The 144,179-nt window shown below is 35.4% G+C and overlaps 8 protein-coding genes, 1 long non-coding RNA gene and 2 pseudogenes across 12 annotated transcripts; 4 read left to right on the top strand and 7 right to left on the bottom strand.

Annotated features, from left to right (window-relative positions):
* Positions 1-22,040: 22,040 nt before the first annotated feature.
* On the bottom strand, positions 22,041-24,504 carry LOC130461089 (uncharacterized). The gene is made up of 3 exons (XR_008921414.1): positions 23,841-24,504; positions 23,252-23,316; positions 22,041-22,263 (listed from the first exon to the last, which is right to left on the bottom strand). It is a non-coding gene; the product is annotated as an uncharacterized lncRNA (long non-coding RNA).
* A 28,633-nt stretch (positions 24,505-53,137) lies between these two features.
* On the bottom strand, positions 53,138-55,664 carry LOC110793476 (uncharacterized). Its single transcript, XM_021998349.2, has 2 exons — positions 55,605-55,664; positions 53,138-54,097 (listed from the first exon to the last, which is right to left on the bottom strand). The coding sequence occupies exons 1-2, from the start codon at positions 55,662-55,664 to the stop codon at positions 53,138-53,140; spliced, it is 1,020 nt and encodes a 339-aa protein (XP_021854041.1).
* Positions 55,665-56,363: 699 nt separating this feature from the next.
* On the top strand, positions 56,364-60,060 carry LOC110793489 (EPIDERMAL PATTERNING FACTOR-like protein 9). The gene is made up of 3 exons (XM_021998362.2): positions 56,364-56,642; positions 59,498-59,580; positions 59,661-60,060. The coding sequence occupies exons 1-3, from the start codon at positions 56,552-56,554 to the stop codon at positions 59,829-59,831; spliced, it is 345 nt and encodes a 114-aa protein (XP_021854054.1). The 5' UTR covers positions 56,364-56,551; the 3' UTR covers positions 59,832-60,060.
* A 3,229-nt stretch (positions 60,061-63,289) lies between these two features.
* On the top strand, positions 63,290-82,895 carry LOC110793486 (uncharacterized). 3 transcript variants are annotated; one of them, XM_021998358.2, is made up of 14 exons: positions 63,290-63,758; positions 70,753-70,876; positions 71,679-71,898; positions 71,978-72,078; positions 74,842-74,963; positions 75,099-75,190; positions 75,381-75,486; positions 78,133-78,287; positions 78,785-78,906; positions 80,633-80,772; positions 81,420-81,517; positions 81,656-81,921; positions 82,023-82,404; positions 82,527-82,895. In XM_021998358.2, the coding sequence occupies exons 1-14, from the start codon at positions 63,420-63,422 to the stop codon at positions 82,600-82,602; spliced, it is 2,343 nt and encodes a 780-aa protein (XP_021854050.1). In that variant the 5' UTR covers positions 63,290-63,419; the 3' UTR covers positions 82,603-82,895. The 3 variants fall into 3 exon arrangements, with proteins under 3 accessions (XP_021854050.1, XP_056685150.1, XP_021854051.1); XM_056829172.1 differs by lacking the exon at positions 63,290-63,758 and adding an exon at positions 69,037-69,808; XM_021998359.2 differs by lacking the exon at positions 63,290-63,758 and having other exon boundaries at positions 71,679-71,842.
* A 188-nt stretch (positions 82,896-83,083) lies between these two features.
* LOC110793487 (uncharacterized) lies at positions 83,084-92,189 on the bottom strand. 2 transcript variants are annotated; one of them, XM_021998360.2, is made up of 8 exons: positions 92,028-92,189; positions 91,658-91,915; positions 91,077-91,140; positions 89,300-89,378; positions 89,076-89,171; positions 85,601-85,704; positions 85,369-85,505; positions 83,084-83,593 (listed from the first exon to the last, which is right to left on the bottom strand). In XM_021998360.2, exons 4-8 carry the CDS (start codon positions 89,357-89,359, stop codon positions 83,511-83,513), a joined length of 480 nt encoding a protein of 159 aa, XP_021854052.1. In that variant the 5' UTR covers positions 89,360-89,378; positions 91,077-91,140; positions 91,658-91,915; positions 92,028-92,189; the 3' UTR covers positions 83,084-83,510. The 2 variants fall into 2 exon arrangements, with proteins under 2 accessions (XP_021854052.1, XP_056685152.1); XM_056829174.1 differs by lacking the exon at positions 91,077-91,140.
* A 3,786-nt stretch (positions 92,190-95,975) lies between these two features.
* On the bottom strand, positions 95,976-102,664 carry LOC110793484 (probable methyltransferase PMT19). Its single transcript, XM_021998357.2, has 6 exons — positions 101,810-102,664; positions 100,980-101,190; positions 100,374-100,671; positions 98,138-98,527; positions 97,501-97,578; positions 95,976-96,828 (listed from the first exon to the last, which is right to left on the bottom strand). The coding sequence occupies exons 1-6, from the start codon at positions 102,485-102,487 to the stop codon at positions 96,618-96,620; spliced, it is 1,866 nt and encodes a 621-aa protein (XP_021854049.1). The 5' UTR covers positions 102,488-102,664; the 3' UTR covers positions 95,976-96,617.
* Positions 102,665-103,940: 1,276 nt separating this feature from the next.
* LOC110793483 (membrane steroid-binding protein 2-like) lies at positions 103,941-105,423 on the bottom strand (annotated as a pseudogene).
* LOC110793482 (uncharacterized) lies at positions 105,069-113,831 on the bottom strand (annotated as a pseudogene).
* A 7,076-nt stretch (positions 113,832-120,907) lies between these two features.
* LOC110793474 (uncharacterized) lies at positions 120,908-133,097 on the top strand. Its single transcript, XM_056829437.1, has 18 exons — positions 120,908-120,966; positions 124,748-124,804; positions 124,903-124,995; positions 125,409-125,616; positions 125,706-126,279; positions 126,576-126,683; positions 127,519-127,578; positions 127,664-127,789; positions 127,875-128,316; positions 128,934-129,285; positions 130,001-130,714; positions 130,852-131,027; positions 131,512-131,670; positions 131,789-131,909; positions 132,168-132,296; positions 132,399-132,542; positions 132,622-132,819; positions 132,993-133,097. The coding sequence occupies exons 1-18, from the start codon at positions 120,908-120,910 to the stop codon at positions 133,095-133,097; spliced, it is 3,825 nt and encodes a 1,274-aa protein (XP_056685415.1).
* Positions 133,098-136,473: 3,376 nt separating this feature from the next.
* LOC110793473 (protein FAR1-RELATED SEQUENCE 5-like) lies at positions 136,474-138,133 on the bottom strand. Its single transcript, XM_021998345.1, has 2 exons — positions 138,055-138,133; positions 136,474-137,204 (listed from the first exon to the last, which is right to left on the bottom strand). The coding sequence occupies exons 1-2, from the start codon at positions 138,131-138,133 to the stop codon at positions 136,474-136,476; spliced, it is 810 nt and encodes a 269-aa protein (XP_021854037.1).
* Positions 138,134-138,512: 379 nt separating this feature from the next.
* LOC110793481 (uncharacterized) lies at positions 138,513-141,991 on the top strand. Its single transcript, XM_021998356.2, has 6 exons — positions 138,513-138,646; positions 138,756-138,782; positions 138,874-138,936; positions 141,345-141,423; positions 141,516-141,561; positions 141,718-141,991. The coding sequence occupies exons 1-6, from the start codon at positions 138,605-138,607 to the stop codon at positions 141,725-141,727; spliced, it is 267 nt and encodes an 88-aa protein (XP_021854048.1). The 5' UTR covers positions 138,513-138,604; the 3' UTR covers positions 141,728-141,991.
* Positions 141,992-144,179: the final 2,188 nt, after the last annotated feature.

Raw genomic sequence — 144,179 nt, 5'->3', positions numbered from 1 at the left:
CCAATTTTATAGAAAACTCCGACCAGGGACCATTTTCAACCTTTGACATTCAAGTTCACTTGATAGACATTTCTTAGTCACAGGACTGGTCCTGACAGTCTATCTTGAATATATCGTCAAATTGAAGGGACTCATCATTTAATAAACCACAAATTAATTGAAAAAATGAATTCTATTCATTTATTGTGAATGATTAACCAATAATGTTTTACAAAGAATTAAACTCTAAAGCTTTAAAACATTAAATAAGGACATCAAAGCTATTCTCCAATATGCTTGATTCCCATAGCTGCAGTGTGCGAGTTGTGCTTCGCTTGCGGCAGAGGTTTAGTCAATGGATCTGATATGTTGTCATCAGTTCCAATCTTGCTTATCTCGACTTCTTTTCTTTCAACGAACTCTCGTAGAAGGTGAAATCTACGAAGTACATGCTTGACTCTTTGGTGGTGTCTAGGCTCCTTTGCCTGTGCAATAGCTCCGTTATTATCACAATACAGGGCTATTGGTCCTTTAATGGAGGGGACTACACCAAGTTTACCTATGAACTTCCTTAGCCATATAGCTTCCTTTGCTGTTTCATGTGCAGCAATGTACTCCGCTTCAGTTGTAGAATCCGTAATGGTGCTTTGCTTAGCACTTTTCCAGCTTACTGCACCTCCGTTGAGGCAGAAGACAAACCCAGACTGTGATCTGAAATCATCTTTGTCGGTTTGGAAACTTGCGTCCGTATAGCCTTTAACAATTAATTCATCATCTCCACCATTGACCAGGAAGTCATCTTTGTGCCTTTTCAGGTACTTCAGAATGTTCTTGGCAGCATTCCAATGTGCCTCTCATGGGTCTGACTGGTATCTGCTCGTAGCACTGAGTGCGTACGCAACATCCGGGCGTGTACATATCATAGCATACATTATTGAACCAATCAATGATGCATATGGAATCCCATTCATTCGTCTACGCTCATCAAGTGTTTTTGGGCACTGAGTCTTGCTTAGAGGCATTCCATGAGACATGGGTAGGTAGCCTCGCTTGGAGTCTGCCATCTTGAACCTTTCAAGCACCTTATTGATATAAGTGCTTTGACTAAGTCCAATCATCTTTTTAGATCTATCTCTGTAAATCTTGATGCCCAATATGTACTGTGCTTCTCCTAGATCCTTCATCCAAAAACATTTCCCAAGCCAAATCTTGACAGAGTTCAACATAGGAATGTCATTTCCGATAAGTAATATGTCATCGACATATAATACTAGGAAAGCAATTTTGCTCCCACTGACCTTCTTGTATACACAAGATTCGTCTGCGTTCTTGATGAAACCAAAGTCACTGACTGCTTCATCAAAACGTATATTCCAGCTCCTTGATGCCTGCTTCAATCCGTAGATTGATTTCTTTAGCTTGCATACCTTTTTAGCATTCTTTGGATCCTCAAAACCTTCAGGTTGTGTCATAAACACAGTTTCTGTTAAAACGCCGTTTAAGAAAGCGGTTTTGACATCCATCTGCCATATTTCGTAATCGTAATATGCAGCGATTGCTAACATTATTCGAATAGATTTTAGCATTGCAACTGGTGAAAAGGTTTCATCGTAATCCACACCGTGGACTTGCCTGTAACCTTTTGCAACCAATCTAGCTTTGAAAACTTCAAGTTTCCCATCCTTGTCCTTTTTCAGTTTGAAAACCCATTTGCTTCCAATGGCTTGGTAGCCATCTGGCAAATCGACCAAATCCCATACTTGGTTTTCAGACATGGAGTCTAATTCAGATTGCATGGCTTCTTGCCATTGCTTGGAGCTAGGGCTCGTCATAGCTTGCTTGTAAGTCGCAGGTTCATCACTTTCAAGTAATAGAACGTCATAGCTCTCGTTCGTCAAAATACCTAAGTACCTTTCCGGTTGAGATCTATATCTCTGCGATCTACGCGGGGTTACATCTCTAGATTGACCATGATTCTCACCAGATACTTCTAAAGATCTCTGAGTTTCATCCTGAATGTCATCTTGAGCATTATCTAGAGTTTGTTGTTCGACTCGAATTTCTTCGAGGTCTACTTTTCTCCCACTTGTCATTTTGGAAATGTGATTCTTTTCCAAAAAGATACCATCTCGAGCAAAAAACACCTTTTTCTCAGATGTATTGTAGAAGTAATACCCCTTTGTTTCCTTTGGATAGCCCACAAGGATACATTTGTCAGATTTTGGATGAAGTTTGTCTGAAATTAATCGCTTGACATATACTTCACATCCCCAAATCTTAAGAAAAGACACATTTGGAGGCTTTCCAAACCATAACTCATATGGAGTCTTTTCAACAGCTTTAGACGGAGCTCTATTTATAGTGAGTGCAGCTGTATTTAGTGCATGTCCCCAAAATTCTATTGGAAGTTTGGCCTGACCCATCATTGATCTAACCATGTCTAGCAAGGTTCTGTTCCTCCGTTCCGACACACCGTTCCATTGTGGTGTTCCAGGAGGAGTCAATTCTGATAGAATTCCACATTCTTTCAGATGGTCATCAAATTCATAGCTCAGATATTCACCGCCTCTATCAGACCGCAGTGCTTTAATCTTCTTGCCTAATTGATTCTCTACTTCACTCTGAAATTCCTTGAATTTGTCAAAGGATTCAGACTTATGCTTCATTAGGTAGACATAACCATATCTACTGAACTCATCAGTGAAAGTGATAAAGTAGCTGAAACCACCCCTAGCATTTTTACTCATTGGTCCACATACATCTGTATGGATTAAACCCAATAGTTCAGTTGCTCTTTCTCCAACTTTAGAGAAAGGTTGCTTTGTCATTTTGCCAAGTAAACATGATTCGCACTTACCATAATCCTCTAAGTCAAATGGTTCTAGAATTCCTTCCTTTTGAAGTCTTTCCATGCGTTTCAAGTTAATATGCCCTAATCGACAATGCCACAGATAGGTGAGATCTGAATCATCCTTTTTGGCCTTTTTAGTATTTATGTTATAAACTTGTTTGTCGGGATCTAATAAATAAAGTCCATTGACTAATCTAGCAGATCCATAAAACATCTCTTTAAAATAAAACGAACAACTATTGTCTTTTATTAAAAAGGAAAATCCCTTAGCATCTAAGCAAGAAACAGAAATGATGTTTTTTAGTAAGACTTGGGACATGGAAACACTCTTCCAGTTCCAAAACTAGCCCAGAGGGCAACGACAAATAATAAGTTCCTACAGCTAATGCAGCAATCCGTGCTCCATTTCCCACTCGTAGGTCGACTTCACCCTTGCTTAACTTTCTACTTCTTTTTAGTCCCTGTGGATTGGAACATAAGTGTGAGCCACAACCTGTATCTAATACCCAAGAAGTTGAATTAGCAAGTATACAGTCTATAACGAAAATACCTGAAGATGGAACGACTGTTCCGTTCTTCTGATCTTCCTTTAGCTTTGGACATTCTCTTTTGTAATGGCCTATTCCATCACAATAAAGACAGCTTGATGTGGACTTGTCCTGCTTTGATTTAGCATTGCCCTTGGACTTTCCACTTTTCTTGAACGGTCTCCCTTTAGCCTTGAGTAAATCTTTGGCTTCGCAGTCCAGTATTATCTCAGCCTTTCTGACAAGGTGAACAAATTCTGCAACTGTTTCTTCTCTTGGTTCACTTAGGTATAGTTGCTTGAAGCGACCATACCCACTGTGCAGTGAATTGAGCAAGATAGAGACTGCCATCCTTTCGCTTATTGGTGTTCCTAGCAGACTTAGGCGATCGAAATATGAAAGCATAAGATCCACATGGAACCTTAGTGGGACGCCTACCCTTTGTTTAGTGCGAAGGAGCTGAACATGTGTTTCTTGGACCTCCATCCTATAACACCTGTTGGGAGAACTAACCTTTAGACCAGACATTGATTCAATCAACTCATGGACGTTCAGCTCCCTGTCCTCCGTGCTTCCAAGACAGATATCCCTCAGATTCTTGATCAGCGTAAAAGGTTCATAAGCTACAAACCTTCTAGCCCATTCATCAGGGATATTGTTCAGCATGAGACTCATAACCTTTTTGAGATCCGCATCCCAGGCGGAAAATCTTTCAGGGGTCATGTCTCTGGCATAGTAGCTTGGCATGGGATGTAACAGTACATACTCAAGTCCATTGAGTCTGACTATTTCAACTAGCTTAGCTTCCCATTCAAGAAAATTTGTTAAGTTCAGCTTGACCATAAGCTCAGAACCCATGATGATGTTTTGATTGTTGTTTGCCATAGTTAAAACTACAATTGAAAAGAATAAACAAATAAATAACCATTCACAGTTTCTCTTAATAAACTTAAATTCTAGCATACATGCATAATTCAATGTTTATTAAGCATTTTATTCAAGTTATGTGTTCCGACAGGTGTGAATAAAACGATTCCAAGACCCTAAAATCCATTGAAGAATTAAGCACATTATGTATTTAGACTCAATTCTAAAATCTTTTAGGTAAGCAAAAGCCTTTTGCTAATAGTCTAGAAACTACTCTTGGTTGATAGGTACGTCTAAGTGAAGGAAATAATGCCCTTGGTCCAAGTATGCATTCTATGTTAAGTCTAATAAATGCGGTTCAGTATTAATTAACAAGTTAATAATTCAGTGAGATCAAGTGAGCTGAATGCCTAGCTAGAGGCCGCTTCAGTTCAAGTGGAATTAATGATATTAATCCACAACTTACTCTTGACTGAACCCGTAGGGTCACACAAATAGTACGTAAACGGATCAAGTATTTAATGGCATTAAATACTCTATCTATGGATATTCGGAATCGACGGATCTTGGTTTCAGTGGGATCGAGCTGAGATCGTCACAGGCAAGAAATGAATACTCCGGAAACGATGATATTACCGGAAACGGAAATATGGATCGTATCGGAAATATAAATATTATCCAAGTCGTAGATGTTGCCGGAAACGGAAACATGGTACGTATCGGAAAATATTATCGGAAATGGAAATATTACCAGAATCGGAAATATTGCCGGAAACGGAAATATTGTCAGAATCGGAAATATTACCGGAATCGGAAAATAATTCCGGAAACGGAAATATTAAATATTTGTTCGAAACGGAAATTAATTCCGGAATCGGAAATGTTAAATATTGTTCGTATCGGAAATGAATTCAGGAATCGGAAATTTAATCGGAAGCGTATCGTACGAATAAGCATCGGACGAGGCCTGCCGGACGAGGCCCAGCACGAAGCCAGGCCATCGCCCAGCAAGCCAAGCGCGCCGCACAAACAGCCACGCCAGGCCCAGCGCAAGGCCAGGCCCAGCAGGCCGTGGCAGCGCGCACAGCGCGCGCAGCGCGCGCGGGAGCATCGTGGGCTTGCAGCTCGCAGGCCTCGCTGCGTGGGCTGCTGCTCGTGCGCACGCATGAGCGGCCCATCGTGGCTGCCATGTGTGCGTGTGTAAGTGTTTGTGTTCGTGCACGTTTCCTAAAACGTGCAGAGTTCGGTTAATGATTAAATTCCTAATTCTATTTGATAAATTAATTAAATTAGAGTTCTTGTAGAATTCTAGGTTTAATTAATTTGTATCTGAATAGGATTCCAATTCCCTTTCCATACCCCTATAAATATGTGGCCTGGGTTCACAATTTATAACGAGTTTAAAAGTATTCAAAGTGAGTTTTTGAGAGAAAAATTCAGCCACACATCTTGCTCAAAAGTGCCGAAAATTCTAGTACCTTAAGGGCGATTCTAGTTGGTCAATCTTAAGGCGGATCCGGACGTGCTGTGGACTATCTACGGAGGGACGACACTTGGAGTCCTAAAGACTTGTTCTTGTTCGGTTCGGGCGCAGCTAGGGAGGGCACGCAACAAAGAGTATGCATCTAAATTATGCTATATGATTATGTGTAAATAATATGTAATCCTGGGTTAATGGTTGTTTCCGCATGATTTATGTAATATCATATGTATCATAACCTAACAGTGGTATCATAACCTAACAGTGGTAAATTGCATGAACATGGTTAAATATTACAAATTTGCAAGAATTAAAAGGGGTGATTAATTTTCGTAATTGTTAATTAATTGCAAATTGCGTTTATTTAATTATACGTACGCAGTTTTTCGGCAGTTTCTTCGTTACTCATCCAAATCGAGTGATTTTTGTGTCAATTTCGCATGTAAAAGGCATTCTAAAATTTTGACAAAAATAGTTTTTTTCTGCCGAACCCAGAATTCTCAAATTCGAAGCCTAACTATGACTTTTCGAAGGTTTTAGTTTTTCGAATGCAAAATTTCGTAAATTTAAGATGTTAAATTAAATATTTGCGATTCTTGTTGATAAATCTTGAATTTTTGATTGACCTACTGTATATGTTTAACAAGTTTGAATGCCTAGCCTTGTTAATTATGCAATCTAATTTGTAATTATGATTAATTTGTTGAAAATTAGAATAATTTAGAATTAATTTGATTTTCATAATTAATTACAATTTAATTAGAAACCTATGATTAAAAACCACCATAAAAATTGTAAATTTATGATAAATTTTAAATTTTTATGACCTAGACTTGAATCCATAACAATCGGAAATCAATTGGATAATAAATTTTCGATTTTTCGCCCTAAAATTATGAAATTAATAATATTTATTAATTTGTCATTAATTTTATAAATTTTAAATTTTTTATGCGATTCGTTCATATAACTTGCACGCACAAAGCAATGGACGCTTCGTGTTACCCTTAAGGGGTGTTGTATAGTGCGGGCATGCGACGACGAGCAAGGGAGCTCGTCGCCCGTGCGGCACGAATGCAATGAGCAAGGGCGTAGTGCACGAGCACAAGGCAGCAGCCCTGCCTTGTGTCGTGGGCCACGAGCAATGGACGAATGGGCATGGGCGAAGGGCGAGCCAAGGCAGTCGCGTGTGGGCAGCAAGCGAGCTGCGCCACAACGCGCACTGCCTCGCGCAAGAGCGCGCAGCCTCGCGCGCAGCGAGCGCAAGCTCGCGTGCCACGAGCGCTGCGCCCAGCGTTGCTCGCGCGCACAACGAGCGATGTCGCGCGCCCAGCGAGCGATGTCGCGCGCCCAGCGAGCGATGTCGCGCGCCCAGCGAGCGATGGCTCGCACGCACAGCGAGCGATGTCGCGCGCCCAGCGAGCGATGTCGCGCGCCCAGCGAGCGATGGCTCGCACGCACAGCGTGCGATGGCTTGCGATGGAAATGCAGCAGCTATGCGACGAGCGCATGGGCTGCGCGCACATGGCCAGCGATGGCTGTGTGCGAGCGGCCCATGGGCGTGCAATGCGTAGGGTGTTTGCATTACGATTAGATCGTTTTGAATGTTTAATTTGAAAATTTCAGTTCACGTAATTTTAATTAATTTTAAAATTAATAATTTAAATTATTTTCTTGGATTTTAATTTTGAATATTGTAATTATAATAAATGTTATTTATTCTAATTATTTTACTAAAATTAAAATCATGAATTAATTTAAATAACGACTGAAATTAAATTAAACTTTTTGGATTCAATTATAAATTTATATGAGCTTTAAATTTTAATTAAATTTGTATGTTTCCGGTTAGACTAGAAATACATTTTTATGTTTAAAATTGGTAAAGCATATGAATTTATTGGTTTAAGTGGGAGCGCTTTTTAGTCATAAACTCTTGATTAGGTCTACAAATCCTTAAGGTTAAAACAACTTGATTAGAATTAATAAGGACTGAATAATTGGTAGATTATTGGTGCCCTTGATTAATTGCTGCAAATGTTTACGTGATGCATAATGTGTTTTACTAACCAGCTATGTGGGCCATTCATGATAATGAATGGGTGAATGGTATATATTGTATATGTACTGTTTTGCAGGTTATGAAGTGACTAGTATGGCCCAAATAGGATAGAAAATATGGTCTGCGTACCATTAATTTGAATGTAATTGGTCTGAAGTACCAAAGTTATTTTTCAATTCAAATATGGTCTGCGTACCATCAAATAGTTGTAATTAGTTATAGCTTATCCTATTTGAAGAAAATGGTGCCTCCCACGGAGATTTTCAAGACGGACTTTGAAGTTAAAGCTTCAAGATGAAGTCGGGCCATACTAGATCACAAATATCTTATGCATGTTTTAAGTTATTTATTGCTTTTAAATATGTCTTAAAATGCATGAGATCAAAAGCTTGATTATGTTGCATGATTAAGGATTTTAGTTCACTTAAAATCTAACCAACATAGTAAGAGCTTTAAGTTCCAAACTTAAAAATTGAGTTAAAAGGTGCCATGCCAAAATATACACTTGCTTGGATATCCTTTACATCAATCTAGTAATAGTTTTCGCTCAGCGAGGTGTTACTTATTGGTCCTAAAGGGGCAAGGTACACAAATAATTGTGAGTACATGTTAGTTTTGGTGAAACTCAACGATATAAGTAAGGAGTCCTTTTATGTCGTGGCAAAATCGATAGGTTTACCTAATAAGTTCTTAGACGTACCTATCAACCAAGAATAGTTTCTAGACTATTAGCAAAAGGCTTTTGCTTACCTAAGATGTTCTAGGATTAAGTCGACAAACTGTGCTTAGTTCTTCAATGATTTTAGGATCTTGGAATCATTTTATTCACACCTGCCGGAACACATAATTTGAATAAAATGCTTAATAAACATTGAATTATGCATGTATGCTAGAATTTAAGTTTATTAAGAGAAACTGTGAATGGTTATTTATTTGTTTATTCTTTTCAATTGTAGTTTTAATATGGCAAACAACAATCAAAACATCATCATGGGTTCTGAGCTTATGGTCAAGCTGAACCTGACAAATTTTCTTGAATGGGAAGCTAAGCTAGTTGAAATAGTCAAACTCAATGGACTTGAGTATGTACTGTCACATCCCATGCCAAGCTACTATGCCAGAGACATGACCCCTGAGAGATTTTACGCCTGGGATGCGGATCTCAAAAAGGTTATGAGTCTCATGCTGAACAATATCCCTGATGATTGGGCTAAAAGGTTTGTAGCCTATGAACCTTTTACGCTCATCAAGAATCTGAGGGATATCTGTCGTGGAAGTACGGAGGACAGGGACCTGAACGTCCATGAGTTGATTGAATCAATGTCTGGTCTAAAGGTTAGTTCTCCCAACAGGTGTTATAGGATGGAGGTCCAAGAAACACCTGTTCAGCTCCTTCGCACTAAACAGAGGGTAGGCGTCCCACTGAGGTTCCATGTGGATCTTATGTGTTCATATTTTGATCGCCTAAGTCTACTAGGAACACCAATAAGCGAAAGGATGGCAGTCTCTGTCTTGCTCAATTCACTACACAGTGGGTTTGGTCGCTTCAAGCAACTATACCTAAGTGAACCAAGAGAAGAAACAGTTGCAGAATTTATTCACCTTATCAGAAAGGCTGAAGTAGTATTGGACTGTGAAGCCAAAGATTTACTCAAGGCTAGAAAGAGACCATTCAAGAAAGGTGGAAAGTCCAAGGGCAATGCTAAATCAAAGCAGGACAAGTCCACATCAAGCTGTCTTTATTGTGATGGAATAGGCCATTACAAAAGAGAATGTCCAAAGCTAAAGGAAGATCAGAAGAACGGAACAGTCGTTCCATCTTCAGGTATTTTCGTTATAGACTGTATACTTGCTAATTCAACTTCTTGGGTATTAGATACAGGTTGTGGCTCACACTTATGTTCCAATCCACAGGGACTAAGAAGAAGTAGAAAGTTAAGCAAGGGTGAAGTCGACCTACGAGTGGGAAATGGAGCACGGATTGCTGCATTAGCTGTAGGAACTTACTATTTGTCGTTGCCCTCCGGGCTAGTTTTGGAACTGGAAGAATGTTTCCATGTTCCAAGTCTTACTAAAAACATCATTTCAGTTTCTTGCTTAGATGCTAAGGGATTTTCCTTTTTAATAAAAGACAATAGTTGTTCGTTTTATTTTAAAGAGATGTTTTATGGATCTGCTAGATTAGTCAATGGACTTTATTTATTAGATCACGGCAAACAAGTATATAACATAAATACCAAAAAGGCCAAAAAGAATGATTCAGATCTCACCTATCTGTGGCATTGTCGATTAGGCCATATAAACTTGAAACGCTTAGAAAGACTTCAAATGGAAGGAATTCTAGAACCATTTGACTTAGAGGATTATGGTAAATGCGAATCATGTTTACTTGGCAAAATGACAAAGCAACCTTTCTCTAAAGTTGGAGAAAGAGCAAATGAACTACTGGGTTTAATCCATACAGATGTATGTGGACCAATGAGTACAAATGCTAGAGGTGGTTTCAGCTACTTTATCACTTTCACTGATGACTTCAATAGGTATGGTTATGTCTACCTAATGAAGCATAAGTCTGAATCCTTTGACAAATTCAAGGAATTTCAGAGTGAAGTAGAGAATCAATTAGGCAAGAAGATTAAAGCACTGCGGTCTGATAGAGGCGGTGAATATCTGAGTTATGAATTTGATGACCATCTGAAAGAATGTGGAATTCTATCAGAATTGACTCCTCCTGGAACACCACAATGGAACGGTGTGTCGGAACGGAGGAACAGAACCTTGCTAGACATGGTCAGGTCAATGATGGGTCAGGCCGAACTTCCATTAGAATTTGGGGGACATGCACTAAATACAGCTGCACTCACTATAAATAGAGCTCCGTCTAAAGCTGTCGAAAAGACTCCATACGAATTATGGTTTGGAAAGCCTCCAAATGTGTCTTTTCTTAAGATTTGGGGATGTGAAGTATACGTCAAACGATTAATTTCAGACAAACTTCATCCAAAATCTGACAAATGTATCCTTGTGGGCTATCCAAAGGAAACAAAGGGGTATTACTTCTACAATACATCTGAGAACAAAGTGTTTGTTGCTCGAGATGGTGTCTTTTTGGAGAAGGATCACATTTCCAAAATGACAAGTGGGAGAAAAGTAGACCTCGAAGAAATTCGAGTCGAACAACAAACTCTAGAGAATGCTCAAGATGACATTCAGGATGAAACTCAGAGATCTTTAGAAGAATCTGGTGAGAATCATGGTCAATCTAGAAATGTTACCCCGCGTAGATCGCAAAGATATAGATCTCAACCAGAAAGGTACTTAGGTATTTTGACGAACGAGAGCTATGACGTTCTATTACTTGAAAGTGATGAACCTGCGACTTACAAACAAGCTATGACGAGCCCTAGCTCCAAGCAGTGGCAAGAAGCCATGCAATCTGAATTAGACTCCATGTCTGAAAACCAAGTATGGGATTTGGTCGATTTGCCAGATGGCTACCAAGCCATTGGAAGCAAATGGGTTTTCAAACTGAAAAAGGACAAGGATGGGAAACTTGAAGTTTTCAAAGCTAGATTGGTTGCAAAAGGTTACAGGCAAGTCCACGGTGTGGATTACGATGAAACCTTTTCACCAGTTGCAATGCTAAAGTCTATTCGAATAATGTTAGCAATCGCTGCATATTACGATTACGAAATATGGCAGATGGATGTCAAAACTGCTTTCTTAAACGGCGTTTTAACAGAAACTGTGTTTATGACACAACCTGAAGGTTTTGAGGATCCAAAGAATGCTAAAAAGGTATGCAAGCTAAAGAAGTCAATCTACGGATTAAAGCAGGCATCCAGGAGCTGGAATATACGTTTTGATGAAGCAGTCAGTGACTTTGGTTTCATCAAGAACGCAGACGAATCTTGTGTATACAAGAAGGTCAGTGGGAGAAAAATTGCTTTCCTAGTATTATATGTCGACGACATATTACTTATCGGAAATGACATTCCTATGTTGAACTCTGTCAAGATTTGGCTTGGGAAATGTTTTTCGATGAAGGATCTAGGAGAAGCACAGTACATATTGGGCATCAAGATTTACAGAGATAGATCTAAAAGGATGATTGGACTTAGTCAAAGCACTTATAAGGTGCTTGATAGGTTCAAGATGGCGGACTCCAAGCGAGGCTACCTACCCATGTCTCATGGAATGACTCTAAGCAAGACTCAGTGCCCAAAAACACTTGATGAGCGTAGACGAATGAATGGGATTCCATATGCATCATTGATTGGTTCAATAATGTATGCTATGATATGTACACGCCCGGATGTTGCGTACGCACTCAGTGCTACCAGCAGATACCAGTCAGACCCAGGAGAGGCGCATTGGACTGCTGCCAAGAATATTCTGAAGTACCTGAAAAGGCACAAAGATGACTTCCTGGTCTATGGTGGAGATGATGAATTAATTGTTAAAGGCTATACGGACGCAAGTTTCCAAACCGACAAAGATGATTTTAGATCACAGTCTGGGTTTGTCTTCTGCCTCAACGGAGGAGCAGTAAGCTGAAAAAGTGCTAAGCAAAGCACCATTGCGAATTCTACAACTGAAGCGGAGTACATTGCTGCACATGAAGCAGCAAAGGAAGCTATATGGCTAAGGAAGTTCATAGGTGAACTTGGTGTAGTCCCCTCCATTAAAGGACCAATAGCCCTGTATTGTGACAATAACGGAGCTATTGCACAGGCAAAAGAGCCTAGACACCACCAGAGAGTCAAGCATGTACTTCGTAGATTTCACCTTCTACGAGAGTTCGTTGAAAGAAAAGAAGTCGAGATAAGCAAAATTGGAACTGATGACAACATATCAGATCCATTAACTAAACCTCTGCCGCAGGCGAAGCACAACTTGCACACTGCAGCTATGGGAATCAAGCATATTGGAGAATGGCTTTGATGTCTCTGTTTAATGTTTTAAAGTTTTAGAGTTTAAATCTTTGTAAAACATTATTGGTTAATCATTCACAATAAATGAAAAGAATTCATTTTTCCATTTAATTTGTGGTTTATTAAATGATGAGTCCCTTCAATTTGACGATATATTCAAGATAGACTGTCAGGACCAGTCCTGTGACTAAGAAATGTCTATCAAGTGAACTTGAATGTCAAAGGTTGAAAATGGTCCCTAATCGAAGTTTTCTATAAAATTGGACGCATAGAAAACGTTAGACGATTAGAATGCAAGATGACTAGTAGTTCTGTTTCTTGAACTATGTGGACATGGCAATGTCATAATCATTTGCATAGATACTTACTTTGGGAAGACTAGTATCGGACAAGACCTATGAAACTTTACTGTAAGAGATGAAAATCTGTCATAAGTAAATTTCATTAAAATTATTAGACACTAAATCCTCAATACCTGAGTGATTTGAGATTACTTGTTTGAGAACTGGTTGCTTTGACGTTGACCAACCGTCGCACCGTAAAAGGAGGCTATAAAGGCAACGCTCAGGTAATCACCTATCAAACGAAGTCTAATCTCAAGATCGCAAGATTGGGATTGTCCTCCCATAAATCGGGATGAGATGCTTAAAAGTTGTACAAGGCCACTCGGAGAGCTAGAAACTGTGAAATGCATGGCCTTTCTGACAAGGTGAACAAATTCTGCAACTGTTTCTTCTCTTGGTTCACTTAGGTATAGTTGCTTGAAGCGACCATACCCACTGTGCAGTGAATTGAGCAAGATAGAGACTGCCATCCTTTCGCTTATTGGTGTTCCTAGCAGACTTAGGCGATCGAAATATGAAAGCATAAGATCCACATGGAACCTTAGTGGGACGCCTACCCTTTGTTTAGTGCGAAGGAGCTGAACATGTGTTTCTTGGACCTCCATCCTATAACACCTGTTGGGAGAACTAACCTTTAGACCAGACATTGATTCAATCAACTCATGGACGTTCAGCTCCCTGTCCTCCGTGCTTCCACGACAGATATCCCTCAGATTCTTGATCAGCGTAAAAGGTTCATTAGCTACAAACCTTCTAGCCCATTCATCAGGGATATTGTTCAGCATGAGACTCATAACCTTTTTGAGATCCGCATCCCAGGCGGAAAATCTTTCAGGGGTCATGTCTCTGGCATAGTAGCTTGGCATGGGATGTAACAGTACATACTCAAGTCCATTGAGTCTGACTATTTCAACTAGCTTAGCTTCCCATTCAAGAAAATTTGTTAGGTTCAGCTTGACCATAAGCTCAGAACCCATGATGATGTTTTGATTGTTGTTTGCCATAGTTAAAACTACAATTGAAAAGAATAAACAAATAAATAACCATTCACAGTTTCTCTTAATAAACTTAAATTCTAGCATACATGCATAATTCAATGTTTATTAAGCATTTTATTCAAGTTATGTGTTCCGAAAGGTGTGAATAAAACGATTCCAAGACCCTAAAATCCATTGAAGAATTAAGCACATTATGTATTTAGACTCAATTCTAAAATCTTTTAGGTAAGCAAAAGCCTTTTGCTAATAGTCTAGAAACTACTCTTGGTTGATAGGTACGTCTAAGTGAAGGAAATAATGCCCTTGGTCCAAGTATGCATTCTATGTTAAGTCTAATAAATGCGGTTCAGTATTAATTAACAAGTTAATAATTCAGTGAGATCAAGTGAGCTGAATGCCTAGCTAGAGGCCGCTTCAGTTCAAGTGGAATTAATGATATTAATCCACAGCTTACTCTTGACTGAACCCGTAGGGTCACACAAATAGTACGTAAACGGATCAAGTATTTAATGGCATTAAATACTCTATCTATGGATATTCGGAATCGACGGATCTTGGTTTCAGTGGGAGCTGAGATCGTCACAGGCAAGAAATGAATACTCCGGAAACGATGATATTACCGGAAACGGAAATATGGATCGTATCGGAAATATAAATATTATCCAAGTCGTAGATGTTGCCGGAAACGGAAACATGGTACGTATCGGAAAATATTATCGGAAATGGAAATATTACCAGAATCGGAAATATTGCCGGAAACGGAAATATTGTCAGAATCGGAAATATTACCGGAATCGGAAAATAATTCCGGAAACGGAAATATTAAATATTTGTTCGAAACGGAAATTAATTCCGGAATCGGAAATGTTAAATATTGTTCGTATCGGAAATGAATTCCGGAATCGGAAATTTAATCGGAAGCGTATCGTACGAATAAGCATCGGACGAGGCCTGCCGGACGAGGCCCAGCACGAAGCCAGGCCATCGCCCAGCAAGCCAAGCGCGCCGCACAAACAGCCACGCCAGGCCCAGCGCAAGGCCAGGCCCAGCAGGCCGTGGCAGCGCGCACAGCGCGCGCAGCGCGCGCGGGAGCTGCGTGGGCTTGCAGCTCGCAGGCCTCGCTGCGTGGGCTGCTGCTCGTGCGCACGCATGGGCGGCCCATCGTGGCTGCCATGTGTGCGTGTGTAAGTGTTTGTGTTCGTGCACGTTTCCTAAAACGTGCAGAGTTCGGTTAATGATTAAATTCCTAATTCTATTTGATAAATTAATTAAATTAGAGTTCTTGTAGAATTCTAGGTTTAATTAATTTGTATCTGAATAGGATTCCAATTCCCTTTCCATACCCCTATAAATATGTGGCCTGGGTTCACAATTTATAACGAGTTTAAAAGTATTCAAAGTGAGTTTTTGAGAGAAAAATTCAGCCACACATCTTGCTCAAAAGTGCCGAAAATTCTAGTACCTTAAGGACGATTCTAGTTGGTCAATCTTAAGGCGGATCCGGACGTGCTGTGGACTATCTACGGAGGGACGACACTTGGAGTCCTAAAGACTTGTTCTTGTTCGGTTCGGGCGCAGCTAGGGAGGGCACGCAACAAAGAGTATGCATCTAAATTATGCTATATGATTATGTGTAAATAATATGTAATCCTGAGTTAATGGTTGTTTCCGCATGATTTATGTAATATCATATGTATCATAACCTAACACTAAGAACTTATTAGGTAAACCTATCGATTTTGCCACGACATAAAAGGACTCCTTACTTATATCGTTGAGTTTCACCAAAACTAACATGTACTCACAATTATTTGTGTACCTTACCCCTTTAGGACCAATAAGTAACACCTCGCTGAGCGAAAACTATTACTAGATTGATGTAAAGGATATCCAAGCAAGTGTTTATTTTGGCATGGCACCTTTTAACTCAATTTTTAAGTTTGGAACTTAAGGCTCTTACTATGTTGGTTAGATTTTAAGTGAACTAAAATCCTTAATCATGCAACATAATCAAGCCACAATCTCATGCATAATTAAGACATATTTAAAGCAATAAATAACTTAAAGCATGCATAAGATAAATGTGATCTAGTATGGCCCGACTTCATCTTGAAGCTTCAACTTCAAAGTCCGTCTCAAAAATGGTAACTTCGTCTTGAATTTCACCGTGGGAGGCCATTTTCTTCAAATAGGATAAGCTATAATTAAACTAATTACAACTATTTGATGGTACGCAGACCATATTTGAATTGAAAAACAAATTTGGTGCATTAGACCAATTACATTCAAATTAATGGTACGCAGACCATATTTTCTATCCTATTTGGGCCATACTAGTCACTCCATAACCTGCAAAACAGTACATATACAATATATACCATTCACCCATTCATTATCATGAATGGCCCACATAGCTGGTTAGTAAAACACGTTATGCATCACATAAATAGTTGCAGCAATTAATTAAGGGCACCAATAATCTACCAATTATTTAGTCCTTATTAATTCTAATCAAGTTGTTTAACCTTAAAGGATTTGTAGACCTAATCAAGAGTTTATGACTAAAAATGCTCCCACTTAAACCAATAATTTCATATGCTTTACTAATTTTAAACATAAAAATGTATTTCTAGTCTAACCGGAAACATACAAATTTAATTAAAATTTAAAGCTCAGATAAATTTATAATCGAATCCATTAATTTAATTTATTTCAGTTGAATTAAACGAATTTAAATTAATTCAAGATTTAATTTTAGTAAAATAATTAGTATAAATAAAATTTATAATAATTATAATATTCAAAATTAAAATCAAAGAAAACAATTTAAATTACGAATTTTTTTAAAATTAATTAAAATCGTTTCCGAACTGAAAATTAAAAATTAAATTCAAAGCGCATCAATCGGGTCAAGAAGAGGCCATGGGCTTGCGCCCATGCCCCGTCGAGTCCTCGAGGCAGCATCGCCCCTCACGAGTGATCGCACAGCAAGGCACGAGCAGCTGCCACGCGCAAACGTAGCAAGCCGAGCCACGCTTGCGCGCAGCATCGCTCGCTGCTTCGTAGCGCAACAGTTGCTTGGCGAGGCTGGGCGAGGCAGCGCTCATGCTGCGAGGCACCCCTCGCTGCCCGCACGCGCGCTTGCCATCACTCGCTCGCCTTGCTTCTTCGCCCATCCGCCCATGCATCATCGCAGCACTCGACGCAAGGCAGGGCTGCTGCCTTGTACTCGCGTGCTACTCGCCTTGCTCGCTGCATTCCTACCGCATGGGCGACGAGCTCCCTTGCTCGTCGTCGAATGCCCGCACTATGCAACACCCCTTAGGGTAACACGTAGCGTCCATTGCTTTGTGCGTGCAAGTTTTATGAGCGAATTGCATAAAAATTAAAACTTTTATTTCCAAAATTAATGACAAATTAATAAATCATATTAGTTTCATAATTTTAGGGCGAAAAATCGAAAATTTATTAATCAATTAATTTCCGATTAACATGGATTCAAATCTTGGTCATAAAAATTTAAAATTTAACACAAATTAACAATTTTTATGGTGGTTTTTAATCATTGGTACCTAATTAAATTATTAATTAATTATGAAAATCAAATTAATTCTAAATTATTCGAATTTCAACAAATTAATCATAATTACAAATTATGTTGTATAATTAACAAGGCTAGGCATTCAAACTTGTTAAACATATACAGTAGGTCAATCAAAGATTCAAGATTTATCAACAAGAATCGCAAATATTTAATTTAACATCTTAAATTTACAAACTTTTGCGTTCGAAAAACTAAAACTTCCGAAAAGTCATAGCTAGGCTTCGAATTTGGGAATTCTGGGTTCGGCCGAAAATTGCTATTTTTGTCAAAATTTTAGAATGCCTTTTACATGCGGAATTGACACAAAAATCACTCGATTTGGATGAGTAACGAAGAAACTGCCGAATAACTGCGTACATATAATTAAATAAACGCAATTTGCAATTAATTAACAATTACGAAAATTAATCACCCCTTTTAGTTCTTTGCAAATTTGTAAAATTTAACCATGTTTATGCAATTTAGATAATGAAAATAATAAGAGGCTCGTGATACCAGTGTTAGGTTATGATACATATGACAAAACATAAATCATGCGGAAAAACCATAAAGCCAGGAAACATAATATTCACACATAATCATTTAGCATAATTCAGATGCATACACTTTGTTGCGTGCCCTCCCTAGCTGTGCCCGAACCGAACAAGAACAAGTCTTGAGGACTCCAAGTGTCGTCCCTCCATAGATAGTCCACAGCACGTCCGGATCCGCCTTAAGCTTGACCAACTAGAATCGCCCTTAAGGTAGTATAGATTTCGGCTAAATAGGGGCAAGAGAGTGGCTGATTTTTCTTGAAAATCTTACCTTTGAATACTTCAATTATATCTATAAATTATGACCCTAGCCACCTATTTATAGAGGTATGGAAAAGGAATTATAATCCTACTAGGATTTGGATTTATTAATTAGAATCCTATTTGAACTCTAAATAATAAATTTAATCTATTAGGATAGAATTTAATCAATACACGAATTCCGATAGGATTAGGATTCGTTACGAACATGAGCATCGTATGGCCACGAGCATCGCACCACCCGCGCAGGCCTTGCGGCCCACACGAGCAGTCGCTGCTCGCAGCCCAACAGCACGCTCAGCGTGCGCGCGCCAAAGGCCTTGCTGGGCCTGGCGAGGCTGTGGCAGCTCCATGTTGGGCGCTCGGCTTGCTAGGCGCGGGCCTAACTTCGTGCCGGGCCTTCGTCTAGCAAGCCTCGTCCGATGCTAATTCGTACGATGCGCTTCCGATTAAATTCCCGGTTCCGGAATTCATTTCCGATACGAACAATATTTAATATTTCCGATTCCGGAATTAATTTCCGTTTCGAACAAATATTTAATATTTCCGTTTCCGGAATTATTTTCCGATTCCGATAATATTTCCGATTCTGACAATATTTCCGTTTCCGGCAATATTTCCGATTCCGGTAATATTTCCATTTCCAATAATATTTTCCGATACGTACCATGTTTCCGTTTCCGGCAACATCTACGACTTGGATAATATTTATATTTCCGATACGATCCATATTTCCGTTTCCGGCAATATCATCGTTTCCGGAGTATTCATTTCTTGCTTGTGACGATCTCAGCTCCCACTGAAACCAAGATCCGTCGATTCCGAATATCCATAGATGGAGTATTTAAATACTTGATCCGTTTACGTACTATTTGTGTGACCCTACGGGTTCAGTCAAGAGTAAGTTGTGGATTAATATCATTAATTCCACTTGAACTGAAGCGGCCTCTAGCTAGGCATTGAGCTCACTTGATCTCACTGAATTATTAACTTGTTAATTAATATTGAACCGCATTTATTAGACTTAATATTATATGCATACTTGGACCAAGGGAATTATTTCTTTCACCTTAATCCACTAATCATTACAACAACCAATAAGATTTTTTTATTTATCAAAATGAACCAATAATGGAAAAGCACAAAGATTGCTAACTTAACATACTTGGGAAATTGTAAATGAATTTAATGAGTTGAAAAAATTGGACCAATTAAAATTAAAAGATGGCACAAAAAATGATAGTATAATAAGTTAATAAAAGGAAATATTCTCCAATCATAACAAACATTGTGAAACACTATAAAAGTAATACGTAACAAACAAAAAGAAACGGAGGGGGTAACTTTTAAGGAGAAAAACGTAAAATATTTTGACACATAGTACCACTTTTGTAGACTGAGTTCCATTGTCATATGAACATTCTTATCTTCTCCAAATTCCAGTTCTCTTGAACCAACTCTTCCTAGTTTCATGTGAAGTTCAACATTTCTTATCACATGTAAAACCTAAAACTTGAGTTCAAGGTGAGTAATCAATTTGGCTGATATCGTCAAAATCTTAGGGGGCAACATGTCATAACTTATTATGTCAAAAATAAATAAAAATAGATTAGGTCCCGTGCACGCACGGATATTTGAAAATTATTATTTGACTATCTTTTTTATAAAGAATTTAATTGAATTATTTATTCCTTAAATCTATTGCGTAATTAATAATCTCGAATGTACTCATTTTATCATATTTTAACTTACTACGTATTTTATATGTTTAATATAATGATCTGACTAAAATATTTGATATATTTAATATGCTAATTTGGCCAAAATATTGAGTAAGAATATTTTCTATTATTGATATGACAATTTGACTATAATATTACCATAATTTTAATAATGGCATATTCCATAATCCTTTATATTTTTTTTCCATATCTAAACAGTTATACAAAAGGAGAGAAAATAAAAAAAATAAAAAAGCAAATATGTCGCTTTAGAAAAGAGTTTTTGGCGAGAAAATTTTTCACCAGGAAGTGACACGTATCATTCCTGGTGTCTCTTTTAGTATATAGTAACTAGATATTACCCGTGCGATGCACGATTTATAATCTACATATTAATTTTGAAGGAAAACTTATAGTTATTGACAATTTATTATCAATAGAGCTTATAGGTATTTTTCTAATTAAAATTAATGATGGATAGATATGTTATGGCACGTAACCCATTCAGTGTCTTATTTTATTTTATTTTTAAAATTAATACAACTAAGGGTACGTATATAAATTTATTTTCACCCATGTTCATAATGTATATCAAAAAATGAAGTCATTTGAATCCACCATTTACTTAGATAATCATATCCTAGTCGATATCACCTAACACTACACACCATCTACCCTTGTACTCGATAACTTAACACCCACACACACAATATACTTTATTCAGATAGATATGATTTTGAGGCAAGACGGGAATGGAGGATTGGTCCCTCCATAAATGTACATGTGTATCTTGTCCCCATCTCTGCCATCCACGATAGGTATGGTACTCATCCTCATCTCAAACGCAATCTTAATTTCAATCTCAAATATATCTCACTGCCGCGAGGTACAAAAGAAAATACTCATCCCCGCTCCATAACCCTCCCGACAATCCACACCCGCCTCAAGCTCGATTTTGGGTCCGGTAATATTTTCTTCTTTTGGTATGAGAGTTTTGAATTTTAAAACTTTGTTCTAGAGTGTTTGGTAACTCAGTTATCTGATTATGTGTTTGAGTAAATAAACAAAATTATAATATGTAGGTTAGTAATAAAAAAAATATTGATATACTAATCAATTAGATAAATGATAAGCGAGGCGGTCAGGTCGAATCCAAAATTATCATTGCTCTAATACCCATGGCGAATAACCCCATCACCGCGTCTTAAACTTTTTTTATCCCCGTAAACCACATGGTTGATCTCCTTCCCCGTCCACTTGGAGGTTGATGATGGGGGTCAACCATGTTTGATTGGGCCGATGCTGAGGGTCAAAACTTTCTTCAATCCCCGCGTCAGATAACTTAGTTACATATATATCAAACAGTTTACTATTGCAAAGATAGTATTACACTTGTGCGATTCACGGTTTCAAAAAAATTAATATCAATTTATACAGTTATTTAAAATCAATCTACTATTCTTTTGACGGGAAAATCATTCTACTAATTACTAATGTGGAAATGTTTACATTAATAGACTAATAAACTATAAATATGAATATGGACTCTAAAATTCTATTTAGCATCTTATTTCCTTCTTTTTTGAATGTCCAACAACAAAGAAATACCATTACAGAGTGACACTTGTCAATTCCACATCGATGCACGATTCATAGAATTTTAATGTTAGTCCATATACTCCCTACTAAATTAAATCAATCTACTTTACTAAGTACTATTAAACATGAATATATTAATAGAATAAATATAGATTTTGTAACACCCCGACAATTCTCGTTTTCTAAAATAACCCTTTTATAAATATTACTATAGAGAATTATCAAAGTATTATCGCCCGTGTGAAAACGTAACGGCTTATTCAGAATTTTGCAGCGGAAAACGTAAAACTAACTTTTAGGTTCATAAATAATCGATTACATATTAAGTCTAAAAACCAATTAACGGAAATAAGGAAATACAAATAGTACGACAAATTTCAAATCCAAATTAACAAACCAAATCTCTTAACCAAACAAATCTAAATACAAGCTCTCTAATCCCGATCCCAATGATGCATCATCTTCAAACCTGTAGATGGGCAACGCTTATTGATCCTTAGAGACTGCTCACCAAAGATGGGTCATCACAGGATCAATAAGGCATAGCCATGATCAACACACACAAACAAAGCACGTAATCAGCAAAGCTGAGTACTACATACTAAAAGCAATAATAATCCTAACATGATACTATTAAACGAACCATCCTAACATGATACTAATGAACATAAATAAGGGCAGACAAACATGATAATTTGACGACCATACTTGACTAGACTAGGCTAGACTTATAACAATAATATTATTTTAGTTGAAATAGACAATGGACCGAGTTTTCTAGCTAGAGGCTTCACTAAGGAAGATGAGGTACGGGCGCGACTCCGTAACCTCAGTGACCTGCAATATCGAGGAACGTTTGAATAAAAATAGGACACGGTGATCAATCCGGTCCGAATTAAAGGCCATGGGCTACCACCATGAACCCCAACTCATGTTTGTCCGTCACTTTAGACTTGCATAGTCTAAAGCTATTGCTACTCAGTTTCACTTTACATGATTTACAAATTGACACCCTGTTATGACTCAACAATCACATAAGGCATACAATCCACATTTATTTACAACTGCTTTTATCTTGGAATTAAGTAAGTGATCACAAAGGCATCAAACAAGACTCATTCCAATTAACTCCAATCTTTCCTTTAATACTGATCTACCCTGTATATGGGTATAAGGTTTCAACTTACTAAACGAGGTCCTCGGCCCTCATAAAGTAGTGAAAAGCTAAAAGGGAACAACAATCCACTGATCTGAATTATATACAAAGTAATCTAGTGTTCCCAATCAAACATGTTTGTATCAATCATCCATACTAACATGCTATAATCCTCAAAATGCAATATAGGTTCAATATGTCTAACCAACAGTATTAAACATGCAATATTCAACCTGACTAAATTCATCAACGATATCAACATAACCAAGTTCATCAACAATTCAACATGGTTTCAACAATTAGCACACATTCCAAGCACACAGGTATGTACGTACCTTGTGTAAACAAACTGATAGGCCACTTTAACACTTTCAAAAGTCGTCTAAAGAGAATTCTCTACCTAAACAACCAACAAGTAATCTCAATCAATTTCTAATAATTGACAACCATAATAAGGCATTCTAAATGCATCCTAAACATATTTAGAACTTTGCCCAATATCAAAACTTGAACATTTGTTTTCCTAGCATTATAATTATTGAACTAGTGATTGAAATTCGTTGAAAGCTTTTGCAAACATCGTACTTTAAATTTTCAGCAATATGAAATCGTTTAAAGCTTTCCCAAAACCAAATTATCATGCTTAGAACATAAAATAATAATTTTAATAATTCATAACCGTTCTATCATGATTTTAAAATTATTAAAATCTTAAAAATTCATGTTTTAATAATTAAAATCCTTATTTTAATTCAAATATATAAATCTGAAAATTAAATTATTAATTATGCAAAGTATATAATCTGAAATTTCTAACTTAATAATAAAACTATAATTTAATTCAAGAAACATGAATTAAACTAATAAAACATATTTAATTAAAACATAACTAAAACATAATTTAGTTTAGGGTTGAGAATTAACCAAAAACTAGAAGAGAGGGGAGGTGCAGGGCGGCGGGCAAGGCGGTGCGGCACCGGCACTGAACTCAACAGCTCGGCACAGGTGGCGCCGGTGGTGGCTGCGTGTGCGGAGCATGAAGCAAGAAGCAACAAAGGGAGGGGGGTTCTTGCGTGCGTTGGAGGAGAAGGGAGAGAGAATCCGGCCAACGGACAGAGGCGCGGCAGTGATGAGGTGGTCGATGGACTAGGCGGCGCGGCTGGCGGCGGCAGGCGGCCGTGCGGTGGTGCTGGCTGGATAATCAGAAAACATCGAGTGAGGAGAGATGAAGAATAACGAAAAAGAAAAGAAAAAGAAAAACGAAAAGGGAGGAGAAGGAAGGAGACTACCGGCGGTGTAGTTGGTCGACGGCGGCGGCGCTGCAAGCAGGGGAAGCAGGAACGACAGGTGGTGGTGGTGGTCGGCGTTCAGCCAAAGGAGAGGGAGAGGTTTTGCTTTTTGGGTTTTCACGTGAAGTTTCAAAGGGGAGGGTTTTGCTGTTTCTTTTGTTTCACGTGAAATTAAATTATGGGTTGAGGATATGGGTTCTCTTGTTTTGGGCTTTGTCAATTTGGGCTAGGATTAGAATTGAGTTTGTTTGAATCCAAAACCGGTTAAGGTTGTTTTCCAAATACAATCGAACGCGTTTTCGTAATTCGAATTCTTTTCAACGTAAAATTCTAAAATTACTTTTAATTTCATAAATCGTTAAAATATTTAAAACGTAAATAAAATGAATATACGTTAATTATATATTTATTACTAAAATTCATAAATTCTATTTAAATATAAATAATATACGTTAAAATATATTTAATAAAATCTATAAATTTACTTGGGATTACAGATTTTGAAATTCTCTTTAACATTCCTATTTTCTTCTTTTTGAATGTCCAATAACAAAGCAACACAACTACCCTCTACGCTATTTTAATTGAATTATTTTTCAAAATAGGAGATTCTAATTTTCTTTAAGATATGAATAAGTCAATTTCTTACCTGTTTTATGTCATTTTTTATATACCAATTGATGTTATACAACAAAAAATTGTTAATCCAATTCATACTATATATTTTTTTTAATTTGCAGCATAGTCCTGGGATACACAACTTACGGAGGAGCTGAAGAAAAAAAAAACCTATATAAACATATAGCTTAAAATCTGAATCACATAATGCACTCTTCTTACATATGTTTAATTTTTAATTAAATTGATCATTTTGCATATTATATCCTCTTTAAATTAGGGCTTTGTTTGAATGATATATACGGACGATATATATTGAATTGAAACTTTCCATATTGAGCTTTTTTGTTCATATAATATATTTTTATGTGGTGTAACAAAAAAAAACATACAAAAATATGTTTCAGCTATCCATATAATAATAGTGGATATAATTTTTCAGTATTAATGTACGTCATTGTACACATTGATATAGATAAGAGAATATACACGTTTCCCTTAATATTGTATAAGAGAATTTGTTTTTTGAACAAATGCAATATTTTATGTCAAAGATTGTAGAGCTTATTTTCTGAAGGTTTGTTGCAATTCATATAGGTATTTTATTTTTTGGAAGTTTGTTGCAATTCATATACTCCGGTATTTTATTTTCACGAAGTTTGTCGCAATTCTGAGTATGAGATGAAAAAATAATTAATGATTGATAGGGGACAACTTGTATGAGAATATAACTGCGAGATTAGTTATACTCATATAAAAAAAAGACTGAAAGAAACAGAGAAGAAGAAAGGAAACAGAAAATAAAACTTATTAAGAAAAAAAATCTAATTACGATATTAGAGAGAATCTCCATAAATTATTTATGGTTAGTACTCCATATATATAATTGCTACATTATAAACATAGGTTAGGAAAACGATATGCGTATATGTAATATAAAAAACTTTCTCCTTATAAGATTACGATATTATTTACTTTAACTATTTTTTTTTAGATTAAGCATTATGTTATATGGAATCTTTTTAAAATATATTTTTAATTAAAAGAGAGGCGAATCAATGAGTGACATTTGTCATCACCACATTGATTTCCTCTCTTTTAGTATAATATATAGATAGATAGGAAAATTCTCTTTGGTAACCTTTAAGTTTCTTATTTTTCTATTTGGTAAAATGCAAACAAGAATTTTATCTTTGGTAGCCTTAAGTTTCTATATATACAATGACATTAATGATGGTTTTATCTTATTTTATGGTTAAAAACTACATTATTAGACTAATTGTAGTGAATTAACGATTAAGTTACCTAAGTACCCTTAAAACCTACTTTTCCTTCAATTCCTATTATGTGAAATAGAGTATTTCCGTCTGAATCATTTCCTCCTTATCTTATACTCCGCATAAACCCAAACCGATAAACTTTAACACCTAACTCATTATTGTGCAGCCAAGTAGTTGCTTACATTATAAGAAATGTTGAATTTGCAATGTTTTTAAATAATCATCTTTAGATTCCCACATTTCATTGAGATAACACTTCAATTGATCTATAATGGTTTTTTTATGAAACGTTTCAATTGATGAAAAGTCACAATCAGTATAGGTGGATGGTGTGTTAACCGATTAAAAAAGGTATTTTTGTACATTGAGATATTAGCCACAATTAATTAATTGGTTAAACAGTTAAACCATCATTAATTCTATTATTTAGTTATGTACAGAAACTAAAAATGCAAAACTTAAGGTTACTAAAGATAATTTCCAATAAAAATAAGCCGAGGTACATTTGGAGGGTATTCAAAAAATTTAACTAGGGGGCGAAACTAAACTTTGACTACCAAAACTTAAGTCCGGTCTTTAGGTTCTTAACAGGTTCGGCCCCTTGGAAATTGGAAACACCGAGGGTTTCTAAACCTCAAGTGGCTTGTGTCCATATGGACACAAATGATCCAAATACAACCATCTTGAGTACCAACACATAATATGTCAATACCAAAATGCAAAATTGCTTAGAAGTACCACTAATACAAGTCTATTATAAAAGTAAAGAGAAAGAGATAGAGAGGAAGAGAGAAACTGTATGGTAGTTATATTATATTCATCCATATCCATAGGCATATATATAATATATACACATATAGGGGTAAAGGTATAATGGTCATCCATTCTAATATATGTATTTTATAACACTCCCCCTTGGATGTCCATTATCCAGAACAATACAATGCCTTACAATGCGCATAAAATGCTGCCTCATTAAAAACCTTACCAGGAAAACCCAGTGGAAAAACCATGGTTAAGGGAAAAAGAGTGCAGCGCGCATTTACTCCCCCTAATGACAACATCACTGAAGATCTTTGAGACGGCGCAAACCAATGAGGTGAACCAACTTTTTAAATGTAGCAGTAGGAAGCGCCTTAGTAAACAAATCTGCCAAATTTTCACTTGAACGAATCTGCAAGACATTTATATCGCCATTCTTCTGAAGTTCATGAGTGAAAAAGAATTTTGGTGAGATGTGCTTTGTTCTATCACCTTTGATGTATCCTTCCTTGAGCTGTGCAATACATGCTGCATTATCCTCATATAAAATTGTTGGTGCCTCTTTCCCGGAAGATAAACCACAATCTTCTCTTATATGCTGAATCACAAATCTTAGCCATACACATTCACGACTAGCCTCGTGAATTGCTAAAATCTCAGAATGGTTAGAGGAAGTAGCTGCAATAGTTTGCTTCATAGAACGCCAAGAAATGGCAGTACCTCCACATGTGAATAGATATCCAGTTTGTGATCGGCCATTATGAGGATCTGATAAATACCCTGCATCTGCAAAACCAACTAAACCTTCTTTTGATAAATTAGGAAAGAACAAACCCATATCTTTCGTACCTTGTAGATAACGAAGTACATGTTTAATCCCATTCCAATGCCTACGGGTTGGGCATGAGCTAAACCTTGCTAACAAATTCACAGAAAATGATATGTCAGGTCTTGTATGACTAGCAAGATACATCAATGCTCCAATTGCACTTAAGTATGGTACTTCAAGACCAAGAATTTCTTCATCATTTTCCCGAGGACGGAAAGGGTCCTTATCCACTTCAAGTGATCTTACAACCATAGGGCTACTCAATGGATGTGCGTGATTCATAGAGAACCTTTTTAGCACCTTTTCTGTATATGTTGTTTGATGCACAAGGATTCCATTCTTTAGGTGCTCAACTTGTAACCCCAAGAAAAATTTTGTCTTTCCAAGATATTTCATTTCAAATTCTTTCTTTAAACATTCCACGGTCATGGAAATCTCTTCAGGAGTTCCAACAATGTTTAGATCATCTACATACACTGCAACTATAACAAATCCTGATCCAAATCTCTTTATAAAAATGCATGGGCTAATAGGATCATTCTTATAGCCTTCTTTCAATAAGTACTCACTAAGGCGATTATACCACATACGCCCAGATTGTTTCAATCCATATAAAGATCTATTCAATTTGATAGAGAAATGTTCTCGAGAACTTGATTTTGTTGCTTATGGCAACTTAAATCCTTCTGGGAGTTTCATATAGATATCATTATCCAGTGGACCATACAAATAAGCTGTGACTACATCCATTAAGCGTAAGTCAAGTCCCTCTCTCATTTCCAGACTAATTATATATCTAAAAGTTGTTGCATCCACCACAGGAGAATATGTCTCCTCATAATCAATACCAGGTCTTTGTGAGAATCCTTGTGCAACTAATGTTGCTTTATATCTTTCAATATCACCATTTTCATTTTTCTTTCGCACAAAGACCCATTTATGTCCCACTGGCTTTACATCTTCAGGTGTACGGACTACAGGTCCAAATACTTCTCTTTTTGCAAGAGATTTCAATTCTGATTCAATTGTTTCCTTCCACTTTGGCCAATCATCTCTATGTCTACATTCTTCAATAGACTTTGGTTCATGATCCTCATCATCATCCACAACATTTAATGATACATTGCATGCAAAAACATCATCGACGTCGATATGATTTCGGTCCCATGTAATTCCAGACATGATATAATTTATCGAAATTTCTTCATTATCAGGTACCTGAATTTCATCTTCTATCATGTCTAAAGTCTCTTCAAGAGGCCCTTTAAAATTGATCGTATCCTCAATTTGACCATCATCAACCATTGCTCCTTTCCTTTTTCGAGGATTCTTGTCTTTGGAACCTATTGGTCTTCCACGCTTCTGGCGTGCCTTAGACTCATTAGCAACTTTATTTTGTCCTTCTGGGACCTCAATCTTAATTGGAGCATTCACAGCTGGTATACGTGACTTAGTCACTCTCTTTGGGTCAGTAAAAGCATCTGGCAACTGATTTGCTAAACTTTGTAAATGAATTATCTTTTGAACTTCTAGTTCACATTTCTTAGTACGAGGATCAAGATGAGACAATGATAATTCATTCCAACTAATTTCTTTCTCCAGCTGTTTATTTTCTCCCCCTAAACATGGGAAAACTGACTCATTAAAATGACAATCAGCAAAACGAGCCTTAAATAAATCCCCTGTAGTTGGCTCAAGATATTTGATTATTGATGGGGAATCAAATCCAACATATATTCCCAACCTCCTTTGAGGACCCATCTTGGAGCGTTGTGGTGGAGCTATAGGGACATAAACTGCACATCCAAAAAATTTAAGATGGGATATATTTGGTTCCTGACCAAAAACCAATTGTGATGGGGAGAACTTATGATAATTTGTTGGCCTGATGCGAATTAATGTTGCTGCATGTAATATAGCATGTCCCCAAGCAGAAATTTGGAGTTTAGATTTCATTAGTAACGGTCTAGCAATCAACTGAATGCGTTTAATTAATGATTCAGCAAGACCGTTTTGTGTATGAACATGTGCTACAGGATGTTCAACATTTATCCCAATGGACATGCGATAATCAATGAAAGATTGAGAAGTAAATTCACCAGCATTATCAAGACGAATAGACTTAATAGGAGTATCTGGAAAATGTGCTCTTAATTTAATCAATTGAGCAAATAATCTCGCAAACGCCAGGTTGCGAGATGATAACAAACATACATGTGACCATCTAGTCGATGCATCGATTAAAACCATAAAGTATCTAAATGGTCCACATGGGGGATTGTAGACACCTACTTTTGTCCCCATTCCCGAAAGGGAAGGTTCGATGATGAGAACATAAATCTCCACTTGACAACGCATCTCCTATAAAATAACAAATCTCAATCACCCTTTTCATTTCACCCGAAACCTGCTATTTATGGAAACCTGCTAAAAATAGTAAGTACCGTAATGGGTAGTTGTTAAAAGTGGCAAGTCATAAAATATAGAAACCTGTCAGAATTAGGTGTTGCACTCCAACATAAATCCTAAATGAGATAGAGATTACGAGAGAATCCTATTCCTAATACGATTCGAAAATAAGAGTTACGTATTAATTAAAATCCTAACGAGCCTAGAGTTCGTAATGGGCCCAGATGCATTCCATCATAAAATTAATACGCACTAAAAGACTCGATTAAGTCTCATACACTCCAGATTCTAAGAGTCTGAATCTGACAAAGAAACGACCTAGACATCAATTTCAACGCCCAGCCCTGGGCGCTGAAATTTCCTGGATCCTATTTCCAACGCCCAGAGCTGGGCGCCGAAATCTTTGACGCCCAGCCCTGGGCGCTGAAAATACCTGGGACGTGTTCTTTCCTAATTCCTCGTGGATTAGAGTTCTACAATTCTATCTTTCCACGAACTCTTTTCTATAAATATAACCCAAAGTTCGACGTGAAAAGGACACAACACACAATTATTTTCTGAGTATTGACTCCAACCCCTAAGCCTAAGCCTCACGCTGCGAAATTGATCACGCGTTCTGTCGCAATCGTTCCAAAAATCGAACAGAACGTATCCTGTCCCGTATCTTGAGATTCGTTAAATAAAAGGAGAAATAGCAAAGTCAAAGTGGTTAGTTTTCTGAGAACCGTGACGCACCTCTCAAGGGTGCGTCGTAATGTGTCCCTTTTCCATGATTTAATTGCTTTCCTCGCCCTTTTATGAACTGTTAAACTAATTAAATCTGATTGTTCTATCACGCCTAATAAAGATAATATGTTGGGAAATTGGATTATCATGCTAGGTCCCTTAATACAATCTAAATCAGATAATCGCGATCGATCTAGTATTATATGTTGCATATTGTTAAAATCAACTCAGATTAGTTTAATAGTTAACGCATGTCCCTTCAATTATTTATACTGAGCTAGTAAGGATATCATGCCTCTGGAGTTATCGAAGAGCGAGTACTCCTCTCGGTAGTTACAGTCCCCCGAACCCTCAATCTCTACCTTGCGGGTGTATGTTGAGAGATCCCCACACCAGGGATCACAAGGGAACCTACGGCCGTCGTGGTCAAACATAATTGCACTCCCTTTATGTCACGATAACCGGGTTTTGTCAGTTTTTCTTATTGTCGTTAAAAACTGAATGGCGACTCCTATATTACTAGTCAATTGGGTGTAAACTCACAGGAAATCCAATTACACTTGATTTGACAAAAAGAAACGTCACACCCACGAGGGACGAGGTCACGCATTAGCCTCGCGCTTTTTCGACCCCCTCACAGTGGCGACTCCATTGGGGATAGTGAAGGAAATACTCGTGCTTGTAGGTAATCAAAATAGCCGAAGGGTGAAACGATCCTACCCCGCGTTTATTTCCCCATCAAGTTGGGACGACCTGAAAATCAGCATATTAATGTGAACAGACAGAACCGCATAACGAATCTTGGCTCCCTGGGATGTTTCATCTCGGGAGTTGGGACTAAGGATACCCATCGCCAACCGGGGGGTGCATACGCTTCGAATGTTGTCCACTCGGCACTTTCGCTAGTAGTACACCCGTCCCAAACCCAATCGCTCGCCCACTAGGTCCCTCTCATTGGTGCATGCCCCCTTGGCTTACATCGTGATTGGCCTCTTGGGCGAAATTCGTCTGTTGAAGGCACTACCTCGACCGGGGCATGTGTTGGATCTGCGATAGAAGCGGTACCAAGCCAGGTGCAAATACTACCCATAGAAGCCTATCATAAACTACATGACATATTATTATTTTGCCTCATGATGTAATGTTAGTTATGTGTAGCGAATTGTGTGATTGTGTGTGACAAATAATGCTAGAAAACCAACGACCTTAAAATTTGCCCAAACATTCATAAACCAATTGGCCAAAGAGTTATACCAAAATACGTGTTCCGCAAACCCGAACGATCGCCACAAAAATAAGCGACGCTCGGGATGGCCCGTAACGAATCCCACAAACGCTGCACAACGCGTAAAGGACGTTATTAGGCAAGCACGCAAAATTAAGTCGCATCTACAAAACAAATACGCGAACAGAATACGAGTACCAGTCAGGGACGCATTTTCAGCGCCCGTGGCTGGGCGCCAAAATTTCTCACGCCCACTGCTGGGCGCTGAAGTTGCTGCCTGGCCTTTTGGTCAGGCACAACAGCCTCGGTGCCCGCGCATAAAAAAAATATACGTAGCAAAAAAAAAAAATTCGAAAAAAAATTGCTGCGAGGGCGTATGAAAAGGCACTCGATTCTAAAAGCGACTTGTAAAAAATAAAATAACTCTTTGTGTCGTTGTTAGGCCTCCTATGACGACAATGTTCGGCTCCGAAACCGAGCACGCTAATCGAAATAAACTTGAATGTCACATGGGCAAAATATTCAAAAAATAATGTTCAAATGAAGTTTTCAAGGAAGAATAATGTTCGAATAAAAAAATAAATCCGAGTCTAGACTAGGCTATGCCAAAGTACAATCTAAATCCTAAATCTTAGTTGTCTTATCCATAGAATCGGTCCTAATGCTTGGTGTCATTCTGCAAGTTAAAAGGTGACAGGCTAAAGTCGTATCACCTAATCAAAAATAACCTAAGTCCACTAGCTAGGTAGCAAGGGAAGTCAGGATCGAATCCACAGGGAAACATGCGTTCTTTCTACTATCAATTAATTAATCTAGACTATTGGGAACAGGAATTGGTTGGTGGTTTGTATGCTAAAACTACGAACGATAATTAAACGAATAAGAATCAATATATTAAGGAATCTAGTGAAGGAAATAGTGCCCTTGGTCCAAGTATGCATATAATATTAAGTCTAATAAATGCGGTTCAGTATTAATTAACAAGTTAATAATTCAGTGAGATCAAGTGAGCTGAATGCCTGACTAGAGGCCGCTTCAGTTCAAGTGGAATTAATTATATTAATCCACATCTTACTCTTGACTGAACCCGTAGGGTCACACAAATAGTACGTAAACGGATCAAGTATTTAAATACTCCATCTATGGATATTCGGAATCGACGGATCTTGGTTTCAGTGGGAGCTGAGATCGTCACAAGCAAGAAATGAATACTCCGGAAACGATGATATTGCCGGAAACGGAAATATGGATCGTATCGGAAATATAAATATTATCCAAGTCGTAGATGTTGCCGGAAACGGAAACATGGTACGTATCGGAAAATATTATCGGAAATGGAAATATTGCCGGAATCGGAAAATAATTCCGGAAACGGAAATATTAAATATTTGTTCGAAACGGAAATTAATTCCGGAATCGGAAATATTAAATGTTGTTCGTATCGGAAATGAATTCCGGAATCGGGAATTTAATCGGAAGCGTATCGTACGAATTAGCATCGGACGAGGCCCGCTAGACGAAGGCCCAGCACGAAGCCAGGCCATCGCCCAGCGAGCCGCACGCAGCAACGCACGCCTCGACCAGGCCCAGCGCAAGGCCAGGCCCAGCCAAGGGCGCGCGCGCGCGCAGCACCGCACATGGGCTGTGCGCTTGTCGTGGGCCGCAAGGCCTGCGCGGGTGCACGGCTTGTACGATGCGTGTGCGGGAAATCCTAAATCTATTAGGATTCGTGCGAAGATTAAAATCCTAATCCTATTAGATTTGCTTTGTTATTTAGAGTCCTAATTAACAAATCCACATCCTAGTAGGATTACAATTCCTTTTTCATACCTCTATAAATAAGGGCCTAGGGTCATTATTTGGATATACGATTCAAGTATTCAAAGTGATTTTTGAGAGCAAAAATTCAGTCATATAATTGCCTACATTAGCCGAAAATTCTAAGTACCTTAAGGGCGATTCTAGTTGGTCAAGCTTAAGGCGGATCCGGACGTGCTGTGGACTATCTACGGAGGGACGACATTTGGAGTCCTAAAGACTTGTTCTTGTTCGGTTCGGGCGCAGCTAGGGAAGGCACGCAACAAAGTGTATGCATCTAAACTATGCTAAATGATTATGTGTAAATAATACGCTTTCCTGGCTTTATGGTTTTTCCGCATGATTTATGAATTGTCATATGTATCATAACCTAACAGTGATATCAGAGCCTCTTATTATTTTCATAATCTAAATTGCATAAACATGGTTAAATATTACAAATTTGCAAGAATTAAAAGGGGTGATTAATTTTCGTAATTGTTAATTAATTGCAAATTGCGTTTATTTAATTATACGTACGCAGTTTTTCGGCAGTTTCTTCGTTACTCATCCAAATTGAGTGATTTTTGTGTCCATTCCGCATGTAAAAGGCATTCTAAAATTTTGACAAAAAGAGTATTTTTCGGCCGAACCCAAAATTCTCAAATTCGAAGCCTAACTATGACTTTTCGGAGGTTTTAGTTTTTCGAATGCAAAATTTCGTAAATTTAAGATGTTAAATTAAATATTTACGATTCTTGTTGATAAATCTTGAATTTTTGATTGACCTACTGTATATGTTTAACAAGTTTGAATGCCTAGCCTTGTTAATTATGCAATCTAATTTGTAATTATGATTAATTTGTTGAAAATTAGAATAATTTAGAATTAATTTGATTTTCATAATTAGTTATAATTTAATTAGATACCTATGATTAAAAACCACCATAAAAATTGTAAATTTATGTTAAATTTTAAATTTTTATGACCTAGACTTGAATCCATGTTAATCGGAACTCAATTAAATAATAAATTTTCGATTTTTCGCCCTAAAATTATGAAATTAATATTATTTATTAATTTGTCATTAATTTTGAATATAAATTTTTAATTTTTATGCGACTCGCTCATATAACTTGCACGCACAAAGCAATGGACGCTACGTGTTACCCTTAAGGGGTGTTGTATAGTGCGGGCATGCGACGACGAGCAAGGGAGCTCGTCGCCCAAGAGGTACGAATGCAGCGAGCAAGGGCATGGTGCACGAGCACAAGGCAGCAGCCCTGCCTTGTGTCGTGGGATGTGAGCAATGGGCGCGTGGGCAGGAGCGAGAGCAAGGCACGAGCAGTCGCGTGTGGGCAGCAAGCGTGCTGCCACAGCGCGCACTGCCTCGCGCAAGCATGCGGAGCCTCGCGCGCAGCGAGCTCAAGCTCGCGTGCCACGAGCGCTACGCACAGCGTCGATGGCTCGCGCGCAGCGAGTGCCAGCTCGCATACTGTTGCCTCGCGCGATGAGCGCAAGCTCGCGTGTGGGAAAGACAGGCACGCAGCGAGCGTTGGCTCGCATGGATCGAGCGCTGGCAAGCGAGCGCAGCGAGTGTTGGCTCGCGTGCATCGAGCGCTGGCGCGCGCAGCGAGCACCAGCTCGCGTGTTCGATTAATGCCTTGCGATGGTGAGCAGCAGCGATGCGACGCAGCGCATGGGCTGCGCGCACATGGCCAGCGATGGCTGTGTGCGTGTGGCCCTTGGGCGTGCGTTGCGTGCAATTGTTGCGTTGCGATTAGATCGTTTTGAAATTTTAATTTGAAATTTTCAGTTTACGTAATTTTAATTAATTTTAAAATTAATAATTTAAATTATTTTCTTGGATTTTAATTTTGAATATTGTAATTATAATAAATTTTATTTATTCTAATTATTTTACTAAAATTAAAATCATGAATTAATTTAAATACGACTGAAATTAAATTAAACTTTTTGGATTCAATTATAAATTTATATGAGCTTTAAATTTTAATTAAATTTGTATGTTTCCGGTTAGACTAGAAATACATTTTTATGTTTAAAATTAGTAAAGCATATGAATTTATTGGTTTAAGTGGGAGCCCTTTTTAGTCATAAACTCTTGATTAGGTCTACAAATCCTTAAGGTTAAAACAACTTGATTAGAATTAATAAGGACTGAATAATTTGTAGATTATTGGTGCCCTTGATTAATTGCTGTAAATGTTTATGTGATGCATAATGTGTTTTACTAACCAGCTATGTGGGCCATTCATGATAATGAATGGGTGAATGGTATATATTGTATATGTACTGTTTTACAGGTTATGAAGTGACTAGTATGGCCCAAATAGGATAGAAAATATGGTCTGCGTGCCATTAATTTGAATGTAATTGGTCTAAAGTACCAAAGTTGTTTTTCAATTCAAATATGGTATGCGTACCATCAAATAGTTGTAATTAGTTATAGCTTATCCTATTTGAAGAAAATGGTGCCTCCCACGGAGATTTTCAAGACGGACTTTGAAGTTAAAACTTCAAGATGAAGTCGGGCCATACTAGATCACATTTATCTTATGCATGCTTTAAGTTATTTATTGCTTTAAATATGTCTTAAATATGCATGAGATCAAAGCTTGAATATGTTGCATGATTAAGGATTTTAGTTCACTTAAAATCTAACCAACATAGTAAGAGCCTTAAGTTCCAAACTTAAAAATTGAGTTAAAAGGTGCCATGCCAAAATATACACTTGCTTGGATATCCTTTACATCAATCTAGTAATAGTTTTCGCTCAGCGAGGTGTTACTTATTGGTCCTAAAGGGGCAAGGTACACAAATAATTGTGAGTACATGTTAGTTTTGGTGAAACTCAACGATATAAGTAAGGAGTCCTTTTATGTCGTGGCAAAATCAATAGGTTTACCTAATAAGTTCTTAGACGTACCTATCAACCAAGAATAGTTTCTAGACTATTAGCAAAAGGCTTTTGCTTACCTAAGATGTTTTAGGATTAAGTCGACAAACTGTGCTTAATTCTTCAATGATTTTAGGATCTTGGAATCATTTTATTCACACCTGCCGGAACAATAAATTCGAATAAAATGCTAATAACTTGTTGAAATTGCATGATTGCTTTAATTTTCAAGTTATTATTCATGATAAATGTTTAGACTTTGCATGCTTCAATGAATGTTTTAATTATTGTTTATAATTGAAAATCTTGCACTGCAATAAATCCTTTTAGAAAGGTAACAGTAAATTTCCTCGATTGGTAGTGAATCCAAGAACGATTCACGGAAATGAGAGAAAATGAGCAATTTAAAATGTACGTTTCTTATATCGACTTTTATGGTTGTTTTCGAATATCAAAATCGAATGGCAAACCAATTGGTGCTTGTGAATTCAAAATACAATGTAGTTTTGAGATCATAAAGCATTGAGTTTAAACGCTCAGCCTTACCAATGGTTAACAACCAAATATCTTTGTCCATTTATTTCTCGAATGAGTCTAGTCCCTAGACATTCGAATAGATCGATGCTTAGAGAACTTTAGAAGCTTCTGGTAAGATCATCTAGTTGAAACAGAATATTCAACATAAATGGTAAGAACTTTGTTGGAGTGACATTGGACATGTCTAACAAAGTATAAAAGTCAACACTAGAGAATTCAATTCTTAAAACTATAAGAAAGGGTACAAGAAATAGGAAAACAAGGAACAAATGAAAGGAATTTACAATTCCGTTTCTACCTAAAAGTAAATGTTTAAAGAACAGTGACCTAGCAATCAAATTTCCTTGGTATCATATACCGCTTGAGGTTCTTACTTCGGTAATAACTCAAACGATGGAAGCTAGGATACACTAATGACCTACAAGTGGGAAATGAAGCATGGCAATGCTACATTAGTTGTAGGGTCATCTAGTTTGTTTTAAGTCCTTTCAAAGGCTGGAACTTAATGGCTATTTTATTCCATAATCAGCCTACCTAAATTTCTGCTTCAAACACAGAAAGACTCACATTCAAGAAAAACAAAAACAAATGTTTGTTTGTTTATTTGAATGAAATGGTCATTTACGGGTTGAGTCAATATGCTTGATTAAAACAAACAACTCTTTAACAATAAGAACTTTACTAGGTTCAAATCAAACCCTTGATTTGAGTTCCACTAATCTTTGGCATTGTTGCTTAGACCATATCAACAAGTTAACATTCAAAACCTCTGTTTTGATAGACTTTTGAAAGTTGATTGATTTCTAGATCGATTCAAGACAAGCTAGTCTTACTTGTTGAAAGTAACAAAAGATATGAACTATTGTTAGAACGCCTAGACAATAGAGTTCAAAGCTAAAGAAAGATTTTATGACTTTATTATTTCACATGGATTTGAGTGAATATAGGTTTATTTACTCAAATGTGATATAAGTTGAATCTGTTTGGCTAGTTCAAAGATTCAGAAGTATAAAATCCATTTGGCAAGAAATCATAAAGATCTAGGTTAGATCATGATTACTTGAGACCAAATATGATCATCAATGATTGTGTGTTGTAATTTCACAATCTAGGTCCATAAGATATGGCATATCTTAGTTGGAATAATCAAAGTCAATTAGTACTTGATTCGATTAATGATGAATCATAAAGTCTTTTCCTATAATTTCTAAAACAAAATGCTCAACTACCACCAAACTAAACCAAATTCGTCAAAGCTATTGAAAAGTAATTTCAGAATAACTTTTCATAAAATATATCTAGAGAGTTGCAAAACTCAGTGGGAGCTTAGTGTTTGTCATTCGACAAACTAAGGCCCAAGTATAGATATATGTTTCATTGTGATTTATTCAAATGAGACACAAGGGTATTGTTTCTACCACGAATTTTTGAGAACATAATGTTTGTTTGCTCGAAATAATGTCCTTTTGGAGATTCGTTTCCAAAATGACAAGTGGGAGAAAATAGACCTCGAAAGTCTTCGAGGCGAACAACAAACATAAACGGACATTCCGGAGGCTTTTCGAAGTTCTTTAGAAAATCCGAACACGTATTCTTTAAGGACTTTAGAAGTTGCTTTAAAGAATAGACATCTCTTAGAAGACTTTACAAGTGCTTCAAGGAGAACAGAATATTCAAAGGACTTTTAAGTGGCTATTGATATTCTATTTGTTTGATGTTCTATACCCAAAGTAGTCATAGAGTTCAAGTCACTGGAACTATGATATTCTTCTATTGGATAGTGAAGAAACATGGAGTTCAGGTCACTAAAGCTATGCGATTCTTCTATTAGATAGTGAAGAAACCTACAACTTGCAGTCAAACTATTATCATGTAGATTAATGAGTTTGTGACCTGTAAGAAAGCTATGACGAAACCCAGATTCCCTAAAATGGTTAGAGGCCATATATAGACTCAAATGTTTTAAATGGTTAGAGGCCATAAAACATACTCAATGTTTTGATGACAAAATTGAAATTTTGTTGATTTGCAAGAATAGTTTCACACCTATTGGTTGCAAGTTTGTTTTAAGGATAAAAACCATCAAACATGAAATTGTGTTCACAACACAAAGCTAGATTAGTTGCTAAAAGGTTACAAGCAAATTCACGGTGTGGATTGTGTTGAAACCTCATGCATAATCGTAATGCTCAAGTATATAATTCAAGCAATGATTGCATATTGGTACATATAGCAATTGGATGACAAAACGTATTCCTCAATCAAATGTTGGAATAAACTATGTACATGGTATGTCATAGGATTTGTGGATCCAAATAAATGCTTGAAAAGGAAAGCTAGCTTATAAAATCTAAGTACAGATTTAAGCAAGCAATTGGGAATTGGAATTGTATTTTAGTGAAGCTAATAAGTATTTTAGTTTCATAAAATGTACATGATTCTTATAGATTTATAAGAAGTTTAGTGGGAGTACGTAAAACTTAATTGGTCCTATGTGTATCACACACATATCTCTCTATTGAGAAATAACATCCAAATGCTAATGACTTGGATTTGAGATTATTCATCAATGATGGACCATGGCGGAACTTAGTACATACTGGGTATTAAGATCTATTTACAAAGATTTTATATTATTGTTTTGGATTAAGTAATGACATTTACTAAATCAAACACGAAATACTCCATTGGAGATATTCGACCCATGTGAATAAATCTAAGTAAAGAATGTTTGAACTATGCATAAGCATTTACTAAGTTAAACATCAAAGGATCTGAGTAAGATTCTTAACCTATATTATATGTCAAAGAATTTAGCTGGATTTAGTATCTACTGTAACTGAATGAGCTAAAGTTACATGAATAGAATTCAATTGGGAATTATTCTGCAAAAGAATTTATCATGTATATAATATAATATAAGGATCGCCAAAAACGTATCGTATGACTTTAGGCATGACGAACATATACCAATCTCTATTGATCTAAGTGAAGATCAACTAGATTGAGATCAAGAACACTTATGGTACTTGAAAAGGTACATAGGAATAGTTCTTGATTCAAGAAAATAAAGATATGCTAAATATTGATGCTACACGCATAAACACTGGCAAAGGATCAAGCAAGACCCTTTGGAGTTAACCATTGACAAGGACGATCTAAAGAGCATCGTGTTTTGAAATGGCAACATGGATTGAAGACCATGAGTTGTTGCGTGGGAAATTAAAATAATAATTTCTATGTTCTAAGATATAGTTGGAGAGTCTTCCACATATCTGTGAACTGCTTGGATAAGTAGATCCAAACAAAGCATCACTAGCAACCTATACAGTTGAAGTAAAAGTAATTATTGCCTAAGAAGCAATAAAATAGAGTTGTTTATATGAGTTCTTCATTGAACTTGGGTAGATCACATGTCTGCTGGCTTGATGGTTCTTCATTGAAAAAATGCGTAGAAACACTCTTGAAGCAAGAAAAGACTAGATCACAAAATAAACATACTCAAAAGATCTTATAATCTATCTCGAAGAACATTCGATGAAAAGGATATTAAGATTGGCAAAGCATGATAACTAAACCTATGCAACAAGTGAGAAGCAACACTTACATTGTAGCACTGGAAATCAAGCATAGCTTTGAAATTCCATGAACTGTTTTAGAAGATGGGTTTGAGGCCCATGGTTGTAAAACATTGGGGTTGAACATTTATCATATATGAAATGTATTTTCATATTCCATTTAATCTTGGTTTAGTATTAAATGATGAGTCCCTTCAATTTGACGAAATATTCAAGATAGACTGTCAGGACCAGTCCTGTGACTAAGAAATGACTATCAAGTGAACTTGAATGTCAAAGGTTGAAAATGGTCCCTAGTCGGAGTTTTCTATAAAATTGGACGCATAGAAAACGTTAGACGATTAGAATGCAAGATGGCTAGTAGTTCTGTTTCTTGAACTATGTGGACATGGCAATGTCATAATCATTTGCATAGATACTTACTTTGGGAAGACTAGTATCGGACAAGACCTATGAAACTTTACTGTAAGAGATGAAAATCTGTCATAAGTAAATTTCATTAAAATTATTAGACACTAAATCCTCAATACCTGAGTGATTTGAAATTACTTGTTTGAGAACTGGTTGCTTTGACGTTGACCAACCGTCGCACCGTAAAAGGAGGCTATAAAGGCAACGCTCAGGTAATCACCTATCAAACGAAGTCTAATCTCAAGATCGCAAGATTGGGATTGTCCTCCCATAAATCGGGATGAGATGCTTAAAAGTTGTACAAGGCCACTCGGAGAGCTAGAAACTGTGAAATGCATGGCCGTGCTCGGATGAATCATAGGCTATGATTATCTGTTTATTTGATCAGTTGAACTCTGAAACCGAGGAACACCTCTGGACATAATAAGGATGACAACTCTTACCTTATGTTCAAGAGCAAGCATCGATCGACAAAGGAATTAGGAAATGCACACTTGTCCCTAAGGACAAGTGGGAGACTGAAGGAAATAGTGCCCTTGGTCCAAGTATGCATATAATATTAAGTCTAATAAATGCGGTTCAGTATTAATTAACAAGTTAATAATTCAGTGAGATCAAGTGAGCTGAATGCCTGACTAGAGGCCGCTTCAGTTCAAGTGGAATTAATTATATTAATCCACAGCTTACTCTTGACTGAACCCGTAGGGTCACACAAATAGTACGTAAACGGATCAAGTATTTAATGGCATTAAATACTCCATCTATGGATATTCGGAATCGACGGATCTTGGTTTCATTGGGAGCTGAGATCGTCACAGGCAAGAAATGAATACTCCGGAAACGATGATATTGCCGGAAACGGAAATATGGATCGTATCGGAAATATAAATATTATCCAAGTCGTAGATGTTGCCGGAAACGGAAACATGGTACGTATCGGAAAATATTATCGGAAATGGAAATATTGCCGGAATCGGAAAATAATTCCGGAAACGGAAATATTAAATATTTGTTCGAAACGGAAATTAATTCCGGAATCGGAAATATTAAATGTTGTTCGTATCAAAAATGAATTCCGGAATCGGGAATTTAATCGGAAGCGTATCGTACGAATTAGCATCGGACGAGGCCCGCTAGACGAAGGCCCAGCACGAAGCCAGGCCATCGCCCAGCGAGCCGCACGCAGCAACGCACGCCTCGACCAGGCCCAGCGCAAGGCCAGGCCCAGCCAAGGGCGCGCGCGCGCGCAGCACCGCACATGGGCTGTGCGCTTGTCGTGGGCCGCAAGGCCTGCGCGGGTGCACGGCTTGTACGATGCGTGTGCGGGAAATCCTAAATCTATTAGGATTCGTGCGAAGATTAAAATCCTAATCCTATTAGATTTGCTTTGTTATTTAGAGTCCTAATTAACAAATCCACATCCTAGTAGGATTACAATTCCTTTTCCATACCTCTATAAATAAGGGCCTAGGGTCATTATTTGGATATACGATTCAAGTATTCAAAGTGATTTTTGAGAGCAAAAATTCAGTCATATAATTGCCTACATTAGCCGAAAATTCTAAGTACCTTAAGGGCGATTCTAGTTGGTCAAGCTTAAGGCGGATCCGGACGTGCTGTGGACTATCTACGGAGGGACGACATTTGGAGTCCTAAAGACTTGTTCTTGTTCGGTTCGGGCGCAGCTAGGGAAGGCACGCAACAAAGTGTATGCATCTAAACTATGCTAAATGATTATGTGTAAATAATATGCTTTCCTGGCTTTATGGTTTTTCCGCATGATTTATGAATTGTCATATGTATCATAACCTAACATCTAGGGCATAGGTTCACCAACAAATAACAATCCAGGACAATGAACAATCACGATAATCAACAAAGTAATTAATTAGACTAGCATGCTCTCTCGAATCAATACTAATCATAGACTTAGAATTAACGGGCTCTCGCTACGTATTAACTCTAATTCCACCTATTGACACATGCAAGCCTAAACATCAAATTGCATCTCTCGAATCTTAATTTGATATTGCATAACTACCACAATTAAACCTGCGCAAATCTAATTGTATAGTGAAATAAACCAATCAATAGGAATCAATTACAATGCCAACAATCATGATTATTCAATATCCCTTCATATTATTCATGGATCCCCAAACCCTAGAAATTAGACTACTCAAGCATATTAACAATAAACAAAGCAATTAGCATGATTGAAAACATAATTAGAGCTAAACAAAGAATTGAAATAGTGAACAATACCTTAATTGAAGAACAATGGAAATAGAAATCTTGAATTTTTATTGAAATTGAAAACTAAGTGTTTGCATAAATTTAGAGAGAAAACAAAGCTAAGAGAAATAAACTAAGGGGCTAATACTAGAAAATAAGATGTTAAGATGTCCAACTAAATTAACTAAGGGCTATATTTATAGTTTTGCCCAAAAAGCCCAACAAAAACCGGAAATACTAAAGTAAACCGCGCACTAAAAGGCTCCTGGGTTGTCGTCGCCCGGTCGGGCACCTTCCGCCCGTCGGGCGACCAGCTCGTAACCCGCCCGTCGGGCGCAGGTCTGCCCGCCGGGCGGAGGGAGAAATTCTGGAAATCATCGGCACGCGCCCGATCGGGCAGCTCCCGCCCGTCGGGCAGACGTTCGCCCGTCGGGCAGCCATTCGTCCGCCGGGCGCGCGTACAAACTGCACGATCCTCTATCTTTAAAACGCTATATCTCCTTCGTTATTTGTCGGAATTAGGCGAGTGACCACTCGTTGGAAAGCTATTGAAGTCTAGAATCCAACCCAATTAGAATCACTTCATTTGGAGTTGTATAACTTAAGTTATGATCAAAATAGTAGACGAGTGTCGGTTTTCTAGTTCTTTCACTATCCGCTTTGCTCGAAAACTCTTCCAACTCAGTGTGTGTGCTCTCGAAAGTACATAATCTCTTGTATTGATTCAAATGAGTAGGAAATTCACAAAAACATGCTAATTTCTACAATGATGAACCTAAAACTACAAACACACTACAAGGAGCACATTAGTACTAAAAATCGCTCCGAAGAGCTCATTTGAGATCAAAAAGTACTAAGGGACGGGGGTAAAAACACTATAAAATATGAACATATCAAAAGGTTAAACCATATTGAGTCTCCCTTCCTAACATTTAAATCAATGAGCACCCATATGTAATTGTCATCCCTTGCTAAGAATCCACGGCCTCAATACTCTCTCACCAACAAGAAAAATATATTATAGTATTTGCAAAATGGAAACAGTCACATTCTGAAAATCATTCCCCCATAGTCGCACAACCCCCAATGTAAACCTAAGGTGTCAATACCATTAGTAAAAAATTAATGGCCTCAAGGCTTATGATCACATTGGGTCACGACTATCATAGTCCTCTCGAGCCACTCGCTCCTCGAAATACTCCTAAGTACGGACTAAAAGATTTTCCATGAATGCAACATGACAAACCATGAAAATACCCAAATCGGCATGCCATAAGGCTACCATTGGGGTAAAGCAATACACACTAAGAGAGAAGCCGCACTAATGATTCTAGTCTTGCAAAAATAAAAATTCGATCTCCCCAACTAACTACCTTGCCAACATTAAGCAAAATGGCACATGACAAATGAACACCCAAGGGCTAAAATCTAAAGTGTCAACCAACTAAAGTTATGGTCCAATTACCCTAAGTCTGAGAGTTGCTTGGTCAAGTATTATAGGCTTACGCCACGTCATTATTTTGAGTCTAGGCCACCTCCTTGTATTCATACACAGGTTAAAGTCAGAAAGATTAATGAAAGTTCGAGTCTAAATCACAACTTCCAATTAAATCCCAGAAACTGGAATCTGAAAAGAAGCAAAAAAAAAAAGTTATTTTCGATGCAATTCTTTCTTTAAATTTCAATAAGGTAAAAACAAGATTTCGAATCTACGCTATTTGCACATTTTAATAAATGACTAAATACGCTTGCAAAGTAAGACGATTTAAAGGTCCACCCTAGGCCCACTAAAGCTAAAGGTCCGCCCTAGGCCTACTAAAGTTAAAGGTCCACCATAGGCCTACCAAACGAGGCTCACTCAGTCTCGCCTCGTGACTCAAAGACCACAACCATCTACCTTTTAGCCCAAATAAAAAAAATTAGAAGGATTTATGTTGGGGAAAAATCCCAAGCAAAAGAGAAAATAGAAAAAGAAAAGGGAGAGCGAAGAGAGCGAGCCATGAAATACTTAGCCCGTACCTCCCAAAGTGCGAAATATACCCAAGTAAACTAAGGAAAAGAATTGAGTCAACCAATCCAAATCATGCCACAAAAACTACATAAGGTTCTACGATGTCTACCCTTTCCAATCCTTATGTTCTTAGACGCCTTCGCTCTGGGGCCCCTGTTCAGCTCATTTAACCCATCCATGTCCTCATTGCCATAACCCAAGAAACCGTTACCTCGACTCTTCTTCCTGAACTTGTCGTCAACTGCGAACCATGTACGGCCATTGACACGTGCGTCATACCCATTATTTCCAAAGCCCAAACCAGCTCTTACACCACCATTAGCATAATGACCATATAACTTGTTTGGATACATCCTGTTGATATACCCTTGAGCCGTCCCCATGCTACTCATTGGCCTTGGTTGATGTAAACTCATGACACTAGCTTGAGGCTGCAAATTGTGAGTCCTAGCAGATGTAATCCTCATGCTCGACCAATACCTATACAAATTATCCTATCTCATTTAACCCATCTTCCAAACCGTCTTGAGTCACGGATATAAAAAAAAAAAAGACAAATGAAAAGTACAAAAAAATAATAAATAATAAAAAAGCAAACTTTGCAAAGCGCCCTTAAAAGTTCGTCTAAAAAAGAAAAGAAGCATTTAGCGCACCAAAAAAGATCCGCCCAGAAATAATTTTCAGCGCCCACAGCTGGGCGCCGAAATCTTTAACGCCCCAGCCTGGGCGCTGAATCTCTCTGCTTGCTAAAATTTGTCCAGAAGTGCTCGTCATTTTATCCGCACATACACGGAACAATAACGAACACTTGGGGGGGTACAGCACGTATTCAGATATACGTACCACCAAAAAATACATGTACTCAATCCAAAAAAAAATATAAAACAAATTTTTGGCTTACGGCAAGGCAGCAGATTGAAATAATAATAAACTTAACTTATTCTACCGTTTCAAATAATATGTTTCCACCTCAGAACGTACTTGTTTAAAATCAGCATTCTATGAAACCATTTTCTAGGCTAAGAACTACGCAAGACCTGATTCCAAATTAAATCTATTTAAGGCAGATACGTAGGCAATCCATGATTCGGTCCAACCAATTTGCAAAAATATTAAAGCCTATAGAATAACAAGAATAAAAAATAAAGTCCCTTATTGAAATTTAATTACTTGCAATCCAAGTCGAAAGAAAAATTTAAGTCAAAGGAAGAATCCAAGTCATCAAGATGCCAAAACGAGCACACATCGAAAAATAATAAGGGCACGTACCCTTGCCAGAAGGAGCACTCACACTCCTAGGCACTTAGCCAAGACTCAAAAGATCGCTTTGCCTCAATTGAATGGGGGCTAGCGCAGGCGTCCATGACCTCTTAAGTACTCGACTTGACCCTCCCTAATGCGAACTAACTCACTTAAAGACCTTCTTTCACCACTAGACATAGTCGTTCGCTTAAAGTCCTTCTTTCACCACTAGACATAGTCATGATCGCCAACAAGTAGTAAAGGCAGTAAGCTTGCAATAAAGAGGATTGTTCTACGGCATCGCCCCATTGTTCCTTCGAACTCAGGGCACCCGTTCATGGTAATTCAAATGCTTGCGAATCCCCTTTGAAAAAATCAGACATTGTCAATAGGACTTGGGACTTAACCAAGGCTAATCCTACTCAGACATATGACACGGGCATCTAAAATCGAAATCTGAAAGCAGCATTAATGAGAAGACATAATAGCAACTGGGGGCTAAAAAATTGAAATGAAAGAGCTAGGGAAAGAACTAAGTATACCTTGACCTTTTGTGCAGACATACACCAAGTAAATCTAAGTCAATTTGAAAACGGTTTATATTCCCGCAATTCTGGAAAAGATGGCCCTAAAAGCCTAAAAGCATATGCCAAACGGGCACAAGTAATATCTTGACACCTGCACCCTGGCTTCCAGCAAATCCTCAGACAGCATTCCAAAAATCGTAACAGTATTTTGATTCACTCATGTAATCCTGTACGAACCCTTCTATAAGTCAAACTTACTTAGGACACCTCGGATTGTACACAGTAGGATTCGGATTTCAAATAATTTTCAAATAATTTCTTCGAACGTAATAAAGTGTCGTTGGTTTAAGCTAAGTATGCGTTTATCTCGATGTTGCAAGTGAGTCAAAAAGATTTCTAAATATGATTATGGGTAAAGAAAGGCACCTAGCTTTTGGTCAAGGAACACTTCAACATGTGACTACCTTGACCATGGCAATGTCGCACAATACGACATTTACAAGAGAAGTAGCAAATCACTACTCGAACGTACCTCGCACTAAACGAGTCTGGTTCAAACTATTCATGATCCATGTCACCATGAATGCATAAAAACGTATGCCAAGCATTATAGCACCAAGCCAATCCCGTAGCTACAATTGGGGGCTTGAGAAAAACACTCTAAAAATGCTCGAAATGATGATTTTATCGCAAATTCTCGACGCTAATGCTATACACACGTCATAGGGGCACAATCCTAAGGTCAATCGTGTAAAAACAAACCTTAGAATGGCTACAACCCCTCCCAAATTCTAAAGCACTACTTAGAATATATAAAGTCACCCCACTGTCAAGGGTAACTGAAAATCGCGAGTCACCAAAACTCCGATCAAACTACTGCACATAACGCTCGCCCTACAAGCGCCCGTTACACAGTCTACGTCGTTCAAAAGCAAAAGCGAAAGAAAAATCAAGGATAAAAACTTTCAAATTCTGCCCAAAAATCATTTTCAACGCCTAGAGCTGGGCGCCGATATCTTTAACGCCCCAGCCTGGGCGCTGATTCTCTTGGCTGCCAAATTTTGCCCAGATACAAAAACAAGAAAGAAACATCTATGAATCCTCGCATCGAACGAAGTAACAGGCCGTGCACAGCCACGCAGAAGGTGCTGCACTTGTTCGAGCACCTGAACGAGGCGTGATGAAGTACTCCAATGCATAAAATAAGGATATCCCAACACCTGGAGGAATGTTCTAAGACACGCTGTTAGGCCACACAAGCCTACGTCGCACCATAAGTCCAACCATCCCACGGTAGAAGTCTAAAAAAAAGGGAGTAAGGCATATTGCACTAATGCAGGTACGACCGAGAGCATGTGTAAAAGAGGCAAAGATTACTTATCGCCCAAATTCAAAATGCGGGCCACACGACTTCTACATTAAGGATTAAAGGTAGCGAAATATTACCTACCACGGAAGGGATAGCTCGCACCTACACGAGCGGAACCCCAAGGCATCTTCCCGAAAAACCTACAAAAATCGTACGTCCAAAAGGAAGCATCCCAACATGCATACTTGGGGGCTCCAAGCTACGAAACGACCATAGCAAAATAAAAAAAAATCTCGAAGAAAATGTTTGAACAATCGAAAGGGCACGATGTTTGAGCCCACTTCATGAATGGGCCTGAACCCTATCAGGCTTCTTAGCAAACTATTCAAAATCAGTCAATGCTCAAAAAAATGATTCAAACAAACTGATTAATGGACCGCACACAACGGCCATTCTATGAACGCTCTTCCGCACATACATATCATCTTTTCTAAGTATCGAACATTTACGAACGCGTTCAAAAGAAAAAAAAAAGAAAACGAACGAACAAGAGGCCAACTGTGTCATCAAGAAACCTCGCCAGAAATTTTTTCAGCGCCCAGCGCTGGGCGCCGAAATCTTTAACGCCCAGGCATGGGCGCCGAAAATGATCCCAGACCCAAAAAAACAGCTTTGACTTCTATAGGGCCCTGCCATATTCATTCGACTTGAAAATTGCCGATTTCTTTACTGAAAGTCGCACCTCACGGCTTTGTTAAGAGTAGCACACCACTACAAAGATCGCTCGCACTTACGAGCACAATCCCAAACACGATCAAGGACATTACAGAATGCGTATCCCCAAGGAACCTCTTTGACAAGAAATGACCGTCAAGCACGAGTGCTTGGGGGCTCGAAGGAAAATATATATTATGAAAAGTTAAAACAATATTCCCAGACTACGCTGTACGAAGTCCCATGTTTGGATGTCTCAAAAAAAAACAAAAAAAAACCGGTTTACGACCTCAAGACAAAGGTCGCCGTTGATACTTATACATAGTCCCCTGATCAAGGACCCAAGTAGTGGAAAAATTGAGCCGTAACAACTAGCTCAAAACCATGAAAGATGATGACCACGAGACAATGGTCCGTCTAAGCACGTTGTCAACCCACATTCAGGTTGCAACTAAATCCGAGCATCCCTCGAAAGAAAATAAATTCTTCAAAAAACAAAAACAGGCTCGCCCACCTTCAGCGGGCGGGGTCTGCGGCACTAACCGCGCAGGTCCTTAGTCGCTGCAGCAATAACTTTTTCTGGTTTTTCGTTTTTTCCAAAAAAAAGCGATGTGAGTAGCTTTCCCTTTTTTAAAAGGATTGGTTTTCTGTTTTTCCAAAAAAGCGATGTGAGTAGCTTTCCCTTTTTTTAAAAAGGATTGGTTTTCCGTTTTTTCCTAAAAAGCGATGTGAGTAGCTTTCCCTTTTTTAAGGATTGGTTTTCCGTTTTTCCAAAAAAAGCGATGTGAGTAGCTTTCCCTTTTTTTAAAAGGATTGGTTTTCCGTTTTTCCAAAAAGAACGATGTGAGTAGTTTTCCTTTTTCCAAAAAAAAAAATTAAAGGATTGGTTTTCCGTTTTCCCCAAAAAAGAACGATGTGAGTAGTTTTCCTTTTTTCAAAAAAAATTAAAGGATTGGTTTTCCGTTTTTCCAAAAAAGAACGATGTGCTGGACTTTCCTTCGTTTTACGTCCCATAAAAACAAGGGGGTTTTCTCGTTTAGCTAACCCTAAAAATGAGAATCTTTAAAAACATTTTTACCTCGTGATTGGGCTTGGCCAGGCCCAATTACACTTTATACCTTTGATTTCGAAAACATCTGTAGCTACTCCCAATAACAAAGTGAGGGAGTTCCTACGCCTCTTTAGATACTTCCAATGACAAAGTGAGGGAGTATTCTATACTATCCGTTGACAAATCCCAATGACACGTGAGGGATATGTCGACACTTCAAGTGATGACCCTTAAGTCAAATGTTATCACTTGGGGGCTCGTGAGACCCTCGCAAAAACAGGTCACCATGACTTGTGTGACGCACTCCGTCTAATACTTTGACCATCGTCTTACTCCAAGACTCAGTCAAAGTGGGGGCTAACTGTAGACACCTACTTTTATCCCCATTCCCGAAAGGGAAGGTTCGATGATGAGAACATAAATCTCCACTTGACAACGCATCTCCTATAAAATAACGAATCTCAATCACCCTTTTCATTTCACCCGAAACCTGCTATTTATAGAAACCTGCTATTTATGGAAACCTGCTAAAAATAGTAACTGCCGTAATGGGTAGTTGTTAAAAGTGGCAAGTCATAAAAGATAGAAACCTGTCAGAATTAGGTGTTGCACTCCAACATAAATCCTAAATGAGATAGAGATTACGAGAGAATCATATTCCTAATACGATTCGAAAATAAGAGTTACGTATTAATTAAATCCTAACGAGCCTAGAGTTCGTAATGGGCCCAGATGCATTCCATCATAAAATTAATACGCACTAAAAGACTCAATTAAGTCTCATACACTCCGGATTCTAAGAGTCCGAATCTGACAAAGAAACGGCCCAAACATCAATTTCAACGCCCAGCCCTGGGCGCTGAAATTGCCTGGATCCTATTTCTAACGCCCAGAGCTGGGCGCCGAAATCTTTGACGCCCAGCCCTGGGCGCTGAAAATACCTGGGACGTGTTCTTTCCTAATTCCTCGTGGATTAGATTCTACAATTCTATCTTTCCACGAACTCTTTTCTATAAATATAACCCAAAGTTCGACGTGAAAAGGACACAACACACAATTATTATTCTGAGTATTGACTCCAACCCCTAAGCCTAAGCCTCACGCTGCAAAATTGATCACGCGTTCTGTCGCAATCGATCCAAAAATCGAACAGAACGTATCATGTCCCGTATCTTGAGATTCGTTAAATAAAAGGAGAAATAGCAAAGTCAAAGTGGTTAGTTTTCTGAGAACCGTGACGCACCTCTCAAGGGTGCGTCGTAATGTGTCCCTTTTCCATGATTTAATTGCTTTCCTCGCCCTTTTATGAACTGTTAAACTAATTAAATCTGATTGTTCTATCACGCCTAATAAAGATAATATGTTGGGAAATTGGATTATCATGCTAGGTCCCTTAATACAATCTAAATCAGATAATCGCGATCGATCTAGTATTATATGTTGCATATTGTTAAAATCAACTCAGATTAGTTTAATAGTTAACGCATGTCCCTTCAATTATTTATGCTGAGCTAGTAAGGATATCCTGCCTCTGGAGTTATTGAAGAGCGAGTACTCCTCTCGGTAGTTACAGTCCCCCGAACCCTCAATCTCTACCTTGCGGGTGTATGTTGAGAGATCCCCACACCAGGGATCACAAGGGAACCTACGGCCGTCGTGGTCAAACATAATTGCACTCCCTTTATGTCACGATAACCGGGTTTTGTCAGTTTTTCTTATTGTCGTTAAAAACTGAATGGCGACTCCTATATTACTAGTCAATTGGGTGTAAACTCACAGGAAATCCAATTACACTTGATTTGACAAAAAGAAACGTCACACCCACGAGGGACGAGGTCACGCATTAGCCTCGCGCTTTTTCGACCCCCTCACAGGGATGTATTGGCCCACAAATATCCCCTTGTATACGTTCCAGAAAATTGATTGATTCAAAATTTATCTTAGCTGGTGATGGCCGAATTATCAACTTTCCTTGTGAGCAAGCAACACAAGAAAAATTATTAGAGAGAATCTGCTGGCTCTTTAATGAATGCCCACAAGAATTTTCAATGATTTTTCGCATCATTATTGAACCGGGATGGCCTAACCGGTCATGCCAAACTATGAAGCTATCAGTAAACTTCTGGTTTACTATAGCATGTGTTTCAATAGAATTAATTCTCGTGTAGTACAAACCAGTGGAGAATGTAGGTAATCTCTCCAAGACAGTCTTTGTGCCATTGGTTATGCTCGTGATTTGAAGGAATTCATCATTTCCTTCACGAATTGTCTCAATATGATAATCATTACTTCGAATGTCTTTAAAACTCAATAAATTTCTTTGAGACTTGGGAGAATATAATGTATCAATGATGACAAATTTAGTTCCCATACGCAACAATATATTTGCTCTTCCGGAGCCTTCTATAATATTTGTACTACCCGATATAGTACTCACACTAGTTTTTCTCATCATCAACTGAGAGAAATATTTCTTATTCTTAAGTATAGTATGAGTAGTTGCGCTGTCTGCAAGACACAATTCTTCATCTTTTATTTCCCACTGACCTTGAGAGGTATTCATATTCTCCAAGGAAATAAAAATATGTGTCACAAAACTAAACATGTCCAAAATAACCATTATAAAATAAAACACCCAAAATAATACAATATCTTAGAAAACACACAGAATATAAAGTCATAATATAATCACAAAGTTCATAATTAAAATACTACAATTCTATACCAAATCCAACACAACATATTAAAAACTTAATTATTCCCTTCAGGGGAAGTAAAGAAATCTGCAACTTCTAGGTGAGTTGTATCACCAGACTCAAAATCACCTTCGCCATCTTCAAATACAAGATTGGTCTCAACATTCCTTCCTTTCTTCTTCAATGATGATTGATAAAGGTCAACAAGGTGTTTTGGAGTGCGACATACGCGTGACCAATGGCCTTTTCCTCCACAACGATAACAAACACTAGTCACATTGTCACTTTTTCCTCTCTCACCTTTACCATCTTTGCGGTCCCACTTCTGGTGGGAATGTGATCTTTTGTAATAACCTCCACGACCTCTACCATAGCCACCAAAACCACGTCCACGCCCACGGCCTCGCCATTGGCCACGACCACGACCACTGCTGCTGGCATGGTCTTTATTCTTTGATATTTTCCCGCTATGGGATGTCACATTCGCTTCAGGGAATGGAGTTGAGCCAGTAGGGCATGCTTCATGATTTTTCATTAACAGCTCATTATTTTGTTCAGCCACAAGAAGACAAGATATCAATTCAGAATATTTTTTAAAACCTTTTTTTCGATACTGTGTCTGCAGGACAACATTGTTTGCATGAAAAGTGGAGTATGTTTTTTCTAACATATCTGCATCAATAATTTTCTCTCCACATAATTTCAGTTGAGAAGTAATTTTAAACATGGCTGAGTTATATTCACTCACAGATTTAAAATCCTGTAATCTTAAATGCAACCAATCATAACGAGCTTTTGGCAATATCACAGTTTTCTGGTGGTCATACCTTTCCTTTAGATTACTCCAAAGGATTTGGGGATCTTTAACTGTCAGATATTCAGTTTTAAGCCCTTCATGGAGGTGATGGCGAAGAAATATCATAGCCTTAGCTTTATCTTGACATGTTGCTTTATTTCCTTCTTTTATTGTGTCACCGAGCCCTTTAGCATCTAGGTGTATTTCAGCATCTAACACCTATGATAAATAAATTTTTCCAGTAATATCAAGGGCCACAATTTCAAGCTTTGCAAGATTCGACATAATTCATATTTTAGGGCTTTCAAACTACAACACTTTAAAAACTTGATACGAAACAACATTCAAATGGGGTATAATCATTCAAATGCACGATACAAAATAATTCCAATAAGAACTAACACATATACGGAGTGTAAAAACAACTGCCACAAGAAAAGTAATTCCAAGGCGGCAAGGCCATAACCGTAAAGTAACACCAAGAATAGGAGTATATTAATCATGCAAGTATAATACTCTAAAACTAACAATTACAACAATAATTAATAAAGATCAATAGAAAATGGCATATATGCGTTAACATAATAACCGACTTGTTTAAAGTAACATGTCTTTAACATATTACTCTATCAAATCACTTTATCATAAAGCAATTATAATAACATTGATATATAAAGCGATTATAATAAAATATATCAAGAAATAAAAACATTGTTATTGCATCATGGAAGATTAGCGGTTACTAAAGTTATATTGCCACACATCAAAACACGCTAGTGCGTTAACATAAAAGCCGATTGTTTACTTACATCGGGTTTCTGTCAATCAAAAGTATGATCAGTTTTCAGATTATCACAAAAAGAGAAGTATTTAACGTATTAATATCAGAAATCAAAACATTAAAAGAACGGTTACACGATAAAATATTAACCAATAATTACAAGTTGCAATGATAAAATAAAAAACAGGTTCAATCAAAAACCAAACTTCAATCATGTTCAATTGCATTGCGACAAACATCATTAAGAAAATAGAATTAAGTAAATTAAACTTACGAAATACATGCATTTGCGGCACACATTAGACTCCATTGATCACAAGCCTCAAATTACTAAAACATGCATCAATAATACTACCATGTACGTAGTACGTGAATATAGATCAGAAATTTAAATAATTAATAATTAAAGCAGACTTAACAAATATCATATGCAATCAAAGAACTTGTATAAAAAAAAATCATGAAAGTAAAGACGAATATAAACCAAATAATATAGTAATTACTTCGTAGTAATACTAACCGATAACGATGAATCTTGTAGTTATTTTCTCCTTTGTTCAATTACGGTTTCCTTTGATTTCCATCAACGATTAACAATGGTGCTGATAACGTATTATAAAAGTAAAGAGAAAGAGATAGAGAGGAAGAGAGAAACTGTATGGTAGTTATATTATATTCATCCATATCCATAGGCATATATATAATATACACACATATAGGGGTAAGGGTATAATGGTCATCCATTCTAATATATGTATTTTATAACAATATTATGTTATTGGTATTCACATAATTTGTATTGGTACTAACATATTCTGTATTGGTACTTCAGATTCTGTATTGGTACTCACTTGTGTGCGTATCACTTACGACAGAGACTTCCTCGCACCACATTTCAAATATTTGCCCTCCCCCGCGAGCTACTGTACACTACCATTTTCCCACCTTTTCATTCTGCTGTAAAGCTTGTAATGCTGTGTTCATCATGCAGCTACCAGAATCCATGATCAAATTGACTAGCAGAATGAGACCTCATCGAAGTTCAAATTCGCCTCAAAATCAGACCAAGGTAAATTTGTAATTTTCGTCTCAATTTTGCTTCAAAATCAATCACATATTCTAACTTCTAAGTTTTTCCCTTTATGATTGCGGCTCAAATCTTCTACCTTACGGCTTAATTACTTCGAATTGTATTCTAAAATTCAAAGTTATTCTTAAATTTGAAATCCTCCAATTGATAGTTCAAAGATGTTCTTTTTAATTTTAGGGTTTTCGATGTAAAACCCTACAATTGGATTTCAATTTAGCTCAATAATGAAGAAAACGGCAGTGATGACGTGTTAGAATCAATGAATTACTGTAGAATTGTGAATGAACTTCCAGAATAATCAACCCGCACATTCATGGGGCCCAGATTCCTGCGAAAATTTTGGATTGGAATGACAGGAAAAACTGGGGGAGGGGAGGTGAGGTGAGGAGGAGAGAGAAAGAAGGGGGACCAAAATAATTAACCAGACTGAAGATGCTGTCTGAATTTTTGTAATTATGCATTAATCATAATAACGCGTGTTGATTGAGCTGAATTTCCAGATACATAGATGAGGTCTGTTGCTAGTTGGTAGTATTGTGAGATAGAAGAGTCTCCCCACCTTTGTCAGTTTCGGGGGAGGACCGGGGGGACCTTGTTATTCGAGTTTCGTTGTTTTATCTATTTACTGTATTTATCTTCATTTGGTTTAGCCATGGGATCAATGGTCATTATTCGCCCACGAAAAATTGTTCCTATCTTTTATATACTCATCCTGTTTAGCTTATCCTCTTCCATAATCCTTTGCCTGGAGGATTAGGTTAGATTAGGGTATCCTGAGGTTTATTTGTGCACCGGTTTTGTAATGGCAGGGACAGTGCTGGTGGGTGAACAAGCTAATGTGGTGGTTTCGGTCTTCATGACGGTTTTCATTGCCTCGTTACTTGTTAATTCAGGTAATTGTTTCTTGACATTTACTCTGTGCATTCATGACGGTATGACATGTGTTTTGAGTTTGAACAAGGTATAAACTCTGTGCATTCTTGTTTTCCTGTTCCTTTTTCAGGTCACAGAGGTTTTCTTTTGCTATCATTGTTTTTACGACTTGTTTGTTTCACACATTTATCAATGAGTTTTTTTGGAAAGATGTTGTACTTTATAAAACTAAGTTGGTGTATGATTCTCTTGGAAATTGTTTGTCTTGGTTTGGTTGTCAATTCATGAATTTCTAATTCTTTCCACAATGTTTGTATGGATGCAATTATGCAAATTTTAGGAAGTTGCACCTTGAATATTTTGTACCTTTTCCCTTTAAAATCCACCTCAAACTTTTTCTAAAAAAACTCATTTTACTATCAAGCTTCAATCGAGAGAAACTAGACAGTTAAAGGTTTGTTTTTCTTTCTCCTAACAAGTATGCTAAGTATATAGCTGTAATAAATTCCCTGAAATAATTGAAGATTGTGACAAAGACATTCGTAGTTTTGTATGTAATTCTGTCTTTGTGATGTTAATCCCATCTTAAGGAGACGGAATGGTTATTATTAGTTTCATTGGGTCTTGTTGGAATTAGCTGTCTACTTACGTGCATATGGTTTTGTCAAAGTATTTTCTCCTCCTTACTAAGTTACTAGCGTTCTCTACTTTTTGCTTCCCAGTTTTGTCTCCCGTATGCATCCATGCTTGGAGTTAACATCTACTCCATTAGTCTAGATAATTTCTTTAAGGATTAAAATTATGAGTTACCCATCTAACAAAGTTCCCCCTTTGACCATGGTAAGCGGGTCTGCATCTTACCCTTGCAATTCCTAAGAGGTTGTTCCAGTTGACCTTAGTCCGGTACGCAACAGTCTTTCTGAAAACCAGAAGTGCAGGAAGTTAAGTAAACAATTAAGTCAGTCCCACATAATCCCAGAGTCGGAGAACAATAAACCTTTGACTCACAAAGTAAAATAGGCATCCACGTGTATATGTTTTAGCATGATAATCAGAAGAGTTAATGAAATGAATGATAAAAACTTTTTTTTCTTTTGACTGTTGGACAATCTCGTTAGGAGATGATCCATGAAAAAAATCAAGAATTTAAGATGATTTTTTGTCAAACAAGGTTGTGTATTATGTTACCTTTTTATTATGTTGAGCTATATGTTGTCATGTGACTGTTGGACAATCTCGTTAGGAGTGCGGCAATCAGCCTACACACTGTTATGCAAACATTACTAATGATATGAACCATTTAAATTACAAATATCATCATGCATCAACTCATACGTATTGGAAATATATTTTGAGTTTACATATGAAACAGTCATATTTGAGTAAAACTTCAATAGCATGTTCGACAATAAAGTCTAAGACTACTATGAAGTGTGCCGGACATGCTTATGAGAAACTTGGGGTTTGTTTGAATTTCTTTGAGATGTATTGTTGTGTTTGGATGAGTGTTTTGTGACTTTGTCATGTCCAGTTAGTTGGATGGTTGAAAAAGAAAGCAAGCATCTATACTTTTAGACCCAAGAACTTGATGTCGTAATCCTGTTGGGGATACCATGTTGAAAAGCTTGTATAATCATGGGTCACAAACATAACATCCACATTATCCAGGTCCCCAATGTCTCTAAAAGAGGCTCCCACCTTTGCTCAGGGTTGAGTGTACACATTCTTGTCTTTGCAATAGCAAAAAGATTGTTCCCAAGTGATACTTAATATGTCATGCGGCAACGTTGTGTTACTTCACAATGTAGGAGTGCAGACAGAATAATGAGGGCTTATTATGTAGTTTGTCCCGATACCCAAACCATCATAACATTCTGCTGTCTGCCCACCTACCAAAGGTAAGGTATTCTCCACGTCTCTAGTATTCATCAACCTTTTCTACTTACACCATCAAGGCCATGAATTTCAGTTAAGCAAGGTCAAAAAAAATTCAATTCTGAATTTCTGTCTGAAACATGTGAATAGCAGTTGCAGTACCCATCTTAAGACTGTTCTCAAGAATTGTAATTTTCACTGAACATTCCATATACTTAACAGAAAATTAGCCACTCTGATGATCGTTAAAGCCATTCTATATTTCTATCCATGAGCATTAGTAAGGGAAAGTCATAAAAACAAGAAAGGCTAATACCGTAATGTAATACCTTACACTTCCGACTCTCAACACTAACACACACGTCAGCGTAGAATCCTACTTTATCTTTTTCCTCACTCTAGATTCTAGAATGTATCTTATTTTCCTCAAGCTAGGTTCTAGAACATATCAGTGCAAGGTAACTATGCATCTAAGATGGCTATCATCCTGCTGAGTGCAATGTGCAAATAGTTCCTTTTCTCTGTTATTCGGTACAGTCACTACAGTGCATTAGATGAATTGTAGGACAGAGGTTAGGAGATGTATCTTGTGTGAATTGTATAGTGCATTGGCGGTTTAAAGTTTAAAATGAACATACTTCCTGCCTGAAACCTCAATTAATCAAAGTCCATGTGGTATTTGTAATATGATGAATAGAAACTTTGATGCAGTTGTAAATCAAGTGAAAAATACACGATGTTTGCTCTTTGTTGGATGAATGAAAATTTAGAGTTTCTACTTGGTAATTGCATTGCTTAACTTGCTGTAGTTGAGGCTTTCTTGTCCAGTTACCTTTATGCACCTTTTTTACTTGATAACTATGATAATAAATTTACGTTTTACAAGAAGAAAAAAGAAAATCTCATAGGTTAGCTATGGTCATCAGACGCACTTTGTTCCTCTCTCTATTTACCTAGCAAACATAGAGCAAAGTGTTAAAATCTTGCTTAATTGGTGCAGTAATTGCCTCGCATTCAACGTCAAGTGAGAGTCAATTAGTAGCATCGAATTTACTTCTATCCGCAAGGAAATTACATTTCCAGGTAAAGAAATTATGTGTATGAGCTTTATGTCTCTATGTTTTGCTTCTATAATTAATGCATGTTTTTGGCCTTGACAACAGGGATCTCATGACCAAAATGCGAGGAGAATGTTAATAGGATCAACTGCACCCACTTGTACCTATAATGAGTGCAGAGGGTGCAAATACAGGTGCCGAGCTGAACAGATTCCGGTTGATGGCAACGACCCTTTGAACAGTGCTTATCGTTACAAATGTGTTTGCCATAGGTGATTATTGTGCAAACAGTAGTCATTTAGCCCGTGTATTATTTGGTATGTATTATGTGGGGCCCACTCCTACTTTTATTGCATCCAGTCTGTGTGCAAGGAGTAGGATGGTGCCCCAGAGGTGGTAAGTGTTTACCATATGTAAGCTTCGTTCTTAGGGTTAAATTTGTGTTAGTAGATAAATAGAGAGATGAGCCTTTTCAGATGATATAAAATTTTGGCGATTCTTATTACTTTCTTTGTCTGATTTTGGCACTGTTCTCCTGAGCTTGTTAAAATAAGTTCAAGTTCAACAAAATTAACTTTTATTGCACAAAAATAAGTGAAGTTGAACAAATTTCCGTCTTTATTTCAGTTAGTTCGTCTCCATTCAGTTCAGTTTAAAAAAACGGCGTTGTGTTCATCTATGTATTTAGTAATCGTATTTTCTCAAGTCTTATATGTGACCGGACACACAATCAACTTGATGGTGTGTCGTATTCACACTCATAAATAAGCCCAGTGCGTTTAAAGCCTAGCGCGCTGGTTAGCGGAATCTAATAGTAACACCAACATAGAAAATGAAGTAACACCAGTCTATACAAGGAACCTCTAACATGAAACTGCAATAAAACAAGAAAAGTAACAGCGAATACAATGTATAAGTAACACCAGCATAGAAAGTCAAATAACACCAGTCTATACAAGGAACCTCTAACATGAAATTGAAGAAACTGCAGTAAAACAAGAAAAGTAACAGCGAATACAACGTATAAGTAACACCAGCATAGAAAGTCATGTAACATCAGTCAATAACCTTCTCCATAGTAGCTGCGAGCGAGGGAGTTGCGCGCGAGCATCACATCATCAAATTGATGGTGTGGCTGGTCACATAGAAGACGCGTTGATCTTATTTTACATCATCTCTTGTCCGGCTCACCCGCACGCGCGGTGCGGGCGTGCGGGTGAGCCGGACAAGAGAGGAGAGAGAGAGGAAGAGTGTGGGGCAAGAAAAAGAGAGAGGCTTTAATGAAAAATAAGGGGGATCATTTAATGAGGAGAGTCCTATTTATAGGCTCTCAAATCCCTAGTGGGTTAGGCTTGGAAATTTGACATTGGGCTTAGCAATTAAATGATTGGGCTAGCCTAGAGCTTAGAATTAAATTCTTTTGATTGAGCTCGATTAATAAAACGAGTTGGACTTTTATTTAAAAACCTAAACCTTTAAAATTACTTGCGACCCATTAAATTTTCCGACTCAAAAATTAAATTCGTTTCGTAATTAATTAAAATAATAAATATTCTAATTAATTAAAATACATTTAAATAATATTTAAATGCGAAATAAATTCTAAAAATCATAAAATGCTTTATAAATATAATAAAATATATTTATAATTATTATAAAAATACGATTACAATGCCTTCCTTGATTATCCTTCATCTAATTCATTATATGAATTACACTCCTTTTATTCTAACGCGGGTGATCAACATTTTTTTACACTCCTTTTATTCCAATTTAATCGTCACACTTTCTTTTTTCGACCATCAATTTATTTTTCATACTTCTTTTATGGCATGAACTCACTAATATATTACATCTCTTCTCACTATCAAAATTTAAGGTCTTACTTATTCTCTCATTCACTTCAACTACTTTTGTGTTTAAACTAGTGTGTGGCCCGGACGATGTCCCGATTGCTACTTTGAATAATTAAAATTCGACATTCTTCTCAGCTCAATATTTGACCAAAATGCATGTAGTTCATTAAAGTGAAAAGATTAATTAAATTCATCAGCTACACATGTGCATTACGTCATTTATCATGCCAAGTGATTTTTCAATTAGATCATCACACAATTCGTCTAATTTATTTTCTAATGGAACTAAGTGCTTCAAATTAATAAATACCAAAATTAGATATATTCAGGGCATGTCTATAGTTGATGTTTATGAGACTTATAGTATCATGTTTAATTTGTGGTTTTCCTAATATTTTAATTATTATTTTATTCCAATACAGTTCATAAGAAATAAAGGTAACATAAAGAAATTGTTGTTTTCAACTTCACGTTATATGTATTTATAAGTTAAAGTACATGAATAAATACCAATTAGTGGTTGGTTAAGATGGTAATGAGAGTTAATCTCCAAACTTGAGGTCTTGTGTTCAAACCTTATTATAATGATTTTTGTTGTCAATAACATCACACAACCTTGGTGAATGGATGTTGTGGCGTAAATAGGAGAGTTATACGTGGCACATAAACTTTTCTCGCAATGCCTTTTAATATATTAGTATAGATAGATAGATAGATAGATAAATATAATAGATAAGCCAAAATCTACTTATCATAAAACTCCGTGAAAACTTAATGTAACGATTAAACTGGGAGGGATAGAATACTATCCTACCTATGTAGTATAACATTTTGTTTATTTACTCAATTACTCTAATTAAATAGATAACCAAATTGTCGAATTCTCTAGATAAAAGATTTAAAATTCAAAACTCTTACCAAAAAAATAGGTGAATCTAGGGGAGGGTTTGAGGTGGATGTGGATACATGGGGTGGATGGTGGAGCAGAGAGGGATTTTGTTTTTTACCCCTCGAGAGTCGAGACGAGGATGAGATGGGATGGCTATCGTTCTTATCACTGGTGGTGGCGGGGATGGGGATGAAATTTTTTAGACGGGTACGATGTAAAGGTCACGCCCTGTCTCAACGTCATCTCTAGATAAATAAAGTAAATGGTGGGGTTATGTGTTAAGTGGTCGGATAATGAGGCATATGAGAAGAGTATTAAGGTAGATATAACTATCGAAGGGAATGGTGGATTAAAATAAATTTAATTTTGATAGAGGTGATGAATGATGATGATTGATGAATATAATTTTGTCTATGTACCTTTTTGTTTTATTTTTTAATAAATAAGACGACAGATATGTTAACAACAAAATTATCCATCATTAATTCTAATTAGTATTATTATCTACCACTATAGTTTAAATTTCATATAAATTTATGGAAATATCGTGAAACACTACCTTTAAGTTTGGTGGTTTTGTGAATTGCTACCTTATAAAAACTTTTTTAAATTTAACTACCTTATAAGTTTGGTTTGTTTGACTAACACTACCATTTGACGTTTTTCGTTAATGTTTTCCGTCGTGTATTTCTTATATTCTTTAAAATATCTCTCTTCAGTTGTTATTTTGTTCATTTGCCATATACTATAGCCGTTGTAGTGGAGTTTAAAAACGGAAAACATTAACGAAAAACGTCAAATGGTAGTGTTAGTCAAACAAACCAAATTTATAAGGTAGTAAAATATAATTTTCTTTAATATAGCAATTCACAAAACCATCAAACTTAAATTACCTAAATATAATTTACTTAAAGGTAGTGTTTCACCAAATTACCTAAATTTATATTTAAATTATATATTTAGATTACAAATCGTGTCGTGGGTATAGTTAATAATAATAATAAACCCATTGTTGTTCTTCCTTTGCGTGGGGAAAAGGGAGGAAGAGCCATCATCAACAATGTCAGACATCCATTATTCCTCATTAACGTACCACCAAATCTTCTACAAATTCGTGCAATGAGAAAACGCCTCAAAAAGCGGGCAGCGAGAAAACGGGCAGAAATGTGTATGTCATTGAAGAAATTGGTGAAGAATCTGCGATGGATGAGCATAGTATTAGGTGTCAACAATGTCGGAGTTATCGCCATTGGCAGCTCACTCTTTGTTTGCGGGCATGGCCGATCTTGTAGCCGCAGCCAGGTGCTCCCCTTTTTATTGGTTATGGTTGCGGCCGGGGTTCGGGTTATGGCAATGATTCGTTGCGCAATTGAGCAGCAAGCTGCCGCCATTGCTGTTCTCGGCTCTTCTCCTGACGCTTCTATTGTTTCTGATAATCTTTCTCGCGTTCAAAGACGGGTATGTTTGAAAATTCTTTTACCCACCTTTTTCGATTTTTGATTTTGATTTTCTTGATTATTGTTATTGAATTTTGTGTACTTTTAATGTGAAAGTGGTGTAGTTTGGTTATGCATTGAGGGATGAATAGTGGGTGTGATCAGGGTTAATTAAGCTGCTTTGTGCTGTGATTGTTTCAGTTTTTATCAATGGGTTTATATTTAGTTGCCAATATGCAATGTTCTTGTAGTGTCTTTTGTGCCCATGTGAATTTGGGAAGAGATAGATGATTAGGTTCAATGTTATTCACAAAGAGAAAACATTTCCACCAGAAAGGGTTCACAGGGAACATTGCTACTCTGGCTAAAGTTATGCAACTTTGGGCGTAGTTTTGGACTTTGTAGACACTGGACAAAACCATTTTGTATTATCTGGTAATGGTTGTTCCATAATAAATAGGCCGGACTCCTCTTAGGTGGTAAGAGGGGCTTTGATGACTGTGTTTAAGAGAGTTCTATGTATGAAGAGTTAAAGAGCTAATAGCCTTAGATATGTGTTATGCCGCTTAGCATGTAAGTATGTAACTCAAGGGAGAATCCAAGGGTATGTGCAATGTTCTTTAAATATGATATTGTTTTGGATGATTAGCTCCAAAAACATTGTACTTGTAATTTATATGGCCATTTCAATTTCGGGAAGAGTCAAGTAGATTTTAGAGGGATGAACTTGGACTGGGATATAGTTTGAAAATCAAATTCTGTATATCGTCTATCCTTTGGAATAGCCTTCCTACCAGTCACCCACCTTTGATCTTTGTCATACCATCCCTAAAACATTCTTCCATGTTATTAGAGACTGCCTAAGAGCTTTTGAGATATGTGACAACACGAGTACTCCTCAACAGTTCTATGAACAAAACCTCCTTCACTTGATAAACTCAAGCCTCTCATTTTTCTCCACACAAGATAATATACCTTGGCAAACCTGTAATATATAACCTGTTTCTCTACGACCCTTTGGAATTTGGATTAGAAAGAATAAATGTTTATTTTGATAAAGAGAGTATCCCATTGCCTGTGTAGTGTGTACCTGAAACATAGTCACTGGGATTCAATTGAGTTCTTCTATTTCCAGCGTACATACTACCCTAGTCCATGCTCAACCCAAACCACGCATCTCTCCTCACAATGGAACTTTCTGTTGATGCATCCTTCTCCGCTACTACTATGCTGGATGGTTTGGCACTTTGGCTTGAATTTGCAGGGACAGTGTGTGTGACAACTTTCTTCATTGAAGTCCACACAGATCTAAACTTTGCAAAGATAGTGGCGACCAACCAAGTAGCCATCTGGGCAAGCACCGTGGATGAACAAGCTATAGAATGTTCTCAGACATGAAGGTGGCAGTGGAAGGGATAACAGGTTGTAACAGAATCAAGGGTTTGTATTGTAAGCTATGCTTGACTACATGATGTACGAGGCAGCCAGGGAACCTTGATCCATTTGGAGAGGGCTAGGAATATGGTGGCAGATTTGGTCGCCAAGAGGATGCTTCTTTTTTGGGGAGCTCTATAAACACTCCCCTGCAAACTTTAGAGCAGGATGTTTATGCTTAGACATTTGGATGACTTTAAGCTCTATTATGGCACACCTTTTGACCCTGCTTAAATATTAGTTCGTCCCAACAAAAAAAAAACCAATTGTTTCCAAGAGACAGTGTTTCCACCAGGAATGACCTTAATGGCTTAATGTCAGACTTGAAAGTTGCAGCTAATGACCTTAACGCAGAGCTTTGAACTTTGTGCATGCAACTGCAGTCATGATATTGTGCTTTCTAATTTCAGTGTATGACTTGGTAATGGTAATCTCACTTCATAGATGCTAAGATGGTGATTGATGACTATGTTTGAGTTATGTGTATAAAGTGTGGAGGAGCTGAGGGTGTTAGACCTGTTTTATGCCGTTTTGTGTGTAAGTGGAGGGAGAATCCAGGGGCATGTGCTTTGGTTTATTGTGTTTGCATATGAGGTTGTTTTTGGATGATATTAGAGAAGGCCACCCTGACAAGCTAGAACTTTGGAAAGGTTGCTTTGAAATAAGGAGGTTGAGATTGAGTAGAACTCAGATAGATTACTTAAAGTGTAACTTCAGCGATGATACTTTTGGGATCAAGATTGTACACATGCTTTAGCGAAGAAAACTTACTACAGGTAACTAAGGTAAGGCATTAGGGAGTTAGTTCATCGTATCAGCTCGTCTTGGCTAAAATGGAGTGTCTACAGCACTTGAAGAGAAAGATAACCCAAAATTTCAAGGGAAAGACTTCTGGTACAGTTCTTGATAGCCCTTAGAAATTTGGAAGGTACACTTAGGTGAGCCTAAGGAAATTTGGGTTAACCTACACTTAACAAGGATACCTCCTTTGAAAGCCTGATGTTCGTGTGGGTAATGTGACTCCCTTTTGAACTTATTTAATCTATTTTGCAACGTTTTTCACTGTTTCCATTGTCTCTTTGATACTAGGTATTTTGCTTCTAATTTATGTCTTGTAATTTTTAGTTTCTCTGCCTTAGTTTTTCACTATATTGTCTTTTCTCCCCCCCTCGTAATAACTTTTTAATGTCTTCGTGAAAATTCTGTTTATTCCCCAGGCATAAGAGCGCACCGTTTTGATATGGCAGTCGAAAGTAAAGTAGATCTGAAGAGTTGCTCATCTATCTTGTCTTTCCTTTCTTCTTTCTTTCTTTTTTTCTTTCTTTCTTTCTTCCTTTCTTTCTTTCTTTCTTTCTTTCTTTCTTTCTTTCTTTCTTTCTTTCTTTCTCTATGTACAAAAAAAAATACCATTCCTGTCATTCTTTCTTTCTTTCTCTATGTACAAAAAAAAAATACTATTCCTGTCATTTACCCCACTAAATTCAGAATTGCTTGGCAATATTGTACTACATCCGTTCCTTAATGTTCTTTACGCTTACTGTTTGCACGGTAATTAAGGAACTTTGATGAAATGTGATGGTGGGGTAACAAATGGGAAAAAAAGTGGCTATAAATTGTCCAACAATGTGAGGGGATGAAAGTTAATATTAAAGTATTGTGAATGGGTAAGTTATGGTGGATTCCAATAATAAAAAATTGCAAGTTGTATGTTGTAGTGGTCCCAATAAGGGTACGAATGTAAAATTAATATGCTAAAAATGGAGTAAACTAGAGTGTAAAGAACTTTCAGGAACAGACTAAAACGGAAAGCGTAAAGAACTTTTAGGAACGGAGGTAGTATTACATTACCCCATTAAATTTCTTAGAGCCAGTATTTACTTTGTATACTGCTAAGTATTTTATTTTGATTAGAAAAACTGATTGACTACATGTCTTAATTTTACAGCTTAACGTCATATACTCTGTTAATGGCTGTATAATTAGTTCTAAAAAATGTGTCCCCTAGTATTCTCGATGAATGCTTTTGCAGTAGTTTTGCCTCATGCCTTGCACTAAGACTCCGAACGCTTAACACCTCGGTATGTTTGATGATGCTCATTGAGACGCTGTCCAGTTTTATCATTTTTGTTCTTGAATCTTTTATAGAATAGTTTTGTGTTGAAAGGAAAAAATGCCCGGAAGTAGTGGCTTTTGTTTGGTAAAATTTTCCACACATAACATCCTTCATCTTTGATATAGATTACCTAGAGGTTAACATGCTCTTCATGCTCCCTTTTCTCATTAATGTTATTTGAAGAAACATTGATTAATGTTATTTGGAGGAACATATTGATTAATACTTCCGCCATTTTTTTTTAATTGCACCATCTTAGGTTTTGATACTATTCACATATTCTTATATAGTTATTTTTTGTGATTTATATGTAAAGAAAGATATATTCATGTGGGATCTTGTTACATTCGTCTCGAAATATGCTTTCAAATTATCAAGTTTTTATAATTTTTACAAATGTATAATGAGAGATATTAATGGTTAAAATAGTGCATTGGCAAGCGTGAAATCTAAGTGGTGCAATTAAAAAAAATGGAGGACGTATTATTTAGATAGAAATATTAGCATAATTGTGGCTGTTTAATTTTGGTGGATAGGTTAATGGTTATATTACCAAAGCAGGTTGGTTGAAGTGGAAAGGTGCCACGGGGTTCCTATGTGATCCAGGCATGCCCCAAAGATTGAAGGGAAAATTTTACCACAAGACAATTCGACCGGCGTTGTTATACGGCACGGAATGCTGGGCAGTGAAACATTGTCATGTGCTTAAGATGAATGTGGCGGAGATGCGCATGTTATGTTGGATGTGTGGGCATACAAGAAGGGATCGTTTGAGGAATGAGATTATTAGGAAGAAAATAGGGGTTGCACCGATTGAGTTTAAGATGATGGAAAATCGTTTAAGATGGTTTGGGCATGTAAGCAGAAGATTAAGTGATACCCAGGTTAGGAGGCTAGAAGGGTGGCAAAGTGATAGAATTGCAAGGGGTAGGGGAAGACCTGAGAAAATTTGGAGGAATGTGATTGAGCACGATATGAGCTTTCTTGGGTTTGAGGAAAATAGGGCGTTAGCTAGGATAAAGTGGAGGGAGAGAATATACATTGATGACTTCATTTGAGTTATACAACTTCCATTTTGATTCTTCTTACTTTTACTTATTTATTTATTTATTTATTTATGTTTTTATGTCTTTTATTTATTATTATTATTATTATTATTATTATTATTATTATTATTTGTTTTTTTTTTTGTTTTTTGAAATGTACTCCCTCCGTATTTATTTAAGGGATACACTTGCCTTTTCCGGCCGTATTTATTTAAGAGATACACTTGCCATTTTTAGTAACTTATCAACCCCACCATCTAATTAAATAATACATCTAATTTACCCTATGACCCACCATCATATTAAACAAATAATTTCATAAACCCACCTCACCACCCACCCCCCAAAATGACATGGTCCCCACTTGTTTACTTATTAAAATATCTACCCAACTCCACTTGCTTTGTTATTTTATTTCATTTAATTATTATTCTTAATACTCGTGCCCGACCAAGTGTATCTCTTAAATAAATACGGAGGGAGTACTTATTTTACTTATTTATTTATTTTAAACTTTACTTATTTTTATTATCCCTTATAATATTTTTTCTGTAATATATATATATATATATATATATATATATATATATATATATATATATTTTCCCTTATCTCACTTTCATTAATTCCACTTTCTCCCTTTTCCTTGTTTATTCTTTTAACTTCCCGCTCCTTTCTGGTTTGATTGGTGACAATGATGATCTCCTACGACGATTCATGTTAGCCGACCCCAAAACATTTTGGGATTAAGGCTTTGTTAATGTTGGTTAATGTTTCTATTACTTTTTCATATTTGACAAATTAAGGATCTTCAAATCGTGTGCTATGTTTGTCCCCTTGTCTTCATTCATCTTAAGAGTCTCATGCACCAATAGCTACCAATGGAGTCGTTATGTGAAAATTCAATGATAAATCAGAAACATGTGGGTATGTTTATGTTAGTACCTAGAGATTATTAAGACTTTTATTTAGTGATTTTTTTTTAAAATATATTCATCGGAAGGTATTCCTAATTATGTCAAATGTCTATCGTCGCTTATTTAGGTTTCTGCTTGTGGGATCCATCCACCTAGCAAATTTTCTATTAAGAATGCCTAATTAATGACCAGTTGCTCTTAATGCACTTCTCTTGTCCGTAAGGGACAAGCTCCCTTGTTTTTCCTTAGTGCTAACATATACTTCCTTTGTTTTTTTACTTGCACCATTTTCCTTTTTTGGAAGTTGCATATTACTTGCACCATTTCCATTTATGGTATGCATTCACATGTTTTTCACACCAAATACCCATTTTACCCTTATACATATTTTATATTTACCATCAATATCTAACATTTTCTACCTAATTTGTTTGTTATCACATGGACATTCTTGATATTTACTTCCTTAATGTTTGTGCACAACCCAAATGGTGCAAGTAAACAAAAAACGGAGGAAGTATGCCACTTGCCAGGAGTTGTTATGCTTCCATAGAAGCTTTAGGTGATATGAAGTCTAATGTAGCTTTTCCTAAATATTTCTTTGCAATCTAGAATGAAGGGATATGTTGTTGTTATGCTTCTATAGAAGCTCTTAGGTGATATGAAATCTAATGTAGCGTTTCCTAAATTTTTCTCTGCAATCTAGAAAGAAGGAATATGTTGCATAACTCCTTGATGAGATAATGTGAATCATCTTGAAAATTCAGAAACTACTATCTTTCAATAGTTACTGATTATCCAGTCTTCAGGTATGAGATGATAATAATTAGGATAAATTGTTTTTTACCACCTAAAAAAATCGAACAATTGTTTTTTACCACCTAAAAAACTAAAACTTGTATTTTACCACCAAAAAGAAATTAAAACTTGTCTTTTAACACTTGAAAAATGGAAAAATATATGAAAAAGTTATGTTGGGGACCACAATAACGGTAATAATTCTTATATGTTCTATTCTTCTACAATTTCATGTATTTAATTTTTTTTTCTTCCCCAACTTCCTTATGTTCCATGAATTTACATAATTTTTCACCACCATTAATTCACAAAATTGACAAAATTTAATGAAAGTAAAGAGAGAAGGGTGAAAGAGTTAAAGAAAATCACACAAGGAGTGTAAAAAATTGAAGGGAAATTGAATTAGGTAGCCATACATAAATGTTTCATCTATTTTTTTGCTTTCGGGTGGTAAAAAACAAGTTTTAATTTATTTTTAGGTGGCAAAATACAAGTTTTAACTTTTCAGGTGGTAAAAGACAATTTTTCGATTTTTGTAGGTGGTATAAAACAATTTGTACTTATAATTAATCAGACTCAGTGCTCTAAAAGTAATATTGACTTTATTTAATGGGTAAACCTAAATATTTGAATGTTTTCCTACTGCACCGCTTGTCTGTTATTACATATCTTGACACAAACTTAAACTTACTGTCGTATGTTATACAGTTAAGATACAAAAGATGGCTTTGGTGGACAAGATTCGCAACAGTTGTTACAGTGGTGCAATTTTTACTAGCAATGTACCTGCTGTTTGTGGTGGGTAATAATACTTCAAATGATTGTGCTTTAGGTAAAGTGCTATTTCCTCTATTTATTCAAAAATATACCTTCAATTTCCTTAAATCAAATTATGGTGTGTTTAGCTTCCATGCTGATTAAAGAGCATATATATATATATATTAGGATGTAACATTTGGTGATTTTAAGAAGTCGGGACTATTTTGGAAAAGTAATATTTTTACTAAAAACTTTAAAAAAGAACCTATGTGTAACACAGACGCAAATCAGCTGATTTTAACATAGAAATACGGTAAAACGGTAACTTAATTTTCATACAATTAGGCAACGTAGGAACGCAAAATTGAAAGCAATAAATCAATCTGTTAATTTATCTGAATTGTCTTTACTAATTCGAGGATGTTTATTTGATTGTAAATCTTGTTATGCTCAAATTAGACAATCTTGGATTTTTTTATGTCCATGTACCTGAGGAATTCTTGCTATATCCACAGGATATCATTATTGGAGTAGAACGGAAAAGAATACAGTTCAATTGGACTGGTTAACATACGGAATTTCTAGCAAAAAATACGTATGCATAGTTCAAGTGCAGCTTATCCAGTGACAAACAACAGATATAAAAATAGGAAAAAATGGACGAGTTATGACTTATGAGAAATTTCTTATTTTTCTGTTACCATTGTTGATTATTTGTTTTATGAATATTTTAGTGTATCCTCCTGCTATATATTCTTTTCTTTAGAATGCCATTTATTTGATTGACTTTTGTGAATCACTTTAGAGGTACTTTTGGCGTGCTTTTTGTTCTCGCACTTCAGACTAAGTCTTACCTTATTGTGTTTGTGATGCAGTGTCACTTTCAAGTGATGGATGGTGGGAGAAGCATCTCCTGGTTGTTTTTTTGATAATGATAGGCTTTGTAGCAATGCTACAATGCTTTGCCAGCTCTGATGTCCTAAGATGGAGATCCTTTTATGACATGCAAGATACTGCTTGGAAAGCTCATTATCAGGAGGTATTTGACCATGGTATTCGTGAGGCTTTATGCTGTCTGGGTCGTGTTAAATACTTGTAAGCCGCTTTGCATTTGTTTCCTGCCGAAATTTGGATAATTATAGCAAGTGTAACTCTTTTGGTTGAAATTCTTCAGGAAAAACATGGAGGAGGATGAAGTAAACTCAGTGGCACAGATGTTAGGTGATCTTGTTACCTATCGTGCCTCAGGCACGGGGCATTTGGAATTCTTGGCAGGTGTGGTTGCTTTTCTTGTACATGATTCCTTCTATGTGCTAATGTGTCGAGAAAAATCATCGTCTTTTTTTTTTTATTGAGAATCAGTACATGTTAAGTTGTCATTTGGTTGGTACAAATATTTTCTTTTTCCATTGAGCATGTGGTTTCACGTGCTTTACTATAAGATAAAGTAACTTTGTTGGCACTTGGCACCCTTATGGACTAAGGCAGCTGGGAATAGGGGATATTAAAACCTTGGAGTTACAACGGACCTGGACCATTTTGTAATTAGTTTCTTATGTTTCCTATGAGGGCACCTTGTCCTCTTGCTGTTCTTCTCTCTTTTTCTTATAAAAAAAAAAAAAAAAAAAACAAATACTCTCTCCGTTTCTTGATTATTAGTCCCTTTTGGAATCTTGTCACTATTTACCATTGAAGAGAATCTTCTCATTTATTTCCAATACTTATTTCAAAACATATTCATGTGGAATCTTGTTTTGTTCGTCTCAATGTGTAGTTTAACAATATTAAATTTTTGTATTTTTTTAACGTACGTATTTGGAGATATTTATGTTTAAATGTTGAGGTGAAACGGACAAAAAAGTCAAAAGGGGACTAATATTTAAGAAAGGAGGGAGTAGGTTTTTGGAGCTTGTGTTGGTGGGAAGTTGCCAACGTAATTTGGATTTCAGAGGGAGGTTATGTAAGGTGTTAAGGGTTTTTGGAAGGGAGAATTTTGTGAAAGATATTTAGATTTTCTGAAAGCTGGCCTTGTGCGAGAATTTTCAGATGGTTCTGTTGCTTGTTCTGGGTCTACAAAATAGGGATCCAGGAATTAAGAGACATTAAGCTGCAGCTGCGGCTCATGGTGCTTTCCCTTCCAAAGGACCATTGACTAAATATAGTGGATAGTGAAGAAAGAAGGGTGCTTCTACAATTGTTCTAGTATGACGGCGTCTGATGTTTTGTCTTCGAGAATTTGCCCCTAAACTGGATTTTGTTGAGGAGTTTTTTTCTTTTTTAGTCCCATTTCAAATACGAGGTTGCTAATCATCTTTTAGTTGACAGTTTGACACTTTCTTTTTCCTGTATACTTTGTTGTTTATTTCTTTAGTAGGATGCTAGGATGTTTCAAGGAAAGAGTTGGGTTTTGTTGATGATTTTCATGTAGGGAATTTTGGGGGGGGGGGGGGGGGGGGGGGTGGGTTGCTGGTGTCTTGATTGTTCTCTTCTGGCAAAACAATTGGTTATCATGTTGATCTCAAGTGTTCGGTTTTTTTTGTCCAAGTCTAGAGCTAGAGATCAATATTCAACCTGCTATTTCGGACAGGATATCCTCTTTGTCTGGGTGTGTCACCCAATTTCTACCCCTTGGGTTTCTTTTAAGAGGATTATTTTTGGGATCCAGCTTAGAGAAGGTGTTAGGGAGGTTTTTGTAGCTACTAGCTAGGGTTGTTTAAAGGATATAGAATCAAGAGTTGCTAAAAGGATATTAATTTGGGGCACAGCATGACACTTATTCAGACTTGTACTTTCTCATCACTTGCAACTTCCAACAAAATTTAAGAAGTGACTATGATGCTACCAACAATGCATCATGTACGTACCAGATTACAGAAACTCCAGTCTAAGTTGCTGTAACCAGTTAAATCCAGATGTGAAGCATTGTTGATCAAATCCTGTTTTTGTCCTTGGTGCCTTTTTTATTTGGTACCTATAATCTGCCTTTTTGGGATGAATTGTGCAATCAGTTATGCCTGAAGGCGTAGGCTTGAAATGGGAGTATGAATAAGACTTGGTGTTTGCAGAGCTGGTCCAAATGTATTTATAGAAGTGCCAAATTTATGCAGCCTTCTACTGGAGTGTTAGGTTTCCATTCTTTGCTGCTGTGTTGTTAAAATAAAGTGTTGCATCATGTGCAGCTCCTGTTGTTTCTTGACTTCTTCGAATTGCAGAGAATGAATACTCTTTGCATTGCAGAGATAGGCAACAACATTTAAAGATATATATGGAAACTGCAACGACAACCACCTGGTGTGGATCTCAATTAAACAATGAAACATATTTGGAATTGTAATGCATTGGTATAGGGGAAGGGCAGATTAGAAATTGTCATTATGTTTCAGTTAAAGGTAGATTGAGCAACAAGAAGAGGAAATCAGTTACTCTAGGAATAAAGGAGTTTAGGGAGAAAGAAAGCATGATGAAAATTGATAGAAAATTTATTCTACTTTCTTTTTTTAAAAAACTCTTTGCTTTTGATTGTGTCTGGCGACTCTGGCCACTCTAAATCTTAGATTGTATCCCCAGTTTGATGATTTAATCACATTGAGTTACAATTAACTATCAATCTTCCCCAATTTCTCACTTGATTTTTATTTTTTTTAATAATCCATTCTAGAATATAAGTTCCTAGTAATTATATTTGCAACTTGAATAGATTAAGGAAAACAATGGATTTCTAATTTCTATACACTTATCTTAGAACTATGCGCTATAATTCCGAGAAGGTACGACTTGTCGGTAATGCTGCGTATATCATGAATTCTTGTTTCAAAACCCCTCCAGTGGCTTGGATCCTCACCATTGTTACCTTTTCTCACCCTCTGACGCATTTATCATGTTCCCTGACATCTGAACTGGATTATGGTACTCTTGCTTTACAGTTTTTCTCTATGTCTTCTTTGGTATCAGAATTCATTCCGTTCATGCCAACACTTATCCTCACTAGGTGCATACGGTGACCATTTGTCTTGACGCTATAAGTTCTTTCCATTGTAGGTCTGGCTCTGTTGCAGATGCATAACCAGTATCCCCAATTAGATACAAATTCTGTTGATGCTCCTGATGATAAGATTCAGGAGGCAACTGCTTTTTACCCATTTGCTGAAGCTGCATACACGGTATGGGATGAACATTCTCTGTTCTACAGTTTGTTCTGTTTATCATGAGTTCTTGACAATTTATGACGAAAATTCCTTGTTTTACAGTTCCTCTGTTTATCTTGACGATTTTAAGTTGGCTTTTATCCTATGCAGGGTCCGTTGCTTGATCTTGGACGAAATCCCATCTTATTTCCCTGTGCATGGCTATATAGGCAAGGAGTTTTTACAGCATGGAGCCGCAACAGGTCTTAGTCTACCGGGTACCTTGCTTGATGCAATTGTTCTTAATTTGCTCCTGTATCATGTTTTGAGATATGCTTATAATGTGACTTTGATCTTCACTTCAAATATCACATGATCTTTTTTTTTTCTTTAAATCTGTGCGACTCTGTCTACATTAATTTCACTAATCCTTAGTTCTCTTTTGAAGATTAGGCGGCCTGTGCTACAAGGTGATAATTGGTGGAGAGGCCATGCAGCAGCCTTTCTTAATTATGTTAGTTTACCTCAAGAGTCTCTTCGACGTGGCCGAGTGAACCAGGTTAGGTCAACTTATTTTCGTGCATTCAAATCTAGTTCATAAAGGAATTTTTTTTATCGAGGTCTGTATGTGGCTCGATGTGTTCTCAGCAAGATGCCCACAACATGATATGACTGATGAGTGAAGACCAATTTGTTTTTTTTTTCTATTTTTTGGCAAGCAAGTAGGATTTTATATATATCATCAAAACTGTGAAGACCTATTTGTTCCCGAAAGGATACATTATTTTTCTTCAAAATTTATGGTATTGATTTAAAAAATTGTGAGAATATGATATATGAGGTCAAAACATAGGGTACTGCAACTATGAGTTGGATATCTCAAGAAATATCTACTAAACTTCAGTATATTTAAATAAAAATATTCCTACAAGGGGAGACTTTCCTTGACTTTTAATTGCATTTGTAATAGAAGGTATTTTTCCTAGCTTATTTTAGCAGCATGTGTACTTGTTTTAAATCCATTGTAGAAGGACATTGTGAATTTTTATGTGATGTGTGATGGGGATGATTTGATGGAAAGGGATTTAGCATTAGGCTATCTGGATCAAGACAGAAGCACAGGGCATCACACTTACCCCGTACATCAGGGGGGACTAGGGATGACTTAGGGAATAGGGACTTTTCGGAAAATTTAGCAATGGTGCCATGGGGGGGGGGGGGGGGGGGGGTGTCTAGGAAATGATTGGGGATGTCTTTGGGACGACTAAGAGGTGTTTTGCTTGATGCTTGAAGTTATTGGGAATGTCGTCTTCTAGGAAATAGTAACAAAGTGAGATAAGCTAAGGATTCCCCACTCAACCATTGCAAGTTAATGAAGAAGAGGGAGAGAGAGCAAAAAGATAAACTCGTGTCCTTAGGCATTCCTTTTACGTTTTGTGGTCTAATATTCCTTACCCATTAAATTTTGTAGAACATTTGAAAGCATGTGGTCCTTTGTGGGCTACATCCCCTGAATTCTGACAACTTAGGTAATATGTTGCCGTTATCCAACTTGATCATTTCCCCTCACTTTCAATTTCTTCTTTTCCTCAATACTTTGAGAACTAATTGTACTATATCTTTTATTGATCAAAACTATTCGCACTGTCATTTTATTATAAGTAGGATGCGCAAATCCTATGGTATGAACCACCCTTAAATTCCTTTTTTCGAGCATACCGTGTTATTTTTCAAGTATAGAGTCATCATAATAAAGGTCCTTTTTCAAAATATTGGGTGTCATTCTTCAGGTATAAGGTGTCATTTTTATAAGTTTAATTTATTAAACATAATGTTTCTTTTGTGAACTATGTTATTAATTAATAATTACTGCTGCATTTTAATGAATTTCAATACAAGTACAGAGTACAGAAAATCCATATTAACAACTAGGAATGTGAACAAGAATTAGCTATTTTGCTCTATTAAGTGGTGTAGGAAAGGACAAAACGAATCTATTGTAACAACTAATCTGGGACGGAGGGAGTTAAAAATACCCCACTAAATCCTATCACATCTACTTTTTCAATAAAATAACAATTGATAACCAAATAACCACTTATCACCTAAAACTTTGTGCAAAGGTAAGTGTAAAACTTTGTGCAAAGGTAAGTGTAACAACTAATCTAGGACGGAGGGAGTAACAAATAACAATTAACAAATAACAATTAATAATTAATAAATAATAAATAAATAATAAATAATAATAATATAAAATGTTAACTAATAACTAAAGAATAATTAATAATTAATAACTAAATAACTAAATAACTATATAATAAATAATAATAATCTGTAATTGATTACTAAATAATTACAATAAATGATACATATTAATAATAATAATAATAATAATTCATAATTAATAACTAATAACTACTACCTCCGTTCCTAAATGATCTTTACGGTTACTATTTGCACGGTAATTAAGGAATTTTGGTGAACATGTGATGGTGGGGTAACAAATGGAAAATGAGTGGCTATAAATTGTCCAACAATGTGAGTGGGTGGAAACTAATATTAAGTATGTGAGTGGGTAAGTTATGGTGGGCCAAATAAGAGTAAAAATGGAATAAAGTAGGAGTGTAAAGAACTTTCAGGAACGGACTAAAACGGAGCGTAAAGAACTTTTAGGAACGGAGGTAGTAAATAATTAATAACTAATAATCCGTAACTAATTAATTAAAATAAAAATAAATTATATTAATTATTAATTAATTAGTTATAAATAATAATAATAATAATAATAATAATAATATAAATATAAATATAAATAATAAGTAATATAGTAATATAATAATATAAATATAAATAATAAGTAATACAATAATATAAATAATAATATAAGTAATATTAATAATAATATTATTATTATTAAGTTAAATTGAATTGAATTAAACTGAACTGAACTGAATGCTCCTGAACTGAACTGAACTGCCAAATAAGTCCTGAAACTGAAATTAAGCCAAAAAGAACAGGGCCTAAGGTTGCCTTGTGATTTTTTTTTTGCATGATTTATCTTTTTGTTGAATACACAAGCCTTGCATAGTTGCATTTCCCTGTACATGTTTCATGTTTCCTTTAAAAAAAAAACATTTCCCTGTGAATTTTGTTATGATCCTTGTTTCTATGTATCGGTTAGTGATATTTTAGTGATTGTAAACAGGGAAAGTGCCAGGCTGCATACTTCATTGTGGTACTTCACGATATAAAGTCTGTAGTGATTGCAGTACGAGGTACAGAGACGCCTGAAGATCTTATTACTGATGGACTATGCAGGGAGACTTCTCTCACATCAGAAGACTTAGATGGATTGATAAAGCAAGTAACCTATTTTCCTTATTGCGTCTTTTCAGTTAAACGTTGGATTCAAACGAGGAAAACAAAGCTTGAGGAAATTAATTATGTTAAAGCATACACTTTTGCTTTAGATAATGGTCAGCTATTGAGACATTCCTGGAGGAAAAAATACAGTATGTTAAGGAAAAATTTAAGGTTTTAAATGAGGAGAATTCCAGGGCTGTGCTGGTTTTGAAAAGGGAGACTATTCATGATATTGCAGAGATTGATAGGTTAGAAAGGGAGGGACTTTTAACAGATACTTTGGATAGAAGCACCTACTGAATTCTGGAAAACAGTTGACTACCCAATATAAAAGATCAAATAAAAGGGGAACTGTAGGACATTCTGAAGTTAAATTATCTCTGTCTGACTTTTCTTGATTATTCCTGGTGTAATTGGATCTTCACTAGTAAATTATGATGCTAACATCAAAAAGTGTATGCTGACTGTACTGTTAACTTTTTGTTTGCTTACAGTGGCACGTATGTTGATCCCACCATGAGGCAAACTGTTCTTTCATCATTCCCACATTATGGACACTCGGGAATAGTTGAGGCTGCTAGGGAACTTTATCACAATATTGAAGGGGCCTACTCAGGTAATCATACAGGTCATCCTGTGATTGGTGAAATACTTGAGCACTACCATTTACAGATTTACTTTATCAAATGTTTCATTCTAATTCTGTATAAACTCCATGTGATAATTTCACTCAAAATTTTCTTAGTACCTAGTAACCTAAGTTTTTGGCTTGTCGGCCTCTGATTAAAGATTTTGTAAATCATGACCTTTGAACTTTGAATCCTCTGCTCTTCCCACTTTTTTATTCATTGTGATTTATGCTCTTGTGTTAAATGTTGTTTTGCATCTTGGTCATGCATCTTCCTGGTGACTCTGTGTTCATTTGTATGAGCTTTTATGTAATAGCTAGCACTTTACATAAATGTAAAGAACGTAATTATTCTGTGATGATCTCTTGTCGCAATTGTCAGTCAAACAAGATTACCTCACATTATTAAAATGCCATTTCGAATATGACCATTTCCTTGATATTCTACATCAAATTTCAACCAGAGGTATACCCTATTTTCTTGAAAAGTAATGTATGGAAAATAAGGACTCATAATTTTTGCTTGGGCATAATAATCATATAGTTATTTTTGAAAAAACTGATTAAGAACTAAAATTGATGTGAAAGAAAACATGTAGGTATATCTAAAAGAACAATGAAGTGCATAGATAAATACATGAAGGTATGGAAAAGAACAATTTAGTATCCATCTGTGTTGGTAAAACATGGATTTCATGGATAAGAACACAAATCTATATTAAGTAGAACATGTAGGTCTATTGTAAAGAACAAGGAAGTATATGAAAATATATGGGAAAGAATATACATGTACGTGTAAAATATAAGCATGTAAGTTTAATAGTATAAATGTGAAGGTATTGAACCAGGAAATCACCAATAATAATCAGCACCCTTCCCTCCTGTCCCTATTTCTTGCAATTTCCAGCTCTTGCTCCTTTTCCTCATTCACGAATGGGGCAATCATCTGCAACTAGGAAAGACGAAGGAACCGGATCGTGTGCCGTGCTTGCTTTGCAGCAAGGTTGGAAGCCTAATGCGGAAGAGGCTTATGTGCGCATAGTAGACAGAAGCAAAGTGAGTTAACTTGAGAAGGGGCACTCTTGCCTATTGGTGACAAGAGGGTGGGACAAGGCTCGATATGGGCACTTGTGTGCGCATAGCAGGCACAAGTGGGGCCGATGGCGAGAAAATCACGTTGGAGGGACTTCAATGGATATGGGATGCTTTAAAACAAGTGGCACACCACATGTACCAGAGCAAGGCCATTCATTCATCTTTGCCCCTCTCTGAAGAAGCTTGATTTGGAACCTTTAGAAACATTACTTGAATCTAAATCCTAGAGAACCTTAAGAAAACTCCTAGAAGGCATTCATTAAGAAAACAAGGAAAGGAAGGTTTGATTCTAACACATAGTTGCCGTAGTCACTTAGCTCTTCCCCTTATATCAGTCTCTCTTCCTCCCCTGAACCCTCAATTTGAACGATGAAGAGCCTTAGTATCGGCAGTGGCAAGTTGCGGTTTATTACTTTTTTCAAAAAAGTTTCTTAATTCCGCCTGAGTCAACTTGAGGATTTTATACTCTCTTGTCAAGATCTGAGTTCTAGAATTTGTTGATTTCCACTCATACTTTTTAAAGCAGTCACCGCAAAAACAACAATATCGTATCCTTGTATGAATTTCTAGTTTAGACATTTCTTGTAATTGTTCTCTGAAACTACCTTTACTGTTGAAGGAACAAGTGGAGTCACCGCATTTGGATCTGGTGGTTTTCTTTCATCACTTCTGGGGAAAGGATGTGAGTGTGATGGTTATGCAGTTCGGATTGTGGGGCATTCTCTTGGAGGTTCTATTGCAGCATTGCTTGGTATTAGGGTAACGTGCTACTATTTTCGTATCTTGTTTTTCTTTTTATCATAGAACATTAGTTTTCTCCATGCCTACAGCTAAAATTAAGAAAACAAATTTGGTTATTAAAATGGAACTAGAACCATAGGACTAGAACCATAGGAAAATAATTAGTGGTTATATTTTATCTTCAAATGTTTGAATAACTACAAACGTGTTGATGGCTGCAAGCTGCAAGCGTATTCTGTTTCCCAGTGAGAGTAGTTCTGAAGTGGCTTTATCTCTGAATTTGCAAAAGTCTCCTCTTTTGCCAGTCCGATTCCCGGAATTCTACGGAGTTTTCTTGAAACTCAAGATTATTTTTTTTTTCTGAACCAAAAGCACCATGTTCCACTTGAAGATCCTTAAGGCTGATTTCACATTCCATGTGAGACATAGAAAACACTGAAATTCCTCTACTTCTCTCTCCCTAGCTGATGTGAATGAGGATGACAGAGAAAATTGATGGCCCTGCATAGTGTCCCCTAGCTTTGCTAAGTAACTTTTTGCATTTAGTTGGGGAAATATATTTTGTCAAGTTTTGAGTCCAATCCCCGTCTTCTTTCCATCTGTTTTTTAATCTTTATTTAGAGAAACTGATAACAGTTTTTCTTGATCCTTTAAAATGAGCGCAGCTGTATGGACAATTCCGAGACTTGCATGTGTATGCATATGGACCGCTTCCTTGCCTGGATTCAGTTATCGCAGATGCGTGCTCAGGCTTCATTACAAGGTAGCTGTTGATCAAATGTTAGGGGAGTGCGGAAGGAATATTATGAGTTGATGTTTCTCCTGTGTATTCATTAATTGTTTTTATTTTAAAGAAAGAAAGATGAATAAAGAGTAAGAGGTATTGTTGTTACTCATGCAGTGTTGTACACGACAGTGAATTTTCATCATTTCTTTCTGTCAACTCAATCTTAAGGCTGCGAGCTGCTGCATTAACTACATTGTCACAAGGCAGCACAACTGATACAGCCTTGATCTCCAAATTGGCACAGTTGTTTCTTTATGTGAGCAAGTATCAGAATGGTAAGGCATTGAAGCCTCTTCCAGCTGCAGTTATTGCTGGTGATGCACCTCAAAGCTGTACGACTGACAAAGTTTATGGTACTCAGTCAAAAATCCTTTCCGAAGGTAATGTTTTTCACACCTTGTCATTATTATTTTGTTTCCCATCTATTACCCTCCCACTTTTATCATTCCTTTGTATTCACGTATTAGTCTTCTGATGTCAGGAAACACGGACTTTGGCAACTATGCATTCCTGCATAATGAATTTCGTAGTGAAGAAAATGACAATAGCTTGGCCATCGATCTGCTGGAAGATTTTACTGATTCTATTATCCCAGATGAAAATCCTGTTGATGATCCAGTATCTCGGTTTATGGAAGCAGTGCCATCATCTGTAAGAAGATCACCTGGTGATCCACCGGAACTTTATCTTCCAGGCCTTGTTATACACTTAATCAAAAGACAAAGGACCACTACTTTCCCTCTTTTCAAAGGTTGGGGAGCTCAAGGAACGGAACCACCATATAGAGCAGTCATAGCTGACCGCCAAAATTTTAAGGAGATACTCATTTCACCCAATATGTTCCTCGATCATCTTCCTTGGCGGTATGCAAATATTATTAATTGTTGTGAAGTTAGCTTCTGGTAGAGTTTATCAAAACAAAAAAAAGCTTCTGGTAGAGTAGTCCTGTTTTATTTACTTGTTTACTTCTGCTTTGTACTTTCAGATGCCATTATGCTTTGCAGAGAGTGCTGGAATCCCGGAAAGTGGAAATAAACCATGATGGCTTGCAAATGGTTTGAGCTCAGTATTTTCATCAGGGATAAGGAGCTCAGTATATTCATCATCATGGAAATAAACCTGAAACGTGAACAACGATATTGTTTTCTTTACAAAACTACAGTTTCAGTTATTCTTTGCAACATTATGTTGTGGCAAGGTGATTACCTGTTGTTATTCTGACTTAAAGGTACGGAGCTGAACACAGATTTTCTGTTTCCTCCGGTGGCTCAATACTGTAGTTTATGTATGACCTTCTAACATAATGTTTGGTCTCTTGTGTAAATAAAATAATCCATTCCTTTTGACATTTGAAGATTTTAATGTGTAAAAATTATCATATCAGCAAAAAAAAAAAGAAAAAACTTGTCCTTCTTCTGATCGCCAATTGTAATGAAATTGCCTTAAACAACAAAATATAACTCCTGTACCGCATGCATTATGCATACCTTGTAACAGTACTAGGAAAAATTTAACACTTTCTTTGCTTTCGGCAAGAGACCATTAAAGTATACGGATCAGATTTTCATTTTGCATTGACCATACTGAAATCCAATACAACATGGCGTGATAAAAGCAAGACCCAGCAGTCAGCACAAGCCCGGCCAAAGCGTCACGCCACCCAAATTTTCCATGCTTTGACAACATTTCTTACAGCTGATACATCATTTTTGTGAGAACCAATATAGAGGGTAAGGAAGAGGTACGAGGATTTAATAGCTGTAAAAGAACTAAGCAAAACACACACGAGATCATTCTTCCAACGAAAAAATCACTCGCATGAATTTTTTAGTGTAAGCAAGATACCTTAGAATTATTAACCCAAAACATTCTAGAGAAACTACTGCATTAACATTATGAAAATAATGCCATGGAGCCAATCCCTTAGCCATCAGATACACCTGGCTGATCTAAAAGATATTTGGCCCCCTTAAAGGTTCGGCATCCCCTCTCCGGTCTTAGAATTGTATGTCTTTTCCAGCACAAATTCCATCAGGGTATCCTTAGGACCAGCTGCAGAAGAAAGAAATGGATAAGAGAACAAGTAGAGAAGCACAAGAAATGAGCTCCCTTAGAATTAGATATCACTAGTTCACAAGCACGAGGAAAATGCTAAATTGTCTCAAGTATTACTTTTTATGACATTTCAGTAAGTATGAAATACAACCCTTTAGTAGAGCAGAATCTAATACTCGATAAACACTAAATCATGTAAGCACAACAACAAACCCAACGCAGAGACAAAAAGGAACAACACATCAAGTTTTAATATTTGAGGCTGACCCTTTATCAAGAACTCCCTTGTATAAGAACGTGTAAGCACATAAACAAACCCTCCATATTGAGAGTTTAGGAAGTTATTTTTAATAATATCAGGCCAAGCACATATTGATGTGAGGGCAGCATTAGAATGTTGCCAACATTGTTTTGCATCGCATTCCTCGTAACAGTTCCATTTGAAGTTTTGGACAAGCTTGGCTAACTTGATATGTATGAAGTATTCTTTAACAAGGGAGTCGTGTTCTGTAGGTAACAATTGTTTGGACAAAATCACTCAAACTGATAGTAATTTGTGGACGCAGGGAATAGCGTTGTACTGTTATGTGCGGCTTTTATAAAACTTCCAATAATATTTGAAACCTTTCCAGAAATTTCTAGGGGAACACTTTTCTGATGAGCTTTTGTGAACCATTTCTCATCTCATTAGAAAATTTTGAAAAATCTGCTTCAAATTTTTTATTTTTCGTTTTTCCAGTCTTTGAAATAGCAAGAGTTATAAAAACAAACCTACGATATAGGATACAAGAGATAAAGGGCTATTATAGTAGAACTGTAGAAGACAAATTGAAACTTGAGTTTTGAAGATTGCAAAACAAAAGGGAGACATTTTGGATACCGTCAAAAAAAAAGTGAGACATTTTGGAAAAGGAAATATCTAGGTTTCATAAATACAGAGATGTTTTGGCAAAGAATTTCTAGGGTCAAACAAATGTGCTGAGAACAGCATATACACAGAATTCTTCATCAGTTTTCTGTTGGAATTAGGTTTCATAAACAAAGAATTCACTACACAAATACCACATTGATGCTAATATAGGCGAAGTTGAGATTGGTCCTTTGCCTTAAAACATAAGACTCGATATATTTGTTTCTGGCCCTTTTCACAAAATCTTCATCTCCCACATTTCCTATCATCTTTTGCTACTATAAACCCCAATACAATCATCTTTAAAAACTATATGACCACGATTTGGCTCTAAGGCAGTGCTTTCTCCACCTGACCTTGAAAATTCCAAAGTGAATCTATCTGAAATCACTAGTCCCAATCAGAGCGTACTAGCCCTTATATTTTTTTTCTTTTGTTTGTGTGTAAATTAAACTTATTAGTCCTAATTTGAACCTATTGGACCTGAAACTTTTTTCTAAAAAGAAGAAGAAAGCATACAGGCTAACTTGGCCAAACTAAATGATGCATTCTAAACAATCCCCGTATTAATCAAAGAAAAATCCAGCTTCACATGAAAAGCCTTCTACTACCTATCTCATAATAATTGGCCACAATTGAGTTTTGTGGTCAAAGTTGGTTAATTTTGGCTACTATTTATAAAGAGTTACATAGAATTTTAATGTGTGACGATCATTGCTGAACTTAAACAATAACTTTGCACATTTACAGCTTGTCTAGTGGTGTCAAAGCTAATTAAATTTGACCATAAAAGTCACATGCTTCCTATGACTTAAAGATTCTGTGAATATCAAATGGAAGAAAGTAAGAATCAGATACATACGAGCAGCAGGCCTTGGTGTGGTCCTTATCTTCAAAATTTCAGGGCGAGGGATAATGGCCCCTGATGCTCCTATACCTCTCGCAACTCTGACCTTTCCGCCATCCTCTAGATATCGAATTCCTACCTTGCAAGGCTTTCTGCAGACAAAAACATGACCCGAACATTTCGTTGGAATCTATTATATACAGAATAACTAGTAAGTTAGTGGAGACAAATGAGAAGTTGACAATACCCAGTAACTGGATCAACAACTTGCACATTTGAGACGTGTAGTGGCGCTTCAACTGTAAAAATGCCACCTTCGTGGCCTTGCCCTTGTTTAATATGTTTTTTGACCTGATAATTTACAAAAAAAGAAGCCATGAGCAGTAGCCTATACCGGCTAGACTATCAAAAGAACCTGAATAAAACAGCAACCTACAACGTATACTTCAATTTCCATCACATACAATTGGTATGTTCAATCCTGCAATGCATTTGAGAAATTCAGGAATAGTTTAAATCCTACCAAACCAGCAACTGAATAAGTAAATCAATACATTCTACCAAAATGAAACCTGCTAACTTACATGAATTCCATACTTCCTCCGTTTCTAAACATACGCAACGGTTGCTTGCCAATGCTTAACTTTGACCATCAACTATCAAGTGTGTATACTTCTTCTGTTCCACAAATATCGCACCATCTTGACTTTTACACTACTCACGTTATGACTTAGACCATCTTTTGTAATGTATACGAAAGAAAATATTTAATCATGTAGGATCTTTTAGATTTGTATCAATATATAGTTAGACTTTCTAAATATCAAATTTTTTAATTCTTACTTGTGCATAATTCAAAAGATTAAGATTCAACGTCATGTGTTGGGAAGCGTAAAGTAAACATGGTGCAATATTAAGGAACTAGGGAAATAGTAAAAGTTACAAAAAAGTTGATAATTTAAAATTAATATTGAGGCTAATCTAACAACATTTTAAATTATATTTCCTCCGATTTTTAATACTCGCAACGTTTGTGATTTCTACACTATTCACATATTATACGTTGACTATTGTTGGTAATTTATACGTAAGTTAAAACATAGTCATGTTGGATCTTGTTAGATTCGTCTTGATATGTATTTTCAAAATATTAACTTTTTATAATTTTTGCTTAAAGAGAATTAACGATATTAATGATCAAAGTTGTGCATTGGCATGCGTGAAAGTGACAAACGTTGCGAGTACAAATGAACGGAGGAAGTATAATTTATTCGATATACTCCCTCCGTTTCATAATGATGTTCCAATTCAGGTTTGTGACACACCATTCAAGGAACAGGGGAAGTAGTAAAAGTTACAAAAAAGTTGATATTTTGAAAATTATTATTGAGGCTAATCTAACAACAGTTTAAATATATCATTTAAACGATATACTCTTTCCGTTTCATAATGATGTTCCAATTCAGGTTTCTATTCGCAATTGAAGACAATCTTCTAAATTTTATCCAATATATAAGAAAAAACATATTCATGTGGGTCTTGTTTGATTCATCTCAAGGAGTACCTTAAGAATATGAATTTTTTTAATTTTTATTATTGTGTAATTAGAGATAAAAATGATATAAAACGTGCATTGGCAAACGTGAAAAAGAAAATTGGAACATCATTATGGAACGAGGGAGTAGTAGTTAAAATTTGAACTCAAACTTAGTATGTGAATAGTGTAAAAGTCAAATTGTTGCATGTATTTAGAAACGAAGGATGTATATTTTAGAACTTTTAACTCTTCAGAACCAATACTAATAAGATTATGAAACATTGTACACCAACTACAACATAAGTTTCATTTATTTTACAGCATGAAGAATTCTAACACTAGCTTACATGGAACAAAACAGAGAAATATACCAAGCAGGTTCTGCAGACGTTAAAATAAATACTTACGTTGAAAAAAACACAAAAATAAATTTAGTTAACAGCGTAAACCAACTAAAGCATTAACCCAACAGATCTAGAAGGCAGAAGGAATATTCTTCTTCTTCTGCCCTTCCTTGGAAACACTTAATGTCCAACTAGTGGCTCACTGAACACCCATATAAACCCACCGTGTCAACAGTGAAATATGTCAAGCAGGATTTACAAAAGTTTTTGGGAAATTCTCATTGGTACCCTTCTGTTTCTGACTTTTCTCAATGGTAAACAAAATCAAATTGGATTATACCCTTATACTATTGACTTACTAACTACAATGCCTATAACATTAAGTAAACAGTATTAGATTGATAGATTAGTGAATGCTCAAGGTCAGTATGTTGTTTGACCAAGCTTCTGGAAGTGTTTCTCAACTTCAGTAACAGTTTCTTGGCCAAACACGGGGTTTACAAGGAGGAGAATCAATTTTTCTAGAAGCCCAAAATAGCTTCTTGGAATGAATACAAATTGTTTTTTGAGGAGCTATTTTCTCCCTTTAGTGAAACTTTTTGTTGGACAATCATGCCCTAATCATTACAACAATGCCCCTCCATGTCCATCTAAAAACACTCTTTACACCTATTTCTCTCTCCTTTCATCAAACCCAGTATCATCCTCCTCTCAAACCCTCCATCATTACCGAACATTTTCCACCATAACTATTGACATTAATTTCTCGACGGAAAAATGAAACAATGAAATTCACCACCATCGTCGTCACCTTCTCGTCCACTTAAAAAGATTACTAGTAATTTCAAAATATTTTGTCGAACTAAAATTCTTTGATATTTTATAGACCGATTCATTCCTTCTTAATCATAAAGGGTATGCTGCTTGATATATTTTTGGTTGGAATATTTTGATTTTTGAGCAGTGCCTCCTTTTCCTGTTCTTTTAAAGATGTTGATTTACTCCGTAATATTTCCCCTGAACGCACGGAAGTGTTTACTTTGCTTTGCTGGAATTCATCTAAAAATCATGATTATTAACAATTGAGCTTGTTTATTTGCAACTTGACATTTTTATGTCATTTGACACTTGTCTAGTTGTTCATCTGAATGTTGGACATCTTCCTTCATCGCATTGCACGTGGATAGAGTAATTTTCCTTTCTTTTCAATTTTTTTTTAATTCGTGGTGGGTTTATTTACAAAAGCTAAAATATCTTGGTGACATAACAGCTAAAAATTTGGACGAAAGTGTACTAATCGTGCATTGTCTTTTAGACAGGTAACTCCAGTTTGAAGGGGGGGGGGGCGAAGAGACCAATGTTGGAACAATGAATCAATAAGGATATCAATTGTTCAAACAAGCAAAATGGTACTCGTATGATGGTTTTGAAGTCTGATGATGTCTTGAAAATTTAAGGATATCAATTGTTCAAACAAGCAAAATGGTACTCTGTAATAGCATCTACCTCATCTCTGTTTTTTATCAAAAAACTTTCATGTTTTCTCTAAGAGGAGCACACCGAACCGGAAAAAAAAGTTTTAAAAACACAATTCAAACCACAACATCATGTCATCTAAGAGTTAAAACAGCATACCCTCTAGAATGAACAATAACTAATACTCCAATGAATTTAAATCACTCTACTAATTGTTATTAACAACATTACTTATGAGATTATTTAATTTAAGTATAAACGAACTACATGCACCATTTTAAGATCCTCTTGAGAAGCAACATTTACAAAAATCCATTTCCACCATAACATATGTATTATTTTCATAGAGAAAGAAAGAATCTTACAAGGTTTTTTCCCTCAACAATAACACGATTCTGAGATCGAACCACACGCTTAACAGTGCCGGTTTCGCCTTTATCTTTGCCCCTAATTATCATCACCTATGCAAAAACAACAAAAAATGAAACCTCACCAGCAAAAAAAAGAAAAACAATCAACGACATAATTATGAGATTTCACAAAAAAGAAAGCAAGGGTTTAAGAAAATTTTCAATTTGGGGGAACTTACATTATCCCCTCTCAGAATCTTCCAATTCCTAATAAGTTTTTGAGCCGCCTTCCATCCCATCTTTAATCAAACAGAAACCCTGGTACAAATTAAAAAGAACTCAGCATTTAAACAGACGAAATACATCATCCCCACATGAGACTGGACACTAATTGGACTTCAAATACAAATAAAATCAACAGAAAAAATCAATCAAAAAAAATCGATACAAAATAGATAAGCGAATAAAGTGCAAACCAGGAATTGAAGCGGCAGAGAAGGAGAGGTAGTTGGCAGAGGGGCGGCCGACTATAGGTGGTGATACAGCTACAAGATGGTGGTTTCGTAGGGAGGGTTTTAAGACGAGGAGGAGGAGGGAGACAAGACCAGCTGTGAGTTGGAGTTTGAGGAGAAAAGTTTATTTTTATTTTATAACTAGTCAGAAACATGTGTCATGCACGTGTTGGCTCGACGTACAATTATAATTTTGATTACTTGTATTAATTAATTAAGGTTTTTTCTATAACATAAAAGACACAGTTTTTTAACTGTTTACATAAAAAATAATCAAGATTGTAAGTTTATTTAATTTCGCTAGTTATAAATAATACTCCCTCCGTCCCTTAATACTCGACCTGTTTTCCTTATCGGGTCGTCCCTTAATACTTGACCTGTTTCTAAAAATGGAAATCTTCTACCAATATTATATTATTTCTCACTCCCCCCTATTAACACACCTACCCCCTACTCCATACAAAAAATAATAAAAAATTCAACACCCCCCTCTACCCCTTTACACATTTCCCACTAACTACATTAAAATAATACCCCGCTATTAACTACTACCTATTAAACTAATAAGTCAATTCAAGTCCCTTAAACTCTGTGCCGGTCAAACCGGGTCGAGTATTAAGGGACGGAGGGAGTACCTCAAAACTAACATAAGAACTTCCTACATTACATTGATAGTTAATTAATTACAGCTTTCCTGGATGAACTCTTATCTAAAACTGAGTAAACTACTACCAATCTACTACCAATCTATCATACTTCCCCGGTTTCCTAAATATAGCAGCATTTGAATTTTTACACTATTCATAATGGACATTTGGTTATTTTTTGTGATTAGTACGTATGAAAAATTGTAGGCATTGCGTTCTTATTAGCTTAGTATCAATATATATTTTCTAAAGCTATTGCTACTCAGTTTCACTTTACATGATCAATCCGGTCCCAGAAAAGACCATGGGCTACCACCATGAACCCCAACACCTGTTTGTCCGTCACTTCAGACGTGCACAGTCTAAAGCTATTGCTACTTAGTTTCACTTTACATGATTAAAACTCTATTATGACTCAACAATCACATAAGTCATATACAATCAACAATTATTCACAACAGTTTTTATCTTGGAATTAAGTAAGTGATCACAAGGGTATCAATCAAGACTCATTCCAATTAATTCAACCTTTCCTTTAACAATGATCAACCCCTGTATATGGGTATAAGGTTTCAACTTACTAACAAGGTCCTCGGCCCTCATAAAGTAGTGAAAAGCTAAAAAGGAACAACGATCAATCGATCTAAACCAATATATATAAAATAATCTAGTGTTCCCAACCAACATGTTTGCATCAATCATCTATACTAACATGCTATAATTCTCATAACGAAATATATGTTCAACATGTTCATCCAACAATATTAAACATGTAAATTTCAACATAACCAAGTTCATCGACAACAACATGGTTTCAATAATAACACACATCTCCAAGCACACAGGTATGTACGTACCTTGTGTAATAAATTGATAGGCCACTTTAACGATTACAAAAGTCGTCTACACAGAATTCTCCGCCTAAAACAACCAATAAAGGTTCTCAATCAACTTCCAGTAATTCACAGCAATAATCAAGTATTCTAAATACATCCTAAACATATTTAGAACATTCCTCAACATCCAAACTTAACTACTAAATCTCCTAGCATAGTGATTACTTCACTAACGATCACGAATTATCACAAATTTCAATATAACACGAATTTACAATTTCCAGCAATATAAAATAGTTTCAAACTACTCCAAAATATATCCAACATGCTTAAAATCATAAAAATAATAACTTTCATAATTTATAATCATCCTACAATGATTTTAAAACTATTAAAACCTTGAAAATTCATGCTTTAATAATTAAAATTCTTATTCCAATTCAATTATATAATCTGAAAATTAATAATTTAATTATGCAAAACATAAAATCTGAATTTCATAATTGACTCATAAAATCTATAATTTAATTCAAGAAAAACATGAATTATATTAATAAATATAAATTAAAACATTAATTAGTTTTAAGGGTTTGAGAAATAACCAAAAGTGAGGGAGAGAAGGCTGGCTGGCTGGCCGGAGGTGGTGCTGCGGCGCGGAGGCACGATGGCAATGCGAGAGCAGGTTGACGGTGGCGGCAGTCGGCTGGTGGTGCGGCTGACTTGCGCAAGAAACAAGCAGGGAAAGGGAGGATTTCCACGCGAAGGAGGAGAGAGAAGAGGGTGTCGGCTGAGCAGGGCAGCGACGACGATTCAAGTGGTGGTTGTGGCTGGCCTGGTGGTCGCGGCTGCGTACGCGGTGGCTGTCGTTGGTTCAAGCAAACAGAAACGAGTTGAGCAGGAGATAAAACGAACGCAAGAAAAAAAAACAAAAGAGAAGAGAACGACGAGAGGGGAGAGGAGGAGGAGGAGTACCGTGCAGAGGGGGGCCGGTGGCGCGTGCTGCGGCGGTCCGGCGGCGTGAGCAGTAGCAGCAAGGGGAAGCAGGGGTTTTTGGTGGTTTATTTTATTTCACGTGAGATTGAAAAGGGAAGGGAGGAGAGTGTTTTGGGCTTTATTATTTTGGGCTAGGAGTAGGATTAAGTTTGTTTGAATCCAAAACGGTTATGATTGATTATCCAAATTCAATTGAACGTGTTTTCGTAATTTGAATTATTTTCAACATAAAATTCTAAAATTATTTTTTTCATAAATCGTTGAAATATTTAAAACGTATAAAACTAAATATTCGTTATTTACATATTTATTTCTAAAATTCGTAAATTCTATTTAAATATAATTAACTATACGTTAAAATATATTAATAAAATGTATAAAATTACGAGGATTACACCCGCGTAACGCAGCAGCACACAGACACGCAAGCACGCCCATGTGCACGAGTAGTGCTAGTCCCTGCCTCGCTGCTTGTGCGCTTAGCCAGCGCGCGCGGGCACGCCAGCTCTCTTGCTGGTGCCGCTTCGGTGAGCCTTGCGTGCTGCGTGCACGAGGCTCGCCCGTAGGCTTAGCCCAACCATTGCACATTGTCGCACACATTCAGATGACACGCCAAGCCCATGTTCATGCCAGTGTTGGCTCGCTGCTCCTGCCCTTGTGTCGTTGCATGCGCGCTAGGGATGGCAATTCAATCCGACTCCGATCCGAATCCGACCCGATTTGAAGAAAAAACTCCGCTCCGAATCCGAAATAAAATAATCCGAATCCGAATCCGAAAAAATAACTCCGAGTCCGAATGGGAGTCGGATCGGATATGGATCCTGCGTGACATCCGACCCGACTCCGACCCGACTCCGACCCGCTAGCTTTAACAGTAATAATTCATTTTCCCTTGTAATATATAAAAGCAAACCCTAATTTCCAACTCCCTCATCCACCGCCTAATCTAACTCTCTCTCCTTCCCACTTCTACAGCCCCCCTCAGAAATTAGAAACTACGGAGTATCAAAGATTCAAAGTAGCCCCTGCTCCATCTCCATAGAAATCATCCAGCATCTCGACCTCCACTAAAAACTCTTTCAAAGGACTCTCTCTCTCCTCTCTACTCCATCTTTCTTATAAATTCGACCACCATCGCCGCCTTCCACCATCGCCGCCTTCCACTAGGTGTTGCGGTTTTCGATTTCAATCGGTCTTCTTGTGATGATTTATGGTTTGAATTAATTGTTAAAGGTATGGTCGATTTAGTTATATATTGGGCTAGATTTATAGGTGTATGGTTACTTCATTAATTCGTTATATGAATCTTTTAATTATTGATTTCTTGTACTCTCTTAATTAGAATTCCAGGATATAGATTTGTAGTTGTTCATTTTTGTAATCAATTTAAGTGTAATTTATTTAACCGATGGGAATAATATATGCAATCAACTTGGATTATTTCTAGTTTTATTTTATATGAGCAAGGTTTAAATTTAAGAATCATATGTACTATGTATTTGTTCATCGTCTTTAACGCATTTCTTTTTTGTTGGAAAATTTTAAGAAAAATGTTGCAGAAGCGTTCAAATTGATTAGGATGGATTCGGATCTCGTCGGAGGTCCGACTGATCGGGTCGGATTCGGACCTTCAAAATGAGTATTCGGATCGGACTCGGGTTTCGGAGTTTCGGACTCGGATTCGGATTCGGATCCATTTTTAGCATCCGATTAGTAAATGGATCGGATTCGGATCTTGCTGCATCCGACCCGAGTCCGATCCATTGCCATCCCTAATGCGCGCGCCACAGCCATGGCACCGGGCCTTGTTGTGTGCACCACAAGCACATGGACAACAGCCATCGCCCTCGTGCGAGTGGCTTGCTCGTCCAATCGAACAACAAAATCCAATTCAATGTTACGAAACCAAATTTGGACGATTTAAACTTTTATAATTTTAACAATTCCAATTGTTTTTAATTACGAAAAATAATTAAAGTGGGTGATTATTCAACTCAATCTGAAGGCTGCGAGTTGCTGCATTAACTACATTGTCACAAGGCAGCACAACTGATACAGCCTTGATCTCCAAATTGGCACAGTTGTTTCTTTATGTGAGCAAGTATCAGAATGGTAAGGCATTGAAGCCTCTTCCAGCTGCAGTTATTGCTGGTGATGCACCTCAAAGTTGTACGACTGACAAAGTTTATGGTACTCATTCAAAAATCCTTTCCGAAGGTAATGTTTTTCACACCTTGTCATTATTATTTTGTTTCCTATCTCCTTCCCTCCCACTTTTATCATTCCTTTTGTATTCACGTATTAGTCTTCTAATGTCAGGAAACACGGACTTTGGCAACTATGCATTCCTGCATAATGAATTTCGTAGAGAAGATAATGACAATAGCTTGTCCATTGATCTGCTGGAAGATTTCACTGATTCTATTGTCCCAGATGAAAATCCTGTTGATGATCCAGTATCTCGGTTTATGGAAGCAGTGCCATCATCTGTAGGAAGATCACCTGGTGATCCACCAGAACTCTATCTTCCAGGCCTTGTTATACACTTAATCAAAAGACAAAGGACCACTACTTTCCCTCTTTTCAAAGGTTGGGGAGCTCAAGGAACGGAACCACGATATAGAGCAGTCATAGCTGACCGCCAAAATTTTAAGGAGATACTCATTTCACCCAATATGTTCCTCGATCATCTTCCCTGGCGGTATGCAAATGTTATTAATTGTTGTGAAATTAGCTTCTGGTAGAGTTTATCAAAACAATAAAAAGCGTCTGGTAGAGTAATCCTGTTTTATTTAGTTGTTTACTTCTGCTTTGTAATTTCAGATGCCATTATGCTTTGCAGAGAGTGTTGGAATCCCGGAAAGTGGAAATAAACCATGATGGCTTGCAAATGGTTTGAGCTCAGTATTTTCACCAGGGATAAGGAGCTCAGTATATTCATCATCATGGAAATAAACCTGAAACGTGAACAACGATGGTGCTTTCTTTACAGAACTACAGTTTCAGTTATTCTTTGCAGCATTATGTTGTGGCAAGGTGATTACCTGTTGTTATTCTGACTTAAAGGTACGGAGCTGAACACAGATTTTTTGTTTCCTCCGTTGGCTCAATACTGTAGTTTATGTATGACCTTCTAACATAATGTTTGGTCTCTTGTGTAAATAATCCATTCCTTTTGATATTTATGATAAAAGTTACCGGGTTCAGCAGAATTTTGTCCGCCATATCAGAGTATATTTATAACATGTGAAGATTTTAATGTGTAAAAATTGTCATATCAGCAAAAAAAAAAAAAAAAAAAAAAAACTTGTGCTTAAAGAAAAAACTTGTGCTTCTTCTGATCGCCAATTGTAATTAAACTAGTGTGTAGCCCGGGCGTTGCTCCGATTTCTTACTTTTATTCGGATTTATTTATTTTTTAAATATGTGCACATATAGATAGAGTCTTCGTTGACATCAAATGACATTGAATTACGGTGGTGACACAAGATTAGTGGCCGATTAACAACTTTCCCAAATATGAAACACCACATTCGAAAATCAAAATAAAGTTGGATACTTTTCTTCAAAATTAGTTAATTTATTACACCGTTTTTTGTTTTTTGTTTTTGAGGCTTAAGCTAGAAAAGTAATAACGGAACATTTATAAATTAAGTAATCATTATTTTTTTTTCTTTTTTGTTCGCATTCACTTTTAATTAATGTGTTATTTAACGTCAAAATAATATATATGTTTATGTAGAAAAATGTAACATAAGTTGTGGTTGGCTAAGATAGTAGGAAGTGTAACTTTTAACAAAGAGGTCTAGTGTTCGATCCTATAGATTGTTGTATCGCAAGCCTTATGCATACCTGATAACAGTAATAGGAAAAATTAAACATTTGGCTTTGCTTTCGGCCAGAGACCATTGAAGGGTACGGATCAGATTTAGATAGTAAAGATTTTCATTTTGCATTGACCATATTGAAATCAAATACAACATGGCGTAATGAAAGCAAAACCCAGCACCTATGTTACTCCAACTCTTCATTTTACCTCAAGTACCCGTGTCGGATCCTCGACACTCCGACACTTCATTTTCGACTTAAATCCTAGAAATTTTTCGCAATTTAGCCGAGTCGGACACTTAGATATGTACCCGTGTCCGACACTTGTACCCGGAGTCCAAGTAACATAGCCCAGCACAAGCCGGGCCAAAGCGTGACACCACCCAAGTTTTTCGAGCTTTGACAACATTTCTTACAGCTATTTGACACCCTTTTTTCCTGGAGGTGCACAAACTTGCTAGCTTATGAAATATATCTTACTACTATTACATAAATACTTCGTAATGATATTGATATTCCTAATCTATGTAATAGTAGTAAGAATACTGATAAAATTACATAGATAGATACACAGAATACTAATGATATTGACATTTTCCCTAAATTACTTTTCATATAACGTATCGCCTAACCTTTACGCCTCCCAACCTTCTCAATGACGAAGGTTTTGTTTGTTTCTCTGAACCACATATCCTAAGGTGGTCAGTCGGTCGCCTGTAATGTAACGTGTATAAGTAGACATCATATGTTAATGTTATTGGTGTTGTCAACAAAGAGCACCTTCTCTGGGTCTAAAGGTCCACGCTGACTATGGGATAGTTTGCCTTCCCAACCCATATCTTTCATCAAGTCTTTGACTTTAACAAGGATATCCACATTGTCTCTCACTATAACCGCACCATGAGGTCGAAGAATCCTATACATCTCCATGAGTATTTCAAGTACATCACACCTGCTCAATTCCAAACACAACAACGTTTTTAATTAACAAGAAAATTTCATTATAGAAAAAGTGTTATCAGTAAGTCACTGTATCAAAGCTACACTAAATTGGCGAAAATCAGACAAGGATTGGGTTTCTCCTCCTAGTCCTCAACATTGAATATTGCCTTTAATGAGAACAAACTGGTTTGAAAGGAAATAAGGATGAAAATAAAGATAAATAGCCAATATGTTCGCTCACTAACAGCTACGGGAGTAATAAAATAATCAAACAGTGAGTTTTTTGTTTCCCTCTTATCCTACTTAAATCTTTAGTTTACTAGTTGTTAACTAGTGAACATGTTAGTTGATGCAGTCAACGGATTGACGTTATTCTTTCCAAAGTTTGTGTATGTAGTAGGAGTCTTTGCGTGAACTGCAAATTTCAGATTAATTCAAGCTAAGATATTGCTCAAGTTCGTCAGTAAAAGCTACACAGATAAATATTGTGATTGTGGCAAAAGCGAACAAAGGGTAATTGTAGGTAATCTGGCTGCATACAAGTTGATGATAAGCGTATGTGAAATGTAGCATAACTTCAAGTTCCTTCAATCGAAGCAGAAAAGTGCATGCCTGTAAATCACTATGGAAGCCTGAACTAATAATTAAGAGTAACTAAAGCAGTGGAGTTCTCAATACTTACTTGTTCATGTACATACTGAATACACCATCAGCATGTATCAGATCATACGTCCGAGGATATGTTGAGAAGGCCTCACACCTGCGAAAGTTGATGCAACATAAAAGTTTCGAATGAGTTCCAAGTTGGAATTACTTCACTCCATAAATACTGTATCGTGACAATAAAGCTTTAATTTGAGAAATATCTCTACCACTAGAATTAAACAGAAACCTGATCATTAAGGACAGTACACGTTTTTGGACTTATAATGTACAATGATAGTAAGTTTAATCCATAACTTCACCTTCGTAACTTGTTCATAACATTTCTTTCGACTAATTTGGAAAAAACATTATTAGTTTCTGACCTCTACTGCTCCTAGGTGAATTCAAAAAATAAAAAATAAAAAAGGATATTTGCGATAGGGCAGTCGAAAAACCTTAAGAACACTGATGATTTAATATCCCAACTCAGAGTGATTAAAATAGATAGATGGGATCACACTAGTCCTTGTGGTTAGAAGCTAGTGCATGATAATTGATAACTGCAATGTCTCATGGTTTCCAATAATAAGAATATAAGATGAGCAAAGTGGATAATGTAAATTGATTACTGAAATTAGGCATCCAAGTTCAGCATAGAGATGTGCAGTGCTTACCAATTAATGTAACTTCCTATTAGACCACGCTCGTAAATAACCCCAAGTGTATTATTTTTTGAATCAAAAGGGACGACATTCATGACCCAGAGAGGGTAGGGAGATAACGCAGCAGCAAAGCCCCCTAAGCCAGCATTCATATCCATAATGTTCCTGTAACCTCCATTGAAGAGAGAAATAAGTACACCTCCATAATGCTGAATTCTTCTTCTCCACAATCGGTTGTCTTCATTGAAGGTCTGTGAGGTAATTGCTTTAATTCTAGAGCTAGAAACTCTAGGAGGCACAACATTTAACCTCTTAGGCCACTTTTCAAGGGTTCCTCCAGCAGTGTGTTTGATACTCTTCACATCAGGAAGAGGAGTAATGCATGGCTCCATCTTTCTATACCTGCTTGCAAAACCATTAAGAACAATGATACATTTTTTAAAGACTAGCTCTTAAAAACTCATGTATTCTCATTATGAAATAATGGGGAGAATGAGACTTATAGGAGAAGGCAATAGTGATTATTGCAATACATGGCATTCTTTCATAGTAAAACCACGTGAGAACAGATAAGACGATAAAGAGGGGAAGATTTTCATTTCTTGCACTTCTGATATAGAGTTGACCAACGAACACCACCTAATATGAATACAACTAGGTACGGATGCACATAATTATATCTTAGTTAACCTAAACAAAGAGATTAATGACGTAGCTAAAGTAGACAGAAAGGACATAAAAAATAGAGATGTCATAAGCGAAAATAAATATTAAAAAAAGAAAAGAAAAAGACAGTTGCTACGAGAAATCCAGAGGAGGGAAAAAGAGCAACAAAAGTAGAATAATACAAACATTAATAAATAAATACTATAGAAATTTTTCAAAAGATGAAGGTATGAAATACTCCATCCTCAATATAGGCCACACTTGGTTTAGGACTTTAGGGTCATTTTTAAGGAATTTAGTTTTAGTATTGGACAAATCTGATGAATAGAAGGTGGATTTTACCGAAAGATGTGGAACTAATTATGCTTAGGAGTTAGGACAATTATTAACCTTTCTACTATCTCAAAGGCTCCAATTTTCTAATTGAAGCAACTTCTATTCCTGCTATAGTGTGTCATACTCTCTACTGATACTGAAGCATTAGTTGTTGCTCTCCATGGCTCATTTAACTAAAAGGTTTTAAGTTGTTCACATTAGAACTTGCTCAATCAGTTCAATTGCACCCTTGTACGTTATGATGCAATCGCATTCTCTAGGCCAATTGTCGTGGTGGTTTTTACTGGTAATCTTTGCTCAAAAGCATTAATAGCCTATCTATAATCTTACATTACAAAGTTCTGTCATTCCTCATCATGAGTCATAGAGGCTTAAACAGATGCAACAACATTCTAAAGGCAAAAAGCAATATCAACAAATTATGAATATAAAATAATTGCATAATGTTAGATATCAGCCTCCTAAGGGTACGCTTAATGCAAAGATCTTTATGAATACTCTTTCTATCTTTCATAAGCATAACTGCAACGTGGCTAATTACATATGGGAAAAACATATTATAAGACCGCACTTGTCCTTGTTAAGCAAAAAAAGGAAAACTTAAGCTCGCCCATTGTAGCAAATGCTAGATAAAAGAATAAGTAATGCCTATATGGAAGGAAACATTACAAACAGAAGCAAAAGTAATGTGTAAAAATAAGCTGTATGTGAGTGCCCGTATATAGAATCTGAGCCAGACAAAAGAAGGAAGACTGGACATGGTCTAGCTTTAAACAGAATTGGATTACAGTCAGAGGCTAGCTCAACAGGTCAACCTGATGTTTGAATAATAGACTTATGACATGTTATTCTTTTCTTCTAGTGCATCCATTGAAATATAATCCTGGTTTAACATCAGACTTTTTATCCTAGGCTTCAACAAAATGACATAGAAGTGTCTTTTGTAAAGTCCACTTAGGGAAAAGAAATCGAAAAATTTACAACTTGGAAATCAACAGAGCTAGAACTGGGAGAGTTGGCGATTTAGAGAAGCTTCTGCCTTCCTGATGCGTATCTACTTTCTGGTAACTCGTCCCAAGTTTATTATATATATATGTAATACTCCCATCCTAAGCAAGTTGTCTCTGAACAAAGATTTTGGGTTTGGGTGTCAGGCAGTCGAGACATTTACTTTCTAGACAACAGTAGTCTACCACCATCTTCATGAATTACACGCTATTAATTAAATTGCGAGAGAAGAACTCACCAAGCAAAGTCTGGTTCACTGTCCTTGCAGAAATGAAGAGAATTCCAAGTTTTTAAATTGCGTGCACAATGAACATGATTTGTTGGCTTTTGCCACACTGCAATAGGTCCTTTTTCAGCAATCTTTTTCCAGCACATTCTTCTTGCAAGATCTTCCAAAGCCATTTGCTCCTTTTTCAAGTCCTCAGTTGATCTCTGCCATGCTTTGTAGCTCACCCTCCAACCAATAGGTGGGCCTGATAATATCCAATAACCACCAGGACGAAGAACTCGGTCGACTTCCAACAAATATAATCCATCTAGCAGAGGATGTTTTCAAAGGTCAGATAGCAGGATGTGTATATGAACACTGGAAATGGAATAAAGAAACTATGGTCAAGCTTACAAGCTTTGTGCCGTTAATGAAGTTCTTTATAATATTGATTAATTCACATTTATCTATCTATTTCTCCAGCATGACGATTGACGACAATGAAATTCTAGATTAGAAAGTACAACAAGTAAATCACCAATCTTCTTCAATTCCAGATATTTGGCATACTATAATCTATAGAACCAAACAACTTCATGTCACTTTAGACTAACATTTGAAGTATAAAGATCATACCATAATCAGCCCATTGGACAAGACATCTGGAACAGTGAGCTAACTCAAAAGACCTTGATGGATATGGCAACCTGTAGGTACTCAGGATACCAAGCATAGCAGGAAGTCCTCTTTCCAGTGCAAACTGCACCTGAGCTTCATGTACATCCAATGGTGCAATCGACATTGTTACGATGTTGTAATCCCACAAAGCAGCTCCAAGACTAGCCACCTGAATAGATCAATAAGACATCTTAACGTCGAATTATATTGCTTCCTACTTTCTTAGATGGTAAGGGGAGGATTTCATCATCATATTTGTGTATTTTCTTTAAGTACCACTGTAATTAATACAATACTAAGACTCCTCAGAACTAGCTTTCAAACTTCAGCTTTGACAAAAAAATCTAAAAATGTTGACTGCAGGTTGGCTTTTGTCTAATTTGCTTTCAGTTTCCTGTCCAAAAGATAATATTCCCCCATTTCCAACACAAATTTTCAGGGAATAACAGGAAATAATGTTGATAAATTTCTTAACCATAGTCCTTAATGTTTACCCCAAAAGCTATAATTTCACATACATGTCAGTCATATCACAAACATATCTGAAACCAAACTCTTAATAAGTTTCATATTTCACAGTTTTCATTTCTGATGCATATAGTGATGTAGCACAATCCATGAAGTAACCGGAAACAAGCAGAAAATTGAACTTTTTTCACAATCATATTCACCTCAAGTACCTATGCCGGATCAGTTGACACGAGTATCCAAGTCTGAGTAACATAGAATAAACCATATTAACCAAAATAAATTACTCCAAAGTCAATGAACAAGTGAAAAAAAATTACCCCACATCCAACATCAAGAGCAGTACGAATACGCCCAGATTTCAAAGGCAAAAGTTGCTTAATAAGATCAACATAACCCTTAACACCCTTAGGAAAAGAAGTCCCACCACCGGGAAAAATGAACCGGTCACCTTCCAACCGAACCCAATTTTGCTTCTTCTTCGAAACAGCCAGTTTCTTTGAAGGAACATTGCTAAACCACGCCGTGTCTCTGCTCTTCGGCCATCGAAACGGGGGCCGATAACCCGGTGGCTTTGGAACACAGCACCGGAGCTTCTCATAATCATATTGAGGACAATGCCTCTCCCTATGAAAGTATCTATCTGTAGAAAAGAGTTTCGGGCGTGTTAAATCTTGACATGGACAGTAATTTGTGAAGTTTTGGGGGCAGATTTTGATGGGTTGATGGTGGATTATGGGAAGAGGGAGAACTTCAGAGGAGTGATGGGTTGTGAAGTCGAGGTTGCGGGAAACAGAGTGCTCTGCTTTGTCTTGTTTGAGGTGGGTTGTACAGGTGGCGGTGGAAGTTGCGGCAGTGGTGATGGTGGTGGTGGTGGTGGTGGAGAAGGAGCCAAATAGGTAGGAGAGAGAAAAGAGGAGAAGAAGTAGGATGATCTTGAGAATGGGTTTTTGGATAATTGGAGATAGTTTGGAAATAAGTTGGATTTGGAAAGCCATCAATTTGGAAAGTATGAATTTTTCTGGGTTCAAGCCTTCAAGGGTTGCATTTTTGCAAAGTGTCGAACAGTAGGTGGTGCCGTCAAGGTAAATTGAAAACCGTGCATTCACCTCGTGGGTTAGAGCAATAGTAGCGGTTGGTTTAAATGAGCTGCTTCAAATATTGAAAAATTTGGAGCAACAAGCAAAATCATTGCTGCACAATTTAGGTTGTAGCTCCACAAAGCTAAGTAGTTATTTAGGCACATTTGCTAACGCATAATTTTAAACATTAATATCTCCAATTACGAATAAAAAAAAATTATAAAATATTGATATTTAAAAAATATTTATTGAGACGAAATAACGAATCTAACAAGACTCCACACGACTATGTTTTTTCATAAGTATAAACCACAAAAGGAAGTTAAAGGAGATTATGTGAATAGTGTCCAAAACCCAATTGTGTAATGTAAATAAGAACGGAGGAAGTATGTGGTTATGTTGCATTAGGTAGGCTCCACGTAGTCCATCCTACATTTTTAGCTCCTTTATATTGTTTTTTTTTAATATATTTTCAACATGTGAGACCCACATAAGTAAAATGAGTTGGAGCTTATCAACGTGAAGACTTATAGAGTTATAGCTTAAAGGTCATGTTCGACTGTAGCTTGTGAAGTAGCGGGTTTGTGGAAAAAAATAAAGAGTATTTGGTGAGGTAGCGGTTAGAGTTTGAGGTAATGTTTTTCTAGATTCTCACAAACGTTACAAATAATAACGTTTCACACTAGGGAAGTAGCGGTGCGAAGAATCCAAAACATTCTTCATTCCTTCTTCTTATTTCTCCAATTACAGCATGCCATCTATGATTGGTTTATGACTTTTAAATTGCAATGTCGGAATTGGTAATGAATATGTTCTTCCTTTTTCTCGCATTTCTAGGAAAATGGTTGCTTGTTGATATTAATTTAATAAGGAGTACTTGTAGTTATTTTTGGTGGATTGTGGACATTTAAATAGGTTTCCTGTATTATTGCAGATATTGGTACTTCTTAGCTTGAATTATGAGAAACTAGTCCTATATGCACGCATTAACGCAATGCGTGCGAGATAGTAAGAGAAAAAATTAAAATTGTGTTATTACAATTAATCACCACAAATAATAAGCAGCTACAATGAAAGATTAATAAGACTAAGGAAATTTTGTGAAATACTACCTTAATGTTTGGACGTTTTGTGAATTACTTTATAAAAACTTTTTTATATTTTCCTACCTTATAAGAAAAGATAAATGGAATAAAGTCGTTGGGTGGGTCCCACAAACGGAGAGATTTAACGTTTTCTGTTACAAGGTAGTGTTACTAAAACATATCAAACTTATAAGGTAGGAAAATATTAAAAAGTTTTTATAAGTAGTAATTCACAAAACGCCCAAACATTAAGGTAGTGTTTCACAAAATTTCCTAAGACTAAATTTGATCAATATATCATCAAAAGCTACTTGATTTATAATAGGTCTTCTTCGACATTAAGAGATAATCATCAAACATGAAATAAAGAAAATTGAAAATTAGAAGGAGTAACCTATACAGCTTATTTTGTTTCTACAACCTCCTCCCGCAACTGCGGTTTGGGGTATTTCTCTTGAAACTTAAGCTCCCAATCCTGAAGAACCTCAAGCTCAGATTCACTGAGACCATCAGTGTTGACAGTAAGATCCTGAGGACCAAAAGACACGAGGGCCAAAGCCCGGGTAGCATCCCTCCCAGCAAACACAGCGTAAGACTCGTCAGGCCCGTAAATATCCTACCCCTTGAAACATCATATATATTACCCTTAATTGCCATCAATAGAGGTTTCTTCGGGTCTGACCCGCCGTATTCCTTGAGTTGCTCCTCCGTCAGCTGACCCAGCTCCACCGCCTCCCTCCTCACATCCTCCTCGAATATTTCCTTCATCTTTTCAACTGCCTTGTAATCATTCACCGCCACAAACATGCCGTTAACTATCTTGTAACTTATTATAGTCAACCCCACGATGATCATGAACCACATTGGTGATATAAATGATAAGCAGCTACAATGAAAACATTATATGTCCTGCAAAATCACTAACATGTGATGCTTATTAACACGAAAATACAATCAGAAGCTTTAGTGGGTGTAAGTTCAAGTGAACCAAAATCATCTTTTGTAATACATGAAGTCATGCATAGCCTCCGTTACCATGTTTCATCCATTTTTTCATCACAATAAAGTATTGAAGAAAAGATAAATCGTTTCCATGTTTACACTTTATAACAACGATATCGCCACCTGCGGCTTTGGCATATCGTGCAATTAAAATGATCTTCGTACATATTAATCGGATGTTCTTCAAATCATGTTACCAATAAATTTCCAAATAATAAATAAAGAAATTACTAATTATTATTTTACCCTTACAAATCGAAATTTTGACCCTTAGTTTTTGAACTCAAATTGCGATGCGAAAGTATGATGAATATAAATAACATTTCCTCAATATAAAAGTAAGTTCTGCTAAAAACATAGTAGTATGTTTTTTTTTTAAATAGTAATAAAAAGCTAATTATAGAAACAAGTAAATCAGAATGTGTATATCATATAAATAGAATCAAATTGGATATGGATTTCTGCGTTTCATAAATTCAACCCATACACACAACAATACAACAACGTAAAACTTTAAAAAAACTGGGTTCAAATCTAATCTGAATTTTGTACAGTCAAATATAATTTTGCTTTAATGCAAATTAAGCCTATGTCAAAAAATGTAAGTAGAAAATCAAGCAGCAGTAGAAGATTGTGAGGTAAGTTGTACCCAAACAAACTCCTCTTTGTAAGGTGGAGTTCCTTCGCAAGAGTCTGCACAGGTGTACACCACCATTGTTGCCCAGTCTAGCGAGTTGACATCATTGTCCACACCAAAATAGTAAAGCAATTGAGGCAAGATCTACAAACATTAAATAAAGCCATCCAAAATTTATCAAATAAATACTAGAAGAAATTGTGTCAAGCATGATAATCTCTTAGTTTAGTGAATTTAACAAACCTGAAACTCAAAATTCATTGTGCCACCACATGAAGAGCACTTGGGTATATCAGCCTTAGATGGCCGGCCATTTGATGTAGGCCAAAGAGGCTTAGCCCTTTCATCTCTAGAGTACCTTTTTTTGGCCATCGGAAAAAAAAAAATTACTCATTTTACTTATTCATGAGCAATCCAATCACACTACAAAAGGTTACCCATTTTGCTTTATTCATTAGCAATCAAATTACACCAGAACAAAAACTAAATGAAACTGATTCAAAGCAAGAAAGGCTACAGATTCCCAAAATAAGTATGGGCTACTGTATTGCCCCTACGATTCTACGTGTACAACACAAGGTGAATTATGAACCTCCAGAGATGAGAGATATGCTACACATTAGGGATAACCCAGAAAGAACAAGATAAAACCATAAAGGTGATGTCTTGTATGTAAGGTTGCAACTGTGTACTACGATATTCCAGTAAAAAAAATAACATTTTATTGTGTAATTAATTTTTATGACTTTCACTATAGCCTTGACTCCTTGAGCCTTGCCCCAGTGTAAAATGGAAGAGCTAAATTCCCCAAATGACCCCCTGACCCCAGGTCCAGCATTATAATTATTACTTTGTTAGAAGCAGAAAAAGGAGAGAAGATATGACTATCAAGTGATTCAAGTCTCTAATAGTCGACAAAACATAACATTCTATCCTCTTCGTCCAGGATTAGTTGTCAGACTTGTCACACGGTCTCAACCCCCCATTATTGCAGATTTATGAATGTGGCATATGGGGAAATCTAATCATAAACCACTAGTATGTTAGGAAAAATGACGATTGTTTACAGTTGAAATACATTTTTTCTCTCCTTGGGACATATGCTCATGTTATACATATAATTCAATAAGTAAAACAATATCACAAAGGTAGTCAAGATTAACAGAATTTGTTCCTCTTAGAGGTATTCCTGCTGACTAAAGCTACATGCGTATTAGTGGACCGAATTGTAAATCATGTCTTCTATAACAGTCATAGCTTAGGAAATGAAGAATATTAAAGGAAACCTCATTTACTGTGATGTTTCCTATCTATACTTTTGACCAATAAGCATTTAGTTATCTAAGATTCTAAGCTAGCCCGAAATCCCAAACCTACATCACTTAGGCTCACCTTCGGTTTCCTCTAAAGTACCCAACACATACTTTCTCCGTTCTTTAATAATTGCACCATTTTAACTTTTACACTATTCACACACTTTTTTCTTTGATTATATTTTGTGATTTATAGTAAGGAAAAATAGTCATGTAGGATCTTGTTAGATTTAACTTGATGTATACTTTCAAAATATCAGCTTTTTGTTGTTATTGATGCTCAAATTTATGATTTGGTAAACCTGAAAATCCAAATGGTGCAAGTAAAAAGAACAGAGAAAGTATATGTTAACTCTTCCATGGTCCCTATTAAACATAGTACTAAAATATCCACAACTAGGTATCAGATAAGTATCCGATATGGGCATGGCAAAGTATATTAGCGAATCAGAATAACAGAAGTCCAAACATGGCATAAGCTCATCATGACCTAATCTAATCCAACCCAACTCATATCCTTGTAACAATCTACTGAAAACAAGTAGGCATATATGATGAGTTGATGTCAAATAACACAATTTCCAGAATATCTAATTTCTAGCTTGAAACCTTACTATCATTCTTCATCAAAAGGTGCAGAAAACCATAAGAATATATGTAGTACAACTGTAAAACACTCAAATGTGCACATAAGAAGTAACTTCACTGCAAACTAAAACTGAACGTCTGATTACCTCAATACTTGTTCAGGGGCTTTTGCGAGATGCTGTTGAAATGTTGCCCAACTTTGTCGATCATCATCACCCTGTTCAAACATGACATTGCTCATCACAAACCAGTAGAAAATCATAACCACTCCACGTAAACCACCACCTACAAGTAGAAACCATACACAACATAAACTCGCACCTCAAAATTGTCCATGAGTGAGTCGACTGTTTCGTCCACTGGTTTACTTGAGACCAATGCACCAGAATTTTCATCAGCATCAGAAGATGAGAAGTCTTCATCTCCGACTATTATCTCATACTCAGGCCAAAGAGCTTTGCTTGCAGTTGTTCACAACAAACAAACAGAAAATTCAATATACAGACCCAAATATAATGGTCATAGTGATCATGATTGAGGGAATAATTTTTTTAAAAAAAAGATAATCCCATAACCCTCCCTCTTGGGCTTTGTTTTGTTCACTTTATTTCTACATATTTCAGGAAAAATAAATTCATATAAGTTCAAGAAAAATAGGTGTTACCCAATTACAATTTACAACTAAAATAAGTTCTAAAAAGGTCTAATAAGTTCAGAACTTCAGATAGTGAAAATCAGGTGAATAGAACACACCCTTAGTCACTTTCACTCTATTTCAAATCCTTGTTCTCTCTCTTCCACCCTTTCTATTTCTAGTGTCTTCCTTTACCATGGTGATCACAGAAGAGCATTGAAAATGCAAAGGAGATAAGTTTCTGCCCATGCATGCATCATCTTTTTGCCTTTTTGGCAACCCTACCCACCCCTAAGGCCCTAAACCCATCCCCTTCTACTTTGTTTAATTTTATCATTTTCTTTTCTTTATTTCTCTAATATTATACTACCTCCGTTTCAAAACGATCTTTACACTTTACGTTTTAGTCTGTTTCATAATGTTCTTTACACTTTGTTTTATTCTATTTTCGGACATGGAAATTTACTACCTTACCCCTTTTTAGTTTACCCCACAATATTTACAATTTTTCACTCCCTTTCTCTTACTTTATTCATTTTTTTCTTACATTCACCCACCTTTTTACACTATTCTCTTACTTTATCAATATTTTATAATATTCAACAAACTTTTCTACTTTTGTCTTAATATTTGTGCAAATAGTAACCATAAAGATCTTTATGAAACGGAGGTAGTATGCATTTCCTTTTAGTGCAGTAGTTTTTATCAGAATCAACTTTTCCAGCTTATTGACTACATCTTTCACTGTTGTTTCCGAACTGCCACTTTTACCAAAAAAAAGTACTTCTCAAAGTGGATCGGGCAAAAACAACTCGTGTACTAGTCGAAACTATTATTAAAGTGAAAACAAAACATCCCTGAAGCAATTTAAAACAAATGTAAACATCTCTCAAGCATCTGATGGTATAAAAAATCCCCCAATTTCACTCACAACAGTCACAAGTCACAATTAGCTTCTAGTCCGTAGCGGTCAAAACGCAAAGAGATGAGGCAGCACAACTAGATGGAGGAGAGAAAACACGTACAACCAGTTATACGTTCAAAGAGAGATTAAATAAAACAGGATTTTTACACACTCTAAATCATTTTGAATTATACTACAAAGTCCCAATTCATCTCCTCCCAGGCTCCCACCATTAATTCAACTTGAAGCAAGAAATTACATGATTAATACTAGATGCATTGACTGATACTTAGCATTTAAGACGTTGAAATGTGATCACAGCTTCAACCCAGGCACATTACAGTGTCAGACTTCAAGACAGTCTTGTAATCTTATACTAACATGCAGCTAGCTAGGTAGTTGGATTTCCAAGAAATTTAACAAACTAAACTAAACAGCATTCCATGGTTTAACATCTTTTCCTCACTTTAAAGGCACAAAATTATACAGCGACCGCATAGGACACCAGGAGATTATAGCCACATGGGGTGATAGGTTAACCATTTAATATCCCTTCCTACATCAAGCCAAGAATGCTCTTTTTAGAGATTGCATATGATGATTGACAAACCTATGATAATCTCATTTGAAGAGCCATCATCAATACATCTACCATCAGATGACTTGGAAGAAACACTCAACTGTTGACATTTGGCTTTATGATTTGCACGCCAATGCAATACCTATATAGAGAAAGTAAATAATTAGCAATATTTGGCTAAAAATGCCACTCAATTTCTAAAGAGATTAAGTTGCAATTGCCTGGTGTTTCTCAGAGCAGTAACAGGTCGTCTTGCAGTTGCTACATACTTTATCTCCCTTCCATGAGCCACACCAAGCACAAAGGGGAGCTAAACAACATAAGTGAAAATCAGAGGGAAATTAACTAACTTGAAATGGAACATCTGAAGAATAAATAAATAGATATTCTTTATTTTGAAATTTGTAAACAGCAGGTCGATTTACAATGTATGAACATTATTATGACATGCTGCAGAGATAAGCTACTATACCATATTCCCTTTTGCTCAGCCATGATCAGCAGTAACTCTTCACCTAGTACTCCATTAAGAGTGTGTTTGGATGCCAATATACATATTCTATTCATCTATTGTAATCCTTATGTCCCTATTTGTTTGCCCCATAGGGAAAATGTGCTTTATTAAGGCTTGGGCCAAAATTTTGTAAGGAGATAGGGAGTAAAATCGTCTTTTTAACTTTTATGAGTGTATGCAAGTGAGGTAAATGACTAAATGGGGACCTATTACTATATAAGGAAATGAGGGACAGAGGGAGTACTTAAACAACTTCTACTGTGCTTATAGTCTTTTAGCCTAAAAAAAATCAAAAAGCTCCTTACCTAGAGCTCTGACCGACTGACCGTATTAACTTTTGGCAAACAAAATACATTTCCAGTGTTAGAAGGTGGAGCAGACAGCACCAATAGTCCAATAGTCAACCAATAGTCTCAAAATAGATATTACGTGACTCACCAATACATTATAATTAAATTTAATTGCAGACATATAGTAATACAGACTTAGCCTCTGAAGGCCAGTTCTTTCATACATTCAATTCAGATAAGAACCAATAAGAGGACAAAAGTTTATATAAGTCCAAATAAGGATAAAGGATCATCAAGTTTTTGTACAACTAAAATGAGATCAAATAAGTTCCAAGTAAATTCAGACAAGAGCCACAAAATTCAGATAAGAACTACTAAGACTAATGGACTCATCAAATTTTGAAATTGTTGTTCGAACCATAGAGTTTGATCCACTGATTTAATCAACCCAATCTTGAATTTGATCCACTACTTTGAATTTATTTTTTTACCTTACAAGAATTCAAACATTTTGTACCCCTATTTGTTAAGAATGAAATATATCCAATTATTATATTCACACAACATGCTGTTTTATTCCTATCAGTATAGGTAGAGGGAGAAGGCGGGAATGTTAATTCCATTCTTCCGTTTTGAAGCCGATAGGCGTCATGCAATCATAGAACATGCAATGTTCCAAGTGGATTGAAGAATGACATATTTTCTCCAAACCAGTGTACAGGATGATTATCAAGATAATACAACCACAAGAAAACTTTCAAAATAAAAAACATAATCCAGTACCTCCCATTCCTAAAAGTATGGCATTCCCATCTTTTGGCGCCTCACTTGAGTAAAAGGAATTTGTAAGCGAGAGTTGGCAGCGGAAGACCTTCACACTAGAAATAAACATTGGAGTTGCCCAAACTTAAGCGGTGAAAAGATACCAAAAGAATCTTATGTATCAATGACTCAATGTAGTGGAAATTTACAAGAGTTTTTGTTAAAGAGACCGACAATGCACAATTTTAAAAATCTCTAAGGATGCAGGATAAGAGAATACTTATCGACTCAGTTGTTCTGCTATGGGACGGGGGAGACCTCAAAGAAGGTGATTGAAGATTTTAACTAAATGCAAAAGGTATTAAAGTGGACAGTTGGGCATGGTGGAGGTTCATCAGCAAATAGATTAATTGGAAAGCACTTTTCTCCAAAACGTAGCCTCAGTGGCGTAATTTCCTTTTTATATGCCTCTAATTCTTCAGAAGAAGGGAATTGCGGTATTATTGGAGAATTGGGTAGGAGAATGGTGTTTCCTTGGTTAGTTTTCGCTGGTTTGGGTGACTTTTACAGAAAGATGAAGGAGTAGAAGCGAAATTTCTGTTATTGTGGTATTGGTACGTATTGAGTTTACTCTAGATAAGTTGTTGCCTTTTGAAGCATAGTTTACTGAGAAAAAAGTAGCAATTGGGGTTGGGGTTTGATGTATACTTAATAGAGCAATGATAAATAGTCTAGAGTATGTATCTATATAAATTAGTTGTTTTCTTACCCCTTGGAATATCTAATCACTCACCCATCTAAAGTTCAGTGCAAGAACTAGAAGGTGTCAGGCCTTTAGGGAGTGGTGTTGAATGATGATAATACCGTATATTGGTAGACTAGTCCTTTCTACAAGAGCAAAATGTTCAGCTTGGTTACAAAATTGAAGAGCTTGGGGGATACAGCTATAGCAATTAGATACCAAGAAATAAACAACATTTCCAAAACATTTCTAAAGGATTCAGGAGCCCCAAATGAGTGTGTTTGAAACCAACACACAACAAGACTCAAGAGGACAGCAAGAAAATCTCAAATCTCTTCTGCAGATCGAGGAGAAGGAAGCAGTCACAAAATAAGTCAGTAAGTCACAAAATAATAGCTGAAGCTTAGAAAATGTTGGATAGAATATGCAAAACAAAAGGGAAAAAGTGAATGAAGTGGAGAAATTCCTAATTTGTTGTAGACTCTTTGGTAATTTTCAGCAAATTGTATGTTGATTTAGGGCTATTGTTTAAGGATTGAGTGGTGAGTAAGGTGGACAGGTGGTCTGATAGGATTCGAGAGGTGCATTTCCTTGTACATGAGTCTCCAGGTTACAAACTAATATTGTAGGAAGATTGATTATTTCCAAGCTGGATGAACACAATGCTCTCAATTCTTTTCCCCCAAAAAAATGGAGTTATTTAGAAGTGGAAATTTCCAAAATGTATGAGAAACAGAAAATACCTTCTAGATGGTTTTTGCGGACCACGTTTCCATTGCTCATGTTGATCTCTCAGAAGACATGTCATTGAAAGGCACATGAACACGTATAAAGTTCGATGGAATGCGGATTCCTTCTCCGCAATAGGAGCATAAACCTGTAATTGCACCACAAAGAAACAGATTAGAAGAAAGCATAACCAATGTTGTATATAGCAGCAAACCCAATAGATGTTCTTTTGAAAAGTAGGAAAAGGCTATGGGGCCATGGGCACCGCCTTCTGAAATCGAACATGAATACTACAAACCTGAAGTAAGAACTGCAGAGGTTCCCCGGCCCACACATATCACAGAGACAAGACTTTCTTGTTGGGTGATTCACAGGATCCAACCAAGCCTGAAAGTGAGCATGTAAATTTGATCAGAATAAAGCACAGAACTAAAAAGAGCAAGTGAAAAACGTTGGAGTTCAAAAGACTAGCTAGAAACACCGGAACCCCTCCCGCCTTGCAAGGAAACTTTTGACGAAGAAGCGGTTGGCTACTCTTTTCAACAAAACCAAGCTTTACAGGGACTTGATCCTCATCATCATCATCATCCTCATCAAAATCACTCATATCATCAGTAATTCTTTCCACTTCCTCAGCAAGAGCCGATATTCCACGGCTTTCCACCTCTTGTTGTGATTCACTGCCAGTATCCATTTGCAACTCTTCCAAACGCATTTTACCTTTGATTTCTAAAAGAGAAAAATCAAGTCCCTCAAACAACTACTCCTAGACAATAAATATCAAACCACCATAACATCAAATTGGTAAAAGTTGGTTATGATTTGATTAAAAAGTTGAAAGTTAATTTCTATCAGACCCTTTAACTCTTCTGAAACAAGATTCAGTTAAATCATTTCGACATAACATAACCACTAAAAACGAAAATTAATAAAAGTATTTTTTCCTAAAACAAAGCAATAGATACATTTAGCAGAATTTAATTTAGTTTAAGAGTTCAAAACTAGTGTCTTTGGTGGAAGAATTTCGACATTATATAATCACTAAAAATGAATAATTAAGAATTTAAAATATACTACGTAGAAACAGATACATTTAGCAAAATTATGACTATTAAAATCAATGCATTAGAAAATTGCTTCAAACAAGAAAAAGGGCTCCGATATGAGAAATGGAAGTACGGATACATAACTTCAACATCAACATACAAATGGCAAATTAAGCAAGAAAATAAGCTTAAAAAATCAAAATATTAAACAACAAAAAAAGTAATTCGTAATTAAGTACCGGAGAATAGCAGGAGGATTGGCGAGTTGTGGTGGCTGGATGGTGATTACTTCCGGCTGATGCCGTGCGGGTGGAGGAACCAAAGGTGATTATTTTCGTGCAGTGGTTCTGCCCAGTTACAGTTGTAGAATTGGAGGGAGAAGAAACAGAAAGGAAGCGTGCAAGGGAATTCGTATGGGGACAACATAGGGTTTTATAAGTTGACTAGATTTAAAGCCCGTAGTATGCATGGGTTAAACTTTTTTTTATGAGATTTTTTTTAACTCTAAGTATATACCGCTAATATCCGGGTACAGCCAGCTCTAGCTGTACTCCAAAAACGACGCGCTCATATTGTTTGTTCATTTTTGTCGACTGTTTGTTCTTTTTTATTGTACTGTTTGTTCATTCTTATTGTACTGTTTGTTCTTTCTTGTTGTACAGTTTGTTCTTTCATGTTGTTTTTTAAATTCATCATCAAATTTTCATAATTGTTGTATTTTTTGTTCTTTCTTCTGAAATTTTATATTCTTTTTTATATTGTTTGTTCTTTCTTGTTTATTTGTTTGTTTATAATAATCATATGGTTAATGTTCATAATTAAACTCTTCATTAATCTTTTATTCTTTCTTTTTGTATTGTTTGTTCTTTCTTGTTGTTTTTTAAATTCATTCATCAAACTTATTGTTGTATTGTTTGTTCTTTCGTGTTGGATTTAAAATTCATCATAAAATTGTTCATATTTGTTGTATTGTTTGTTCTTTTTTCTGGAATTTTATGTTCTTTTTTATATTGTTTGTTCTTTTTTGTTGAATTATTTGTTCTTTCTTGTTTATTTGTTTATTCATAATAATTATCTGCTTTATTGTTTGTTCTTTCTTGTTGTATTGTTTGTTCTTTCATGTTGGCTTTAAAATTCATCATAAAATTGTTCGTAATTGTTGTATTGTTTGTTCTTTTTTCTGGAATTTTATGTTCTTTTTTATATTGTTTGTTCTTTTTTGTTGAATTATTTGTTCTTTCTTGTTTATTTGTTTGTTCACAATAAATATATGGTTAATGTTCATAATGAAATTGTTCACTTCATTGGTCTTTTTATGTTTTTACAAGCGCCTATATTGTTTATTTTCAAATAAATAAATAAATAAATGATCATTTCCAAAATAGTAAATGTTCATTCCAAATAAATAAATAAATGTTCATTTCCGAAATAGTAAATGTTCATTTTTGTAGTTTATTTCCAAATAAATAAATAAATGTTCATTTCCAAAATAGTAAATGTTAATTCCAAATAAATAAATAAATGTTCATTTACGAAATAGTAAATGTTCATTTTTGTACCAGTATATTAATTTTCATTTTAAACAACACAAAACAACATCGTTTTGGATGGGGGTACAGCCAGCTTTGGTTGTACCCGGGTATAGCCAAAAATTTGCGCTCTAAGTATAGTTAGAATAGGGATGGTTTTTATAATCAACCAGTTTTTGAGCCCGTTCATAGAATGGGCGGTTGTATAATGGTTGTTCAGCTGTCTTTTAAAGTTTTAATTAGTGGGGACTTGTGATTTTTGGTAATATATGAATTAAATAGAGGTGTAATTTGAAGTAAGGGTGGCAATGGATCGGAGGTAGATCGGGCCGTTGGAGATTCATCCGCCTCCATCCGTCAACTTTTCATCCATCATCCAACCTACCCGTCACTCCATTTACCCTCCATCCACATCCGACTCATCCATCATGCATCCGCGGATGAATCAGGTGGATCGGATGATTAGCCGGTGTGATTAAAATTATCGTCAACTTTATTTATAATATCAATCAATATAAAGTAATGTGTTAATATAGTGAACAATGAATTATAATTTTGATACATTTACATTATAAAATAACTGAAAATGCTAATAATAAAAAAAATATTAGGTAATACATACAAGATTATATTAATAATTAAGTAATTGTAGTAAACAAAATTAATAATTTTAACGGATGGATGGATGGATCAGATGATGGATCGGGTGACGGGTTGGATGAAGCTCCACCCGAAACCGACCCGACCCATCACCCGATCCACGCGCCACCCGTTTAACAACTGTGTTTTATCGGATTTCAACCATAAATTCAGTTCGGGTTGTTCGAATATCCGTCGGACTTTGATGAAATTGTCACCCCTAATTTGAAGGTTGAAAAAATATAAAAATTATACGTTGAATTAATATTGAATGATAAAGGGGTGAAGTGGAAGAGGTTAATGTGTATATTGGACTATTAGTAATTGATGTTGAATAAGGAAGATGAAGTGGAAGAGGAGTTAAAGTTGTAAAACATAGAAACAATAATGATAATTAAAAAAAAAACTAATAATGAATTGATGAATGAAATGAGAGATGACACATGGCTTCCAATAATCTATGGTTATCCTTTTTATTAATATTGGAAACCGGGGGGGGGGGGGGTAATTGGTGAATTTTGTGAAAACTGAGGGGTAAAATTAATTTATTGCGAAATAATATAATTTCAACAAAATATTTGATTTAGGTACGGTCATATCCCATTCGGGTAATCGTGTTTTGGTCTGGATTTGGCTTTATTCTCTTCACTTCACTTGGTTTGGTCTAATTTTTTTTTGTTTTTGGTCTGATCTAGTCTAATCAGGTTTGGTGTGCCCTGATGTGAATGTTTTCTGTGATTTTTTTATTTTTATTTTTTCTAGTATAGCCTGGTTTGGTCCGGTCTGCCTTTTTTAATATGATTAACAAAAGAAATAAGAGGAGAGAATGATGAATCATATTTATATAGGGTATTCTAGGCTCATTTAGGTTGCATTTCTAGGCATTTGTCTCATTTTAGTTGCATTTAGAGTCATAATTGCATAAGTCATCGTTATTGTACTCTATTACGCTCCGTTTGTGTTTTCTTTGATATTTCAGGTGATTTTACAATCATTTGGGTGCTTTCGGAGTGTTTGGAGGTGGATCGAATGATCACCGGATGGTTTGAGTCGGAGACGGAGTGTTTGATCGGAGAATTGAGCTTTCCGGGGATGATTAGCTCGATGTATCGCTTGTGCATAGCCTCGCAAGATCCCTCGTTGGCTCGCAAGATCCCTCGTTGGCTCGCAAGATCCCTCGTTGGCTCGCAAGATCTCTCGTTGACTCGCAAGATCCCTCGTTGGCTCGCTACATCTATCGTTGGCTCGCTACATCTACCGTCGTGCCTCATCGCTTCATGGTTGCTTGCTTCACTAGGCCAGCGAGGGATGGTGCGCGAGATCCCTCGCTGCCTCGTTGCTCTGTTGCTTGTCTTGCTGCACTTCACTAGGCCAGCGAGGGATGGCTCGCTAGCTCCCTCGCTGCCTATAGCTTCGTTGCTTAGCTTGCTACACACACGCGCATGGCAGCGAGGGATGGCTCGCTAGCTCCCTCCCTGCTCTACTTTCTTGCTAGTCGCTCATCATCATGCCAGCGAGGGATGGTGCGCGAGATCCCTCGCTGCCCATGCCTCGCCATCTCTCTTGCCGTGTGCGCTGCTCGTGCTCGGGTTTGGCTGCCACGTCATCGCTCCATCGACCAATCATCGACGACTTTTATTTTTATTTTCTTATTTATTTATTTATTTTATTTTAGAAAATAGGAGCATATAAATACTCAAGGGAACTAATTTATTACCCTTATGTTATATTTTCCTTAGAATTCTTTTAAACGCTTAGTTTTATTTTTCTCTCTTCATAAGTTCATATTATTTAACCCTAGTACACTCCATTCGATCGATCAATATAGAGGTATTTTCATGATTCTTCTTGCTTTTCTTGCTTTGAATTATCGTTTCTTATTATTGTTCATTATGAAATTCATTGTTAATTCATATTTCATGCTTGTTAATTCAATTATGAGTGAGTAGTTTCATTCTAGGACTAAGTAAGGGAAGCCATGTTTATACCATGATTGATATGCATTAAAGTTTGTTAATTTATAGATTATTGCTTGAGTGATTCCAATTGATTTGTTTTAATTGTTGATTCATGTAATTGGCCAATATCGTGGATTGATTATCTAGCAAAGAGGAATTAGAATTGAAAAATCATATTCTTAGAGGCTTTGTGCAATTGGCAATTCTGATTATGTTAGCGACCGTACTGCATATGTTTGATTGAAAGTGTTAAGACCCGACCGTAGGATTAACATATACTTTAATTACTCGGCCTAGCCTATTCATTGTCGAATTGATTTGTGTTCTTGGATTGGTATAAGCATGGTGAACCGAACAGACGCCCTAGATCTTTAATTCTTTGATAAATTACACATTTTTGTTATTGCTTTAGTTTTTGCTAGATAATACTCAAAATCAACTTTCGTTATTGAATAGTTCGTATAATTGGGCAAAAACTAATAGAACTTGTCTCCTTGTGGGATCGACCCGTATTTGCTAAGTATCTGCTAACAACAGACACCGTGCACTTGCGGTATCACTTTTTAATTCATCAGAGAATGACCAAAATCTATTTTGATTTGGCTCAATCAATAGAAATAGGATAAATTGGCAATATTAATCTGACCTCTGGCCGATTTTCTTTTATTAATCCAACTGACGGCATATTTTTTAATAATCTCATCTTTATTACCCAATGATTTTTAGTGGGCTTAAGTGACCGTTACTCAGCGAAAAAGTCAACGAGATGGTGATGAATCACCAATCGCTAACTGCTGTACCCGGGTACAGCCAGCTATGGTTGTACCCCCCAAAAACGACGCGCTCATATTGTTTGTTCATTCTTGTCGACTGTTTGTTCTTTTTATTGTACTGTTTGTTCATTCTTATTGTACTGTTTGTTCTTTCTTGTTGTATTGTTTGTTCTTTCTTGTTGTTTTTAAAATTCATCATCAAATTTTCATAATTGTTGTATTTTTTGTTCTTTCTTCTGGAATTTTATGTTCTTTTTTATATTGTTTGTTCTTTCTTGTTTATTTGTTTGTTTATAATAATCATATGGTTAATGTTCATAATTAAACTCTTCATTAATCTTTTATTCTTTCTTTTTATATTGTTTGTTTTTTCTTGTTATACTGTTTGTTTTTTCTTGTTGTTTTTAAAATTCATTCATCAAACTTATTGTTGTATTGTTTGTTCTTTCATGTTGGCTTTAAAATTCATCATAAAATTGTTCATAATTGTTGTATTGTTTGTTCTTTTTTCTGGAATTTTATATTCTTTTTTATATTGTTTGTTCTATTTTGTTGAATTATTTGTTCTTTCTTGTTTATTTGTTTCTTCATAATAATTATCTGCTTTATTGTTTGTTCTTTCTTGTTGTATTGTTTGTTCTTTCATGTTGGCTTTAAAATTCATCATAAAATTGTTCATAATTGTTGTATTGTTTGTTCTTTTTTCTGGAATTTTATGTTATTTTTTATATTGTTTGTTCTTTTTTGTTGAATTATTTGTTCTTTTTTGTTTATTTGTTTGTTCGCAATAAATATATGGTTAATGTTCATAATGAAATTGTTCACTTCATTGGTCTTTTATGTTTTTACAAGCGCCTATATTGTTTATTTCCAAATAAATAAATAAATGTTCATTTCCAAAATAGTAAATGTTCATTCCAAATAAATAAATAAATGGTCATTTCCGAAATAGTAAATGTTCATTTTTGTAGTTTATTTCCAAATAAATAAATAAATGTTCATTTCCAATAAATGTTCATTCCAAATAAATAAATAAATGTTCATTTCCGAAATAGTGAATGTTCATTTTTGTACCAGTATTTGATCTTTCTTGTTGTATTGTTTGTTCTTTCATGTTGGCTTTAAAATTCATCATAAAATTGTTCATAATTTTTGTATTGTTTGTTCTTTTTTCTGGAATTTTATGTTCTTTTTTATATTGTTTGTTCTTTTTTGTTGAATTATTTGTTCTTTCTTGTTTATTTGTTTGTTCACAATAAATATATGGTTAATGTTCATAATGAAATTGTTCACTTCATTGGTCTTTTTATGTTTTTACAAGCGCCTATATTGTTTATTTTCAAATAAATAAATAAATAAATGATCATTTCCAAAATAGTAAATGTTCATTCCAAATAAATAAATAAATGTTCATTTCCGAAATAGTAAATGTTCATTTTTGTAGTTTGTTTCCAAATAAATAAATAAATGTTCATTTCCAAAATAGTAAATGATCATTCCAAATAAATAAATAAATGTTCATTTCCGAAATAGTAAATGTTCATTTTTGTACCAGTATATTAATGTTCATTTTAAACAAGACAAAACGACATCGATTTGGATGGGGGTACAGCTAGCTTTGGCTGTACCCGGGTATAGCCAAAAATTTGCGTGAATTGATGATATGATGATTAGGAGAAAAGAGAGAGTACTGTGGATATATCACCGCTTACAACAAGTTTATGACCTGTTGGGCCCAATAAAAGTCGTTGTATAGTATATATGAGAATATGAGATTATTAAAAAATATGTCGTAGGTGGACTTAATAAAAGGTAATCGGCCAAAAGGACGGATTAATATTACTCCCTCCGTATTTATTTGAGGGATACACTTGCCTTTTCCGGCTGTATTTATTTAAGAGATACACTTGCCATATTTATTAACTTATCAACCTCACCATCTAATTAAATAATACATCTAATTTACCATATGACTCACCATTATATTAAACAAATAATTTCATAAACTCATCCCACCTCCCACCCCCAAAATGAATATCTATCCAACCCCACTTGTTTTATTATTTTATTTTAATCAATTTTTCTGTATCTCTTAAATAAATACACGAGGGAGTACCAAATTTTCGAAAGAAATAAGGTGATACCCCTAATTGCTATACCCATGTACAGCCATCTTGGCTGTACCCGCTGCCCAAAACGACGCGCAGCGTCTTTTTTCATAAACTACCCAGGTACAGCCAAGTTGGCTGTACCCCCTACCATTGTTAGGCGCGTGAATCCCACGCGCGGGTAGTTAATTTTGAAAAAAAAAATGGCACGTGAGGGTAATAATTTCGCGCAGGAATGGCCTATAAATACAAAAAAAAAAAAAAAAATCATTTCGAAAACCGTTCAAATTCTCAGCACGCAAAAAATTTTCTCTCTCCTCCGCCCACTCATCTACGTTGATTGCTTTCTCTCTCCTAAAACCGCCATTAAACTTCCTGCAACCACCTCAATTTACTTTCTCTCTCTTCAAACCGCTACTAATCTTCATTATTTAAGCTGAATTTGCAGAAAATATCAAGAGAAGAAATTTGTGCCTTCTTTTTGGTGAAAGAAAAGGAGAAAAATGGATGTTCGAGATGAAATTGACATGAACAAGCTACAAAATCCAACGAAAAGCAAAAAGTAAGTAATTAGAAATGATTCTGATATTTCGATTTTATTTTCGAACTAAATATGAAATCTAATTTTGTTTATTTTCGTTCTATTTCAGAAAAACGAAGATGCCGAAAGAAAGAAAAAGAAACGTATGTAATTTAATTTCAGATTGCGTACATGCAACTGTTTAAATAGTTAAATATCTGTTTAATTTAGTTATTTTCAGTATTTTTCATTATAATGATCAAATAATTTCATTATAATGGTCAATTTTTTTGGTTTATGATGTTAACAAACCCTAACTTCTGATTTTTTTGCTATAGTACTGGAAGATCTAGTGAATAGCCAAAAATCGGCAGTGAAAAGCAATCAGATATGACAGAGTAAGTTATTTTAAGTTTTCGTAGATAAAATTGATTTTAATTTACATATGTTCAATCAATTTTATGTTAATGTTCAATCAATTTTATGTAATGTTCATTTTCGTTGCGAATTGTTTTACCAAACCCTAACTATTGGTTTTTTGGTCACAGACATGACGGAGTATGTTATTTTAATTTTTCGTAGATAAAATTCATTTTAATTTACATATGTTCAATCAATTTTATGTTAATGATCAATCAATTTTATGTTAATATTCATTTTCGTTGCGAAGTGATTTTACCAAACCCTAACTATTGGTTTTTTGGTCACAGAACTGGACAATACCAAATTGAGAATGAAATTGAAACTAAAAAACAAATAGACAAAGTCCAGTAAGTAAATTTTTATGTTATTGAATATCAATTTCTATTTAAATTACGAATGTGCCGTTAATATTCATAGAGATTTAAGAATAATCTTATTGATGATTAAAATTTGGATAGGGAATGTCAATTATTTCAAATATTATTATAATAATGTAAATGTGATGAACTTTTGTTGAGTTTTTCTATCCTTATGTTAGATGTTCAACTTATGTGTAAATGTTCATATTGTTTAAGCTAAATATTCATTTTGGTCTACTGAGTTTTGTTCATTCCTCTGTAAAATAAATTAACTCGAGAACTCATGATAACTATCTTAGGCAAAATGTTCAATTGATTATAGCAGAATATTCAAAATCTTTTTGAAAAATGTTCATATATTCCAAACTGGATATCCTTTTTGGTCTACTGAGTTTTCTCTAGGAATACTGAATTATTTCGAATGTTATATATATAATTAAAATGATTCGATCATTTGTTCATTCCTATGTCCAAAAAAATAAGTCCAGAACTCTTGATAACTGTCTGTTTGCAAAATGTTCAAAATACTTTGATAAAATATTCATTTTTCTTTTTATAAAATGTTCAATATATTTTTATAAAATATTCATTTTCTTTTTTCAAAAATGTTCAATTTTTTTCTGGAATATATTTTGTTACTGAGTTTTGTTTTTGAATATACTATGAATTATTTCTAGAATTATATTCATAATGGAAATGTTCTTTGTACTAATATTCAATTTTTCTATCGTAAAATTTTAAAACTACACTCATTTTGGTAAAATATTCAATTCATTTTGGTAAAATGTTCAATTCCTTTTTATAAAATGTTCATTTACTCTGATATACTAAGTTTGGTTTATAAAATGTTCAATTATTTCAACTGCTATATTCATAATTTCAATGTTTGAACTTTTGTTCATTTCTTCAGTCCTTTTTAATATTAAAACTCATGATAACTGTTTTTATGTTAAATGATCATTTTGTTTTCATAAAATATTCATTTCTTCAAACTGTATTTTGCTCTGGACACTCATTAGTTATACATTTATAAAATCTAGAGAACAACCACAAAGGTTAATACTCAAATTTAAGCGAAGACCAACTAAATCCCAGCCAGAGGTTCAGAAAGTATTAAGGTATAAGATAATATCAATTTTGTTTTAAATTTGAATAATTTTTAATATTATATAATATAACTAGTATGGAAGCCCGTGCGATGCACGGATTTGTAATGAAAAGTACATAGCGCACGGGCTTGTAATGAAAAGTATATTTTTTTTTGGTGCGAATGAGCCACAAAGGGCGGGGATGAGAATCGATCCCAGGATCACCTGAAACTGGGATAATATCATCGTACAAAGATAGACGTGTGATGCACATATCTGTTTTTAATTATTTAAGTTACTATGGATATCTCTTAATTTAAAACTAATTTCATTTTGTTTAGTTTTACACCAAATTTCTATCTTTAATCAATATATTTTATTCAGTTCTTATTGTTAAATTGTTTTTAGGATTATTTTACAATAGCTACATTAAAATTGTAGTCATAGTAACCATCTCCAATATGTATTGTCATTTTAATATATTTAACCTTGACCATTCATATACTCAACTAACATTTAAACTGAATTCTTATAGGGGTTTTCTTTTAAAACAATTTACTAATCATTCCGGACTGCTAGCGATCAATAAACGTAGCCACTTGAATTAGTAGTTGGTTATTCATGTAATCTAAACAAAATCATTACATATAAATTGTATAAGTATAGACTCCCTCTATCCTTATTTTTTCACCCCATATTCTATTTAGTCAATCCTTAGAAATTGTTTCATTTTCGTATATTGTATTTTATTTTCCCCATTAACCTCTTTTATTTTGGTTTCAGTTTCCTTTAATGTTAAATGAACTATTAATGTAATAATAAATGGAACTCTCCTATGTCCAAAAGAAAAAATAATATCGTCTCATCCAATTTAATTCTTACCCCCTAATTTTGTCACCAACAACCGTCTATTTGATTATAAATTTGGTTACTTATCCTTTTCACCAAGTTGACTTAGGGTAAATTAAAAAAAAAAATAACTGAAGCCACAAAATAAATAAATATCTTATTGTGTAGACGTTGCCTTCCGCCAATATTTGACGAAATTATTGCACATATTTTCCTTTGATTGAAGCATGTACATAATCACCCTGCAATTGTAAAATTATTATTAAAAGTTAAAAAGAAGGAAAAAATTATGAAGCCACAATTATATAAGATCAATTATATACCTCTTCGTCAATGACCATGTCCAGACTAATGACACTATTTTGTTTACGGAAGTTTAGCACATCAATAATTCTTGAAACACGTACATTTATTTTCCAATCGTTTTTGCTTGAATTAATTGCTCGAATCAATGAAATATTTATGAAAAATAAACATACAGAGTACTTAAATCATCATAATAACTATAGGGTATAAACCCGTAAAAAGAAAATCAAATATAATAAAAGAGGAGTATAGTTTTATAAATTTACGCAACCATGATCACACAAACTTGAGTTTTTTTTTTTTGTAAACTATTATGTTGATAGTTAGATATGGGTTGAACATATAAAGTCATATATTTATAACCGGAAAAAATATAGTTTAATGCAAGTAGAATTCTAATGTAAACGTAAAATTTACACACGTAGAAATAGAGTTTGACGTCTACTGGAAAAGTCCTAAGATAAAATTAGACGTATAACTTTTGTAAAAGATCAGAGTACAATAATCTTCACCTATCACTTACGTAATCTAAAAATTATGAATAAACATTATTATAAAGATAAATTTGGTGAAGTTATAATCTATCTTTTACTTATTTAATCTAATGTATAACTCCTAAGATATTTAATCTTAGGTAATCTATCTTTTATAACATTATTATAATCTATTTTTATAATATTTATACGTGATGACTGTACAATCCTATGTGGACGCTCTAAATGCTCTTTAAAAAACTCCCCTTTATATATATATATATATTAGATGTGTCCATTAACATCATATTAATAAAAAATACAGTGAAGGAGATGGGAAGGCATCTACAACTTCTGAGACAGAAGTTCAAAAATCATTGAGGTATAATATAATGTCTATTTTTAGCTTTTTGAATGATTTTTTTTATTAATTTTATATAAAATGATTTGTACGTTTACACCTTACTATTCAAATTACAGAGAAGAAGAAGACAAATCTTCATCAAAATCCCAGCTTGAAGTTACTGAGAAATCTTCATCAAAATCCCAGTCTGAAGTTCAAAAAACATCAAGGTAAAAAATAATATGAATTTTCAATTTAGTTGAATCGTTCTTAATTTTATATAAAATAGCATGTATATTAACAATATCTTATTCAAAAAACAGTGAAGTAGATCAAGAAGATCCTTCAAAATCTATGGTACAAAAAAAAGATTGCTACAAAAAATAGGTACAATTTTACTTTTTTTTAACAATTCATTTTTTTCTGCATATTTGTTCATAATTGTTTCATTGTTTGTTCATTCATTTGGAATTGTTTGTTCTTTATTTTTTATGGGTTATTCTTTATTATTGAACAACTCTTTCTTTCTTGTTTATTTGTAAGTTTATATTTAAATGATATTGTTCATACGTTTTCATATATATGATCACACTTTTTTTGGTTTAATTTATAGAATTTTTTTGTACTTTGTTTATCATATCAGGGGCAATATGTTAGTGAAACAACTTTTAGCAAAGAGCATAAAGAAGAACAACAAAAAAAAGGCTGCAGCAATGGTAGCTGCAGCTGCTGCAAAAGCCAGCAAAGAAGCTGAGGAAAGGATAACTACACCTGCTGTATCTGCACAAATAGGAGCTGAGAAAATGGCACCTGCTGCTGATGCAGAAGCCAAAAGAGTCGCCGAGGAAAAGGCATCTCCAGCTGAGAAAGAAGCCAAAAGACTGGCTGAGGAGAAGACATCTGCAGCTGATGCAGAAGCCAAATAGTGGCTGAGGAAAAGGCATCTGCAGCTGACGCAGAAGCCCGAAGATTGGCTGAGGAAAAGGCATCTGCAGCTGATGCCGAAAGAGAAGCTGGGAAGAAAGAAGCTGAAAACAAGAGGATGGAGGCTAATAAGAAAAAGGAAGAAGAAGATAAAGCTGAAGCAAAGAAGAAGGATATTGAGGAAAGAAAGAAAGAATATGAAGATAAAATGAGTCAGCTTATTGCTAAAAACAACAAAGCGTTGATAGAGGAAGCGGAAAGGAAAGAAGCTGAGAGAAAGGAAAGAGAAGCTGAGAGAAAGAAAAAAGAAGATGATGATGCCACAAAAGCAATTGCCAAGGTGGTTGAAAATGTAAATGCTTCAGAGAGTGCAGATCCAACCAATGGTGGTAATGGAACAAGAAAAGGAAGGAAGACAACTGCTAACAAGAAGAAAGTCATTCAAAGTATATATATTGATGAAGCACTACAAAAGAAGTTGCACAACATATCAGATTCATACAATCCGAGAAGAAGTACAAGATCAATGGTGAAAGTGCAAGAAAATGTTTGTGCTGAAATAGTTACCAGGGAAGAATTTGATGGAAAAGGTAAATATTTACATTGTTCAATCTTATTTCAATAAATGATCAAATATATTATTATGTAAGTTGTACTTAGTATTTGTTATTAATGTAGATGTTTCCGAAGTTACTTCCAAAGTAACAAATACTCCAAAGAAAAGGAAAGTGGCTGAGAAAGAAGTTGAGGATGAGCCTTTGGATGTTGAGATCACAAAAACAAAAAAGCAAAAAGATAAATATACATACAAAAAAAATGTTAAGCAATAATATAAGTTATTTGATAAAATGTTAATATATTAAATACATTATTATCTTTTTTACAGGAGTTGAGAAAAAAGCATCTGTTAAAGGAAGAATTCTTCCTCTTAGGACTGCAACAAAAAGAAACAAGAAAAAGGATACTGAAGAATTGAAAGATGAACAGAAAACAGGTTTTACATTTAACATTGTTCAAAGTTTTTTCATGGAATGTTAATTTGGTTATCAAAAATGTTATTTTTGTTTGCATAAAAATTCTTTCTGTTTTTATCTCAGTTATTCAAAGTTTTTGGTTATATGTTCAAAGTTTTTTTCCATCATGTTCAAAATATTTCTATATTAAGTTCAAGTTTTCTGAATTATGTTCCAAGTTTTTTATCATATGTTCAAAAAACTTTGAACATATGATAAAATAACTTTGAACTTAATAAAATTTAACATTGTTCAATTTTTTTTCATGGAATGTTCATTTATTTATCATAAAATGTTATTTTTGTTTGGATAAAAATTCTCTCTGTTTTTATCTCATACAGTTATTCAAAGTTTTTGGTTATATGTTCAAAGTTTTTCTCCATCATGATCAAAAGTTTTTTATATTATGTTTGAAGTTTTTTATCATATGTTCAAAGTTTTTGGACATATGTTAAAATTTACAATTATTCAAAGTTTTTTGGTCATATGTTCAAACAATTTTTCAATTTTGTTCTATTGACAGGACTTGCAGAAGTCATAGCTAAAGGGAAAAGGAAAATGAAAGAAACTTTGAAGAAAAGAAAGGAACAAGAAGAAGAGGTTCAAGAAGAAGAGGAAGAAGAGGAAGTTGATGAGGAAGAAGAGGAAGAAGATAAGGAAGATGAGGAAGATGAGGAAGACGAAGAATGGAAAGAAGAAGAAGTGAAACAACAAAAAAAGATGAAAAAAGGTATATATATATTTAGTATAATAAAATGTTAAACATTGTATTACATATTTATCAAAACTTCTTAATTCTATGTTCTTCTCTAACAGAGCAAACAGTACCGGTGAAGGATAGGTTGCTTATGTTCGAAAAACAAAGACAAGAAATAGGTAAGATTAAAATTTATTTGTTTTCCATAAGATAAAATATTCTAGGATTGTTATTAAAACTCACTTATATGTGTTCCTTTTCCAGCATCAAAAAGAACAACACCAAAAGCAAACCTACCTGCTGAAAAGAAACGAAAGAGGAAAATAGCGGATGAGGATTGGGAAGGGAAGGAAGAGAATGAAAATGATGATATTCACAAATCAGAAAAAGGTAAAAATAAAAATACTTGAATGAATCTATGTAATTTATTTTTATTCTTATTATTCCTGCATTAATTTTTGGCTTTGTTAATCAGATTTAGTTGTGGAACGGGAGGCTTCCCCTTTGGCGATGATTACCAAAGAAGTTCCTGCAAGAAAGAAACCAATGAAATCAATCGCTGTTTACAAGGAGAGAGTAGAAGAAGAAGAGGAAGAAAAAACCGGTGTTGGAGGAGGACACGGAAAATTCATCACATTCATTTCCATGATGAATGAACAGAAGAAGGAGGTCGTTCGAAATATTGGTCTAGGAGCATTGCTAGATTTCCAGCTACCTACTTCATCCCAACAATTTGTTACATGGCTGTGTAACAACTTTGAGGAAAACAGCCAAAATCTTTATCTGCCAAGGAATGAGAAAATTCTGATAGAATTTGAGGACGTGAAAAAGATATATGGCCTTCCTAGCGGTGAAGTAGAGATAGTTGAGGCAAAGTCTGACAAGGCTAGTGAAGAATTTTCTGCATTCATGGCAAGGTAAATGATCTTAAGTCTATACTTTTATTTTTAATATGTTATAGAGTTCAAAAATCTAACTGCATTATGCATGTACTATAAATGTTCTTTTACTTAAAGTTATTTGTTCAATTGTGTATGGCTTAATATACATTCAGAATTTGAAAGTTTATCTCATACAATTATAATGAGAAAAAGTTTTTTCTGCGTTTATCTCATACAATTATTCATAGTTTTTCCTCCTTATGTTCAAAGTTTTTATCAATTATGTTCAAAACAATTCCCTATTATGTTTAAAGCTTCTCCAATATGTTCAAAGCTTTTCTCCAATATGTTCAAAGTTTGTTTCCTTTATGTTCAAAGTTTTCAGCCATATGTTCAAAAAACAGATTGAAGAAGACATTAATACATGAAAAGTGAAATCCTAATTAAATTTTGTTCATATTTAATGAAATTTTGTTTTTCTTAATTAAATTTTGTTCATTTGTATATGGTTGTTCTTTTTTTATAACCCTGATTCATATAATTGTTCATTATTGTTCATAGTTCTTGTTGCGTTTGTTCTTTCTTTTTATATTGTTTGTCCTTTCTATTTGGGAATGTTTATCTTAATTAGATTTTGTTCATTAAAAAAACAGTTGGAAAAAGATCTTTATAGATTCAAAGTGGAATCCTCTTGGGAATAAGGTCCCATCAGTTCAGAAAATTTTGAAGTACTACAGTCGAGAAGACCAAATTGAGGTTGGACCGGATGCAAATTTCATTACAAGCTTCTTGGTGGTGACTGTCAACACATTGATCAAAAGCACATTGTCAAACCAAGCATACTTCAAATTTTTGTTCTCAATGATGGATCATGAGCAGATCCAGAGCTTGAACTGGTGCAAGTATGTGTGGGAGGCACTGCTCTCAACTACTGCACAGTATAAAAAAAACCTGAAACTAAATGACATAGCAACATTTTTCACAGGACCATTGCCGTTGTTGACGGTATAACATCATTTACACCTTCTAAATTTATGATTTTAATCTACTTGATCAATCATAGGGTTTTTCTAACATTTATACTTTTTATGTCAGATTTTCTATTTTGACAGAGTTCAAAGAATGAACTTTTTTCCTCCAAGACGAATTCCACTTGTGTCCTGCTATACAAAGGAAATAGGAAAAAAACGGAATGAATTGGAGAAAAGTGGCTTTGGATTGGGGAAGGTGTTACCCAAAATCAATATTGAAGAAAAACAAACTCGCAAGGTATTCCTAAATACATCACATTCTAATAGATTAAAGTTAATAATTCTGCAAAATATAAATATGTGTAATATTAATTTTATGTTCCTTCCTTTAATATGTTAAAAAATACTTTAAGAACATATATAAATAAATGTTCATAACCCTTTGCTTAAATGTTCTTTATTTTTGCATATAATGTTCATACCTCTCTAAGCCATATGATAACATAATGAAGAATTAGTACATTATATACAGAATGTAATAAAATGTTCAAACCTCTTTGGTTATTTATTCAAACTGTATCAATAAATGATAAAAATAAGTGTTTAAGCCTCTTTAATTATATATTGTGTATGTGAACAAGTGTCATTCAGTATATATAGTTGTTCATAATTTTAATTATTAATGTTCAAACTGAAACACCTAAAAGTTTACTATTCCCTAATGTATGTCAATGGGTTTTAAAACACAGGAGTTTATGGATGAGTTTGTGGGTATAATTCAAGCTGTTGGTGACAATTTGTCAAAGCTTTCTGATTCACTGAAGAAGGCGCAAGAATTCTTCACAGGAAATGAGTTGGTATCTAAAGTGGAAGAGTTCTTGTCTAAAATGGCAAAAGAACCATCATTAAGCCAAGATGAGTGGTCTGATGACTTCATTAAGGCTCTATTGGAGAAAGAAAAAGAGTTGTTGGATGCAATTGATCTGGAGAAAAAGAAAGCAAAAAAGGATAACAAGAGATATGAGTATAATATCAAGAAAGCTTTCGACTTGGGACTTACACCATCACCGATGGTAGATGATGACAAGTTGAAAGGTCAAAAAGCTGGTACATCCACCTCTACGCCAAGTTTGTCACTGGAAGAAATAGATGAATCTTTGGCTTCTGCTATGCTGAATCTAAAACAAAGAAGGGAGGAAGAGAAAAAAGAAAATGAAAATGCAAAAGCTAAGAAAATGATCCAAGCAGAATCACAAGTGAGTGAACCAGCTTCAGAAGAACAAAAAACAACAGTGGAGAACATTGTTGTACAAGAAGAGAAGACTGTGAGCTTGGATGCAACTACAGTGGAGCCCGAGTTGCATGTATCAGAAATGATGCATGTAACTAATATAATTCAAGAGAAGCCTGCACCAGAAGTGAGAAATGAAAAGGATCCTGCACCACAAGTGATTAAGAAGAAGGTTACACCAGATGGGTTGAGGAGCAGCCTGCAACAAAAAAGACAAATGAAAATGCTGAACCACAAGTTCTTGAGAACAAGGTTGCAACACAAATGGCTGAGGAGCCAGTAGAACCTCATACTCCTACAAAATTACAGGTGAAAATAGCAGTGGAAGCTGAACAATCTGTTGGTGCAGGACAATCTTCTCTTCCTTCACCAAAAACTCCACTGAATGAAGTCTCAATATCAACATTAATTTCAAGCACAAAAACAGATTTGAAATTGGACGAAATTTTTGAAGACAAAGAGGAAAAAGAAGATGAAGGAGAAGGGTAAATTTTAACTGTATTCAGACTGAATTTGTATTTGTGAAACTTTGGTTATATTATGAAAACTATTTTAAAGACATAATAATGTTTTGGTTATTTAAAATGTCATGATTTAACTTTTTAATCTTTTTGTTTTTCGTTAATATTCATTCTTTTTATAAGTTTTGTTCAAACTTGTTTAATATGTTCATACTCTTCTAGTTTTTGTTCATACTTGTTAAATTCTTGGATCATTCTTCTGGAATGTTATGTTCTTTCTTTTTGTACTTTTTGTTCATTCTTTTACTTTATATGTTCATACTTTAAAATTATTTGTTCTTTCTTGTTCAAACCTGTTAACTTCTTGGTTCTTCTTCTGGAATTTTATATTCTTTCTCTTTATTTATCTTATAGGTTCGTACTCTTAATCTTATATGTTCATACTCTTAATCTTATATGTTCTTTTTATAATTAAGTCGATTTTTTGTTAATTTTTTTGTATATACAGAAATGAGAAAGGTGACAAAGGAAAAAGACCTCAGAGGATTCACAAACTACCGGCTGCCTTCTCTTCTCCATATTTGGTCAAGTATCGAGACTTGTTCAAAAATCTGGACACAATGCATCAAAGCCTAGCAGATTATGTGTTAAGTGGTCAGGACAACAGGTATTTTCTTTAATTTCACGTAAAAGTAATTTAAAATTTAAATTCGAATACTTCCTCCTAATTTACTTCCTTTTTGTAGTGAGCTTCTTTATTTTGATGGATATAACTACATCAATAGAGAAGACATGAAAACACTGGTTGATGAAGTGGAAGTGGTTGACTGTGTGATTGATTCATGGTCGAAGTATCTAAATGCAAAGGACCATAAAGATAAACTCTTTCTTTCAACAGTTCCATATGTAAGTATAATAATTGATGTTATTTAAAATGTTCATGTTGTTTATATAAAAACAAGTAATGTTTAATATATTTAAATAGAATGTTCATAATTACAACACATAATGTTCAAAAGTTTGAAATGGAATATTCATTATTGAAATAATTAATGTTCAACAAAATTAAGATAAAAAGTACGAATGATTAAATTGAAATGTTCATTATCATTGTAAATAATTTTACATATCTTTTTAATTGAATGATATTATCTTTAAATGCAGCATATTATGTGCACAAACAAGGTATGTCCAGCAGGATCCTCCTACGAAAAAAGGCTTGATGATTTTCAAAGCAGGATTAACGATGAACTGAATAACTATAATTTCAAAAACATTCATCAATTTAAACAGGTAAACCTATATAACTTCTAACCCATTCCTAAAACTTTAATGTTCATTTTAATGTATATTATTATTCATTGTTTTTAACTTAAATAATTACCTCTTTTTCAGATATTCATTCCCGTTCTTGCTGCAAAACACTTCTATCTCCTAGTCATCAACCATTACAATGCAACTGTGGATGTAATTGACAACAGGCCTCTACCAAGAAATGTAAAATTTGAAGATAAATACGAGGGACACCCAGAAGTTGTGGTAAGAAATAAATCCTTCATAAATGTATATTTGAAACGTCAAAAGATAATTATCTTACAATTTTGAACCAAAATTCCAGTTGGATGCTTTTGCAAAATATATGGGCACATTTGGTTATGACGTAGAACCAATGCAAAAGTATGAAATGAATTTGCTCAAGATGAAATGGAGAAGCACGAAGGACTATACAAACTGCGGTGTGTATGTCATGAAGCACATGGAGACCTATACTGGTGATCCAAGACATGAATGGATCTGTGACTTGAAGGCAAATGATGTAAATTTAATTTTGTTCATTCTTCTTTCGTATTTTATTCATTATTTTTATTGTTTTTGTCTTTTCTGTTTTAGTGTTCTGTCTGTTGAATTTCTTTTATATTCCTAATTTTATAATTTAATATTTGGATTTCATAAAACATTTTTAATTTTTTTTTAATTTTTGATATACAGACAAATCAAATAAGGAAGCTTCGTGTCACTTTCTGTGGTCTCCTAATGCTTTCAAAGCAAATTGAAAAGCATGAGTCAAACATAAATGAAGCATGGAGGAGTTAATGAAAAATTAAGCAGATAGTAAGAAGGTTAACAAACAAAGATAGATTTTTAGTACAATGTAAAGTAAATATTTGGGTATTTTGGTGGTTTGTTCAAAAACATATGACTTAGTGTTCATTTCTTTTATGTTTAATATTCAGTTTCCTTTGCAGTATTGAATCAAATGCACAACAAAATTTGCAACTCAATAATGCATACAATATAAATATTTATTAACTGCTTGATTTTATGAAAATTATATATAAAGATTAATATCGTTAAATAATGTTCATTGAGAAAATAAGTAATAATCAATATGAAAATTACTAATATTCATTGTATTTCAATATAATGTTCAATTTTAAAATTACTAATATTCATTGTATTTCAATAAAATGTTCATTTTAGAAATACTTAATGCTCAAAATTTTCATATAGAATATTCACTTTGAAATTCGTATTGTTCAAAATCTTTAAATAGAAACACATTGACAAATGTGTATTGTTCAAAATCAAAAGTAGATAATGTTGAATATATTTGACTAAAATGTTCATAAACTTCAGAAGGATGTCTTAAAAAAACATAAAATAAATTCAAACATAAAATATTATGAAAAATAGTGATGATCAAAATGTTTGACCTCAATATTCATTCTATTAAAACTAAATGTTCAAACACAATAAGAGCACGTACTACCTTACCTAAATGTTCATTCTATTATAAATAAATGATCAAAACGTTTGACCTCAATGATCATTCTATTTAAACTAAATGTTCAGTACAAATAAATGCACGTACAAATTTTCAACTCAATAATCAATAGTTACTAAATCCTTGACTTTTAATGGCTTTTTCAGCAGCCATTGATTCATCAAAAAGAGCTAAAAAAGAATCATACTTAAATTTCAAATAAGCTTTATCATTAGCAGATTGATGAGATCCTTTAGTACCCAACGGAGGTTTAGTAACCAATGAAACTTTAGGTCCTTGAACCTTAGATCCAACTTGAGTAATTTTTTCAGCCTGAATAGATCCTTGAACTTTAGGTACTACTTGAATAATTTCTGAAGCATGAACATGTCCTTGAACTTAACCTTCAGTAACAGATGGAGCTTTAGTAACAGATGAAACTTTAGTAACCATTGGTGATGGTGAAAGTCCCAAGTCAAATGCACTCTTGATATCATACTCAAATCTCTGCTGATCCTTTTTTGCTTTAGTAGCTGATGTTCCTTTAGTAGCCAATGGTGCTTTAGTAGCCGATGGTGCTTTAGTAGCCGATGGTGCTTTAGTAGCCAATAATGCATTAACTTTTGTACATGCATCGATTTTAGTACTTCCATGAACATATGAATCATTTGAGGTTTCATTTGTTGAATTGTTTTCCTAAAATTGACACAAAATGAAAAGACATTCAAAAACAGAAATTTAAATATTCATTTTAAAGAATTAAATATTACTATCTACCTTGTCCGATGATTCTACATTTTTATCAACAACAGCACCTCTTCTAAAATATTTTGGAGGTGGCTTCGGAAAAGAAGCATCAACCTGAAAAATTAATAGTGATCATTTATCAGATAATAATGTTAATATATTTATAACTAAATGATCAAACTTTGCAAGGATAACAACCTGAAATAGTGAAGGATCTAGTACAACTAGATCAGATGAGTCATTAAGAGAATTAGAGAAAATCACAGGAGCACCAACTTCATCCAACTCCTGCAAAAACCAAGCAAAAAAAAAAAACAAAAAAAAGAATGTTCAATTAGTTATGTGCAAATGATCAATTTATAAAACATATATGTTCAATATTAATAAATATTTACCATGACTGCAGATTGAGCCTTAAACCTTGTTGCATCTGTAAATATTGCTTTTCTCTTCCTCCAATTCCCTTTAGCTTTATTGTAGATTTTCTCAACTGTACTCTTCAATCTGTCATCCCTCTCACCTTTTTTCCTTAAATTCTGTGGGTTTTTTTACTAAGGGCACAAAGATATCTTCACCCTCTTTAGGATCAGAAAAATCAATTGTACCCCTAATACTCTCCACTTTTTCTTTTAAAAGACCAAAGGCAGAATCAACCTCAGCCCTAGCTTGAAGAGAATCTTGACTAGACATAACAAGCTTAACAAAATTCCTAAGGGTTTGTGCCCTCCAAACAGAAGCCGCAACTATATTGGACTTTTCACCATCATCTTCAACCAAATGACTGCACATAGCCGCTTTTGTCCACCTCTTCAATATATAGAGATTGGGAATCTCTGGGACACAATGCACATGATAAACACGAAGCGCATGAGAACATAAAAAACCCATTTCAGTAAAATACTGACAAGTACAATCCACTGCAAAAGTCTCTTGGTTAAACTGAACTTCATGTTTAATCAAGTCTTTTTTAGGCCTCCACACATAATAACTTTTCTCTGTAGCCGTGTTTCCGCGTTTTTCTTCTTGAGAACATGCCATACCTTTAAGAAATTGTTCTTCAAACAAAACATATGCTCTATAGTGTAAATCTTTCTCGCATGAAGAAGAATTCCGCAATTTGCAGCTGCAACTTCTGGTCTACCTTTCCAATTTCTGTAGTCATGACCATTCTGTTTGCTCCTCCACTCAGAAATAACATCCAAAAAAACATGATAAAAATCACATAAGCCTTGTGTCTTATCAAGTCGATGGGAAACTGACTTGTTGGTAGTTTCACAACGCTGTGATGATAACACACCACCAGACCAATAGTTCTTAGAATAAGCAAGACACCACATCTCTCTGATTGTATATAAATTCTTCAACCATGGATTTTCAACGCATTTATAGTGAGTCAACATTCTGAAAAACAAAATGTTCAATATAAAAATCAAATTTGTTCATCAGAATATACCTATTTGTTCAGAGTCAGAAAAAGCATATAACTTGGTAATAACATGAAATAATAAAATGTTCATTTCTTTATAAGTAAATACTCATAAGATTACAAGTACACATTATTTATTAATTTGAAGTAAATAAGTAATACAAATTAATTACCTTGGCCAATGATATTCAAATTCAGCAGCAGTTTCACAATACTTCAGAAAATAATTGAATATGTCAGAAAAACCATCTAAAGCTCTATACTGCCCAATATGCTTCTTTGAATTCTCCCCAATATGCCACGTACATAATCTATGTCTAGTATCTGGAAAAACATTCCTTATCCCAGCAGCAATGGATGGAGCTTGGTCTGTCATAATGGTTATTGGAGGATTTCCACCCATTGATGTAAGGAAAGTTTGAAAAAGCCAATTAAAAGATTCTGTTTTTTCATTGATAACAAAACCCATTCCAAACATAACATTATTAGCATGATGGTTCATACCAACAAAAGGAGCACAAATCATATCATATTTATTTATCAAAAACCAATAAATCCCCAAAATAATCATAATCTCTCTTCATCCTACCATCACGCCAAAAGAAACTTAAAAGTCCATCTTTTTCACTAAGCTCAAAGTCATAATAAAAACCTTCTTCACTGGAATTTCTCTGAGCAAAATACTTGATTAACTGATGACAGTCATGACCTTCAAGTTTATTAGCTTTTGCACGTGATAAAGCATTATAAGCATCACTAGCTGTAAAACCAACCATAGGAGATCCGCCTACTTCTTTCCTCAAAACCCTCAAGGTATCAGACACTTTAACACCACTAGCTTTTAAAGTAGACATAAAGTAAAGAGTCTCCTTACTAACCTTCCTTTGTGATCTTATCAAATGCCTCTTATTTAGAGGAACCATAGCATGATTATGAATCATATTATGATTCACAACCGTCCACACACCATCCTTACCGATAGAAAACTGAACAAAAGCAGTACACCCAGTACGCGTATCCAATCTAGCATAAGACCTTGTTCTCTTCCTTTTTTCATCTTTAACCCCTTCGCAGCTACACAAGAACCGTTTCATAGTATAAAGTTCACTGTTTTGACGTTTCCGACCTTTCCCAACCCTAATACCAAAACCTTTACTAAAAGCATATTCATTATACAAATCATAAGCTTCGTCTTCATTTTTAGCTTCCTTCATCATTAACATAGATTCTGACCCTTCAACAAAAAGACTTACTTCCTTATTCACTGCGAATGGAAGAAATGTTCAATGTTAAATTAGTGATTGTTCAATGTTAATATTGTGAATGATCAATTTCAATAATAACTAACATTTTGAAATTTTAAATGTTCAATATCCTTAAATAAAATGTTCAATATTAAAATAATAATGTTAAAAATATTAAAATAGAATGTCCATGTTTAAATAGGTGTTGTTCAATGTACTTAAGTAAAATGTTCATTACGAACATAGGTATTATTAAAAATATTAAATAAAATGTTCATTGTAAAATAGATAATGATCAATAAATCTTAATAGAAAATTCAATATAATACAATAGAATGTTCATTATCTAAATAAAAAAGACACAATACATTTCAATGCAATGTTCATTACTAATATACGTAACATTCAAAGTCATTAAATAAAATGTTCATTATTATTGTAGACAATATTCAATTTCCTTGAACTGAATATTCACAATTTGTTAAGAATGTCATAACTAAACAATGAACAATTTTTTCTTTTAGGACAGAACAATTCAAAAATTCATAACATAATATGTATTTTATCAAAATATATAATGTTCATAAGATCTGAGCTAAAAATTCATTAACATTATATACATTGATAATAAATAAAATTATGAATAAAAATCGAACAAAAAACTAACGTACAATTGCAAAAAAATAAGAAATTCTGCAGAAAACCAAAACAAAGATACAAATCAAAATCGAAATATCCAGCGAAAACACGAAAAATAACAAAATTCTAAACACATTTTATCCAAAATCAAAATATAAAATCGAACACAATCAAAACCAAAAACATTGAAATCAAAACAAATAAATAAAAATAATAAAAATGTAAACTTACATTCTGACATCAATGTACTTAAAATTCCAGAATTAGATTCAAAAAGAGCTTCAGAATTATCCATAACTGCGAGCTCCATCGAAACAGAGGAGAGAGAAAATAGGAGAGAGAGAAAATCGAAATAAACCCTAAGAACAAAAATTGCGCAACTTGAAGAAGAAGTAACAAAAAAAAAAAGTTAGAAAACTTAGGAAACTTAGGAAAAAGATGCTGAACGACGTCGTTTTCGGGGGTACAGCCAGCGCTGGCTGTACCCGCATCACACGACGTCGTTTGGTTAGGGGTACAGCCAGCTTGGCTGTACCCGAGGGCAACCAAAAAATTGCGAATAAGGTGAAGAGAACCCTTTAGTTTGGGTAAGAGTCTGGTACGGTTCGATTTGAATCGTACCATTCGGGTCGGATCGTTTCAGTTTTACGGGTACGAATGTACGATGTTCATACGATGTTATAAATTCACTATACTACGGGGTTTCTCTAATACGGAGGGTTTTATCAGAGCAGACCAATTTCAAAACAGAAGCAGAGCAGACCTTTTTGAAGCAGCAACAATGGCGAGCACCAAAGTTCAGAGGATTATGACCCAGCCTATCGTAAATTCACTGCCTTTTCACTTCCATTCTCAATTTTTGTGTTTCTTTTCTTCTTCTTGAATTTATAATCTAACTCATCTCCTTGTTGATGAACTTTCGAATCTTCCAGAACCTGATATTCAGGTTTCTCCAAAGTGTAAGCCCTCAGCTCATTGATAATTCTAAATTTCACATTTATCGAATATTTATTGCTTTATATTTTCTGATTTTTTGGTGGTGTTGTTCAGAAAGCCCGTATCCAGATTTGGTTGTTTGAGCAGAAGGATGCCAGGATTGAAGGCCGTATTATTGTAAGATTTCCCGATATTATTCTTTTATTATTATTGGCTAGCTCAGACTTAAAATTGAATTTATTCGCATTTTTAGGGTTTGCTCCATTTTCATACTATTATTTATATGTGGTTTTTTTTCCCCTGCAAAGCTTGAGGGTATTTGTTTGTGGGTTGTACAGATTGATGTAACCTTTTCAATTGAAAGAATGCGAATTTCATTTTATGTATTAATTCACCGGAAAATTAGGGAAAAACAACGATGAAATTATTGTTTTAGAAAATGTTGACGGCGCAGATTAATTTGCTCATTATTAGATCATCTGCATGCTCTTACTTTAATCCCTCTTTTCTTCCACAATGTTGACTCAAGGTCATCTGTAATTATTTGGTTTGTGACCTTGGTGTTGTGTACCCAATTCCGTTTGAATCAGTTACTCATTTTTGAGTGACCTTGGTGTCTTTCGTAAGGAAAGAGGACAGTGACACTTCACCTGCATACTTTTACATCTCTGCCCGCGAAGTTGTTGTCTGGTTTGGGTTTTACTGTTGGAGGACGGATGGGCAGGGGGTGGTGGTGTAAGAGGAGGTATTAGTGGGCAGGTGTTGGTTGGTGATGTTGGAAGGGGTTGGTTGGTGATGTTGGAAGGGGTAGATTGGCTATGTTCTTTCTAAAGAAAGAAAGAAGACTTGAATAGATCTATAAAGTCTAAAAAAGATATCTTTATATTTACTGGTATAAAAGGTTATTGGGACGGTTATGAGAAGGGTACTATGTGCTATGACTCAATGTTAGGGTGAGGGGCATTCTAGGAATAGCATTACAATTAAGAGTTAGTAGCTTGAGAAGTTAATTAGTTTGTTAGAAGTAAAGCTCTATATATAGACCGATTAGAGAGTGAAAGCATTATGTTGTTGAATATTGATTGAGGATTATGTTGAGCTTTTAAGGGTTCACAAGAGAGATAGTCAAGCCCCTCGAAAGATTGAATACCTTTACATTTTGCTGTTATCCTAGTTTAGTAATCAAATCATCTACATCTCCCTATTTTCTGCCGTTATTGATGCTCAAGCTATGTTAATTCCTAACACTATGATAGTTAGGATTATTCTAAGCTAAATTGTGGTATGAATAAAAATGAGAAGACTGTCCATAATTGGGTTATTAATGTTAATTTTTCCTAAAATAGATATGGTAACAATACCTTTTGTCGCGACTAGTATCAATATAAAAACGTTTCTCATATCAACTATTTTCGAGGTAACATGTAGATCACCTTGGAAACATGTGAAGGACGGTTGGATTGGTGATTTGTTGGGGGTCTCTTTCTGTTAGCAGTCTGGTGGTACGTAAATAAAAAGGAGCCAGTTGAACTCTAAGGAACCCGTCACCCCCCCCCCCCCCCCCCCTTATTTTAGGCTAGTGTATAGGACTTGGGATTCAAGTGTTTGATTTGATTGACACTTAACAGTCCTCGACTTAGTTGATTGAATTAAACATGATAGCACGAAGGCATGATACTTTTGGCTTTTGCCCTCTTGTACTTGACACCCCCTTGGTGTCTACTTATAGTATACGAAGTACGGAGTATTTCATTATAAAAGAATCTCCTTGGAAATGATAGTGTGTGTTTTCCTATGAGATTATGCCGTGAGGCATTTAGGATTCTCATTCATAACATTTCCGTGGTGTCTGATTAGTTAGTTATTACTTATTAGTATACCTTGCTGAACTTGAAAGTTGTTTTCAAGGACACTTGTCACATAATTCGCTCAGTGTAAAAAATATGTTTTCATGTTTAAGATCTACCATCTAGTTTAGGAATGAGTAGCTAGCATGTAGTTTAAAAATATGCTTTCATTTTTTTTAGACAATGAATTTTTAGTCTGTACCTTTTCTTTCTCAATAAACATACATCCTGGTCAATGGTCCAGTTACCATATTGACTCAATTTGTTTCTTTGTAAACACGGCCAATTTTGTTAATATGTTGGGATATGCTTACCATGTTCAAGCTAAAGGAGAAACACATATTATGCTTCACCTAGTTGACTTTGGAGGGGTGAGATGATGTGGGCCTTGGTATACAGTATATTGGGGAACCTGGGCCTTCGGACTGCAGGTTATTCTGTGGCGATCTTCTTAATTATTCAAATAATTTAAATTATTGGGGTCCTGTTACTTTTATGCTTATCGGCCTTCGAACTGCATTCCTGTAATTGAAATAATTGATATTCAAATTAATCAACTGGTTTTATAGTATGTTGAACTGAGGACCTGGGGTTGCTTTTATGCTTAAAGGGTACTGTGATTTGTTGAATATAGCAATGCAGAAATATTTTGCTTCCACCTCAAAAAGTTTTATACTATATGATTCTACTCCAGACTTGTTGTGTATTTATATATTTTGATTCATATCTCTTCTTTAGGGGTTTGACGAGTACATGAATTTAGTTTTAGATGATGCTGAAGAGGTGAACGTCAAAAAGAAGACCAGAAAATCACTTGGTAAATTAAACAGTCGATGTTTTAATCTCTTGATTAGTTTCTCTTACTTGATCTTGAGTCCCACTTTCTAATCATTGTTGCCTTTTGTTTAGGGAGGATTCTTCTGAAAGGAGACAATATTACTCTGATGATGAATACGTAAGACCGATTTGGTTTTCTGGCAATCTCCTTGTCATTTGTTCTTTTCTGACAATCTCCTTGTCATTTGTGCTTCTCTGATCTTTCTGTTGTAGTATTCCTTTGAACCCTCTTTTGGTAAATTATAGCGGTTTCTTTGTCTGTATATCTGTGCAGGGGGAAATGAGGCCCAGCTTATATGCATTTGTTCAGCAGTGTTGAGATTGTTGGTCTGAATGCCATTGAGAACTGTTCACCTGCCGTAATCTGTGTAAACTTGCTCTGATTAGTGAATGTAGTATCTACTTGAAGCAATTCCCCTCGTATAGTAAAAATGTAGTTTGCGGAATATGACTACTCCGTAGTTGATTTGATGGATGTCTTTGTTCGTATTTTTGTAATATTTCTTATTGTTGAGATCGATCCTGGCTGTGCTTTTCGTTTTTGGGTATTTTTCTGTGTTTTATTTACAGTAGAGGGTATTTCTAGTGAACTTTTTATATTTATGATCTCTAATTAGTTCCTTGAAATCTTATGAAAATTAAAAATGATATTCAACTAATTTAATTTCTAATGGGAGATTGGAGATTGGAAATACATTATATTAGTCATCTAGATGGGCATAAAAATGTAATTTAACTAGTGAGTATAAACATGTTTGTTAATCATTTCTGTAACGTACGGAGTAGTATTTTTTGTTAAGTAAGTTGAGTTATCGTTGTTTTGGTTACTATTGGTCACTTGTAGTTAGGTTATGGTGCAATAATCGAAGTCATTGAGAAACCGGATGTTAAGCCGAAATGAGAAGGATGTGTTGTAAATGTTGCATTTCACCAAGCTCTTTTGTACGAATGACTAAACTTGCACATTGCAGAGAGGAGAATTGTCTAAAATGTCAATTCATCGAACCTAATGCTCCACTGAGGAAGCTTAATCATTATACGTTGAGATCAAAGGTTAGACTTAGAGGTATCCAAATTGAATTAATAACCAACCTGTTTCTTTACTTTATGATGAAGAACCAAGCTTTTTATTCTTTACAATTCGTGCTACTTTTGTTGTAGGGAAAAATAACGGAATGCAAATTTATTCCCCCGTCAAGGAAAACAACTTAAAGAAACAACATTAATTATTTGTTTTAGTGGTTACTCCTTTTTGTGCTTTTGATATGAGATCTTTTATTGTTTGCTTCTAATTTTCATTTGTAGTATAAATTTTGGGACACAATATCCAAATTCAGGACATCATCTAGGCCACAAACTAGTTATATGAAACTAAATTAGGTCTCGTGCACGCACGTATATTTGAAAATTATTATTAGACCGTATTTTTAGAAAATATTTAACTGAAATATTTATCCCTTGAATCTATTGCGTAATTAATAAATCTTGAACATATCATTTTATCATATAATATACAATTTTCGCCCTACTACGTATTATAGATTTTATATGTTTAATATGGTGATTTGACTAAAATATTTGATATGATTAATATGCTAATTTGACCAAAATATTGAGTACGATTTATTATTATTATTATTAATATGACGAATTGAATAAAATATTAGCAAAATTTTCTAATAATGTCATGTTCCATAATCCTATAATTTTTTCCATGGATAAACATTTATACAAAAGGAGAGAAAATAAAAATAAAGTAGCTATGTTTTTTTAGGAAATGGTTTTTGGCGGGAAAAATTTGCATCAGGAAGTGACATGTGTCATTCCTGGTGTCTGTTTTAGTATAATTTAATAGATAGATAGATAGATTTAGCGCTCAACTAATGTATAGTGCACTTATTTATACGACCGAAATAATTTTTTTAATAGGTAAGAAGAAGAGAGCCTACACATGTTAACCAACTCAGTTACATAAGTTTTCGCTTGAGTCACTCCCAAACATTTAGCAGCTGATAAGGCTCGACCCTATGACCTACAGTCACAAGGTGAATTCCCACTAACTTCACCAACTTATGTTGTTTTTTTTGTTTGTTTTCAATAGGCAAGAAGAAGAGATCGTTTTTAATAGGTAAGAAGAAACTTACTAAACCAACACCTAACACATGTTAGACAACCTTTTTTTTTTTTTTAAAATAAATTACGCTACCTTTTTTAATAGATAAGAAAAAAGGCAAATTTGTCAAAAAGGACCTTTTATAACTCAAATTTTGCGAGAAAGGACCTTATATAATTTTTTTTGTGAAAACACACCTTAAATTATTATTTTTTGCGAGAAAGGACCTAAGGGAAGTTTCCGGCATTGATTGAGCTTTTCCGGTCATTGATTTGCACGTGAGCAGCACGTGTGGCTTACGTTGGCTAAAGACATTGATTTTCCCGAGTCTTGAATTTTCAAACTTGACTTTATTTCGATTTTTTTTTTCAACTTTAGGTTTTAAAGCTTAGAATTTTGGAGGAAAATTGGGCTGTGATTAGCAAAATAAAGTCACACGTGCTTCTCACGTGCAAGTCAATGGCCGAAAAAGCTCAGTCAATGCCGGAAATTTACTTTTGGTTGTCTTTCGCAAAAAAAAATTACATTAAGGTGTGATTTCACAAAAAAAATATTATATAAGGTCCTTTCTCGCAAAAAAATTTACGTTAAGGTGTGATTTCACAAAAAAAATTATATAAGGT

The sequence above is a fragment of the Spinacia oleracea genome, chromosome 5, assembly GCF_020520425.1.
Source record: "Spinacia oleracea cultivar Varoflay chromosome 5, BTI_SOV_V1, whole genome shotgun sequence".
Lineage (NCBI taxonomy): Eukaryota > Viridiplantae > Streptophyta > Magnoliopsida > Caryophyllales > Amaranthaceae > Spinacia > Spinacia oleracea.
Note: the sequence above shows the minus strand (reverse complement) of the source record. Positions and strands in the feature narration are given on the sequence as shown.

Coding starts and splice junctions, on each gene's coding strand:
- LOC110793476 (XM_021998349.2), bottom strand. CDS start 55,664: ATGGATTCTGGTAGCTGCATGATGAACACAGCATTACAAGCTTTACAG. Junction 54,098..55,604: donor CTTTACAGCAGAATGAAAAG/GTGGGAAAATGG, acceptor TATTTATCATAG/GTGTTAGATGCTGAAATACA.
- LOC110793474 (XM_056829437.1), top strand. CDS start 120,908: ATGGATGTTCGAGATGAAATTGACATGAACAAGCTACAAAATCCAACG. Junction 127,790..127,874: donor TATTCACAAATCAGAAAAAG/GTAAAAATAAAA, acceptor TTTGTTAATCAG/ATTTAGTTGTGGAACGGGAG. Junction 130,715..130,851: donor CACAAGTGATTAAGAAGAAG/GTTACACCAGAT, acceptor ACAAAATTACAG/GTGAAAATAGCAGTGGAAGC.
- LOC110793481 (XM_021998356.2), top strand. CDS start 138,605: ATGGCGAGCACCAAAGTTCAGAGGATTATGACCCAGCCTATC. Junction 138,647..138,755: donor GGATTATGACCCAGCCTATC/GTAAATTCACTG, acceptor CGAATCTTCCAG/AACCTGATATTCAGGTTTCT. Junction 138,783..138,873: donor TATTCAGGTTTCTCCAAAGT/GTAAGCCCTCAG, acceptor GGTGTTGTTCAG/AAAGCCCGTATCCAGATTTG.
- LOC110793484 (XM_021998357.2), bottom strand. CDS start 102,487: ATGGCTTTCCAAATCCAACTTATTTCCAAACTATCTCCAATTATCCAA. Junction 101,191..101,809: donor CTCTTGATGTTGGATGTGGG/GTAATTTTTTTT, acceptor TGATCTATTCAG/GTGGCTAGTCTTGGAGCTGC. Junction 98,528..100,373: donor AGTGAACCAGACTTTGCTTG/GTGAGTTCTTCT, acceptor TTTTGCAAGCAG/GTATAGAAAGATGGAGCCAT.
- LOC110793473 (XM_021998345.1), bottom strand. CDS start 138,133: ATGGAGCTCGCAGTTATGGATAATTCTGAAGCTCTTTTTGAATCTAAT. Junction 137,205..138,054: donor AAGTACATTGATGTCAGAAT/GTAAGTTTACAT, acceptor TTCCATTCGCAG/TGAATAAGGAAGTAAGTCTT.
- LOC110793489 (XM_021998362.2), top strand. CDS start 56,552: ATGGCAGGGACAGTGCTGGTGGGTGAACAAGCTAATGTGGTGGTTTCG. Junction 56,643..59,497: donor CTCGTTACTTGTTAATTCAG/GTAATTGTTTCT, acceptor TAATTGGTGCAG/TAATTGCCTCGCATTCAACG. Junction 59,581..59,660: donor CAAGGAAATTACATTTCCAG/GTAAAGAAATTA, acceptor CCTTGACAACAG/GGATCTCATGACCAAAATGC.
- LOC110793487 (XM_021998360.2), bottom strand. CDS start 89,359: ATGGGATGGAAGGCGGCTCAAAAACTTATTAGGAATTGGAAGATTCTG. Junction 89,172..89,299: donor AGATTCTGAGAGGGGATAAT/GTAAGTTCCCCC, acceptor GTTTTTGCATAG/GTGATGATAATTAGGGGCAA. Junction 85,705..89,075: donor TTGTTGAGGGAAAAAACCTT/GTAAGATTCTTT, acceptor GTAAATTATCAG/GTCAAAAAACATATTAAACA.
- LOC110793486 (XM_021998358.2), top strand. CDS start 63,420: ATGAGAAAACGCCTCAAAAAGCGGGCAGCGAGAAAACGGGCAGAAATG. Junction 70,877..71,678: donor TTCAAATGATTGTGCTTTAG/GTAAAGTGCTAT, acceptor TTTGTGATGCAG/TGTCACTTTCAAGTGATGGA. Junction 81,922..82,022: donor GTCAAAAATCCTTTCCGAAG/GTAATGTTTTTC, acceptor TTCTGATGTCAG/GAAACACGGACTTTGGCAAC.